The 144,179-nt window shown below is 45.7% G+C and overlaps 3 protein-coding genes and 2 long non-coding RNA genes across 10 annotated transcripts; 3 read left to right on the top strand and 2 right to left on the bottom strand.

The window, feature by feature from the left end:
* Positions 1-4,987: 4,987 nt before the first annotated feature.
* LOC130117715 (protein argonaute-3) lies at positions 4,988-73,041 on the bottom strand. 2 transcript variants are annotated; one of them, XM_056285889.1, is made up of 19 exons: positions 71,974-73,041; positions 39,859-40,030; positions 39,426-39,546; positions 38,993-39,201; positions 35,912-36,048; positions 24,433-24,567; positions 24,059-24,146; positions 19,594-19,741; positions 18,871-18,990; positions 17,412-17,534; positions 16,066-16,199; positions 15,422-15,606; positions 13,705-13,864; positions 13,349-13,439; positions 11,439-11,633; positions 6,684-6,818; positions 5,988-6,089; positions 5,394-5,593; positions 4,988-5,164 (listed from the first exon to the last, which is right to left on the bottom strand). In XM_056285889.1, the coding sequence occupies exons 1-19, from the start codon at positions 71,990-71,992 to the stop codon at positions 5,056-5,058; spliced, it is 2,583 nt and encodes an 860-aa protein (XP_056141864.1). In that variant the 5' UTR covers positions 71,993-73,041; the 3' UTR covers positions 4,988-5,055. The 2 variants fall into 2 exon arrangements, with proteins under 2 accessions (XP_056141864.1, XP_056141863.1); XM_056285888.1 differs by having other exon boundaries at positions 17,391-17,534.
* LOC130117716 (uncharacterized) lies at positions 71,068-79,349 on the top strand. 2 transcript variants are annotated; one of them, XR_008810712.1, is made up of 4 exons: positions 71,068-71,118; positions 78,100-78,211; positions 78,446-78,541; positions 79,257-79,349. It is a non-coding gene; the product is annotated as an uncharacterized LOC130117716 (long non-coding RNA). The 2 variants fall into 2 exon arrangements; XR_008810711.1 differs by having other exon boundaries at positions 78,446-78,545; positions 79,223-79,261.
* ago1 (argonaute RISC component 1) lies at positions 75,049-114,408 on the bottom strand. Of its 2 annotated transcripts, none has more exons than XM_056285886.1 (19): positions 114,237-114,408; positions 109,190-109,376; positions 106,097-106,217; positions 105,188-105,369; positions 103,304-103,440; positions 95,648-95,782; positions 95,269-95,356; positions 94,563-94,710; positions 93,776-93,895; positions 93,518-93,640; positions 92,269-92,402; positions 90,359-90,543; positions 88,756-88,915; positions 86,850-86,940; positions 79,787-79,981; positions 79,249-79,383; positions 78,803-78,904; positions 78,423-78,622; positions 75,049-77,776 (listed from the first exon to the last, which is right to left on the bottom strand). In XM_056285886.1, exons 1-19 carry the CDS (start codon positions 114,259-114,261, stop codon positions 77,668-77,670), a joined length of 2,577 nt encoding a protein of 858 aa, XP_056141861.1. In that variant the 5' UTR covers positions 114,262-114,408; the 3' UTR covers positions 75,049-77,667. The 2 variants fall into 2 exon arrangements, with proteins under 2 accessions (XP_056141861.1, XP_056141860.1); XM_056285885.1 differs by having other exon boundaries at positions 95,612-95,782.
* Positions 114,409-122,317: 7,909 nt separating this feature from the next.
* dhdds (dehydrodolichyl diphosphate synthase) lies at positions 122,318-132,793 on the top strand. 3 transcript variants are annotated; one of them, XM_056286628.1, is made up of 9 exons: positions 122,318-122,349; positions 122,806-122,885; positions 123,689-123,805; positions 123,916-124,058; positions 125,737-125,853; positions 125,991-126,092; positions 126,270-126,384; positions 130,381-130,488; positions 131,959-132,793. In XM_056286628.1, exons 2-9 carry the CDS (start codon positions 122,823-122,825, stop codon positions 132,199-132,201), a joined length of 1,008 nt encoding a protein of 335 aa, XP_056142603.1. In that variant the 5' UTR covers positions 122,318-122,349; positions 122,806-122,822; the 3' UTR covers positions 132,202-132,793. The 3 variants fall into 3 exon arrangements, with proteins under 3 accessions (XP_056142603.1, XP_056142604.1, XP_056142605.1); XM_056286629.1 differs by having other exon boundaries at positions 122,337-122,349; positions 122,809-122,885; XM_056286630.1 differs by having other exon boundaries at positions 122,343-122,372; positions 122,809-122,885.
* Positions 132,794-133,738: 945 nt separating this feature from the next.
* Positions 133,739-138,827, top strand: LOC130118280 (uncharacterized). The gene is made up of 6 exons (XR_008810753.1): positions 133,739-133,945; positions 136,249-136,275; positions 136,359-136,388; positions 136,836-136,886; positions 137,146-137,202; positions 138,140-138,827. It is a non-coding gene; the product is annotated as an uncharacterized LOC130118280 (long non-coding RNA).
* Positions 138,828-144,179: the final 5,352 nt, after the last annotated feature.

Here is a 144,179-nt window from a genome sequence, read left to right on the forward strand (position 1 = left end):
AAACCCAGCCCTCGCCTCTATAAAGTGTCCAGTGGTGGAAAAACGACCGCCCAACAACAGGCGGACTCAAACGAGCCTACGGTGAAGTCACAAGAGCATGAGGCACTCTTTCATTGACCGACTGCTTTGTTTGGTAATGCCATTCCTTCGGCTCCTCGCTCACGTCCAGTCTCCCGTCCCCCGCTGTTCTGTGTGGGAGGACGAGACGGCTGGAGGGTCAGAGGTCAAAAACCTCTTGGCCATATGTGTCCGAATGAGAGTGGCAGTCTATAAAGTGCTGTGCTATGTTTGACATTCGTGGGCCGGGCTGCGTCACAACACGCAAATGTGTCAACTCTGCCCAATGCACGTCTTTCCTGTACCGACGACACCATTGGTCCATCGCTCTGAAAACGCACTGCCAAGCAAAAACTCAACCACAGCCACACACTTGGCATTCAACTTCTATGTAGGCTTTTGAGTCTTAATGTACAGGAACACGACTTTGCATCTCCATTTAAAAAAGAAAACAGTGAGCGTGTGTCAGATACAGCAGCTTCTGCGCTGCGGCGTGTTCTTGAAAAAGGAGGTTCTACTTCTTCGATTTTTTACGGTTTGTCTTTCATTTTACAGCACCATCAAGAGGAAAGGCACTTTCTGTGGACTTTTTCACTTTGTCGCTTCTTTCCACCTCAAATAGAAAACAGCCAAAATCTGGGATCTCTATCGAGTATCTGAAATGGAATACGCCTTTATCTTAGTTTAAAAGGAAGAGGCCTTTACCTTTTGAAGTTTAGCTTCCCCGAACTTCGACACAACGCAGGGAAAAGTTCAGACATTTTGTCTTTCAGCTCCCATAAAATGGCTTGTTAGCACTGATAGCATTTCTCACTGACAGACAAAGGGTACAGCTAGCAGGGAGCATGGCACTTGTAGGAACCCTTTGTTAAACACTAGCTAGCCATTTTAGAGCCGACATCACGAGGCTTCCCTACACTGTGAACCAGAACGCCACGTTATTCTTCTGAGTGCACGCTGTACACGTCAACAGACCCGCAAACGGTCTCGCTCACATCAGCTCACCTCTTCACTTGCAAAGCAGACCTGACAATGTGGCAGCAAGATTGTAGACTAGACAATCACATCTTCTACATAAACACGGGTTCATCTGCGCCGAAGACTCTGGCTTAAACACACGTCTTCATATGCAGACGACATAGCAGAGACAGTCGTTTGTAAAGGCATCCAACTCTAAACATAACACAAACCCTCAACGGACCAAGTTCTCCAACGTACGGACTGACCAGCATCTTACACAGAGCTATCTATAGCCTCGGTTCATCCTCGCGTCACACAGAGCCTGCATCAACTACAGAATCCACCGGATATCCTCTCTCTGACCAAACTCAACATCACTCTTTAAATCCCAGGCTTTCCTCTTTCTCCCAGGGGGATACGATGGGAATCTACTGGCCGCTGAATGTCGTCCTCTGCTGCAGAGAAGCAAACAGACAAGAGTCAAAGGGGAAGGGTGCGACTAGCAGATTATAGGCTTTGTCACGTTGCAGATTTACTGGGAGGCCTCCTCTTTGTACATCCAAGCACATGAAGTGGCTCAAGTAAGGAAAGGTGAGGAAAGCAACACAGGCTGCCAGCTAAAGTAATCCCTGCCTGGACCTTTTAGCACAAAGGTAAAAATACCTGACGAGGTCACATTATGCTCCGATCAAACGCCTCACCGACACGGATTACCTTCACCTCCGACCGAAACCACCTGACTTTGCCTTTTCACTCTTCGCTGATGACAAGTAAGCATCCACACCAGTTCAAAGAAATATTCAACAGCAACACGTTCTGCTTAACACATCAAGGGACTCCTGTATTATTCTGTAAGTCACCACTTCACAGAAAGCCTTGTGACAAAGCGTTTCAAGATTTCAAAGATTCCAACATGATCTCCTGTAATAAAAGCTACTGACTGTTTGGATATCTTCAAAAAAGGAGAGAAATAAGCATTTAAAAGCTCACCGTCTTTTTCCCCTCAAAATCAAAGCAAGAGGAGGCAAGTCCACATCCCAGCGATAACAGTATAACAGTCCAGACAAACATCACTACTGTATAACCCACCACTGTACACAGAGATACTTTATACATTATACAGTGACACAGGAACAAGTCAACAGTCTATTGCAATAATAAAACTTTGTTATTATTTCTTTTAACCATTACGTATCATGATACAATTATTACTAAGATTAATATCTAGACTACATTTTTTAGAACTTTTCGGTTAGCAAAAATAAGTGGTGTGCATTACATAATTTAAAATGTACAAATATACTTTCCATCTGGCTTTTAAAAAGGCTTTTGGACACTAGTGAAAATCATGAAGGCTCAAATCCATTGACTTCCAACACTGGGAGGCCAGCCTCGGAAAGGCAGTCCAATGCAACAGCAAAGGGATGCGAAACCGTTCTGTCAGACCTTACTGTCCACTCACGCGGTGGTCTTCCATAGAGAACATTTCATTACTGTACCGTTTACAGATTCACTTACAGTAAGTGCAAAGCAAACTCCAAAACACGAGTTTGTCTTCACCAGCAAAAACCAGGGGGACCTTCTCGTGTACCTCAGTGCTCGAGGTGACTGTTTCTATCTAGAGTCGTCTAGGGTCCCCACCCTACCACACAGATACCTAGAGAAATTAACACTCTACTTCAGAGAGAATAGCACCAAGCGCGTGTTCAGTCTGACACAAGCTTCTGTTAGTGCAGATTATCTTCTTCAACCCTTAAAAACTGGATGACACTTAAGATCAGAAGGGGCACATCGGAGCTAAGTGGTGACCACATGTCTGTACAAACTCCCTTTCACATTCACGTTGACAGTAAGCTCTCAGGGGCCTCTCGGCTTCTTCTGGTGAAAACGTAAAAGTCATCCACCTGGCTCAATCCTTAATCACTTTGGCTTGGTTGCATGGACATGGAGTAAGTCTAGCGCTGGACTAACAGGTTCCCCTTGATGGAAACATCCATCAAAAGAAGTAGCTTAGCTTATGACCACGATTAATCTACGTCCATGAGCCTGGCCCTTTAAATACGAACACGATATAGCAGCTGGATCCACGTGTAATGAAGATTAAGCAAAAGACAGCTCAACCTGCTCTGATAGAATACTGCTGCTAAACAAAGTAGTACTGGTGGTTATTTTTACATTTGTGTGTGCATGTGTGTGTACGTGCGCTTTGTCTTGGGATGATTCAAATGAGATATATCGAAACGTCCGGAGACTTAATTCACCTCCCATGCAAGGGTTTTTGAGAACATGAGGCATTAGGTGAAGCTTGCTCGCTAAGACCATCTAACACGGCCCATTTGCCAGAACATGAGCTTTAATCATCTGTCCCCCAGTGAAATGGGATCTCCATGATTCAGTCACACAGCTCCTGACCACTAAAGCCTTCACTTCTACCAGGCACTTGAATACAACCCCGTTATGTCAGACATGCTTCATAACTGCTACTGCTGAGGGAAAACCGTGGATCTCTCAACTTGTCAAGGATTAAGAAAAACAGTCCTGAATTTCATTTGGCGACCAGGATTTTTAAACCACACAATGTTTTTTGAAGGGGTAAATTTTTTTTCCTCAAGCTGTCAGGTAATTGTAATTAAAGAAAAAATACAAAAAAAAAACAAAAAAAACCCAGTAAAAATGGAGATACATGATTTTTGCCCACCAACAGCAATATATTCCCCAACCGTTTCATGAAAGTGCCATGCATCTTTCCTCATCCAGAACATGCATTTTTCTTCAATGAAATGCACTACAGTTCTTCTAACGCTCTACTGTTGCAGCCCCCTCCCCACCCCTGATACAATCTTCCCACCGTTAACTAATTATTGCACTAGACAAAAATTATCGACATGATCTGCATTTTACTTAAGATTTACCCTCGGTCTCAAAATAGAGAAAGGAGAGTGCGAAATAAAGACAACACGTAGTGGGAACCAAAGCTGCGGCGATGGCCAGTAACCACGATGGCTGGCTTGAGACCATGTAAAAAAAAAAAAAAAAATGCTAAAAACCTCAACATGAGGTGGAAGCAGAATTAACAGAAAATAAACAGTGTTGTAAAAAATTCATAAACGACTACTAGTGAGAGAGTGATAATCGTATCAACCAAGATGATCGGTGCCCCAAGTTCATGTCAGTTGACTGCTTAGAGTAAATTAAAACTTGTGTGAAATCATAAGAATGTAATCCCTTGTCTTCACCTCATGGGGCACACTTAAACACTTTGGCCTCTAGGTGACCCCGGGCTTAAAAAAAGGTTTGTGCGTGCATGCATAAGGTGGTGGATTGACACTACTGATGACCCACCGTTAGCTATGAGACTGGGCACATGAAACAAAACACAGCGGCAGGCGTGACCACTTGTGGTGCTCCACACAACTGACACACCGACCTAAATTCTAACCAGCATCTCATCACTTCCAGAATTTCAACCCTCCATCTCATCCTCCTCTCTTCAATGATCAGGGTATAAAAAAAGAAGAAAAAAAAAAATCAACAAAACTCCAGTAAAACTGACAAAGTGCTGTTTGAGGTACTGTAAGAGACATGATGGCAAAGGGGCTGATTGGTAGAGTCCAAGGAGGAGCTCGCTTAACCTCAGGAGCAATGTCGGCAGGTGGGGAGAGGGGGAACGTAAAAATCGTTGGCTGGTTTAACATTGCATAATAGTGCTTAGTTTCTTTCTTTTTAAAGCAGTGCTTGCATCCTCAGTCCAGTGTGTATGTCTGTGTGTTTGGGGGGTGAGGGAGGGGCGTGGCTCCTTCCCCTCCCTCCTCCCCGCCTCCCTCTGCACAGTGTCAGGTCCGGATCAACTGGGGGCTGTGAGGTGAGCATGAGTGGTGCCATGGGTCTCACACCTTCGAGGGCTCCTGGACTGGCAGGTCAGGCATGCGCGGTTGTGTTTATGAAATGTGTGTGTGTGTGTGTGTGTGTGTGTGTGTGTGTGTGTGTGTGTGTGTGTGTATGTTAGGCATAGTGATGGATGAGGAGGAAAAGTGTGACTTAGGCGAAGTACATGGTCCTCAGGGTGTCATGGTGAATCTGAACGGCTTTGGCCAGCGCCTGGGGGTCCCGGCCGTTACTCTGACCGGACACATGGCTGCCCTCGGCACTGTGGAGAGGAGATCAGAGGAGATGAGAAAAGAGGAGAGAATCATCAATCATGAGCTGCTGAGCAGAAACAAGAGCGAAGACAAGTGGGCAAACTGCCCTCCTGCTCCACAACAGACCAAGTCAAACAACAATCAGCTCCTCACAAAGCAAGAGACACGGGGGGGGGGGGGGGGTTAGAGTTGAAACAAAGCCACCCTTTCTCCAGGGTCCCTCTCTCTTGCCCTCACCTGTCGTGTTCTTTGTCCACCAGATGGTAGCGGGCGCGAAAGGCCACCAGGTGGGCGTAGTAGGCTGGAGCCGGTATGGAGACTGAGCGGGTGCAGCGCACATAGGTGTGGCACAGCTGGTAGGTGAGCAGCTGGAACTCGTCAGCGGTAAAGCAGTTGTCGTCCCACAGGACATGATAGTGAGAGGGGCGGCTGGTCCCCTGAGGGAGGGCATTAATACAACATGCATGGTTTAGGTGGACATGTAGAAATAAAAACCCTCACAAAGAAGCCATAAGACTCAGCCTCCATGTGTAGCCCGTCTGTTGTTCCTCAAGAAAAAGGTCCACTTTCTAAGAAGCCAACTACTGAAACAAGACTATGACAGATATCTATCAGTATGTCGTTTTTTCCTCTGCTACTTCATGTATGCAATGTTTTCTTTTACATTGAGACCAACTGGCTCCATCTAGCAACTAAAAATGCACAGCTCCACAAAAGCACTATGCTGCGGTCTTCACAAGCCTTCTCATTAGATTTCAGTGCAGCGGAGGTGTGTTGTGGCCCTGCCCTGCAGACAGAGGGCAGGGTGGAGCAGACGGTGTATGATCCCACCTGTATTCCAGCATGACTGCAGAGGTAAAAGTCGAACTCGTAAGGGTGTGTGATGTCCGTGTCCACAGTGGTGCCAGCAGGAATGTTTCCGCTGCGTCCAACCTGTCAGGAAAGTCCATGTTGAAATTCAGTCGACTTCTCAGCTCAAAATACTAAAACCAATCCCAAGGAGAACTGAGCATGCTCGCAGAGCAGGAGGACTATTTACCTGTTTTAGGCTTTATTAAACGAAGGCAGTGCAACAATAAGGCAGTAAAACAATAAATCATTAACTAAGAGCCTTTAGCCCTCTTCATAAAAGTGAACTATGCTCTATGGACAGGCCCTGGCTGTGAACTCACACACTGCTCCCCAATCAGCCAATTAAAAACCTAATGCCCTGAAGTACTCATCCCTCTGTATGCAAAGGTCTCACCACAAATGAGGTTGTTACCAAGAAAGTCCTACTGCCGGGGGCCCGAGTGCCACTCCTCAGGTCTCACTTTGCATTGGCTCTTAATGCTTTAATCGAATATAATTACCGGGGTGAGGACAGTGGGCCGACACACTGACAACAGAGGTAATTAAGGAGCCGACTAAAGATGCTCGTTTCAAGTAGGTGGGTGAGGCACGGGTAAATGGAGTAATGACAGGGTTTTCACATACACAGGTACCTCTGCTGTGTTCTAGCGCATGTGTGGCATGGCGGGAACTCACCCTCTCGTTGCGGTCGGCACAGAAGAGGCGTGTGTGGTGGCGTTTCTGTACTACAATGTAGGTGATGCCTGGCTGATATTCCTTCTCCAGGCTGATACAGGCCTCACGGATGGCCAGCAGCTCATAATACAGCACCTGAGGAAGAGGACCACAAAACTGTGCTCTCAACAGACATATCACAGTCCAACACTCAAAGGCACGACTGCACGGGGCATTAATTTGCCTCAATAATCCAGATGTTACCACACGTGGTTTTATAACACAGCTCATGCTTTTATATTACGTACACGTGAATTCCATGTACACCAACTAAAACTTCCATAGAGACTGAAACCATTTTCAAAACCTACTGACAAGGGAACAACGCAGCATATGGAGGTGTGAGCATTGTGATATCAGCTCCAGTTGTCGCCATGGCATGCGTCTTATCTTCCAAGATGTTGGCCCTTATTCATCAAAGTTGCATATGACCAAATCTGGTCTTGAAATGAGCGTCTGAAAATTTCACGGGAAATTTTGAGATCCATCAATTTCATCTTTATCGTATCTATAGGATCAAACTCGCGTTTGGTCCGTGATGTTGTTGTTACAGATCACCAATCCCGTGGCTGTGATCAGTTCCACTAGCGGGATCTGCCTCAGCATGACGGCAACATTCAGCTCCTTGCGCAAGGATGTGTTTCTCCGCCTGGGCAAGTCTGTCGCACATATTCTCCACCCACTTGTCCACATTGTCGGTGTGTGTCTGGTGTCGGTTTCTCTGTCTGCCGTTGAGGGCGCCGTCCATCGTCTGCCAATGTCTCTGGCGTGCAGCAAGTATGTCAAACTTCTTTTGCTGCCTAGTTTTGGACTTTCCATATTGTGCTAGACCGGCCTTCTCCATGAACTCAATCACAAATTGGAAAGTGCTCTCATCTTGACGTGACGCGAGTCTCTGGTGGATCTGCTCCTCTTTGGCTTTCAAAGCGTCGATGGTAACATTAGTTTGTCTCACCTGTTCATTCAACAGCTGGCTCTGTGCCTTCTGGGGGATCTGGTTAGCTCGCTGGCCCATGACCGAAGATTTCATTTTCAGGCTCTTAGGTGTAATCCTGCTCTGTCTGCACCTGAGGCTGAATCTCAGGTGGTTCCTGTACTCGCCGTCTTACATGTCGTTTGCTTGTACACACGTACAAGTTGAAGGCAATTCTCGTTGAAATGAGTCAAAGGGTCTTGATGCATGCTCAGTAATCCAGGTAAGAATATCACTCAACTAAGTGACCTCTTCAGTCTCACCTGACAAAGAGAGCAATAGCGTCGCTCTTAAGTGCCGGGAGGATTGCCGTGATTTGTAAATCGGCGAAACTAAACAGACGTTGGCCACAGGATGGCACTACACCATCTACAGGCCAGGAATCCACAGTCTACACCATCTACAGGCCAGGACTCCACAGTCTACACCATCTACAGGCCAGGACTCCACAGTCTACACCATCTACAGGCAAGGACTCCACAGTCCACACCATCTACAGGCCAGGACTCCACAGCCTACACCATCTACAGGCCAGGAATCCACAGTCTACACCATCTACAGGCCAGGACTCCACAGTCTACACCATCTACAGGCCAGGAATCCACAGTCTACATCATCTACAGACCAGGACTCCACAGTCTACACCATCTACAGGCCAGGAATCCACAGTCTACATCATCTACAGGCCAGGAATCCACAGTCTACACAATCTACAGGCCAGTAGCCAGTCTTTCAAGGATGAGGATTTTTTTGATTTTGAGATACTTTATTGATCCCTGTGGGGAAATGCATTTAACCCATCCTAGCTGTGTAGCTAAGAGCAGTGGACAGCTGCTGCGCAGTGCCCGGGGACCAACTCCAGTTGGTCTTGCCATGCCTCAGTCAGGGGCACAGACAGGAGTATTAACCCTAACGTACATGTCTTTTTTTTGATGGTGGGGGAAACCGGAGTATCCGGAGAAAACCCACCACAGACACGGGGAGAACATGCAAACTCCACACAGAGGACGACCTGTGATGACCCCCAAGGTTGGACAACCCCGGGGTTCGAACCCAGGACCTTCTTGCTGTGAGGCAAAAGTACTAACCACTGCGCCACCCAATAATACTTACACAGTTTATACAATAATACTTGGTCATTAGTAGCCACGCTTGGGTGCAACATACATCCGTATATTGCACCCAAAGATGTGCACATTAAGGATGTGCACATCCTTGATAGGAGGGAACGCTGGTTTGAACGGGGAGTCAAAGAGGCCGTCTATGTGAAGAGCGAACTACCATCCCTGAACTGAGGGGGTCCTAGAGTACGTCTGTCGCCATCTTACAATGCTGTGATTGCAACAGGGGGACCCTGTCCTCTGTGAATAGTACACATGGCCATTGTAACTCTAGTTAATGGTCACAGCAGGTGGCATATGAAACCGGTCGTTGGTTTGGGTCGTTATGCCACTGTATCGTTTATAAGGGTGGGGGCACCTGCAGTCAGTTGAGACTGAAGAGGTCACTTACATGAGTGATGAAATGATTCTCTCAAACATTGTGTCCAGTTGAACTGATTCAACTTTCTGTGATTTCCTTATCTGGATTATTGAGCATGCATACAGACATAAATAATAATAATAAATGAGTAGGCCCAAGAATAACAGAATTGTCCACATGATTTGAGTATTGCTGTCATGCACTGACATATTCTGTCTTGTTTTGTTCAACACCTCTGCAGTCAAAACTGTGCGGGACCTTGGTAAGGCTTGCTACACCAACAGGAGATGTTGAACTTGGCTCCCTTGACTTTGTAATAAAGAACTATTAATAAAATATCTGATTAGCTTACTTTATTCAAAGAGTAATAAAAATGTGAGCTACCAAAGGAAAGTTGAGACACTTGCAGGGCTGACAGTGCCCCCGATGTCATCCCCATCAGTTGCAACAACAACCAAGATGTCCAGGTAGTGCAGTTATCCTTTGCTCTGTGGGACTCGAGCCAGTTGTGCTGGGACCCCCTCTGGTCTTTTGAATGCTGTTCCTGTAAGTTGCCACGCTTCTTTTTGTGCTTAGCTTAAAGTCAGACGTTTTATTTATTTATTTATTTTTGTGGATCCCCCCCCCCTTTTCTCCCCTATTGTATTTGGCCAATTACCCCACTCTTCTGAGCCGTCCCGGTCTCTGCTCCACCCCCTCTACCGATCCGGGGAGGGCTGCAGACTACCACATGCCTCCTCCCATACATGTGGAATCGCCAGCCGCTTCTTTTCACCTGACAGTGAGGAGTTTCACCAGGGGGACGTAGTGTGTGGGAGAATCACGCTATTCCTCTCAGTTCTCCCTCCCCACTGAACAGGTGCCCCAATCGACCAGAGGTGGCGCTAGTGCAGCGAACCAAGACACATACTCACATCCGGCTTCCCACCCGCAAACACGGTCAATTGTGTCTATAGGGGATGCCCAACCAAGCCGGAGGTAACATGGGGATTCGAACCAGCGATCCCCATGTTGGTAGGCAACAGAATAGACTGCTACACTACCCGGACGCCTACCTCTGTTACATTCTGTTCTTTACTTCTACATTTAGCTGCTTCTTTGTCCATCTTGGGCCAGTCAATGCTTGCAATTCATTGGCTCAGGACAACAACACCCATGTGAAGGAAGCCATGTTTAACCTAAACATTGTGTAAATGACAGTAAATGGGGGCACGGCATATGCACACCGTTTCCACACAGTTAAAGCCGATTCATCATATACACCAAAATCAATACTCATTTCATTGTTGTATGATAGTTTCATGAATCAGATGTGTAGTTGTTGGTCTGTTAACCTTGATATTCAAACCTGCGCTTGTTTCTACAACAGACTGATGATGACTGAGGGCCATTGTAACTGTGTGCGGCAGACTATTAGGACTCACATCATTTAGTAGTACAGCTACATGTGGTCTCAGATTTTAATTCAGGAACTGAATTTCAAACATTCAAACAATAACACCACCCTGTAAGCCAATGAGGGACATGGAAGCTCCATCATGAGAAAGTGAACAGCTAAATGTTTTACATTTTGGGTGAGTTGAACTCGAAGTGATTTACTATGATGTCTAGCTAATTCATCTCAATCACATTATCGGTATTTTATCAGTCAAATCTAACTTTTAGAATTGAAAAGGGCTCCTATATGATATTTATTTTGTTATTCTGTTTTAATGTTATATCCTTCTCTCACTAGGATGTGTGACTAATTTTTTTTTTTTACATGGTGATGCTGGTCGCGTGGCTCGGGTCCTGGGCTTTTCTGGTGGCGTCTGAATGGCATCCTCCTCATCATATTTTTCAGAAAATTTTAATTCCATTATAATTGTGTTATCCTCTTTCAATGTATGTTGTATTGTGTAAATTGTGTAAACACAACATCCATTGCACGTTGCCCATCTTGGGAGAGAGAGCCTCCTCTGTTGCTCTCCCTGAGGTCTCTTCCTATTTGTTCTCCCTGTTAAAGGTTTTTTAGGGAGTTCTTCCTTATCCGATGCGAGGGTCTCAGGACAGGATGTTGTGAAGCTGTAAAGCCCCTTGAGGCAAATTTGTAATTTGTGATATTGGGCTATACAAGTAAAATGGACTTGACTATATGATATTTAGTTAGCAGGGTAGACAAACAGAGCAGCCCTGGTCAGATTCTACCAGTTGGTTCATTTTCGGCTTGTAGTTTCACACTGGTTTAGTTGGTGTGAAATAGGAGACTAGTGGGAGCTGACCTGTCTGAACTGGCCTTCCGATACTCCATCCCTGTAGAAGATGATCCTGGTGGGCTTATAGCGGGTAGACTTGTAGAACTGGATCAGGAGCTCCCGCACCATAGAAGCCAGGTCCTGGATGACCTCCTGCCTGGGCCTCTGGACCCGCACTGTGGCACAGTACCTGCTGGGGTGGGCGTCCATGCTGCCTACCACCTGGATGACGCAGGGGAGAAGGAAAGGGGCGTGGGAGAGTGAGAATGTAAAGACAGAGAGGGAGAAAGACAGCAGCAACAGGGGGTGAGACATTGGGGTTGAGATTAAATGGAGGAGACAAACAGGGAGACAAGACTTATCAGGGCTCCAGGCAACAAAATAAATAAATTAAAAAAAAATATTTAGGTGCAAAATCAAAATTTCAGGGGCCAAAATATAGTGATGTCAAATACTATATTGTTAAAGGGCCGCCTCACACTTCCTTTTCTCCCCCCTCTGTACTGCCTGCCTTTGTTTGCCCTGCCCTCTAGGGGGGGGGTAACGCTACACGTATTCATACCGACATGTTCGGTATGGGTCTTTCGGTTCGCATGAGTACCGAATGAATGCAGCGTTGTTTTAACCACTGCATATGTGGAACTTTTGTGTGCGCAGAATTTAATTTAAAACTCAGTTTCCCTCCTAGCAACTTTCCCAAAGGGCCAGATGTTACACATTCAGCCACCCCACGAAGCATGAGCGCACACACACATGCCACAGATTTATCACTTTAGCTAACTTGTTAGCTAGCCAACTCAGTGAAGAGACGAAGTTCAAGTGGTGACCTAAACTTTTTTTTTGAGTGCGCTGCCACGCATGGACGACGACAGCAGGAATAGACACAGCATTATGTTTACTATAGTGGAGACATCCATCCATCCATACCGCCTATCCTGCGCTCAGGGTCGCAGGGATGCTGGAGCCTATCCCAGCAGTAACTGGGCAGCAGGCAGGGAGACACCCTGGATAGGCTGCCAGGTCATCACAGGGACACACACACACGCACGCACGCACACACACACACACACACACACACACACACGCGCATGCACGTACGCACACACAGGGACAACTTAGTATGGCCGATTCACCTGACCTATATGTGTTTGGACTGGGGAGGAAACCGGAGCCCCCAGAGGGAACCCACTGATTTTTATACCGCAGTGAAAGGAATGGGAACCAACAGCTGCCAGGAAGGTTGGAAAAACACATGCAAAAATCTAAAATACTATAGTGTGTTTTAGAAAGTGGGTTGTGTATAGTGGAGACAAATGTTCTGAAACTGGAATGTAATGAGTATATAAAGACAGCAGTGGCATATTTTTATTATATATTTAAGGAACCTTAATGTACAGAAAAATAAAAGTCTATAACCTGTGACACAAAAATGGATGATGTTTGAGAGCTCCCCCTAAATTTCTCAAAGTAGGCTTTCAGGGGAGCTCATGTCCTTTTCAAGGCTCCCCTTAGCTCCCCGTTAATCCGAACCCTGGCCACATCTAACTTCTAAATTCAACCTCCATCAAACTAAACTCCATCAAACTAAATTAAACACCATTCATAAAGTTAACACTTCAACTTTTTAACCCGATAAATGTGACATTAAACTATCTTTAACCACTGTTTCTGTTCATCTGTACAGCCGACGCTTCAACCCTATTTTTCTTTTTGTTTTGCTTGTGGGTAATGGTGGCCACTGGCGACTGTCAGGAAAAAAACGGTCGCAAAATAAAAAAGTTAAGTCACACTGTTGACCATTTTAGTCGCCATCTGCAGCCCTGCTTGTTAGAAAGACAGAACTCTCGCTCTACTGACTGAGGTACAGCTGCAAATCCACATAGGGATATACTCATGTGCCAGCAGATAAAGTAGAGAATGGACCCTGGGCAACTCACTGCTGCGATAGAGGGCTTCTTTCCATCCCCTGCAGGGGGGTGTGTGACGTCTGCTCCGAGGAAGATAACAGGCTGCTGGAACACTGACGGTCTGTGGGAGAGGATGGTCAGGAAACACAGCAGGGAATTATACCCAAAGGCCCTGTTTAATGATCTGACACAGTGTCCCCTTAAACCGTAGCTAACATCCTGTCACCCCTCTTCTACGTTACACTGTGATGTGTCAAACTTATTGTAATTGATTTGAGCAAACCGGTGATTGTGATATTTAGTGATTCTGATTTATGAAAGCCAAGTAATTCCGAGAATTACTTGGCTTCTAAGTTTGAGGAGGAGGAAAGGCTGGTGGAACTCACCGTTGGTGAGGCACCAGGATGTTGTTGATGCCTCCCAGCTTGACGTTGATCTTGAGGCAGAGGTTGGAGAGGGTCTGAGGGGACGTTTTCACCACGTTCTTCACCTGCACACACTGGGTGGCCATGCCTAGGAGGGTATCTCCCACCCGCTTCACCTCCGCTATGAGCCATACCACCAGAAAAAGGAATGACAGGTGAACATCAATGGACTGGCGAAAGGGCGTGGAGATTGTAACGATGTCACAGGGTTCAAAACCTGAGTCACCCCTGAAGATTTAGAAAGGTACCTGTATCCTAACACTAACCCTAAACCTAATCCCAACATCTGTTAATTGACTTCAGCAGAAAGCAGATCCCCCCCCTTTTCTCCCCAATTGTACTGGTCCAATTACCCCACTCTTCCGAGCTGTCCCGGTCTCTGCTGATCCAGGGAGGGCTGCAGACTACCACCTGTCTCCTCCGATACATGTGGAGTCGCCCGCCGTTTCTTTTCACCTGACAGTGAGGAGTTTCGCCAGGGAGACGTAGTGCATGGGAAGATCACGCTATTCCCCCCCCAGTTCCTCCTCCTACCTGAATAGGTGCCCCAACTGACCAGAGGAGGCTTTAGTGTGGCGACCAGGACACATACCCACATCCAGATTCCCACCCGCAGACATGGCCAAGACGTGTCTGATTCGAACCAGCGATCCCTGTGTTGGTAGGTAACACAAGACTGCTATGCTACCCGGACGCCCAGAAACGTGTTTCTTAATTTCAGGAGATACTGTAGTAGTGTTGAAGAAAATTTGAAGAACACTTTTTAGAAGTAGCAACTTCAGAGTTTAAGTGGTTTATTCAATATGTGTAGGGAAAACAGCATCTCAGGGTAACCGTTTCCACAAGTGAAGACAAGCAAAAGAGCGCTTGAGGCAGCAGCAGCTCAGGAGGTGGAGCGGGTTATCTGGTAACTGGTGGGGTAAATGAGAGGCATTAATTGTAAAAAGTGCTTTGAGTGACTGCAGAAGCTGGGAAAGCACTATATAAATTTAGTCCACATACACTGATGAATATGCTGACACAGGCTAACAGAATGACAAGGTTGAGAATTGTCAGGATGCTTCTGATGCCCTAAGCATCAGGGGCCTGCAGCACCAGCTCTTCAAGTACAGAGTGCAGAAACACATATCCAGCCCTGGAGAACATTTCTTCCACAGGGACTCAAAATAAGGGCAATCACGTAGCACAGAATCAAGGGAGTAAGCTCACCTACTAAGAGGAGTCAGAATTTCTGGCAAACCTACTGGTGGTCAAAAGTCAAGCAAAATTTGAAGTATAGTATAAAAGTATAAGTATAAAAGTATAGTATAGTATAAAAACAATTCTGACAAAACCGGGTACGGTGGCATAACAACCGACAACAATGATCACTTTCATATGCAAATTGCCGGGACCATTAACTAGAGTTACAATGGCCATGTTACTATTCACAGAGGGTTGGGGAATAGTTGCAATCACAGCATTGTAAGATGGCAACAGATGTACTCTTAGTCCCCCCCCCCCCCCCCAGTTTTTCCTGAGTCAGTATACCTGAGCAGGAGACAGGATGGGGAAGGCACACAGGAGCAGTTTGCTCTGAGATCAGCTGAATCAGTATGTATAGTTCCTGGACTGGCTTATCTTATCCTATCTTAAGCCAACTTTGACAACAACACTGTTTCTCTAGTAGTTTTCTAACCATATACAGGAGTCTTTCCCGGCAAGATGACGATGATGAGCTGCAGGCCAGAGTAGGTGTTCTTCAGATGTCTGAACATGGGCTCCACACTGTCAGCACCTTGGGCATATTTACAGAAACACGGCTGACCCTGGATGGGCATCCCAGCATCCTTGGAGATCTTACGCAGCTGATCTGTGAACCCCCTATGTTAGGGCAAAGGAAGGAAGGAAAGACAGACCATGTGAAGAATGGACTCTATTTTTAACAACTGACTAACCACACCAATAAATGTGTTTCAAAATGTTTACAGGCTGTTCACAGACTTGTGAAACACAACCAACTCTCTTGTTGTGCTAAAAGTTGGTCTAAATGCTTGCTAGCCTCATGAAGTTTTCTTAATGAATTGATGCAGCTATTAAGCCTTACCAGTTGAAAGAAAAAAAATATGTAGAGGTCGTACGACAAAAATGACATAAATTTAATAAAAAGATGGTTACAGCATATCAGCATCTTTGGATGAGGAAACGTGTGGATTGACAGATTTAATTGATGTTATTATTCTCATTGAGCATTACACCTGGCATGTAAAAAACATTTTGAATCTCAGGAGAGGAATAGTAATACACATGTAATAACAAAGAGGAAACAAGAGAGGTTCTTACTTTAGTATTTCTTCCCGACACTGCCTCTGTGTGGCGAAGCAAGCGATGGCCCACATCTTAATCTCCACTCCCGTGTGGAACTGCTTCCCCCTCATGTCCCATACCCCATGGCTAGGAGTGGCCACAGTACGGTTCTGAAAGAACAGCACAGTCTGTATGTACTCGTGTGTGTATAATTATGAGTGCACACATTGTCATTCATACTGTTCTCTCTCTCTCTCTCTCTCTCTCTCTCTCTCTCTCTCTCTCTCTCTCTCTCTCTCTCTCTCTCTCTCTCTCTCTCTCTCTCTCTCTCTCTCTCTCTCTCTCTCTCTCTCTCTCTCTCTCTCACACTCACACACACACACACACACACACACACACACACACACACACTCGATCTAAACGAAAACCACATCATGGTAATTTAACATCATGTACAGGCACACAGTGAAAAATGGACACAAATGACAAAAAGACTGCCAACACTCATGCAAAGAAAGACTACAGACTATAGGCCTTAATTGTGACTGGTACATAACATGTTTATGAAAACATAATTTTTTTAATGGAAATCCCAGCGTTACTCAAGCTAGAAAAGCATGACATCACATGTCATTAACTAGTGCACGGCAGGCCACTATTTTACTGAACAGCTGATATGGCATACACTAAAGATAAATCAATGAGTGAAACATTGTTTTGTGAAGCAGATGTGTTTGCAACTGTGTAACCAGTGATGTACACACCCAACATGTACCACAGTGCAAGTGTATCTGACTGGTGTTCAATCAGCCTAAAGGAGAGTTGGAAAATGTTAATCCACACAGTGGTTCAGCCTCAGTAAGTTGCCTCTTGATGGTGCTTCTTGTATAACTTTACCCCAACCTCAGGATAAACATTAATGCTACAGAAAAATGCTGTTATTTTGTTTAGATGCAAAACTGGATATGAACATTATCTGAAAAATTTACTTTTATGAAATGAGTAAAGCAACAGATGGGGAATGTTTTATTTTTGGGGTCACCGGCCAGAAAAAAGCTTGTTTACTGCTCTGTCTGCCCATCTCCAAATAACATTACATAGGAATGAGACCATCTGATGTGTCTATGTAAGAGGCAATGAACAACGAGAGCACCAAAGGCTCCACTTACAAGACTCAACCACAGATGATAAAGCAAACAGACACACTAAAACCATCAAACTCAAACAGAAGCTAGCAGGTTAGTTCCCCTCAGCGAGTATGTGTGGTGAGGGGGGGTTGGGGTCAGGAGAGTGTGTGTGGGGTCAAAGAGGACGCGTGTTGGACAAACAGAGAAAATGGGTGTGATTTAAAGGAAGGGTACCATAAAGTGCTCTGTGCTCACCCTGCCGCCGTACTGCAGCATGGGGGCGGGCAGCACGCGCCCCGTCACGTGGGCCATTTCGTCGCGCACCTTGAACTGGAACTCCTGCACAAAGGGGTCTGCCTCATAGTTGGCACTGCGCACCTGGAGGAGGAGGAGAAAGAGGGGAAGAGTGTGAGGACAGGGGGAGGTTGAGGTGGGCTCAGGCAGCTCGGCTGCATGCTCTGGAACTTGAAATCTGGCTCATAACCTTCATTGTGGCAGTGCAGCAAGTGAGACCACCTTATGACAAATGGGATAACGAGCTTGATCCCCAGTGTGTTCATCACCAGCCAAGTGTTCTGTTGTAGTGCTCTAAAGCAAGACACTGAAGCACTGGCCACTCTAACTGTATGCTACTCTGGGCAGGTCTATCAGCTAGATGCCTCAAATGTAAAATGATATTAGAAAGAGAGGAACTGTAGGGCTGGGTCTTGATGCCTGAACAGCAGTGGGGGTTGGGTGGGTGGGTTCTTTGACTAAAAGGGACAATGAGTTTGCAGGTTTCCATTCCAGCAAATACTTTCCCCAGCTGATTCTTTTAATTAGCACACTGTCAACACCACAGAGGGAAATGGATTCCTTAAATCAGATGGGGCAGTGTTTGGCTGAAATTAAAGCTTGGTATGGTGGGACAGAGGAGACCAGAGAAAAGATGTCTAAAATGGGACAAAGGACATGAGTCAGCACCTATGTTTACGGTTAGAAATGGTTGCAAGCAATGATCATATGACTCATTTACAATGCTACCCTAGTTTGTTGGTTAGCGGACAGAGACAGCAAATCTGCCGTTTGGTCCGCCTGTCTGCTGCAATATGTGGGGCATCTGGATGAAACTGTCAGTCTCTATCCTGACCACATAACACAGAGATGGAGCAGCAGGTTCATACATATAAAAACCATTCTAACTTTTGACTATTCTGTGTAGCCCTGGCTTATACCTGCCACCTGGGAGAGAAAAAGTGAAGAGGATTCAGTTCTAAGAGCAATGTACAATAACTATCTGCAAGAAGAGATTACAAAGTACTGTGTATAAAGAGCTTCATAACAATCTAAAAGGGAGATGTCATCAAAAGCGGCTTGCAAATGGGTTGCTGACCATGCAGACAGCAAGGGTGGTTTTAAGGGTGCTGTACCTGACTGGGTGGTCATGTCCCAATGTAACATGTTGAAACCTGCTACATTCTAACCATGTCACATACATTACAGAAAATGTGATAATTGAAGCTAGCTAATTTTCTCCCAGGCTAAAGCCTGAACAAGTGGGAGATTCTGGGATGATAAAATCATGGATATCAAAGGAATGTACGACTCCAGTGGAAAGTATTAAGACAAAGCCTACTAATCATAAGGCAATACAAAATTCAGCAGGGCAATGTGAACACGTGTCTCTACGAGTGGTAGGGGAGATTTTTATCCACTAGGTGTCACCACAACTCACCAGCCTGCTGATCTCCTCTTGTCTGTCCGGTGCAGAGCGAGCTGTGGCTTTGATCATGGTGGAGGTCTGATTATCTGTCAGCTTTTTGATGCAGCGCTGACCAGCTACAATGTTACACACCTACCAAGGAACACATAACAGAGGTTATGTTAACCTATGTTCATACAACACCCAAGAGTTTGCTGGGAATACAATCTGTAACCAACCTTGCCTGGATGTCACTCAGAATAACACAAATGTCACTTGTCAGCCATACTTCAAAAGTACTTGGTTAAGAACAATAAAGGCATGTTCACACTATCTTGCTGTTTTTCGTGTGACTCTGCCTTCTCTTCTGTGGCGACAATAATGAGCAGTCACAATGCAAATGGGAAACAGCGCGGTAATTGAAAAGGTCATTTTAGGTTGAGCACTTTTACAAGTTGAGGAGTCCGTTTTGTAGAGCTGGCAGATCATATCGAAGAGGAGCTGGGGTGTCACACCTCAAAGACAGCTAACACAGTCAAACAAAATACACAGAAGCTGAATCTAGTGGTAGATTCAGCATGCACGTACAGGTATGCACGTATGTAGTGTTCATCCATGCAAACCACGTCTTACTTTGTGATCAAAAGCAAACACAAGACATCACAATCAGCTGAACAGAAGGCTATTACATTTGAGAACACTGCTGATTTCTTAAAACCAAAGGCAATAGTGATTACCCATCCAGTAGTCTCTCACCTCCAGGGGCAGGTAAGTGTGCTTCTGCTCCTGGCCCACCTGTAGACATGGTAGGTGTGGGTACTTCAGTTGCAGGTTGTACTTCTCTCTGAAGTACTGAGCTACAGTTCGCTCTACTGTCTGACCGTTCTCCAACTGCAGAGGGAACCTGCAGAGGAAAGAGAAAACAAATCAATTTATTTAAACGTCAATCTATCTCATCATATCAAGATGTGAAACCAGTGGCCCAGCAGGAAGAGGACAGCCAGGGTTATAAACCGTGAAATGAACATATTCCTCTAACCTCAAGCAGTGATGTGCAATCTCACTGGATAAAATCTGGCCAAAACTTTCAAACTCAGCTAAAAATTGTTAAAAATCTGCTGTCTCAGCAGGTAAAAACACAATTTTATTACCTAACTTGACAATTTTCCATGACCTCAATTCTTCTAAGACGAGTGATCAATTTCATCATTTTCCGAGACTGGTAAACTAATCTTATAAATTTCCAGGTTTTCCAGGATGTGTGGGAATCTTGATTTGATTTGTTGGTGCACACTCTAGTCAGCTCAAAATCTTTTTCTTTTGTTTTTCATGGCATGAAAAATAGCTGCTGCCCAGCGGATCAAGCACATCCTAGCACTTCTAACCATTCAGGCTCGACCACACCTCCACAATATCGTACAGCAGCAACTGGAGGCAGCAGATCCATAGTGCAGCCACAGGAATAGCTGCCTTGAAACAGTTAAAATGTAAAATGCTACTGGTACGTAATTATCTGACTTCATACGTTGTTATACCAAGATCATTTGCCCACTCTAAAACTTGCTGCTGAATCGGTCTTATTAGAAAGACAGAACATCAGAACATACTTGTTTGATGCTTGCTGCTGTCCAACAGCTGGCCAGGAAGGACAGTGGCTGCCACTATTAAGCATCCTAGAAGCAAAGCCATTTTAAATTGCCTGCTGCTTTCTAATGAACAGCCACAGCAGTGACTACTTCCTCTGCTCTGCTACCTCACTTGACATACGTTTAAAGTAGAGGCACCATCTGGCACTACCTTGCAAGCACAGTCGCACTATTCCTAACCCCTTTACTGATTGATATTGGTGATATTTATCAGTGGTTTAAGTGAGATTAACTACACATTTCTAGGTCTAACTTTCAGAGAAACAAAAGAAGAAAGAAAGCCACTTTATTTCGTCTTTGTCCAGTTACAATGACATTTTTCTCTGCATGTAACCCATCCTATTGCATAGGAGCAGTGGGCAGCTGCAGCACCCGGGGACCAACTCCAGTTCTTCTTTCCATTACCTTGGTCAGGGCCAAAGACAGGAGTATTAACCCTAACATACGTGTGTTTTCGATGGTGGGAGGAAATCGGAGCATCCGGAGGAAACCCACACAGACATAAGGAGAACATGCAAACCTTCTTGCTGTGAGGAAACAGTGCTAACCACTGGGCCACCGTGCTGCCCTATGAGGAAGAATCCACTCTAAAATGAACTCACACAGTCTTTGTTAGGTCTATGAAGGTTTATGAAGATGAGCAAGTTTGTCATTAAAAAAAAAACAACAAAAAAACAAAAACAAAAAAACCCAAAACTGTTCCATCCTCAGCTAATAAATGCTGGAATCAGTACATTGACCGAAGGGCATACCAGCATGTTAGGCACGTTGACATCCGCTAGAAGCATTATGTTGTGGCGTCGGATCCATTTTCTGATCCATACCTGATGGCTCCCCCATGGATCCCATGGGATGCAGAAAATTTGGATTTGAAAGTTCAAATGAAATGACAGATTATTGTATGTACTATGTGTGTTTGAGTAAAGGGCTGGCTTTTGCATTTAAAGTACCTGGTCTTTGGTCTAATTTTGTATTGTTTCCCCCACTCCAGTACAGCCTAGAACTGGTCCAGTGGCATAAACAGTTGTATTGGCAGATACAAGTGCTACAAATTGACTCCAAAACCTTAGTTTTGGCTTTGTAGATGGATCATCTCTAGGACTTGTTTTTTGATGACATCACAGATCAGATAAAACTTAAATGGGGATCATTAAAGATGAACCTAATTGCAAATTTATCAAATCTAATCTATACTATTTAAGTATTGAAAGACTAGATAAGGGACTTAAGAGTCATTTATGCTTTGGGGGTAAACCGCTTATGCCCAAGAGCAATGATTTGGCTGAACAATGTAAATTAGCTACAAGAAGCATAATTTACTTTAGTATGAATTTTGAGTTTTAGACAAGAGACATCTAAACCTTTCAATGACATGACTGCTGACTGACACAAGAGAAAATTGCTCTATTTAAAAAGCATTACCATAGCCTATCAAAAATCACATCAATGCTATCAACCAGAGATCTAGAAGTACTAACCCATACCCTAACTTTTCTTCACGCCTTGACTACTGCAATGCTCTTCTCTCCTGTCTCAGCCAAGCAGCCCTGTCCCGCCTGCAACTGGTGTACAACGCTGCAGCCAGCCTGCTCACCAATACCAATCGTAGAGCCCACATCACACCAATCCTCGCATCCCTTCACTGGCTACCCATAAAGTATAGAACAGACTTTAAGATTCTCACACCTAAAGCATCCATATGGTACAATAAGAAGCTTCTCATAGGCAAGAAGACATTCATGTGGGAAAGGTGGGCTAGGTCAGGTATACATCTCCTTGGAGATCTGTTTGGGAAAGACGGAATGAAATCCTTTGAGGAAGTGAAGACAGAATATAATCTAGACAAATCAGACTTTTGGAAATTTTTGCAAATTAGGCATTGTATATTGGGCCAGGTAAAATCTGAATTGAATCCACAAACTAGAATACAGGATCTATTCCATACAACATGGATGGGAAAAGGGGGGGCCTCACTATTTTATGTGCATATTAGGGAAGCACACAAGCCACAACTAGAGGGCCTGAAAATGTGTTGGGAAAAGGATGTTGGGGGGGAGATTTCGACAGAGGTCTGGGAGAAGATTGTTGCATCGTGGCATAGATGCTCACGTGAAGCACAGTCACAACTCATTCATTATAAGGTGATCAATAGAAGCTACTGGACCCCATGTAAACTGGCCAAACTGAAACTAAGGGACAATGATGCTTGCTGGAGATGTGGGAAGGAGTCTGGGACTTTAGTAGATCTACTGTATTATTGTGAGAGGACAGTATGTATGTGGGACAACATTGTTGTTTGTCTGAACGGGATGTTGAAGTTATCACTGATTAAAACCCCAGCACTGTGTCTTTTGGGACTGTTACCAGAACATGTCAGAATGTCTAATCGTATGAAACTATGGGTACGGCTGGCTCTGATAACTGGCTGTAGAATCAATCTGAGACCCTGGAAATCCTCTGCTCCTTCAACCTACAATGAATGGATGGAAACAATGTATAAGATGGCAACATATGAACGAATCACTTATAGAGTGGCGGGTGGAGAGAACATGTTTAAGGAGGTCTGGGGCTTATTCTTCACAGAAATGGGATGTGGACATTGAAATAGATGGTTGCTCTGCATGAATATTCATATGGACTCTATGGCTATGTGTCTTGTCTAATTGTTTTTTTTTTAAATTTGTGTATGTTTACTTTGTTTGGTTTTTCTTTGTTTTGTTTTTTTGGGGTGTATGTTGTTTAAAAACAAGAAAAGAGGACAGTTGAGGTTGTTGGATACTTGTGTTATGATGCATTGTGTTTGTGGATGCAATTGATCTGTCCAGAAAAAGATCAATTAATAATAAAAAAAAGAACAGACTTTAAGATACATACAAGGCCCTACATGGTCTTGCCCCTTTATACATTTCCCAACTTTTGCATCCTTACTCTACATCTAGGCTACTGAGATATTCCGACCTTATACCCCGCTCCCTCCGCAAATCCAAGTGTGACTGTGCTTTTGCCATCAGGGCCGTCCCTCTGAAACAGCCCCCCCCCCCCCCCCCCCGTTAGATCAGCTGAGTCTGTAAACAGCTTTAGAAAACTTCTCAAAACCCATCTCTACCGACCTGCCTTCCCTGTAAAGGGGCTGTAATTTATATTTTTCTCTATATACTGTATGTTGTTTATTTTTCTGTATCTTGTGCAACCCATTTTAACTTGGTTTTAAAAGGTGCTATATAAATTAACTCTTTTTATAAATCTCTTCCATTTAAAAAAGATAATCTTTGTGACTGTGACTTATCGTTGTGAGGTCAAAAGCTAAAAATTAAATGAGTCGAGAAATAAGTAGAAAAATACAGTCCTTTGAATAAAAACAGCAGGTGGGTAGCTTCCAGTCATTAAGGGATAACCAATGTCTGCTGACTAGCAGATGCTTATGCTCAGCCATAATGTGGTTTGTTGGCAAGTCATTGATCACATCCTCCTGGGACGCCATTTTCACTCCCCAATCCCACTTAACCCAACCCATGCATCCACCCGCCCCACCCACAGGCTACTCCTACTCATCTCCGGTGCAGAGGCTGACTCACGTTTGATGGCTGGCGGGCCGGCGGGTCACGTTGCAGACACGGTACTTCCTTCGCATGGTTCCACAGTGCGTCACTTCTACTTTGAGACCTGGTTGAATACAAGTAACCGTCAGGGAGTGTTTTAAAGGGGCTGCATGAGTGAAGGACATGATGAACAGCACAAATGCACCCCCGTTTCAGTATCATACCAGTAGTCTTCCTTTTTTTTTTTTTATCCACACATAGTCACCTTTTGCCTTTTTTGGCAAATTTGACAAGGTGCAAGTCTGAAACACACAAATTCATCTAGACATTTTACCTCATCTCACATACCTATCCTAATATAACTGTAACATGTAAACTTTTCATGTGTGCACACACATGCACACACCTACCTTTGATTTCTTTGGTGAATTTGACCCGGTGAGAGTCTGTAAGGGGGCGAGGCTGCTCGTCTATGTTGTGGATGTCCAGCACTTCACACATGAACTGGATGACTGGCTGGGCCTTGTAGAAGGCAGTGGCAGATACTGCAAGATAGAGAGAGAAGAAGAAGGAAAGAAAGCCACTTTATTTTTGTCATTGTACAGTTGTTTGGTTACAATGAAATTTGTCTTCTGCATGTAACCCATCCTACTGTATAGGAGCAGTGAGCAGCTGCAGTGCCTGGGGATCAACTCCAGTTCTTCTTTCCACTGTGTTGCTCAGGGGTAAGGGCAGGAGTATTAATCCTAACATCCATGTGTTCTTGATGGTGGGAGGAAAACCCACGCAGACATGTAGAGAACATGCAAACTCCACATACAAAGTACCTGGGCAGCCTGGGTTTCAAACCCAGGACCTGCTGTGAGGCAACAGCGCTAATCATTGGGCCACCATGCCGCCCTGAGTGATCACAAAACTTATTGAACAGGAAATGGCTGCGAGAGCAGCACTATAAACAAACAAGACACCTAATGAGGCAATGAAAGATAATGTCCTGTTTACAAAGACACCATCCTTTACATTAGTCTATAATGCAAGCTGCTGCAGCCATATACAGGAAAAACAGTACACTGGGAGTCCATATTACAATCTTAACCCTTTGTTCGAGGGAGAATTTAACACAGCTATTTGATACTAGGGATGGAACGGTGACCGATTTTTGAATATATCATGATAAAACACCTGAGGGTTATCATATCGTGTCAAATTTTCATAATCTCATTTACCGTGGCTTTATTATCACTTCACCGTAATTTACGTAGCCACGCAGGCAAAGCGTGTCATGTTGCTAGCTGAATGTGCTACGCCGACTAGCTAGTTTTTTAGCCAAAAGAATGGCTGAAGGAGGTGATAGGGCTGCTCAGATTTTTCACCTGTCTAACAAGACAAAGTCTGAAGCCTGGGCATATTTTGGTTATTTTATAAATTCTGACAGGAAGCTCATAGACAACGACTACCCCACCTGCCAAACACGCAAGAAGAAAGTAGCTGCAGAGGGGGCGAACACTTCCAGCATGTTCACCCATCTCCACGAACACCACCCTCCACTTTACAGCGACAGCGAGGCAAGTTAACGTTTAACATCACTTCATGCAGGTGATGACTTCCGAATGGAGAAATGACAGTTTGCCTGTCTGTCTAACTTGGCGGTTTGTCAACATGTTTAAACGGAAACTTAAAATACTACGTGCTCTAGACTAGTAAACATAAACTGAACGTGTGTTGTCGTTCTGCACGCTCACTGCATGTGATCCACCCGTGCAGCGTGTTTAGTTGCTGCAAAATCCAGCAGTGGTGGACTTGGTTATAAAAGTAATGTTGCTTCAACAAGATGAAGGCTATTGGTCTAGTCATCTTGTCATTTACATAAACTATGTACCAGCTCAACGCAATTACTGTGCAACAAATCACGAAGAAGATATCAGAGTGTGTGTGTGTGTGTGTGTGTGTGTGTGTGTGCACACCTGCATGTCTGTGCATAAAAGCAACAATAAGCAGAGGAGTGCACTCAGCAGAGAGCAGATCTCTGCCTGGTATACGTATCTCTCCTTCTCGGTGCATGCACACAGAGAGAAGGAAAGTGTTTTTTCTGCCATTATAAGAATTTTGTGCAGTGCCCCCAGTCAGCTGAATGGGAAACATGGAAAATAAAACGTCTTTAATATGCAGTGCTCAAGCTAAAAAAAAAAAAAAATCTATTTAATAATCAAGCTTAAAACTCTTACCCAATAAAAACATTTTGGCTCTCAGTCTGTGGATGCACAGCCTCCCAGGCAGATCCTCGCATGAAAGTGACCAGGTCTGATATAAAATGACAGATCAGAGGCGTTCAGGTGGAGTGGCGGTCTATTCCATTACCTACCAACACAGGGATCTTCGGTTCGAATCCCTGTGTTACCTCCGGCTTGGTCGGGCGTCTCTACAGACACAATTGGCCGTGTCTGCAGGAGGAAAACTGGATGTGGGTTTGTGTCCTGGTCGCTGCACTAGCGCCTCCTTTGGTCAGTCATGGTGCCTGTTCAGGGGGGAGGGGGAACTGGGGGGAATAGCGTGATTCTCCTACGTGCTACGTCCCCCTGGTGAAACTCCTCACTGTCAGGTGAAAAGAAGTGGCTGGTGACTCCACGTGTATGGAGGAGACATGTGGTAGTCTGCAGCCTTCCCCAGATTGGCAGAGGAGGTGGAGCAGAGACTGGGACGACTTGGAAGAGTGGGGTAACTGGCCAGGTACAATTTGGAAGAAAAAAAAAAAAGGGGGGGGGATCCTCCCCCGGAAAAAAAGACAGACCAGGCTATCATAATTTCAAAGTCCTTATTAAAAGATGTCAGACATGTTTGAGCGTTGTGGTTTTCATAATATAAAATGAATGAAGGTGAATGGCTGCTCTGCTGACTGACTTCATTCAATGTAAAGCAATAAAACAACGGTAAGAAAACATAGCTTGGCCATGGGAAATGTTTTATTGTAGCTATTGAGATGATTTCCAGCTGTGACTGATTAATCCTACTCTTGATAATGTATTATGATAGCGGAGAGAATATGGCAGTTACGCATGAGGTGAATTATTTTTGGTTGATCCAGGGTTCCTCCAGTTCTCCTGTGCTGAGATCAGCAGTGATTTGCTGGCTTGCAAAATATAATCGACCCCTCGTTTACTTTCAAGACTCATACCTGAATACATGATGTTTTGGTACTGACACTATCGCTGCTCGATCTGACGCGGCCAAAGATGTGGGTTGTGCATGCACATGGTTGACTCAGAGCAGGAAGCAATGGAAAGCAGCGTTGGTCGAGAGTGAGTGAAGAGAGGGAGCAGCGATAGTGAGAAGTAATGTTTTTCGAAGGGTTTTTAATCACCGCAGCCATGACAGGTTCTATCATCATATCGTCATAAATGTACAAAAAAAAAATTGTAAGCTGATAGGTCCAGTAGTTGGCGAGATTAGTCTCTCTCACACACACACACACACACACACACACACAAAGTACCCTGGATGGGCTTAAAAACTCCAGCCCTAGCCTGGCCCAGGCCAGTGGTAGTCTAAGCCCTAGCGTGGCCCCAGCCCGACAAAGTCTACACTTCTTCAGCCTGGGTCTGACCAGAGACCAACACCAATATTACTTTAAGCTCTCTCCAATGCGTGTTCCCTCTGATACATGCAAACACACACACACAGCATGGTCAACTGTCACGTGTAATGCACGTGTATATGTCTATGTTTAATATTCATAACATAATTAATATAACAGTGTTTCATACAGTGGCCTATGTGTGCTGTGCATGTATATGGGGAGTTAAATGAGCATGATTCTGACCCAAGCCCAATCTATTTATATATAAAGAAAAAGGGGCTTGAGCGCAGCCTGAATCGACTTAGCGTGTTGGGGCCCGTCGGGCTTGCAGACCTGAGACACACGCAAATATACACAGCCACGCACACGACCAAACACATAATCCCCTCCAGGATGCCGCCTGGCAGAGACAACAATAATACTTTTACCATTTCCTTCTCTACAGTGGGCGCACTGGGCGTGTTTATATGTTTCAATATAATACCTTCGGTGAAACGATATCAGAGGTTATTAGCACTTTTTAAACGTTTTGAACACACGTTGCCAATACCATGATAATACCAAAAACTGCTATCTGTGTTCACAGTAACCATGACATGACATTTTCATGCCGTCCCACCCTATTTGATACAGAGCAATAATAAAGCTTGTGCATGGCGGGGCATCTCGGGCTACCGTTCATCTTCAGGAATTGCTGGGCAGGAGAGAAGGAAAACTGGACCACGGGTGATTTGTTGATAGCATGAACTCCCATTTATAATATATTAATAACATCATATGATAAACACAGCAACTGCTGAAGGGCTTTTATTCAGAAATGGCACTTGATGAGACTGCTACCCTGCTCTGCTGCAGCGCCTCCAGCGACATGAGGATGAGGTGTGCTGGATGAAGCAGGTTTCAGGATGAAATCAGTGTTTCTAAAAGTACTTTGTCGTTGTTCTGAAGCCCTTCCTCTGGTGTCATGAATATGACATTAACAGCTGCTTCAATGGACTGTCACCTCAGAGCTCCACATTAACCTCCTCTTAATTTAATCATTATAAACCTCTGTACAGACACCCCCCACCACCTCCCAGGGGGAATGAATGGCTGGAGAGGACAGGAAGTGGAAAGCAAGACTTCAAAGAGAGACAGATAGTCAGAGAAGGCAAGAGCTAGGGAGACAAAGCAAGTGAGGTACAGACATTCAAAGGTGAAAATAGCATGAGATGGTGAGAGAGAGAGAGAGAGAGAGAGAGAGAGAGAGAGAGAGAGAAAGAGAGCACCAGAGTGTGCGAGAGAGATGGAAAGACAGTGGGTGTGTGGTGGTATGATAAGGAGATCCTGCAGATGATCAGTGTGGCTCAGTGGCTGTGACGTGGGAGACAGCGATGATGCTGATGTCAATCGACGTCTGTAAGGCGAGACTCTGACATGACAGGGCGGCAGGTGAGATCTGTTGACATGCATTCACGCACGCACACGTACGCGGCCCGCCTAATGAATATGAGAACGCTTCACCACTAGCAGGAAGTGAGATCACCTCTAATTGTTTAATTCCCACATGTGGTCATTTATTTTAACGCTTGCCTGAGTCATACACCTTGAGGTGGTCTCTGTAGTCCAGGTCATCTGCCATGTGCTCCTTCAATAATCCATGACTCAGACCGTGGGAGACAGCTTGTGAGTGTGCATGTTTGTGGTAAAATGCAAAACATTTTGTGATCAGCAGCGAATTGGGACTTTCTAACTTGCGTATTTTTACTGCTTTAAAACACAATGACAAAAACAGCAAGAAAAACCTAATCTCTGGCAGACGGCTGGACTTCTTTTAGTCTGTTAGAAGAGGGGGGCAGCTTAAAAGAAACTCATTTGCAAGTCTGTGAGGGCAGGAAAGAGACTGCGGTGGACGGAGAGACAGACAGATAAAGGAAAAAAAGAGACGGTCAGAGAAAGAAAGAGACAGGCTGAGAAAATGTGAGAGACAGAGGAAAGAGAGAGAGAGCATGCAAGAGAGGCAGAGAGAGAGAGAGGCAGAGAGAGACAGCCCAGATCCCAACAGACACTGAGCATTCAATCACTTAAGAGCAAAACAAAAGCTGTCTGAAAATTAACAACACACAGCTACCCTTTTTGAGCCCTTAGCACCACCCACTGATCTCACACACACACACACACACACACACACACACACACACACACACACACACACACACACACACACACACCTTCCTGTAGCTGGCACACAACAAAACACTTTCTCTGCCACCATTTCTTGGACATTTTCCATAAAAACTACCTGAAGGCATTAAAAGGGCATTAAGAATTGTCCCTCTCCCACATGGGGCCCTCAGCTGAGGCATGAGTGCTTCACATGGCTTCAGGTCAACTCTCAAGACGCAGCCAAACTATCACATCTCCTTATGTTTTACTTGGCACAAAGTCAAAGTCAATACCTTATTAAAAATCTATTTCCCTTAAAGCCTGAATAATCTGCTTCTGTCTGACTTACTGACACCTGCAGTGATACTAGTGGTGGTGTCTGACTTACTGACACCTGCAGTGATACTAGTGGTGGTGTTTGACTTACTGACACCTGTGGTGATACTAGTGGTGGTGTTTGACTTACTGACACCTGTAGTGATACTAGTGGTGGTGTTTGACTTACTGACACCTGTGGTGATACTAGTGGTGGTGTTTGACCTACTGACACCTGCAGTGATACTAGTGGTGGTGTCTGACTTACTGACACCTGTGGTGATACTAGTGGTGGTGTTTGACTTACTGACACCTGCAGTGATACTAGTGGTGGTGTCTGACTTACTGACACCTGTGGTGATACTAGTGGTGGTGTTTGACTTACTGACACCTGCAGTGATACTAGTGGTGGTGTCTGACTTACTGACACCTGTGGTGATACTAGTGGTGGTGTTTGACTTACTGACACCTGTAGTGATACTAGTGGTGGTGTTTGACTTACTGACACCTGTAGTGATACTAGTGGTGGTGTTTGACTTACTGACACCTGTAGTGATACTAGTGGTGGTGTTTGACTTACTGACACCTGTGGTGATACTAGTGGTGGTGTTTGACCTACTGACACCTGCAGTGATACTAGTGGTGGTGTCTGACTTACTGACACCTGTGGTGATACTAGTGGTGGTGTTTGACTTACTGACACCTGCAGTGATACTAGTGGTGGTGTCTGACTTACTGACACCTGTGGTGATACTAGTGGTGGTGTTTGACTTACTGACACCTGCAGTGATACTAGTGGTGGTGTCTGACTTACTGACACCTGTGGTGATACTAGTGGTGGTGTTTGACTTACTGACACCTGTAGTGATACTAGTGGTGGTGTTTGACTTACTGACACCTGTAGTGATACTAGTGGTGGTGTTTGACTTACTGACACCTGTAGTGATACTAGTGGTGGTGTTTGACTTACTGACACCTGTGGTGATACTAGTGGTGGTGTTTGACCTACTGACACCTGCAGTGATACTAGTGGTGGTGTTTCACTTACTGACACCTGTAGTGATACTAGTGGTGGTGTTTGACTTACTGACACCTGTAGTGATACTAGTGGTGGTGTTTGACTTACTGACACCTGCAGTGATACTAGTGGTGGTGTCTGACTTACTGACACCTGCAGTGATACTAGCGGTTGTGTCTGACTTACTGACACCTGTGGTGATACTAGCGGTGGTGTTGGACTTACTGACACCTGTAGTGATACTAGTGGTGGTGTCTGACTTACTGACACCTGTAGTGATACTAGTGGTGGTGTCTGACTTACTGACACCTGTGGTGATACTAGTGGTGGTGTTTGACTTACTGACACCTGCAGTGATACTAGCGGTTGTGTCTGACTTACTGACACCTGTGGTGATACTAGTGGTGGTGTTTGACTTACTGACACCTGCAGTGATACTAGTGGTTGTGTCTGACTTACTGACACCTGTGGTGATACTAGCGGTGGTGTTGGACTTACTGACACCTGTAGTGATACTAGTGGTGGTGTCTGACTTACTGACACCTGTAGTGATACTAGTGGTGGTGTCTGACTTACTGACACCTGTAGTGATACTAGCGGTTGTGTCTGACTTACTGACACCTGTGGTGATACTAGCGGTGGTGTTGGACTTACTGACACCTGTAGTGATACTAGTGGTGGTGTCTGACTTACTGACACCTGTGGTGATACTAGTGGTGGTGTTTGACTTACTGACACCTGTAGTGATACTAGTGGTGGTGTCTGACTTACTGACACCTGTGGTGATACTAGTGGTGGTGTCTGACTTACTGACACCTGTAGTGATACTAGTGGTGGTGTTTGACCTACTGACACCTGTGGTGATACTAGCGGTGGTGTTTGACTTACTGACACCTGTAGTGATACTAGTGGTGGTGTTTCACTTACTGACACCTGTAGTGATACTAGTGGTGGTGTCTGACTTACTGACACCTGCAGTGATACTAGTGGTGGTGTTTGACTTACTGACACCTGTAGTGATACTAGTGGTGGTGTCTGACTTACTGACACCTGTAGTGATACTAGTGGTGGTGTCTGACTTACTGACACCTGTAGTGATACTAGTGGTGGTGTCTGACTTACTGACACCTGTAGTGATACTAGTGGTGGTGTCTGACTTACTGACACCTGTGGTGATACTAGTGGTGGTGTTTCACTTACTGACACCTGTAGTGATACTAGTGGTGGTGTTTGACCTACTGACACCTGTAGTGATACTAGTGGTGGTGTTTGACCTACTGACACCTGTAGTGATACTAGTGGTGGTGTCTGACTTACTGACACCTGTAGTGATACTAGTGGTGGTGTTTCACTTACTGACACCTGTAGTGATACTAGTGGTGGTGTCTGACTTACTGACACCTGCAGTGATACTAGTGGTGGTGTTTCACTTACTGACACCTGTAGTGATACTAGTGGTGGTGCCTGACTTGCTGACACCTGTAGTGATACTAGTGGTGGTGTTTGACTTACTGACACCTGCGGTGATACTAGTGGTGGTGTCTAACTTACTGACACCTGCAGTGATACTAGTGGTGGTGTTTGACTTACTGACACCTGTAGTGATACTAGTGGTGGTGTCTGACTTACTGACACCTGTAGTGATACTAGTGGTGGTGCTTGACTTACTGACACCTGTAGTGATACTAGTGGTGGTGTTTGACTTACTGACACCTGTAGTGATACTAGTGGTGGTGTCTGACTTACTGACACCTGTGGTGATACTAGCGGTGGTGTTGGACCTACTGACACCTGTAGTGATACTAGTGGTGGTGTCTGACTTACTGACACCTGTAGTGATACTAGTGGTGGTGTTTCACTTACTGACACTTGTAGTGATACTAGTGGTGGTGTCTGACTTACTGACACCTGTAGTGATACTAGTGGTGGTGTCTGACTTACTGACACCTGTAGTGATACTAGTGGTGGTGTTTGACCTACTGACACCTGTGGTGATACTAGTGGTGGTGTTTGACTTACTGACACCTGTAGTGATACTAGTGGTGGTGTTTCACTTACTGACACCTGTAGTGATACTAGTGGTGGTGTCTGACTTACTGACTCCTGCAGTGATACTAGTGGTGGTGTTTGACCTACTGACACCTGTAGTGATACTAGTGGTGGTGTCTGACTTACTGACACCTGTGGTGATACTAGTGGTGGTGTCTGACTTACTGACACCTGTGGTGATACTAGTGGTGGTGTCTGACTTACTGACACCTGTGGTGATACTAGCGGTGGTGTTGGACCTACTGACACCTGTGGTGATACTAGCGGTGGTGTTGGACCTACTGACACCTGTAGTGATACTAGTGGTGGTGTCTGACTTACTGACACCTGCAGTGATACTAGCGGTGGTGTCTGACTACTCCAACTCCACCACTAGTATCACTACAGATGATACTAGTGGTGGTGTTTGACTACTCCAACTCCACCACTAGTATCACTACAGATGATACTAGTGGTGGTGTTTGACTACTCCAACTCCAAGGGGTTTATTGGAGATGTAATAGTCACCAGTGCAGTTGGGTCTACACCTTGACCACTGCCAAGCAAAAAATAAAAACATAGTTGAAGCTGAATTTTAGTTATCGATGTTGTGTCTGCCGTTCAAGGTCTTCTAGGAGCTTCTTCTGACACGTGTACTAGTTGGCCATTAAAATGTCAACCTACAAGTAACTGCTAGCTGCCTTAAATAATAATTTGCTTCAAACTTCAAGCGTTGAACAAGCATTCATGATGTGAATATTTGTGGACTGGCTTTTGCTTTAAAGCTGTATAAGGGAATTTCCACCCCATGGCGGTAGACGGAGCGGCACATTTGTTTTAGTTGACTGCGATTTCCAAAATTCTGTTATATGTTGCTCGAACTATGCTAGAAAACAATGGTGGATCATTCTGCATGGCTTCTTATATCGTGATTTTGTAGTTTTTTCCCTTTTTGTATAAATAATAAAACAAAGTAATTGATTTAAATATTGGCCCTGTGATGGTCTGGCGGCCTGTCCAGGGTGTCTCCCTGTCTGCCGCCCAATGACTGCTGGAATAGGGTCCAGCATCCCCGTGACCCTGAGAGCAGGATAAGCGGTTCAGATAATGGGTGGATGGATAGTGTAAATATTATGCACGCAGGCAGGGTGAAGTGGGTGGAGAAGAGTGACAGAAGTGATTTGCAACAGAAGGGTACCAGCAAGAGTTAAAGGGAAGGTTTACAAAATGGTAGTGAGACCAGCTATGTTATGTGGTTTGGAGACATTGGCACTGATGAAAAGACAGGAGGTGGAGCTGGATGTGGCAGAGGTGAAGATGATAAGGTTTTCATGGGGAGTGATGAAGAAGGACAGGATTAAGAATGAGTATATTAGAGGGACAGCTCAGGTTGGACGGTTTATAGACAAGGCAAGAGAGACAAGATTGAGACGGTTTGGACATGTGTGGAGGAGAGATGCTGGGTATACTGGGAGAAGGATGCTGAATATGGAGCTGCCAGAGAAGAGGAAAAGAGGAAGGCCAAAGAGGAGGTTTATGGATGTGGTGAGGGAGGACATGCAGCTGGCTGGTGTGACAGAGGAAGATGCAGAGAACAGGAAGAGATGGAAACGGATGATTCGCTGTGGCGCCCCCTAACGGGAGCAGCAAAAAGTAGTCGTAGTGTAAATATTATGCGCACACTAGATAAATGCTTGCCTGTAAATACATAATTAAATCAATTCCTGTGCACCAGTAAAGGTTTCATGGAAAAGCACAGGATGTGCTCAGCAATTGGCAAATATGTCGGCAGATCCATGTAACAAAGTTTTACTACTTTTTGTTCATCAGGGCTTTTTTTAAAAAAAAAAATAAATTTTTTTTTGGGGGGGGGTGAAGTTTTCAACACTAATAGCAATTATAAGACAATATTTTACCAGAAAAACATCCCCTCAGGTAGTTTCAAACATGCCAGTGATAGAAGACATTACAAAGGACATTTTTTTGCATTTAAATCTATAGGACTGAAGCTTTAGTTGTGAAGGAGATGACCACAAAATAGTTTTTGTGTGACTGTACTGGAGAAGAGGCAAAATTGCTTAAAAAAAGAAGAAGAATATTTAAAGTCTTTTATTGTTATATCAGAAAGCAAAACGTGTGCTTTTCTTGCATATATCACTGACTGGTTTAGGGTACCAGCAAGAGTCAAAGGGAAGGTTTACAAGATGGTAGTGAGACCAGCTATGTTGTATGGTTTGGAGACGGTGGCACTGATGAAAAGACAGGAGGTGGAGCTGGAGGTGGCAGAGTTGATGAGGCTAAGATTTTCATTGGGAGTAATGAAAGACAAGATTAGGAACTAAGGCCAAAGAGGAGGTTTATTTATGGATGTGGTGAGGGAGGACATGCAGGTGGTTGGCATGACAGGGGAAGATGCAGGGGACAGGAAGAGATGGAAACGGATGAGCTGCTGTGGTGACCTCTCACGGGAGCAGCTGAAAGTAGTAGTGGTAGTAGATTTGAATGACTGGTTTAGGTATTATTAGATGTTCGGTGTTTTCTGTATGTTTTTTGTACATGTAGAGAGTGGGGTTAATTTTGGTTATGAGATCAAAGTTTAAACCAGGACCCATTCTAAAACCACGTTCAGTAGGCTTTACAGTTTAAGAAAGACTTTTACAAGGAAATATGGACAGGTAGGCTGCACTTACAAACATAATTATAATTTTGAAATGGGTAAGTAGCAGGGCCAGATGTTGAATAATCACTGTAATTACATGGTTCAAACAGTGAACACAGGTAAAGGAAGAGATTGTATTTTGGTCCTCACCATCAATGTTAAGCATCATTTTCCACATGGCAGGCCTTACAGACTGGTGGAAGCCAAACCACACCTCCCTCCCACCACCCAGGGGATGGTCGTAGCCCTCTGGAGCTGAGAAGAAGGAACGACCCACCGGAGTGTACCTGGATGGAAAGATGGGTGGTTGGAGCAGAGAGGGGAATAGAGAATTGGGATGTTAAAAAAATAATGTAAGAGAAAGAGGGAGGGAAGAGGAAAGAGAGAAAAGAAAAGAAAGTCATGAAAAGGAGAAGCAACAAGAGAGAGCAGGGAGTGGGAACAGGACAGGAGGGGAGGAGCAGTAAGATGACAGGAAATGGGGATTTAGTATTCGTTGGCTCAGCCTGGATTGATAATGTAGGTCAATGGTTGTTTGAGAACTGTCACACAGAGTGGCTCTTCAGGACCGCCTGAAAATCCATCAGTGAGACGAGTGGGTGGCGGCACTGGCTGCCTGGCCCCACCAACCTTTTATTCCTCTGCACAGGAGCCACATTAATAACAGATCAGAGGCTATGCACCTCTCTGTGAATCCAGGATGGAAAATTTGTCACGAGGCCAATGCAATATCAGACCCTAGATGATAACAAATGGATATGAAGAAAAGGTGTGGATTTGTCCCGTTTTTAATAACATCTCGGAGAAAGATTTTCATTAAAAGGGCCTATCATGTTGGCTTTGACTCTGGCTTTTTTGTTGTCAGGATTTGGGTAAGTGATATGGAGGGAAAGACGTGTGAGGTTGGACACGTTTGCTGTGCTGTAGGATCCCATTTAAAGTCCTGTTTTATTTCCGCTTGGATCAGAGTGTTGATAATATTGATGACAGCAAGAAAAAAAGATATTTGCTCTGGGTATCACCAGGATCGATGAACAGGGTTTATTTAATATTATCAACCGCTAACATTATGTAGTTAAGAGTTGGCTGAGGATTGAGGAAATCAAAAGCACCAAATCAAAGTGACTATCTGCTATCTGTTTCTTTTGTATTTGAGCTGAATTTCAGATCAGAAGGATGAAAGTTAAGGTACCTAAGGATTACAAAAACATAGCAAATATAACAGGGAATTTTGTCTTAATTTTAACATATAATTCTATCAGCACTGGTATCTGCACTCAAAATGTCTGTGAGAACAGTAATAGTAGCAGTTTAAAGTAGTGGGCAGTTAGTAGGTAGTGTCAATCTAGAAAAAGAATGAACAGTACTATTCTAGAATCATAAAAATACAATATTCTAAGAGCCACTGAAGAGTCACATTGTTGGCCTTTACATCGGTCGCCTTATCAAAGGAAAACCATTTTAGCCAATGTCTTGACGCATGCTCAATAATCCAGGTAAGAAAACGAAAGAAGGTTGAATCAGTTCATCTGGATACAACATTTATTAAGATACGTTTCATCACTCAACTAAGTGACCTCTTCAGTCTGAACTGACTGCAGGTATCCCCACCCTTATAAACAATACAGTTGCATAATGACCGAAACCAAGAACCAGTCTCACATGTAGTGGCCAACTTGTATATGGAAGAAGTGGAAAAGAGGCTCTGATGCCCCATCCAGGGACACCACCCAGCCACTGGTTCAGATTTGTGGACGACACCTGGGTTAAAATTAAATCTCAGGACGTAGCACATTTCACCGTCCACATTAACTCTGTGGACACCACATCAAGTTCACCAGGGAGGATGTGGAACATGACAGGTCAGCCTTCCTACACTGTGAAGTTGCAATTGGTGATGGAGGACATGTGATTGTTGATGTTTACCGTAAACCAACACATGCTGATCAGTACTTAAGGTTTGACTCTCATCATTAACTGGAGCACAAACTAGGAGTCATCAGGACGCTGTACCGCCGAGCTGACAACGTCCCCACCGACAGCAGCCGGGGAAGGGGAGAAACCCCACATTAAACAGGCCCTGCTTAAGTGTGGTTATCCTAACTGGGCGTCTGTCAAAGCCAGGAAGACGCACAAACAGTGCACCAGCCAATCGACGAGAGAAGGACAACAGCTGTCTAAGTGTAAACCAGTGGTGATTCTGTATGTGGCAGGAGTGTTGGAAAAGCTGAGATTCATATTTTCAAAACACCACATCTCAGTTACTTTCAAACCACAAAACACACTGCGCCAGAAGCTGGTCCACCCCAAGGATCGGGTCCCCCTAGCACAAACAGAGCAATATAGTGTACACTGTTAAGTGCCGGGAGGATTGCAGAGACTTGTACATTGGGGAAACCAAACAGATGCTGGCCAAAAGGATGGCACAACACAGGAGAGCTAACACATCAGGCCAGGACTCCACAGTCCACACCATCTACAGGCCAGTGGCCACTCTTTCAGGGATGAGGATGTGCACATCCTTGATAGGGAGGAACAATGATTTGAACGGGAAGTCAAAGAAGCCATCTATGTGAAGAGGGAATGACCCTTCCTGAACCGAGGTGGGGGGGGGGGCTAAGAGTACATGTCGCCATCTTACAATGCTGTGATTGCAACAATTCCTAATCCTCCGTTAATAGTACACGTGGCCTTTGAAATGCTAGTTACAAGGTCACACCCATATTTGCATATGAAACTGGTTGTTGGTTTCGGTCTTTATGCAGCTGCATTGTACTGTATTTTTTATAAGGGTGGGGATACCTGCAGTCAGTTTAGACTGAAGATGTCATTTACTTGAGTGATGAAACGTATCTGTCAATAAACGTATCCAGATGATCCAGATGAACTGATTCAACCTTCTTTCATTTTAGCCAATATAAGATCTCAAAAACTTTAGCAGCACTAGGCAGACCAAAAAGGAAAAACTGTTGTTGTTGTATCCAAAGGAGCTGAATCAAGTACAACTGGACTTGGTATATATCCTGTCCAGTTGCACTTGATTCAACTCCTTTGGATAACCATGACCTGGATTAATGAGAACATTCACAGACATGTTGTTGTTATAGATTACATGTGACAAGTGTTTGCTCTGCAGTTTGGTCAGAGATTGTTATCTCACCACAGATTAAACTACATGGTGAAAAAAACAGCCTAACACTTATATAGGAGGCAGTTATGTAGGAGGCTCACTTCATGGAGGGCAGGTGACGCAGCACCACATCGACAGCATGCACAGGGTTGGTGCTGATCGGCTTGTCCAACTCCAGGGGTTCAGGCATGCTGCGGCCAGTAAGCACTTCATGGAGCATTAGCCAGCTAACCAGTGATACAAACTTGATGGTGACTTTAAAGGGGCGATCCTTTCCACCCTCGCCTGGAAGAGTGACATCCAGATCCACCTGCAAGAGGACAGAGGATGGAGGGAGGAGAGAGAGAAAGAGACAGACAAAGCACACAGAGGGGGATTAGTACTAGGCTATGTGTTCATATGCCGCTGCCTTTAAGTATCTTGGGGGTTGTCTTTGTGTGTATATGTGTCAGTGTGTGAGAGAGAGCAAGTGCAAGCATACATTATCCTCAGCATTAAAGGACTGGCATTATGGCATGTGTGTTCATGTCTCACCCCGGCAGGCGCAACAGGCAGTGGGTTGGCTGTGTACAGACTCCTCTTCCCATCATAAACTGGTCGGCGATCCCCAAAGATGGTCACCTTGAAGTGCTGCACCATAGAATCAACCACCTCCCTAGAGAAAACAAGCACATCACAGATGATATTTCATTTGGCTGTAACGAATCACACATTTTTTTGACATTGTGTGTAGCATATTTTAATGTAAATGCAAAAACCATAGGTGCCAGTGTTGTCTGGTGATATAGAGACTGTCTAGTGTTTGAAAGGATGGAGAGATCATAGGTTAAATCCATCAAATACCTTGTGTCGACATTCATGTGTCGCATCAATATAATCAGGAATACATATATAGATAGTGGAACCTGAAATCCTCACAGTATCATAGTCGACCGATTGACCATCCCTTCACATGGCAACACCATACCTGTTGACTCGCCGTGGGCATTTCTCAGGCTTGATGTCCACCTCGTAGAGGTAGACATCCATCTTGGGGATCTCCACCTGGAAGCAGTTGGCCAGCAGCTTGATGGGCTTCCCCATGGTGCCATAGCCAGGCCGTCGAGGCACGGAGAATAGGGACTGGGCCCCAACGGCTCCTGGAGAGGGGGGAAGAATAAGGGGATCTCATCCATCATTTCCCTTTAAACTAGTTACCGTAGCTAATATAAGGAGACAATAACTTAAAATGAGTAGGAACTCACAGCAAAGCAGGACGACTATATCAAGCAATAACATTAAGCTGAATGTGGCCAGCTGCACGCAAGCTGATATTAAACGGTATATCTTGAAAGTTTGAGGTGTAGTCGATTTTTGGTGCCGGTCACTTGTTGTAATATGAGAAAACAATCTACATGTGTTCTTTAACTGCCCTGTTGGTGGCTTGCTAGTTCTGTGAGCACTAAACCAATGAATGCCTAACACTAGCCAACAGTTAATGGGCTAGTCTGCAGCTTGCGGTGCCCATTGGTTTGAGTGAGCAATGCAAACAAGTTGTTTTTCCTTTAAGGACCACAACAGGAAGCTTTCCTTCACTGTTGCAAGCAGGGTTCAAAATCAACACTCGCCAGTCACCAAATGTGAGTACATTTAGTCTTTGGCGAGTAAATTATGGAGACCATCCACCACTCTGACCAGTAGAAAAAAAAATTAATTTCCTACACACGCTGGAAAAAACCGCTGTCACTTCAATCTGATAGATCAGATCTGCCATGCTGTGTGTGTCATGTGTAGTACACAATTGCATCAGTCATCAAACCACACAATTTTCTGGCTAAAGTATTTGAGGTACTTGTAATCCAGGCAGTTGAAACAAACCCAGCTATGTGCAGATTTAATGTGGGAGTGGAGCCCCAGGAAAGAAAAAGAAAACAGGCGAACGTCAAGCCACAGAGATCACTGCTGCAACGGCCAATGCAAGCGCTCATTCCTTGTCTCACCCGCTGACACTGTCCTAAAAGCGGGAGACAAGGAGGAGAAAACCACCGACACTGTCCTTGAGCGGGAGACAAGGAGGAAGAAATCACTGAGCGCAAACTGTCTGAAGAAGACTTGACATGCTACTACAGAATAAAAAACACTAATATGAACTACGACTCTGAACTTATTACTGTTACTTATTTGTTATATTATCAAACTCCTTAATAAAAACCACTGAATTCATTAATTCAAATGTGTTACACTTTAGTGTTGAAACAGTTGAATTAATATCTCTGCATACAGTTAGTGTTACTACCATTATTACCACACACTACTATAATACTGATTGAGAATCACATACGAGACCGATATGACGTGCTTAATAGTAATAATAGCAAATTGCACTATTAAAAAGCAATTTTTCTTTTTTTTGCTGGTAAAAAATCTGTCTGGCCAGTAAATATTTTCCATCTACCAGCCATCTTGGCTCTTGGCAGGTAAGCCAAAAAGATCATTTTGGATCCCGGTTACAAGTTTCTGATGGAGGGGACAAAAAAGGAAACAGTCAAATTAAGACAGTTTCCCACCTGAAAAACACATCATCATAATCATACCATGCTTAGCTTTCTAGAAACTTTACAGAATGCACACACACACACACACACACACACACACACACACACACACACACACACACACACACACACACACACACACACACACACACACGTGTTGTCTGTCGGGTTGCCTTTTGTTTCATTTGTTCCATTTTAATTTGAAATCTTTTTGATTTAACATCTTTGATAAAATAAGGTTATAAACCATAAGGTTATGAGTCTGCTGTTACTTAATGTGTTTGAACACTTCTAAGTAGAATTCACTCTGAATGTTACAGGATTTATTAGAACAGCTGATGGGAGAAAAAGAGACTTTATTGGTCGTACAGCTACACGTTGAACACTGACACGCATGCAGAGAGTGGTGGCTGAAGAAATGTTCCTTCTGCCTTTTCCCACCCAGCTGTCCTCCCTTCAGGGGCAACCAGGAGCAGTGGGCAGCCCTTTCCTTTGGTGCCCGGGGACCAAGTCCAGGTGGACATCTATGTCATGGTCAGGGACAGGGCAGGACAGCGTTTGGAGTGGTTTTATTGGGGTTCTTTTTAAGTCGGAGAAAATTCATGTGAGCATGGGGAGAACATGCAGAGAACACACAGACAGCCATTGCACATCGACAGGTGTGGGGCGAACATGCAACTCCCCCAACGCTAACCCCGCCCCTTGCAGGAATCAAACCAAAGACCTTCTTGCTGTCTGACAGCAGTGCAAGCACTGTACCAAGATATACAAAATATAAGAATACTGGCAGCTTTAAAATGGTGGGGGGGGGGGCACTCCAGCACTTAAGGACATGTGTTAGTGCAGCTACTTGACTGCACCAGCACACAAATGCACTAACACACAACTTGAAATTGTCTAGGCAAAGAAACACATACATTCAGGGACAGGAACACAGACACACACTGCCGACCACAGGATGTCTTAGACATGAGTCACTTTGATCCAGAAACACAGAGTTCTGTTAAGTTAAACCCAATGTGCCATACTCATCACATCGCTATTCCGGCTCTGCTGAGGCTTGCCTTTCATAGATCATATGTAAGAAAACACAACCAGCCAATACAGTGCTTGGTTTGAACTAGAGGTGCCATTAGATGTTCACATAATCTTATGCAACCCAAACTTTGCGAAACTAAAGCTCAAAGCCATCCCCACTCCTCCACCTTGCCTCAATTAGTTTATCACCCTTTTGTCACTTTCCCTTTTAACCTTGTTGTTATTCAGCAAGTGCCATCTTCTTTCTTTTAACTTCTCCGCTCAGGCCTGGTGCTCTCTCGTCTCTACTAAAACACTGCCTTAAATGTGTCATGGATAAATGAGAGCCAAGGCTCCGAGTGATTCATCACTAATTTGACTCATAGGCTTACATGTGTGGGCGAAGGTGAGTTGTAGGCAAGGGGAGGGAAAGATATGATTTAAAAAAAAAAAAACCCAAAACATCCATTTCACAGAACAGCGACCCTCTCTCGTGTAACACCGGACACCATCAGTCATCATGTTTGTTTATGATCAGACTTCGGAGGTATGAGCCTTATGCCCTATTCCTTTTTGACATCTCTCTTCCGGTTGGGCTGTGGAATGGAGCAAGAGGAGAGCTGGCGGTTGTAGGCCAGCATGTTCAGATATCAGAGATGGAAATAAAGAATGAGAGATCACCGAAGCAGAGACAGGAATCCCAGTGTTCTAGCCGTGGCTGTACCTATTACACGCACTAACAGACCCACTCAGGCAAACACGTTTGTCATGGTCATTTACGTGGGGCCACAGTGAGTCTTGCAAAGTGAGCCTAACAAAGTCCTGCTCTTGTAGTGACAAACTAAGGACAAATCAAGACATTATGACACTATGTACCAAAAAAGGACTGCACTAGTCATCAAAGTAGAGTTGAGGGTGATCCCCAGGTGTTTTCCCTGAGCTAAACTCAGTTGAATTCATGAGAAATGAGCTCAGTTAAAGTATATAGCCTAAGATGACAGATTATACTCACCATGTCTTTCCCTCATTACAATCATCTCATCACAATCTTCGTAGACAGTATTCAAATCAATACGAACTCAACAACTGTCCATATTTGGATATTCCTGGGGACAAAGTCTTACCAAATGAAGGTTTGTGGACTAATGTGAGTCTACTTGAGAGTCTAGTCTACTCCATGAAAACCTATCAGCATTTGGAACTTGGCAGTAGACATATCCCCAGCTATGGGCCAAGAAAGTGCACGTTAAAACTACTTATTTTTCATTTTTTCCACATTCGGAACAGATCTAACTTTATAAACTCCTGCCTGGTTTACACAGTCAGAAAAATGCTGTCCACCACCAGGATTGAATTACACTGCTTTCCCTGTGTTGTAGCAGGGCTGCTGGACTGAACTGGAGAGTAGCTGGAGTACAGCAGGCAAAAATGAACAGAGAGGTCAGAGTTGGGAGTTCTCTCCTGCATACACCATGAGGTAGACCTCATACTGTAGTGGCCTCCTCGCACTGCGAGTCAGAGCCAACATAAGCAGTGAGAAACACGTCCACCAAACGTTAACATCTTGCCTCTGGACTCAACAGAGGAGGATTTTACTCAATATTAAAAAAGGCAGTTTTAGCTTTTCACATTTCATAGACTTACTCTCTCTGCCAATCTTCCAGTATCTTCCAGGTACAAATACGCCCTAATGCACACACACACACACACACACACACACACACACACACACACACACAGGGGTTTGACGGCATACATAACAGCAGCAGCACCGTGTCATCCGCGTCACAAAGACAATTCTAAGGCTATGCTGAGAGGAAAAACTCAGAGCAAAATACAGCAGAGAAAGGGGTTGAGGAGGGGTGGACTATCACCAGCGTCATAGCAACCATCACAGGAAATCATTCTGATGCGGGCCCGGACGTCAGCTGTACACAAGAAGAGTCCACATTAGGAGCCAGACGGCTGACGAATCTATCACAACTTACTGTCGAACTCTGACGTGATCCTTCGGCTAGATTGTGAATGGGTTTTTTTTTTACATATTGGGCATTTAACTGGTACCATTATCCTGCTAATTATTGTAGATCATTAGCTCGGCATTTATTTAGAGTGAGTTACTATTGGCAAAATGAGCTTAAATTTCTAAAATTGCTCACAGCACAGGAACAACCAGTGCCACTTTAGTAAACGGTGAGTGAGAATATCAAACTACATTTAAAAACTTAAGCGTCGTTTTCGGTAAACTCTGGTACTTAACTTAAGGACTTGGCAACATGCGCATGTGTGTGCGCGCGCGCGCACACACACACACACACACACACACACACACACACACACACACACACACACACTTGCTCTCTCTCCAACAGGCGGGGCGATGAGCAAACTGCCTGTAGTGACTGGTGGATTCCGTAGTTCTGAAAACACTTCAGTAATTTACCAGCCACATTGTTTGAGACTAGAGAAGAAGTCCAGAACAATAGCTGGTTTCTGTTACCAGGGGATAGTAGAGTATACTGACAACTACTTGTGGAAATCTGCCAGCTTGCAAACATGCATCAAAACGCAAACCAAAACACAGGCCTCGTCGTCACAGCATCGGGCTCATACCGATCGGCATTCTTCGGCTTCCTGTCATTACGGCATACCTCCAGAGCATTCTGCTGCTTGAGATGTTGTGACACTGGAATTATTATTAGGTCCCATCGGACTTGGCCGTTTAAAAAAAAGCAAAACAAACAACAACCAGGGTTTATTCATCTTTGTTTCATTGTGAGTTTGAGTAGTGCTGGTTTAAAGGTGTATCATGGTAGTTCCTGTTTGGAGTAAAAAAAGTTTTCTAGCGTGTGAACACTTTAGACTGAATATCTCATGAAAACCCAGAGGATGCAGACCACAGATGGGACTTGATAACATTGCATGCAAAACTGATAACATGCTGGGATGCTGACAGTCTACCGGGGAAAGCCTGTCACACAGATGTTTTTTATACTGTGTGGTCAGGGTAGCCACAGTGTTCCTGGCAGTTTGTCTGGAATTATCAGACACCTGCCTCCAATCTCTACCAAAGAACTGTTTGTCCCTGTCCCCTTCATATTCAGCGGGAACAAATCAGGAGCACTCAGACCTGGGAGTAGGAACTCCAGAGTTCAATCAATCAATCCATTTTATTGAACATGTTAAAAGAAAACACAATAAAAATAAATAAACAAAATCATCGGCAACATAAGTGACAAAAAAAGCAACTCGAATAATACCCTTCATGTTCAAAAGGGGTAAGAGGAAGTTGAGAACTTTTCTAGTCCTATCCCCTTATACTATTCATGCATTGATAATAGAAAATGAAAGTTCAATTTACAGCCATCAGGGTCCGCGATATCTATTGTATGTATGTGGTATTATATGAGGAGGTCGGGAGTTGCAGAGAAGTATGTAGGAGTGGTGGAGGATACGTATGAGGGAAGTGTGACAGTGGTGAGGTGTGCAGTTGGAATGACAGATGGGTTCAAGGTGGAGGAGGGATTACATCAACAATCGGCTCTGCGCCCTTTCTTGTTTGCAATGGTGATGGACAGGTTGACGGACAAGATCAGGCAGGAGTCCCCGTGGACGATGATGTTTGCGAATGACATTGTGATCTGTAGTGAGAGTAGGGAGCAGGTTGAGGAGAGCCTGGAGAGGTGGAGGTATGCACTGGAGAGAAGAGGAATGAAAGTCAGGAGGAGCAAGACGGAATACCTATGTGTGAATGAGAGGGAGGACAGTGGGATGGTGAGGATGCAAGGAGTGGAGGTGATGAAGGCGTACGAATTTAAATACTTGGGGTCAACTGTCCAAAGTAACCGGGAGTGCAGAAAGGAGGTGAAGAAGAAAGTGCAGGCAGGGAGGCGTGGGTGGAGAAGAGTGTCAGAAGTGATTTGTGACAGAAGTGTACCACAGCAAGAGTTGAAGGGAAGGTTTACAAGATGGTTGTGAGACCAGCTATGTTATATGGTTTGCAGACATTGGCACTGACGAAAAGACAGGAGGTGGAGCTGGTGGTGGCAGAGTTGAAGATGATGCTAAGATTTTCATGGGGAGTGACGAAGAAGGACAGGATCAGGAATGGGTATATTAGAGGGACAGCTCAGGTTGGAAGGTTGGGAGACAAAGCAAGAGAGACAAGATTGAGATGGCTTGGACATGTGTGGAGGAGAGATGCTGGGTATATTGGGAGAAGGATGCTGAATATGGAGCTGCCAGGGAAGAGGAGAAGAGGAAGGCCAAAGAGGAGGTTTATGGATGTGGTGAGGGAGGACATGCAGGTGGCTGGTGTGACAGAGGAAGATGCAGAGGACAGGAAGAGATGGAAACGGATGATCCGCTGTGGCGCCCCCTAACGGGAGCAGCCGAAAGTATTAGTAGTAGCAGCAGTAGAGTGTCCGTGATATCTATCTCAGTCCACTCAAACAAATCAGCCCGTTTGCACAAGAAAAGGTTAAGGAGGAATGTGTGACTGCCAAGCTAGGAGGGGGGTTTGGATGGTGGTCCGTACATGTGTGTGTGCGGGGGTTCTAAGAAACGCTGATGCTTTCTGGGCCTTAAACATTTCTGACGTCAAGTCACCCACTGCCACTATCCATGCAGTATAAGATCAGAAGTCCTTCCAAATAGGCTAGTGTAAATATGGTTGCACGTCGAGGTAACCCTGGGTTCCTTTCATAGGTGCTTGCAGCATAGGATTTAATTTCTACTACTTCGTAGATGCAATTCTTGGCCTCGTATAGCACTGCCAAAAACTAGATTGTAGAGCATGCAGACAAATCAGACGCCAAAGTAAGAAATTGTGTTTACATTCTCTCACATTTACTTGTAACAAAGGCCGTGAACAGGAGGTTCACAATGGAAATGGCTTTGCTAGATGGAGTAAAAAAGAGCTCAAGTTTGTTGGCATAATTGAGAAAGAGAAAATTACGTTGGGTAGAGGTAGTCTGAGACCACAGAACATGTTGAGACAGGAGGACAGGGGTGTTTGCTAAATACTAAATATGAAATAAGGATGAATTGCCTGGTGTAGGTATTAGAACCATGTAGCAGGTAAGCGGCCCAGACAAACCAATGACTGCTTTTGCAGTGTCCGCGTAGCCTTAATGTGCTGTTAAATTTTTGACGAGTTCATCGTAAGCTATGGGGGAGCCCCTTATGTAGAGCTAGAGACCCCATTGTAGCCTACAGGGAGTCCTACGGCCACACTGATGCAGAACAATCTACTACTACTACTACTACTTTCGACTGCTCCCGTTAGGGGGCGCCACATCGGATCATCCGTTTCCATCTCTTTCTGTCCTCTGCATCGTCTTCTGTCACACCAGCCACCTGCATGTCCTCCCCACCACATCCATAAACCTCCTCTGTGGCCTTCCTCTTCTCCTCTTCCCTGGCAGCTCCATATTCAGCATCCTTCTCCCAGTATACCCAGCATCTCTCCTCCACACATGTCCAAACCATCTCAATCTTGTCTCTCTTGTGTCATCTCCAAACCTTCCAACCTGAGCGATCCCTGTAATATAATCATTCTTATTCCTGTCCTTCTTCATCATGCCCAATGCAAATCTTAGCATCTTCATCTCTGCCACCTCCAGCTCCACCTCCGGTCTTTTCGTCAGTGCCACTGTCTCCAAACCATACAACATAGCTGGTCTCACCACCATCTTGTAAACCTTCCCTTTATGCATGAATTCCTTGATGCAGAACAATAAATCAAGCCAAATTTCAGTTCAGATGGAGCTCACTAATCAATGAGCATATATAACAAAGTTAAGTAGGTCTAGATTACATAGGAAAACTACAGAAATTATGCAAACTGGACTACAGCCTCTAGTAACAAAGATTTTGGATTAGGAACGGTCTAAATAAGTATTCATGAGCTTGCAGGATGTGTAGGAGGCTGTATAAAGACCTAAACATAGGTTTTGGTTAACAGGAAAACTCCAGAACTAAACTTTGAACATTGATCAGTGAGCACTCTAACAGGGGAACCACAACCTTTGCAGCTGGTAGCTGAAATGTTGGCTGGTTATGAAAGAGAAAACTCAACCACAAACCCACACAAACCCATCAAAGGCTTGTCAGCTGCATCATCAAGTAGTAAGAGCTCCAGGTTCAAGATGTTTTGATGCATGCTCAATAATCCAGGTAAGGAAATAACATCATCCTTCCGTCGGACGAAGGAAGATGTACTATTTTATTAAACCAGACAGACTATCATGGGAAAGTTATGTTACTTAGCAACATACTTATGAGCACCTGAAACGAGATCCAGGAAGTGGTCACAAGAAAAGGGTGATAAGATTGTATGATGCTGTTAAAACAAGACAATGCTATTGACAGAATTTTGTACCATGAAGTATACCCAGGGGAAGCTATGCCTAGTCTGTATGGTTTACCTAAGATATAAAGAAGATATGCCATTATGGCCTATTGTTGTTATGATTAACTCAGAGACCCATAACTCTTAAGTTTCTGGCATCTATTCTTAACCTGTTGGTAGGCAGAAATGAACATCATATTGAGAACACGATGAATTTTGTGGATAAGGTGAGGGACATTATTATGTAGGCGGATGAAACAATGGTTTCTTATGATGTTATGTCTCTCTTCATGTGTGTACCTGTTGATGTAGCAGTGGAGGTAGTCCATATGAAAGTACAGGATGACCCCATCCTTAGCAATAGGACCACTCTTAACACTGACCAAGTGTGTCTGCTCCTGACGCTGTGTCTTCAGTCCACGTACTTCACATACAGGGGGCAGTACTATAGGCAGAGGCATGGGTGTGCTACGTGCTCCCCAGTTTCACCTATAGTGGCTAACTTGTACAAGGAGGAAGTGGAAAAGAGGGCTCTGATGTCCTACCCAGGGACACACCACTGGTTCAGATTTGTGGACGACACCTGGGTTAAAATGAAATCTCAGGAGATACCACATTTCACCGACCACATTAACTCTGAACAACCACATCAAGTTCACCGGGGAGGATGTGAAAAATGACAGGTTATCCTTTTTACATTGTGAAATTGCAATTGGTGATGGACATGTGATTGTTGATGTTTACCGTAAACCAACACATACTGATCAGTACTTAAGGTCTCACCCTCATCATCCACTGCAGCACAAACTAGGAGTCATCAGGACGCTGTACCACCAAGCTGACAATGTCTTTACCGACACAGCGGCCAGGGAAGGGGAGAAATCCCACATTAAACAGGCCCTGGTTAAGTGTGGTTATCCTAACTGGGTGTCTGTCAAAGCCAAGAAGATGCCAACAGTGCACTCGAAGCCAATCAAAGAGAGAAGGACAACAGCTGTCTAAGTGTAAACCAGTGGTGATTCCGTATGTGGCGGGTCCGTCGAAACAGTTGAGATGCATATTTTTCAAACACCGCATCTCTGTTGCTTTCAAACCCTAAAACACGCTGTGCCAGAAATTGATCCACTCCAAGGATCAGGTCCCCTGGCACAAACAGAGCAATATAGTGTACACTGTTAAGTGCCGGGAGAATTGCCGTAAATTGTACATTGGGGAAACAAAACAGACTCTTGGATGGCACAACACAGAAGAGCTACCTTGTCAGGCCAGGATTCTACATCCATCTACAGGCTAGGGGCCACTCAAGGATGAGGATGTGCACATCCTTGACAGGGATGAACGCTGGTTTGAACAGGGAGTCAAAGAGGCCATCGATGTGAAGAGGGAACGACCGTCCCTGAACCGGGGGTGGGGGGGGCTAAGACTACATCTGTCGCTATCTTACAATGCTGTTGAGTGCAGCTATCCCCCCCTCTGTGAATAGTACACATGGCCATTGTAACGCTCTGTAATGGTCACAGCAATCTGCACACAAAATCGATCATTGGTTTCGGTCGTTATGCAACTGTGCTGTTTATAAGGTGGTTGGGGGGGACAGTTGAGGTTGAGGACGAAGTCACTTTGATGAGTGGTGAAACGTTTCTCCCACTAAACGTTGTGTCCAGATAAACTGATTAGACTTTCTGGGACTCCGGGTTAGAGGAAACCTCTCCATGTCAAGTTTACTTTCAAGGAGTTAGTGCATTTGTGTTTAGATCAGTGGTTTTCAGAGGGTTTCTTTTTTTTTTTACAGGGGAAACAAATTTTCAGAATAACTTTTCTTGTAACGCCAAACTGTTTTTACTTATGACTGTGTTGGTTAAAAGGAGCAAACTTATGCTTTTATAATGTTAAACTATAATCCTTCAGTGTATTATTCATCATGTCTGTTTTCAATGGACCTGAGAAGGCTTTGGCTGCATATAATTCCAGAATATAATTTGGGGACCCGTTTCAAATCTCCCCAAGACCCAGAATTTGAACAACACTGGTTTAGATGATTATAGTTAAGGATGTGTCTTACAAGGTGAGCAGAGAGGAATCCATCTTGCATCTGTCTTTCAACATATTTTCACTTGCTGACTCTGAATTTAAAAAAAAAATTTTTTTTTTTACAAACAAGCAAAAGAGACTGTGGAATATTTTAGCTAGCTACGATGAAACTGTGGACCATGAATAAAATTACTTTCTTGAGGAAATTTCAGTTAAGTTATGGCAGCTCAATGTGGTTGTGCATGGGATGAAACAGAAACTTAAGCCCCTGGTGAAGTTAATGCTGCTGAAGACATGGCTTAGTGACCTTTGTAACCTGTTTATCACACAACTGCCAAATCATTCAATCACTTAGGTTAAGACAAGCTTATCATTCAATAGGCTGTTTTTTTGTTTTTGTTTTTTTAATTTTCTCCTTTTTTCTCCCCAATTGTACCCCAGCCAATTACCCCACTCTTCCGAGCCGTCCTGGTCGCTGCTCCACCCTCTCTACCAATCTGATCCGGGGAGGGCTGCAAACTACCACGTCCCCTCCGATACATGTGGAGTCGCCAGCCGCTTCTTTTCACCTGACAGTGAGGTGTTTCACCAGGAGGACGTAGCACGTGGGAGGATCACGCTATTCCCCCCAGTTCCCCCTTGTCCCTGAACAGGCCCCGACCGACCAGAGGAGGTGCTAGTGCAGTGACCAGGACACGTACCCACATCCGGCTTCCCACCCGCACACACGCCAATTGTGCCTGTAGAGATGCCTGACCAAGCCGGAGGTAACACAGGGATTCGAGCCGGAGATCCCTGTGTTGGAAGGCAACGGAACAGAACGCTACACTACCTGGATGCCCCAATAGGCTGTTTTTAATAAAGTGTAACAATAAAACTTCTGACCACTCTAGCTGCTGATGGTGGACTGACCTGCGCTCCACACAGACCAAGTTAGTGTGTTCCTAATCTTTACATGTAGACATTCTAATGGGATTGAAAAGAGGTAAAGGAGCAGTCGCCTGTGCTCACTGTTTACATTTCAGGTGTTGACATGAATGTTCTGTACCGTAATAGACCAGAACAGCAGTAACAATACAAGGCAAGACTGAGACTTGCTCTAAAACTCCATCATGTGACCCTGGGAGTATCAGAGGTAATTTATTACTGATGGAAAGAAAAACACTGCCTTTACCAGTTTCTCATCATTTACTGCTGCCTGACGTCCAGGCACCAAGAGGCAGGGAAACCTCACGAGGAACTGGCTGGCTGCCAGACAGATTATTGGATTTTCATTTACATTTTAAGGATTTGGGGAGTTGTAATGACTGGAACGGTAGAATAACTAAAATCAGCCAGTGTCTGTCAGTGACAGCATCAGCATTCATTGGCTGTGTTATTGTTGGGGAGCTCTGCTGTCAATCAGCAGCATTACAAAAGGAGGCATGTCCTGGTTGCCCATATGACTGAGATTCATTTCACATTATATTAGGAACAATTTACATGTTTGTATGGCTGTTCAAAGTATTCCTAAGGGTCCTGTGGCTATCATGTAAAGAAAGGAATATTAGGTTGCAATATCAAAGTCAAAATGATCATCTCGGTTATTATGCTGAATAATATTGTCACGATTGTTAGATTAATACTGACAGTCATAAATAAGATACAGAAGTTATTTAATTTTAACACTTAACTATTTTAATCTGTGGCTAACACTTTAAATCAAATTAAATGACGTTGATGACCCTAATGTGCAAAGATCCTAAAAATCTTTTCTGTTGGTTGTACACAACACTGAAATCATAACACTGGTTAACATGTCAGCAAAGGTAACTGAGTGCATTTCTCAGCATACCTCAGTTGCAGCACACACTGGAAGCTGGGAGCCGGACTCAGGCTACTGAATAGTGTGAAGCCAGGCTTAGATCCAGTCCCTGCTAACCCCCTCCGTATGCAAATGTTGAACTCACTCACTCTCTTCGCTGCCCACCAGTGCACACGAGTTCACAGGCATGTGTGCAAGCCCACACACACACACACACGTGCACACACATGCACACGCACACACACAATACAGCTGTTGTGTGTCCAATCCAGTGAGGCCTGAGCTGTGGGAACAGGGCACAATGGCATCAGTCACAGCAGGCAGAGTCTCCAGAGACACACACTCAAGCACGTGCATGCACATACATGCATAAACTCCGATTACTAGCTAGGAGAGATTAATAGACATCCCATCTTTCCTCGCATCTACCTCAAAGTATTCCCCTCTGGCACCCATGGGAGCCACTGCCATCCTGGGCTGGAGTGTTCTCTCTGGAAATCACCAACCGACAGCAAGACACTGAGCCACGAAGAAGAGCCTCGTCAGTCACAACAACATGAGAATACGTTTGAATTCCCTTGAGGACCAACCTGGACAGTGTGTGAGTGTGTGTGTGTGTTGGAGGGGGGCAGAGAGACGCTGCGAGCGAGACAGACTGAATGATAGGGAAGGTAACAAAGACAGAATGTGAGAGAGACAGTTTCAGTCAGAAGGGCAGCCATGTCTGAGACACAGTAGCAGTGTTTTAGGTTGTGTATGTATGTATGTATTTATGTATGTATGTATGTATTTATGTATGTATGTGTGTATGTGCACGTGCGATGGAGGGCTTGGTGAGATTACACACTCCACTATACATTAAGAAAGAGGGAGGCCACTGTGTACATCTCTCACACACATACTGAATCAGAGAGCACACTCTTAAGATGGCTTTGGGATTCTGCTGGGCTAGGTTAAAAGGAGCCCTTTGTGTTAGCATACTGCTAATCTGGTTAGCGTACTGGGAGAGGGGGCGAGGCCACAATGAAATATATTTATGAACTGGCTAAGCACTGCTGGTGGGTAGAGTAAACAAAAACAGTACTCAAGTAACAATAAAGTTACTTTATAACGTTTACTCAAATAGAAGTAAAAGTACTCATAAAAACAACTACTTGATTAAGAGTGGAAAAAGTATCTCGTAAAAAACTACTCAAGTAGTGAGTAACTTCATTAGATTCAATTTATGTGAACGTGCAAAACTGTTAAACAAAGGAGTCCTCCAAAAAGAAAGAAAGAGCAGCCGACCAGGTCCTCACTCACAATGCAAGAAATAAAGTAATTTTCTCAGTAACTGCATTTAGGTTCAATAGGGTGATGTGCATGTAACGTTAGAGGGGCAATTGTATTTCTTTTTGAGAGTTTAAATATTCAGACTTTGTCAGTTCATTCCTCGTTTGGCTTCCAAATAATAAGTGTGTCGTCGAGTGAGGCGCCATTTGTACTTCTGCCTGTTCAAGGAGGGAATGTTGCGCCATTCATTCAGCTTGCCGTTCTGTAACGTTATAAAAGGTACGAACACAGAATTGGGGAAGGGGGGGGGGTTATTATTGTTCCTCCATTAAGCCGGTGTCATACCATATTTCACGACCCATCAGATTCTGTGACCTGCCCTGACATTCTCACCCTATCCCTAAGAGACTCACTGATTCACTTTTTCTTTTCACTTCAGATCTGATTCCGATACCTGAATTTGGATATCTGCCGACACCAGAGCTCTTTCTTCCTGATGATGATAATCAGTCCATCAATCATCATCATCATCATGAGGCTGTAGTTAACTACACAGCACTTGTTAAAAAAAAAAAAAAAGAGGCAAAAAACCAAAAATGCATGAAATTTAAATTCATTCCAAAGCAATTTATTTGACCTGTAGTTAAAATATGGCTTCACATACAAACAGGTGTAGGGCGGCACATTGCTAGGGCAACTCCTTTAGTGTGTTAACTGTCTTAGAGTCAAACTGTGCTTTTTGTCATCTCCAAATTACCCAAAATAATTCAACTTTTTTTTAACAAAAAGACCTATGCTGTAGTCATTTTCTGTTAAAATGCCATAAAAGGCATCCGGGTAGCGTAACAGTCTATTCCGTTGCCTACCAACATGGGGATCCCGGTTCGAATCCCCGTGTTGCCTCTGGTTTGGTTGGGCATCCCAACAGACACAATTGGCCGTGCCTGCGGGTCGGAAGCAGGGTGTGGGTGTGTGTCCTGGTCGCTGCACTAGCGCCTCCTTTGGTCAGTCCGGGGTGCCTACTTGGAGGGGGGGACTGGAGGGAATAGCGTGATCCTCCCATGCACTACGTCCCCCTGGCAAAACTCCTCACTGTCAGGTGAAAAGAAGCGGCTGGTAACTCCACATGTATCAGAGGAGGCATGTGGTAGTGTGCAGCCCTGCCCGGATTAGCAGAGGGGGTGGAGCAGAGACCGGGGCAGCTCAGAAGAGTGGGGCAACTGGCCAAGTGCAATTGGAGAGGGGGGAAAAAAGGGGGGGGGGGATGCCATAGAGGTTTTGTTTTTTTGTTTTTTTGGTAAAAGACATAAAACAATATGGACTAAGTGCTGATCTGTAAAACCAACTGCAAATATGTTGCTCTTGACTAACCTGGTGTTAAGCTGCCCTGTCTGGCCCGGCAGCACGGACCCGGTTCCCTGAAACCCGTTTGTGTCGGGCGTTTGAAATTTTTATTGTCCAAGCATCAATTAAATCCAATTGTGACAATAATCTGGATAAAAAGACGGAAGATTGTAAACGTGATTCTTAATTTGTTCTGCCCAGTGTGAAGTCTGTCCTGCAGGTCCAACCCCCACCCACGTCTGTGTGTTTCCTGAAGGAAAAAACTTATCAGAAAGTAACCCTCTCATCTGCCTCTCTCCCTCCATTCATGTTTTAAGACCCAAAACTTCCAGAAGAGTCTGCATAGGAAAAAGAAAGATGAAAATCAGGAAAAAATGGACACACGGGATGGATAGAAAGAAAATAATAATACCCTGTGTTTCATTACAATTTTAGTGTCCTTCCCTTTCTTGTGAACAGACGCCTTTTTTTCTTAAGGTCACGTGGCATATTTTCTCAAATGATAATGCTTTTTTGTTTCATCTACTAAATCAAACCCTCCAAGTTTTTGCAGTGCTGTGACAGTTTTGATAAAATTTAGTTGTTTTCAGAAAATAATCAATTACTTTGACGGACTTGACAAAAGTTTCATCAAAAAAAAAAAAAAAACTTTCTCCAAAGTGTACAATTCACTGGAGAATCTGTTACCATGCTGTCTCAGTCAAAATCGTTCTCTATTTCATCCTCCTCCTCCTCCTCCTGACTCTCAGTGACAGGCAGGTCCGCCACAACCTCCTCACCGTCACTCTGCGCCTCCTGCCCGGTCTCGGCTGCAGTGGCTGCCGGGGAGGACACGCACACAGCAGCGCCACTAAGTCCACGTACACTGGGTCCCCCTGGCAGTTATTATGTCATCTACAGCCATTTTATCTTTCTCCAAATTACTATGGCGTTTAGGAGAGTCCAGGTTTACATTTTGTGGAGTTTAACTTGTTTCCCCCGGGGCCATGGGCCTCGTTACTCCAACCTGCCTCCTCGCTACCCTCCCCCTCAAAACACTACATACTTCCTGAAATTACATACACCATTTTGGCTGTGGGCTTAAAATCGCATTATTAGCTATATATTTATAATTCATAAAAACATGTAATCTGGATTGGTACGTCATGGACCGGAAACATCAGCCTGACATCCAACGAGTGAATTACGTCAGTACTCTTACCCGATGCTGATATTGGACCGGACCCAACGCTAGTAAAAATAGCAAGAAGTGTGTAGCCCAATGTAATGGAATAGAAGTACATATATTTAATAGCAAATGTACTCCAGTAAGAGTAAAAAGTATTCTGCAAAACAACTACTCTTAGAAGTACAATTTTTTTTTAAATACTCAAGTACATGTAATAGAGTAAATGTAACACGTTACTACCCACTTCTGCTAAGCACTATGAATCAGCTATCAGGAGAGATGGTGGATGTGTGTGTGTGTGTGTGTGTTTGCATTTATGTGTAGGGATGGGTATCAAGGGAGCAGTGCTCAGGCAAGACAACTTTTACTACCGCTGATAAATAGACCAAATTCTGCCCATCTTCCTGAATTCCAACCCCCCACCCCTCACATGTCCTTCTTTTCCAGGCTACAACCTCCCCCTGCACTGTGCCCCTCAAGCCTTGCTCCAAAAACAGACCTCAGGAAGGGGAATGAGAGAGGAGGAAAAGAGAGGAGCAGCAGTGACACATCACAGCCCTCAGCCTCCCTCTTCCTCCTCCTTACTCTCCCCCATCCGCTGTCCCTTCCTTCACAGGGCCCACCCACAGGAGTAGGCCGTCAGCCCTCACAGCCCCAGCAGCATGTGTCATCCCACAGCCAGAGCAGTACAATGACACGGAGCTGTTTCCATGAAGACTCGGTAAGGAGGATAAAAACTGACATCCCACACAAGGCCGTGGACGGTTCAAAGCCCAACGAGGAAAACCAAGTTTGTGTGTTTGAAACTAAAGAGTGAAAGAACGGAAGAACGAAATAGATTGGAATTAAGTGATAATAAAACTCATTAGAAATGTTGGAAACATTTCACCATGTTGGGACAAAAGACATTAGAGTAAAGAATAAAATATGCAAGAATAAAGCACAGTTAGACAACGTCTGATGAAGTTATATCCAAACAGGAAAGGACTTGTATTGTAGCGCTGGACAATAATTCAGTATTATCATTTATCGTTTTTTGTATTGTATTGGGATGAAATCTGGATATTGTGATATCATGATACACAATTTTGCTGTCCAAATCAATGATAATGAGAATCTGTTACCTAAAATTTCTCACAAAATGAGGTCTGAAATATTTGAGACATTATTTAAAGACTAGTTTTGTTTTGATATACTTAACACTACCAAACTGTTCAATGTGACGAACCTCAGTTGGATTCTTAAAAATGGCATTTTTGCATATGTAATCTTTTTATTTGGAAATGTTAACAAGCGCAAAATACAACAGGCATGTACTTAGACTATTTCCATTTTTCTTTTAAAGAGAGCAGAAAAAGAAAACAAGATAATAACACACACATAATAACAATGAAACATAAATGTACATGTGAAAGAGGTCACATTTAGCCATGTTCAGTGTCACTGTGTATACATATTCACGACTGCAGTCATACATGCCTGCATCAGTCCAAAGCAGAAACAGTTTAGATGCAATTTAAATACAATATTCACAATATGTATATCCCTAGAATATACAATCCCTGGTAATTGGTATATAAGAAGAAAAAATAAAGCTATGGGTAGGAAAAATAAATATGTTTAAACATTTCTTTTTGTGAAATGTTACATAAGCCTACTGTGGTCTATATGACTAAATATCTTAGGTCATCAGGCAAAGTTTGTAGTTTGCTGAGATATGTCAAACTCGGACCCCAGAAAAAGAAAAAATTGTCACTGGACCCCCTAAGAGTGTACTTCATCTTCTCTAACTGTATGAAATGCATCAGACCACTCAACCACATAGACACTTTAGGCGGGTGTTTTGATTTCCAATGTAGTAAAATTCTTCTGCGAGCAAGCAGTGTCATGAAAGCAATGATGGTTTTATAGTTTTTCCTCATTACAGAGTGTTCTCCATCTGTGATTCCAAATATAGCTGCTGCTGCATTGGGTTGGAAATCAATATCAAGTGATTCCGACAGTGATTTAAAAACCATACACCAATAAGCTTTCAGAGCCGGACATGACCAAAACATATGGGTTAAGTTGGCAGGGGTGTTATGGCACCTGCCAACTACTTGCGTCTGAATTAGGGTACATCTTAGCTAGTCTTGGTTTAGAAAAATTACCAAGCTGTAGGACTTGGAACTGTATCATACTTAGTCTTGCACAGGAAGCACCATCATTCACTTTTTGTAAAGCACAGTTCCAGTCGTGCTCATCCATGTCCTCTCCTAGCTCAGCTGCCCAGTCTCCCCTAATCTTAGCAAAAGTTATGTTTTTAAGAGAAGCTATACAATCACGTATCCTTGAAATTAGTCCTTTAGAATTAAAAGGGGTCTCTAGCACACCATCTAAACCTGAGACTGAAGATAAGTTTGGAAAGTTGGGATCATGGCTCTGAAGGAAGTGGCGGACTTGAAAATATCAAAATAAGCTAGACCGGGGAGTCCAAATTTGTGTGATAAGTCATCAAAGCTTGCAATTACACCGTTTATGTACATATCTTTAAATTTAGAAATACCTTGTCTTTGCCAAAAAGAGAATGCAGAGTCTAATCTAGCTGGGGGAAAAAGTGATTATTGCATACAGGACTCATGCCAAGACAACACTTGAACCCAAAGTTCCGTCTAAGTTGAAACCATATCTTGAGGGTGTTGATGACGACTGGGTTGTTAGTAAAGTGTGAAATAGAAAGAGGAGAGCTGGAAGTGACCAGGGCTGTGAGAGATGATGAGATACAAGATGTAGCCTGAAAGTCACACCAGTCTGTATCTGGAGAGTGAAGCCAATACATCATTTTTTGAACATTTGCAGCCCAATAGTAATAGCAAAGATTTGGAAGAGCTAAGCCACCCTGTAATTTAGGCCTTTGTAGTAATTCTATACATACTCTGGGGATCTTACCGCTCCATATGAGTGAAATGAAAGCCTTACCAGAAAAGGATTTAGGAAGATAAAGCGTGATACATTGACACAAATAAAGGAATTTGGGGAGTACATTCATTTAATACAATTCACTTTTCCCGCCAAGGACAAGTAAAGTGATTTCCACTTTTTCAGGTCTAGTTTGACTTTCTCAAATAAAGGAGAGAAGTTTTCCTGATAAAGATTTTGCATGTCTCTCGTGATATTAACGCCCAAACATTTAAAGCCATTTCTGGACATTTGAAACGGTAAGGCAATATCTTGTATTTGAAGAGCCAAGTCATTAACATCCGACTGGGATGTTACATCCGGAAAGTATTCACACCCCTTCACTTTCCCCACATTTTGTTATGTTACAGCCTTATTCCAAAATGGATTAAATTCCTTTTTTTTCTCATCAATCTACACACAATACCCCATAATGACAAAGCGAAAAAGGTTTTGCAGAAATTTTTGCAAATTTATTAAAAATAAAAACTGAAATATTGCATGTACATAAGTATTCACACCCTTTGCTATGACACTCAAAATTGAGCTCAAGTTCATCCTGGTTCCACTGATCATCCTTGAGATGTTTCTACATCTTGTTTGGAGTCCAACCGTAGTAAATTCAATTGATTGGACATGATTTGGAAAGGCACACACCTGTCTATATAAGGTCCCAATGTTGACGGTGCATGTCAGAGCAGAAACAAAGCCATGAAGTCAAAGGAATTGTCTGTGGACCTCCGAGACAGGATTGTATCGAGGCACAGATCTAGGGAAGGGTACAAAAAAATTTCTACAGCTTTGAAGGTCCCGAAGAGCACAGTGGTCTCCATCATTCGTAAATGGAAGAAGTTTGGATCTACCAGGACTCTTCCTAGAGCCGGCCACCCAGCCAAACTGAGCAATCGGGGGAGAAGGGCCTTGGTCAGGGAGGTGACCAAGAACCCGATGGTCACTCTGACAGAGCTCTAGCGTTCCTCTGTGGAGATGGGAGAACCTTCCAGAAGGACAACCATCTCTGCAGCACTCAGCGGCAGGAACTGGGAGACTTGTCAGGATCGAGGGAAAGATGAATGGAGCAAAGTACAGAGAGATCCTTGATGAAAACCTGCTCCAGAGCGCTTAGGACCTCAGACTGGGGTAAAAGTTTACCTTTCAACACGACAACGACCCTGAGCACACAGCCAAGACAACGAAGGAGTGGCTTGGGACAAATCTGTGAATGTCCTTGAGTGGTCCAGCCAGAGCCCAGACTTGAACATCTCTGGAAAGACCTGAAAATAGCTGTGCAGCAACGCTCCCCATCTAACCTTACAGAGCTCGAGAGGATCTGCAGAGAAGGATGGGAGAAATACCCCAAATATAGGTGTGCCAAGCTTGTAGCTTCATACCCAAGAAGACTTGAGGCTGTAATCGCTGTCAAGGGTGCCTCAACCAAGTACTGAGTAAAGGGTGTGAATACTTATGTACATGCAATATTTCAGTTTTTTATTTTTAATAAATTTGCAAAAATTTCTACAAAACCTTTTTCACTTTGTCATTATGGGGTATTGTGTGTAGATTGATGAGAAAAAAAAGGAATTTAATCCATTTTGGAATAAGGCTGTAACATAACAAAATGTGGGGAAAGTGAAGGGGTGTGAATACTTTCCGGATGTACTGTAATAATAAATCAACATCGTATAAAGACAAACTATGCTCTATTCCTCCTCTATGAATTCCACTTATAGATGGTAACGATTTAAGTGTAATGTATAGGGGCTTTAAAGCTAAAACAAATAATAACGGACTGAGTGGGCAACCCTGACGGGTCGTTCTTGACAGCTGGAAGTATTGTGATTGTTTACCATTTCTAACAACTGAGGCTTTGAGTGTAGTATACAAAAGCTTAATCCATGAAATAAAATTAGGACCATACACAATTTTTTTTAAACAAGTGAACAAAAATTTCCATTCGACCCTGTCAAAAGCTTTCTCTGTGTCCAGTGAGATGACCACCTCTGGTACCTCGCTGGACACAGGAGAGTGAATAAAATTCAAAAGCCGACGGATATTTGTAAATGAATGTTGTCCCGAAATGAAGCCGGTTTGTTCAACAGATATCACTTCATGCATTGTGGTTTCTAGGTGTAGGCCAAGACCTTTGGCTAGAATCTTCACATCACAGTTTAGCAGAGAGATGGGTCTATATGAACCACATTCTGTGTTATCTTTACCTGGCTTAAGCAGGAGGGTAATTGATGCTTCGGTCAGTGTTTGTGGCAGTGACCCACGAGACAGAGAATCATTAAACATAGAGTACAATTATAGACAATTTGTTAGAAAGAAAATGTTTTAAAGAACTCTATTGGGTACCCATCCGGGCCAGGCGTTTTACCACTTTGCATCGCCATTATGGGGTTAATGATTTCTGTCTGTTGTTAGTGGGAGTTCAGTTTCAGTCCTTTGAATTGCATTGATAGAAGGAGCCTGGAGATTACCAAAAAAATGTTTCATATCAACACTGTCACTTGTTGCTTCTGACGTATATAGGTTTGAGTAAAATGAGGAGAATGTTTCATTAATTTCTCATGGGTCAATAGTTAACTCCCCATTTGGTTTCATAATTTGTAGGATCTGTCGAGCAACCGCTCGGCACTTAAGCTAGTGTGCTAAGAGACAACCAGCGCTTCTCACCGTGCTCATAGACATATCCATGTGATTTCAGTAAGTCGTTCTGTCTTTCTAGTTGATAAGTTGTATTGGGTTTGGAGGTCATGCTTCCTTTGAAAGAGCTCAGGGGAAGGGGAGGTAGAGTACAGAGCATCCACTGTATCTATAGATTTAATGAGCTGGTCCTGTTCAAGTCTTCACATCTTATTGAATCTAGCTGAATATAACATAATCTCACCCCTGATTACAGCTTTCAATGTTTCCCAAAGCAACGATGGGGAAATATTTTTTATTGAATCGATAAAGTCATCAATTTTTTTTAGATATCAATACACAAAGGGCTTTATCAGCAAATAAAGTTTTGTCTAATTTCCAAGGAGAACATTCCAAAGTGGTAAGGGGAAATGTGATATCTAGTAACACAGGGGCATGACCCGATTCAATTATAGTCATATATTCAGTTTTAGTGACATAGGGGGGGAAACATTCCATCAGTGAAGAAATAGTCTATTCTACTATACAACTGATGAACTGGGGAAAAGAAGGAGAATTATTGATTCTGTGGAAATAAGGAACGCCAAGGGTCGACACCTATCTGATCCATAAAGAGTGACAGTGATTTAGCCATTTTGAAGGGGTTGTAGATTTAGGATTAGAATGTTCTAATACTGGATTCATTACACAGTTCAGATCGCCACCAAAGATCAATTGTTGCGAGTTCAAATCTGGTATTAATGAAGTGACTCTTTCTATACATTTATCATCCCAATTTGGGGCATAAACATTAACCAAAATGACAGGTTTGTGGAAAAGGAGCCCAGACACCATAACATAGCAGCCCTATGGATCTGAAATAACAATGGATGCATTGAACTGAATCTTTTTATGTATTAATATAGCTGTTTCACATGTTCTGGAATTTAAATTCGAGTTAAACACATGGCCCACCCAACCTGTCCTTAGTCTGACTTGATCTTTAACCAACAGGTGAGTTTCTTAAGTAATGCAATTTCACAATTTAAATATTTAAGGTGATTGAATATTCTAGCTCTTTTTACAGGCGCGTTTAAACGTTTTACATCACAGCTGATGAATTGTACACCAGCCTTACTAGTTCTATTTTCCATATTTAGCCAGGAACGGTAGAGTAGCAGTGATGACAGTGACAAGATAAATAAGTGGTTGTAATAGAATGCACAGCCTCATGAATAACCTCTCTAAGGAGAACAAAAGAGAATACACATTGTAAAAAAAAAAACATACTGGGGGGTGCCCCTTCCCATAACCCTGTCACACATCCCAAACATGAACGAAACTAAAACTGAGCCTATACTTGTTCCTCTCTCTGAGGCAAACTGCAGGCTACACAGCCCTATTCCCAAGTCTTCCGGTAATACAACCTGACTCTTTCAACGAAGGAGGCTCCCAGCAATGAAATATTAAGAGCTTAGCATACTCAAGGAAAAAATAAAATGAAAAATAGAACAGAATAACATCTGTAGGCCAGGTGAACAATCAATATACATATGAAAGCACAGCCTATGATGGCAATACAAAACAAAAACAAAAAACAAAAAGGGTAGGCGACTTCGCTATAATGAGTAAGCTGAACACAAATGAGTTAACGTAGCCCAGCAATAATACAGCGAGAGTGACCATACCTTCAGTCCCAGGGCTGTTGAGAGGGTGAGTTCAAACAGTAAATATACCCCTACCCATTTTCAAATCAGTCCTGGTAATCAACAGTCTCCAACCAGTGTGGTTCAAAACAGCCGTTTCGCTAGCCTACTTTTTAAGCTATCTTCTGATCATAAAACGTCTGAGCTTCATCAGCAGAGTCAAAGGTGTGCGAGTCATCTCCGTACATCACGCGCAGCCGGGCCAGGTCCAGTAGGTGGAACCACACATTCTTTTGGTACAGAGCTTGTTTGATGCAGTTAAATGCGGTCCGCTTTTTAGCGAGTGCCGCGCTGAGGTCTTGATAGACTCTCATAACTGCTCCTTGGTACTTCAGCTCGTGGTTCCTGGCCCAGCGCAGTGCCACCGGGTTTGAAGGTCGGGGTCCAGTGTGCTCTCTCCAGCTCAGGCAGTGCAGAAAAGACATCAATCAGGGCCCACCATTTGCATCAGCATCTCCGACATGAACTTGACCGGCTCTTTACCGTCATCACTGCCTTCAGGAATGTTCAGTACACGGAGACTGGCCCTCCGCGATCGGTTCTCGAGGTCATCGATCCGGTCCTGCAGAGACAGGTTTTGGGTTCAGAGCATTTTGATGGTGGACTCGGCTGCAGTTAAACGTTCAAAGTTGTCACTGGTTACAGACTCCACAGAGGTAAGGCCCTTTTGGAACGAGTTCACTGTCGCCTGCAAGGAGTCCAATGAGGCTTGTAGGGGTTTAGTGGACTCTTGGATCAGGGAAGAAACATCATCCCTAAGTGAACCCCTCTGCTTTTTGAATTCTTAAGACAGCTGATCCATGGAAATGAGCATAGCAGCTGTGGTATCTCCGGTTTCTGTCATTGTTGAAGGGTTGTTAGCAAATGCTGCTAGCTTCTCGTCTGAGTTCTTAGAAACGTTACCATATGCACGGTTAGCACTAGCTGGAGTTTTGTCGACGCTACTTGCTGGTTTGGCACGTTTACAGTGGCTCATTTCGCAAGATATCTCTAAAGCAAGTCATACTAGGCCGTATTTGTCATAGTCTCAATGGAAAAGCTAGGTAAAACAAGTTTTGTCAAAAAGTAGACTGGGAGCCCTCAGTTGTGCGTCCTCTACCTACATCGCATAACTGGAAGACCCCAGGATTATCTTGATAATATTTCCCATAACAACACAGTACTGCTTCATCTCTGTGGAGGTGTATATATGTGCTTTTAGGAAAATGACAATTGTTTTCTGCAATTTCACTTCCAACTTGTCAGCATAACATGGAACATTAAAACTGAATTGAAACGCAATTCCCCAATTTCAATATACTACTGTGCACATTTCACAACACATTGGAAAGACAAGAGCAAGTCAGATTTACACTTTCAAAGACTTCCCACAGTTTGTGCGTAACAACATACAAATGTGAATCTAAACTGGTAAATGGCGTTTTTCATTTTGATGCACCCATTATGCACTTTCTCTAACAATTTTAAAACAGAAGCGCAAAAGCAATTAATTTTTAATATTAAAATACTTGCCTTGCTGGCAGAGTCATGGTTCAGGTCCAAGGTGCCATGCAGTGGCTGCATGCCATTTGGACAGTGCAACACACCAGTGGTCACTCAGGTAGATAGACGAGGAGAAAAAAAAACCAGTGAATGAAGATGGAAAAGGGATAGTGACTGCAGCGCCAGTGTCATGCTGGAAAGTGAATGTTCTGTGTGGGAGTGCATACTGTGCTCCTTTCATTTGTGTCTACAACTCTATTTGTCATAATTAAACCCTCGATAAATAGCTGAGCAGCAATACAACTGTATCACAGTGGATAATAGCGGAGGTACGGGTGTTGTGTAATGTTTAATTCAAAGAAATTATAATTAAATTTGCAGCGTACAGGTCATAAATCTAGCAAATGCTTGCTGAAAGTATCACACAGAATGTGCAGCAGAATGTCTGCCTCTCCTCACTCCGTTTCTAGGGATAGCCCATATCCCATGCACATTCATGTTGCCTTTTTTGACTTTTGTATTAAATGTACATATGATAAAATGTAATTACAACAAATCGAGGCAGAGACACAAATGAATGGAGCACAGCATGCAGGCAGCGTGTACTCCCGCACAGAGCATTCACTTTTCTGCACAACACCGGAGCGGCAGCGCTGCTATTCCATGAAGTGCGGGAAGTCTATGACTCAAGAGCTGCGACAGCTTTTCTAAGTATCTGAGCAACAGGCTTTAGCATCTTCACCCACTATTCTTTTCTTCTATCCGCTGAGTGTCCACCAGTGTGTTGCTCTATTCAAATGGCACACATCTACTGCCTGGCACCGTGGCTCTGACCTTTTCCAGTTGTAATAGAATGACTGACAGGTCAGCTGAACATGTTAATGCGTTTCTAATTACCAATGCATTTGAATAATGTTAAAGAAGCTGGGTGTGAACTTGGAAACTTAAATGCAAATAAAAAAATCCATTTTTAATTTCCATATCTCCATGGGCATTTGAATATTGTTACATGTCAAGCAAGGCAAGTATTTGAAAATAAAATGCCAATCCGCTTTTGCATTTCAATTTTAAAATTGTTAGAGAAAGTGCATAGTAGGTGCTTGGAAGTGAAATTGAAAATGCCATTTCCCAATTGAAATTAATATTTGAATACTGTTACACAATCTAAGGAAAGTCTTTGAAAATACAATGTAAATCTAATTTACACTTCTCTTTCCAATGTGTTACAAAACATGCGCAGTAGCATTAGAGAAGAAAAATTGAAACTGGAGTACTGAATTTACATTTTATTCCATATTATGCTTAGAACAGTTAGAAAGGGAAAAAAAGAATGCAGAATAAATTTTCCTAAAGTTATACATACACGTTTCCATACATGCTGCCTGAGATTAGAGTTTGTAACACAACTAGACCAACATCCACCATTGCTCTTATTTTCCATGAGGGAAAAAAAAAACCCTAAAGATGTGAGGCATCAAATGTAAACAGGGGCCCAAGTAGGGGTTCCTGCTTTTCTTAGGAAAATAAAGGCTCAGGCGACTCTCTCTGCCACAAGAAACCCAAAGAGCAACGATACACTGAACTCTTCATAGAAACCTGTCTCAATATGCATGGCTGTCCTTATGGGTGGCAGGAGATGTGGAATGGGGGTGGGGGGGGGTCCATTGTTACAAGAAGGGACTTGAATGAAGTGATTATTACGGTGGGGAGAGTGCAAACCAAGTTCTGGGCTCTCCCTACAGGCCTTCTCAGCGCCTGCACCAAATCCACACTAAGCTAATTCACCAGAGGAATGACAAGGAACGTTAAAGTGCCTCCATTGTGAAAGAGAGGCTTAGAGTAACCAAAGAAAGACTGGGTGGTGGTGGGTGGGTGTGGATGTGTCAACAACAAAAAAAGGGCGGGAAGAAGCCTGCGTATGAGGGACAGAGAAAAAGAATGTGAGGGGGTGGCAGGAAACCAAGAGAAAGACATCAAGGGGACAGAAGAACAAGAAGTAGTGCAAGTCGAAGCACCCCTATAGGTTGGCAAAGAAAAAGGCTATTGGACTGAACCTCAGAGCCCACCTCCACCTCTGATGGCCTCCACAGCAGGCCGAGTCATCTTCAGACTCAATCCTACCAGGCTACTGAGTGTAGTGTGCGACAAGCTGGGGAGGTCCCTTGTTAAACGGTGTCAGCCATGTCTTGTTGTATTTATGGGTTAAGTGAATGCCACCATCAGGCAACGTACTCATTACCGCTTCATGTCACAGTGACACAGTGTAGCTCGTCTTCATCAGGGTTCTCACCTTCTGTCCAGACCACACAAAACCACACACTAAATCTTTGCCCCCTTATTTTCCTTCCACGACTCTTTCTAAGTTTAAACTAAGTCCCCATTCAGGATGATGCCTGGGTTAACGTCACAAACAACCTCTGGGGTAAACATTGACTAGCTGTAACTTTGTAGCGCAGCCGGATAAAGCCACAGCCCCCCTCCGTACCAAGTGCATAGCCATTTGTCGACTCAGCGCCTTCATACCAAAGAGTTAACACATCAAAATGGATTTGATTTGCTTAAGGCTTGATAGCATCACACATTTTATCCCTGTAGCTAATCTCACCAGAGCCATGGTTTCCAAGCCACACACATTGCTGCTACGACTACCAGCGGCATGAGGAGTGCCTGTCAGTTAATAAGCAGGCTGGGCAATCAATTTACATTTTCTCACACCGCTCTCTGAGCTGCTGACTGACTGATGATGGGCTCCCTTTCAATCATTCACCCAGTTACAGGGTTAACCAGAAGTCCTTTGCTGGCTAGTCAAACAACTTTGGCCAAACACACACACACAATAATCAAAGCACAGTCAGACACAGCAACGCACACCCATTAGAAAACGTGGTTTGTTCTGAATGCATTTACACACTAGCGTCTTTAAAAAAATAACAGGCAGCTACACTCCCACATACACATAGTTCTCTAGCGCGCACGCGCGCGCACACACACACACACACACACACACACACACACACACACACACACACACACACACACACACACACACACACACAGAGTTAATGGTCTAGTCAGTTAGCAAGTCTGTACTTGGCTGACGGAAAACATCTCCTCTTCCGATACCCACCCTGGGAGCCGCCCCACCTGACAGCAGCCTTGGAGGTCAGTCAGTCAGTTTGCCAGCAGAGAGGGGGGACTCCTCTGTGAGGAGGTGGGGGAGGGTTGTAGTGACATAGCTCTGCTATATCAAATGTCGCTCGCTGTTCAGAGGTACCTGCCGTTTAGTTTATGGCGGCATGTGGAAATCTTCCGTTACAGTTCAGACAAAGCCAGGCATCTCAGACGGTTAAACTGCCGCCAAGAGACAGAGACAGCTTGGCAGAGAGTTATTTCACCACCACTGGCCAATGCCCAGTTAATCTGCAGGTCTGGCCAGGAATGTGCAGTTACTTGAGGTCAAGGATGTGAGGAAGTGGAGCGGCACCGCCGTTTAGTCACAACCCCTCGAGCCACATTACCAAAGGGTCTCAGGTTTGATATCTGGAAAAGCGCATTTGTGTCCACCTATACCAATAAATTCAGTCAAAGTGTCTTTGAGCAAGACGCCAAAGTCCTTTCCTACTAGCATATTATAAAGCAATCTGGTTGGAAGTGTCAGCTAAACGTCTAAAATCTAACGGTCATATGTTTATTGTGCAGACACAGCTATACATATCCAAAGAAGTTACTTGGGACTATTGACTAGAGTGCTGTGGGTACCAGAAGGCAAGTGCTATATATTTGGGTTCACTCTAAGACCAAGGGGTGGCGACCCTTGGGTCTAGCGGTGGAAGAATTTATCTCTTGCCACAAATGAGCATGTAGCCCATTATGCTACATGGGAAGAGACATACTTGAAAAAAATCTCTTTCTGCACAACGTGAAGTTGATGACTAAAAACAATGAAAAGCTAGGGGAGGAAACTTCCAGAGAGAGGCGACTATGAGGCGTAAGTACAACACCTGGTAGGTGCAGTCCACACTACGGCTGAAATGACTATTTGACAGTATCGATAATCCATCCATTATCTGAACCATTTCCTGCTCTCAGGGTCACGGGGATGCTGGAGCCTATCCCAGCAGTCATTCGGCGGCAGGTGGGGAGACACCCTGGACAGGCCGCCAGACCATCACAGGCCCAACACACACACACACACACACAAAGGACAATTTAGTATGACCAATTCACCTGACCTACATGTCTTTGGACTGTGGGAGGAAACCGGAGCCCCCGGACGAAACCCACACAGACATGGGGAGAACATGCAAACTCCTCGGGACGACCCACCAAGGTTGGACAACCCCAGCGCTTGAACCCAGCACCTTCTTGCTGTGAGGCGACCGCGCAAACCACCGCGCCACAGTGTCACCCCATTATCGATAATGTCGACAAAAATAAACATTGTAGTCTTGTCAGATCCGACTATGGCCGGACTCGATGAAGCAGCAATAATTGGCAACGCTGTCTTCGGGAGGGGGGCGGAGTCGGCTTGTGTTCGTCACATGAATGCGTCTCTGTGTGTGTGGGGGAAAAAGCAGTGGTTCGGCCTGGAGTCGCCTTGTCACGAAAGTGGCGAGGTGTCTCCTTCCAGACTGCCGGCCGGAGAGATGCAGTTGGCGAACGCATGCAGTACGAGGATGGATGTTTGAACTAAAATAGGGATCGATTGGCCACTAAATTGGGAGAAAAATCAGAAATAAATGTAAAAAAAAACAAACAAACAAACATTGTAGACTAGTCATCTGACTTTTCAAATCAGTAATGGTAATGACGCTTTTCAATTAGAAGACATCCACTGTTTTGTGGCTCCCTGTATCACCACGTACATATCTTTTTGCATTGACGGAGATTGGAAGTCGAATGATGGTTGAATGACGGACAGTTACGGAGTAGTGCCATACTGTAACTGCTGGCTCAGCTGACCTACAGATGGCAGAAACCTTGGATTTTCCCAAATTTTGCACTGGAAACGGACCGTCAGAGCAGCCACAAGTAGGACGTTAATGGCAATCGCAACTTGTACACAAAATAGCTCGCCTTTATCTAGACAAAAGAAAATATACAATGAGCTTGTTTAACAATGCAACATCTAATGTCGGTTGATACTGGTTGTGTGGGAGATAATTATTACCATATAAATCGCTTATTAAACTTTATTATTATTCAACCACTTTTTTCCCTAAAAAGTATCCACACTGAGGTGATTTCACTCTTAGGATAACATAAAAACTAGTCATGGTCTTGATGGAACACTTCATTCATCCTGAGAGGCAAACTCCCTAGCCCTTCTGCTGGTAACGGAAGAGAGCCACACTAGGCTTTCCTCTATTTTCGTGGGCTTCTTTGTCATTATTTTGCTAATTGACAGCACAATTAACGTGCACACAGTGCAATGTATGTGTTTGATGCCCAGTAGGAAAAAAAATTAACGGTGCATGCCTATTATGACCAGCATTTAAACCTAAAAGCCAATTAGTCGATCAACCATTATGGTGAAACCACATTGACCCATAACTATTCTAAATTTGGCTTATCAATTAATTATAACAGCCCTTTAGTTCTCAAATCCACAAGGCCAGAGAGTAAAATTCAAATAACCTGTGACAACAGTGACTCATGCATGGCAATGAGGTGATGAAAGCAGTGGCAGAGAGACTCCCTGGTTACGGTGAAACAAAGGGCAGCTGGCAGCCCTTCATGGCTTTTCCGGTAACTGTCAAACACATGAGTCAGGAGCCATTCACTCCACCTGCCGGGACTGACTGAAACTGATAGACCATTAGGTATATTACAGTCAGGGCTGTTCTGACGTGGAACTGTCATCCTATGCTGAAATGAGCAACGCCACAACATTTTGCAACTAGTTATACATCATGTATGAGGACACAGAAAGACGGAAAATCTGAAAAGCTGTAGGTAAGGTGTAGATAAATCTGAAAAGCTGTAGGTAAGGTGTAGATAAATCTGAAAAGCTGTAGGTAAGGTGTAGATAAATCTGAAAAGCTGTTCCAAAATGGTGGAGAAAAGTCATGGCCTCCATCAAAGCTACTGACCTGCTGATTTCCTTCAAGACAGTCTTAAAAACCTTGCTCTTCCAGGCATATATGGATCCTTAAATGTTTCAAAGATCTGGAACCATCTAGTGGGGCTGTCTAGTGAATATGAATAATCTCACTTCTCTTCTGGTGTTGGCAATTACCATTGTATCCCTACTTATTCAGATACTTATCGGCGTCTACTCTTGTGCCCTCCTTTTACCTGCACATGACATGTCACAGTGGTATGGTGATGGTGATGTGTCCGCCATAGTGATATTTGCCAATGTAAATCTACCTTGTACTTTCATTCTCCTTCTCATCACCACTTGATGATTGAAGGCCAACTTACATTAAACGCATCGACGGACATGCACGCTTGGCTATGATGTGATGACTCTTTAGGAAATGTACTACTACTACTTCATGTAGTACTACTACTACTTCATGTAGTACTACTATGACATGATCACTACTTAACAAACGTGTTACTAACACTACTCTATACGGTATTACTATGACACGATACAATGTAGCAAACGTATTGCAAGTACGTGACTACGTGTTGCTACGGTTACTATGTAGTTAAGTGTACTGCGACTGCTTCCCACAGCAGCACCACAGAGCAGCCGCTATAACGCGTCTCAGGGTGCCGCTCGAGAGTACCCGCTAACTGCTGACCGTCCTGTGCATCGACATGACAAAGGCGTGTGTGACTTGACCGAAGGTGAAGTACCTGTAGTTCCGATTTCCATTCATGAGGTCCCTGCCCGGCTCGCTGCCCGGATCACACTTGTCAGACTGGGGGACTCTGGGCGCTCAGCCGGCGTCTCCTCCGGCGGGACTACCGCCTCTCCGCGGCGCCGACTGCTGCCGAGCGGGCGCGCTTCTCTCGCTGCCTCCCTGGCGGGCTGTCGGAGGGGCCTTTCCTCCCTCCTGGCCCGTCCTCCGTTCGACCGGGGCGGGGGGCGGGGGTTGGTCTTGGGTGTCCCCGGGTGTGCAAGTCGACGTGTCCGGTCAGGTTTGGCGGCGGCCGCGGTAGCAGGTGGCTAGGCTAGCTAAGGTAGCCCGCTAGCGGCTGTGGGGGAGCGGGCAGAGCGGACGAGACGACTGGACGAGCGCTCATACCAGCGGCTCGCTGCGCTGCGACGATTCCCCCGGGACACACCAAGACCACACGACCGGAGCACACACGACTTGGTTCACACAGCGGCGGAGGGCGGAAGGGCGGTCCGTTGGTCCGTCCGTAGGTCGGTCTGCCGGCGGCGGCGGCGGCCGGCGGGGGAGCTGCGGCGGCGGCGGAGGAGGAGGAGGAGGCGGAGGAGGACGGCTGGACTGCCGGACTGCTGGCAGACGACGGGCGCGTTATCGCGATAGCGGAGAAACTGTCACGAGCCCGCGAAGACACCGAGCGCACTGTCACGAGCCCGTAAAAACGCTCTCGCGTCGACCGAAAATACACAACCGCGTGACAATCCCTCTTTCACCGTGCCACTGCCCCTCGAGCAGCCCCGAACCGGGCCCCGCTGGCCCCGAACCGGGCCCCTCTGACCCCGAACCGGGCCCGTTAAAAAAAAAACACCCGACCCACCGACACCACGGCGTGAAAACACGGAACGACACCGTCACGAGCCCGCAGAAGTAGCGAGCGAGCTGTCGCGAGCCCGTGAACAACAGCGAGTACGCGGTGAGGTCGCGCGTGGCGCCTCGGCAGCGTCGCGTGCGGGGGGGCTCGTGGCGCCGCTAGAACGGGACCGTCAGTTCTGCCGGGCGGCCGCGAGCCACCGACATGTCGAGGTTCCGGCCTGGCGCACCGAGCGACTTGGGGGCTAAATATGGTGAAGTTGCTGCCTGCCGTGACGCCGACAGGAAGGGGCGGGCTCCGCCGTCGTGCGTCAGAGTGATTGACGGCTCGTTCGCCCAATGGCGTCGCACGGGGCAATCGTTGTCGTAGGCGAGTGCGTGCGTGGGTTGGTCGTTGACTCGCGCGTCTCCAGAATGTTTCGCGACGGAGACGCGACACTTTGTGTCCGCCAGGACAAGTCACGTGCTCGGGTTCGACCTTAGTGAGAGAGGTATATATATATATATATATATACACACACATACATATATATACACACACACACATATATATATATATATACATATATATATGTGTATATGTATGTGTGTATATATATATACATATATATGTGTGTATATATATGTATACACACATATACACATACACACACACACACACACACACACACATATATATATATATATATACTACTTTCGGCTGCTCCCGTTAGGGGGCGCCACAGCAGATCATCTGTTTCCATCTCTTCCTGTCCTCTGCATCTTCCTCTGTCACACCAGCCACCTGCATGTCCTCCCTCACCACATCCATAAACCTCCTCTTTGGTCTTCCTCTTCTCCTCTTCCCTGGCAGCTCCATATTCAGCATCCTTCTCCCAATATACCCAGCATCTCTCCTCCACACATGTCCAAACCATCTCAATCTTGCCTTATATACATATATATATATATATATATATATATATATATATATATATATATATATATATATATATGTATGTATGTATGTATATATATGTATATATATATATATATACACACACACACACACACACACACACACACACACACACACACACACACACACACACACATATATATATATATGTCCAACTGTTTATAATTTTTGCCAAATTCCAGGTCCCTAAAATGAAATGGTGGAATAGAAAACCAAGGTTCACCTTATTTCTAGCTGATGTTGAGCTCTCTTACAAGTCTCTCGTCAAGCTGAAAGTAGGAAAGCAGCAGAGACCCGAGCAAGAGTTGCAACGTGTAAAGGTTTCGACCGACGCCACTGAGCTGCTCATCTGTGCACCTTCATGTGTTTGCTTCCCCCTCCTACGTATCAGTTGGCCTGTGTTGACTGTAGACAGCTTCCTGCTCAGCCCCTTTGTGTTTCTATATAGCTGATCTCCCTGGCAGTCTGTTCCCTCGCTCACTCTTGTCCTTCTGTCAGCTGGGGTTTCTGCTACTGTTGTTTGTCTGAATGTTACCAATGAAGCTTTGGGGGGGGGGAGAGAGTAAATACAGAATAGTGATGTTTACAAATACGAAAGCTGAGGTAAGGATCTCCCTCTTGCCAGTCGCCATTATGGTACATTTGTAATGTCAACTTGGAGGTGTAGGTAGCTCCCCAGACAGCATCCGGATGTGGGCCACTTCAGGCAGTGATGCAGCACTGATGGTCTTCTGGCCCTGACAAAACGGATGTGAGCCCTGAAGTGGCCCACATGTATAATAGCAAATATGGCCCAAACATGCCAAATCACATGTGGACCTTTTGTGGCAAAGATGTGGTGCTCTGGGCAACATGTGATCTGGATGTGATCCTGAAGTGGCCCGTGTGGTAAATGGTGAATATGGCCCAATATCACAAAACAAATATGGCCATCTTTGGCCAATATGTGGCACATGCAGCATTGCTATGGCTTGGTTCTGGCCCAGATCTGGCAAACAGGAGCGGACCGCCCAAGTGCCATCATTCCACGCGGTATGTGGGCCGGATGAAAGACGAAAGCCAGGTGCGGGACGGGTCCGGGCCACAGCAATTTTGCTATCTGGGTCACGAATACCAACTTTACTAAACGTTATCAGCGGCTGTGTCAGCGTTGAAGCACTCGAGTATTTGAGGTTATACTCCACCAGACACAGGAAATAACTCAGTACGCAGCAAAACATCTAGGCTATTAAAAACAGTCCACCAGGAATAATAAAAAACCATTTTATTTTCTTTAAAAAATAACCCTCCCCAACAGAGTCCCCATACTATTACATACACAGAGCCAAAATAAGTTGCTTCCATGTCCTTTCATTCAAATCTACTGGGAAGTGCTTATGACAAGGACTGTTTTTGATCAGTGGCTTCATATTGCTTTGTCAGTGAGGCTGGGTGGAGAGGAGTGGACTCATCGCTGTCCACATGATGTGTTTCCAGAGAGACTCCCGTCTCGTCTCCCCTCTTTGCAAGGTGCTTTGTGGCTTCAGTGAGACAACTGCATCTGGTTTCAGTGGTGTGCGGGCTGCCCCAGGACTGAAAATCTTTAACACAGAGTGGGATGGGGTGGGGGGAGTGGAAAACTGGCCCCAACTGCAAAAGGCCCCGTAACTGCTGAGCCAAAGTACATGGAAGATTAATATATATTTATATATACAAATCACCTTGGACACAATGTAGGATCAGTAAAACGGCTTACAAAGGCATTTTGATTACGCAAGTTCATAAACAATGACTTAAAAATCAAACTCATCTGATCTCTATCGTCTGATCCCTTTCAGCTCAAAGGGGGCTCTAATAATCAGAGAAGAGTTGAGGCGCTTTGAGGGCAACTGAGGCGGAAATCTGAGCCTGTCCCCGCAGTGCCCTCTTGAGGATACACTCTGACACTAGTCACAATAATAAATCACAGGAGGAAAAAAAATAATAATAGCAGTCTTTAACCATTACACGATCGAGGCAAAATGACTGACAGGCAGCAGTGAGCGCGAGGCTCCTATCGCTAAGGAAACCCAAATAAGGTGGCTCAGAACATTGTCCAGTCATAAAAAATAGTAACATGCATTTTTTCCTCAAAAAAGTGACTAGATGTGAAGGCAGGATGTTAAGTAGTAAAAATAATGGCCTGCCCCAGCGTGTGCAGCAAGCCCCTATCTGTGTTGCCCGGGCACACAGCGCACCAATGGGGATTGTCTAACACAGGCTGGGTGGGGTAGAGTGGAGGGGTGCAGGTAGGTAATTGTTGAAGTGGTGTTTTTTTTTCTTCTTTTAACTGGCGGTAGGGGTATGGTACGATCCATCAGTGGGACTGTACGTGTCAATAAGATTTAGGTTAGGGTAAAATGGAGGGGGGGGGGGATCAAGTGCATTTGAATTATAGGGCTTCTGTGTGGTAAAATCGGGACTGAAGGGGGGCAGATGGGCGAGGCTTGGCGTCATTTAGCAGGAGGGGTATGTTTGGATATGCGACGCCATGTGCGGGTAGACGTTCAGCACAGCGCGGTGTGGTGGCGCCGTCATCTCGACCGACACGCGCAGGGATGTGCAGCGTGATGAGAGCAAGGTCAGTTGCTGAACGGCGAGTTCAGCTTTTGCAGCACTTGGTGATCACAGACTTACGTTTGCCTGTATTCAAATTTACAAAGAAGAGCTGACCTTGCCTATTGCCGCTGTTACTCTGTTCAGCAAGGTGTAAGCGGGGTTGGGGGTGAGAAATTCGGGGTGATTTGCGTATAAAGCCTCAGGAGACCCGTGTCCCCAGTGTGAAGTAAAATAAACCACTGAGTAAATTAAAAAGTGCCTCATCAATTCCTATAAGAGAAACGTGTATGGAAACAAAAGATTATCTTCCGGTGTAAGTGCCCCTTTCTCCTTGGTTGGCGTCACATTTGGCTGGTTCATAATGCTGGTTTAGGTGCATGGGGTGCAAGTATATTTGATACACTCTATGCAAATGGTCCCTCTACGGTTATGCTAAGTTTGCCTCTAGAGGCCGATTTTCTAGGGGACTGGCCAGTCGGTGCGGAGAGCCCCTGGCAGGACACGAAACCTGTATCTACGATATGCTACACCTGCCATGTCTCCGCCTCCGCTAATGTACAGGCCAGAGAGGAAGCCTCGCATATATATGACGTGCAGGGCTCGTGGCATCTACGTGCTATCACTAAGTGCTAATGTACCATACCTCTAACTCCTCAATGCAGTTTTTAAAATAACATTATTGAAAACCATCAAAATAAAACAAAAAAACAAACAAAACGCCATTCGTGAAAAACGTTACGATGATAAGTGTGTCCCCATTACCAACCCCTGTAAAGGGTCCCCCCCATACCCGGGGGGCTTGAAACTGCCATTCGGATGGGTGAAGAGGCAGCATTGTGGCGACTGTCCAAAACAAAAAAACAAAAAAAACATTTTCAGGTATTTTTCTTCACCGCCTGTCTTCCTCCCATCCGTATTGCATACTTACACACACAGGAGTTGAAAGGTAGCATACAACACAAGTACAATAATAATACCCACATGTTAAAAATCCAACATAAAAAGAGCAATAGTCCAGGTAGAGTAAAAACAAAACAGGACAATAATAACAATAAATTCATAACCGTGTTGTGAGTGCATGAGGCTGAAGAGTCTGCCTGTGTTTTACAGGTGAGGGGTCGTGTGTTTGTTTTGTCTTTTGTGTGGGTGGGGGTGGGCTGACTTGGCCTGGTCATACACGGCAGGTCTGTGGTACGTGTGGTATTTGGCAGTCACTGGGAGAGAGGGCTGTGAGTGAGGTGGCGGTGACAGCGGGCCATCTGCCCACTCATGTAGGATGAGACGGCAGGGGCAACGGTTGGTCGGTGAGGCTCAGGCGAAGTACATGGTCCTCAGGGTGTCGTGGTGAATCTGGACAGCCTTGGCCAGTGCCTGGGGGTCCCGGCCGTTACTCTGACCGGACACGTGGCTGCCCTCTCCGCTGCGAGGACACATGACAGAACACGGGTCACCCACATGTCACACGGCATTTTCAGGTTTCATATGCACAACAAACTAACCAACAGTTATCACCGTTTAATTAACCATTTTTATGAAAATTTATCTTAAACCAGTGGTTTTCAAAGATGGGTCACAGCCTACAAGTGGTCAAAGGAAGTTGTATTTAAAGAAAAATGAAAAAAACATTTGTATTCATAATCTGAGTCAATGAAAACGCGACGACTTAATTATATTCCAAAATATCACTTAAATAATAATGTTTAATGTTGACGTGCTTTGTCTGTTTCATGTGATCATTAACAGGCCATGACTGCAGACCGGAGAAGAAGACTGAAGAAGAAGAAGGAGACTGGAGAGGGGAGAGGGGAGGACTGAAGAAGAAGAAGAAGACTGGAGGACTGCACTGATGAACAACGTAGAGCGAATGTTAATTATCTCACTTTTTCATGGCTAATGAGAACTTATTGCTTATTTCACTGCACAAAATATTTGATGAGTCCAAGGCCAACAAATATCGCCACAGGGTCACAGCATGAAAAAGTTTGGGAACCCCTGTAAAAAAAAAAAAAAAATCATTTACAACCTTCATAATATTTATCATTTTAGTCCTTCGTCTCGTCACGAACCTGTCGTGTTCTTTGTCCACCAGGTGGTAGCGAGCACGGAAGGCTACGAGGCGGGCGTAGTAGGCTGGCGCAGGGATGGAGACGGAGCGCGTGCAGCGCACATAAGTGTGGCACAACTGGTAGGTGAGGATCTGCAGTTCGTCCGCGGTGAAACGATTGTCGTCCCACAGGACATAGTAATGAGACGGTCGGCTGGTGCCCTGGACACAGAGGAGGCATTAAAAACACACACACAAAAAACAACAATCAATTACATATTCAAGATCTGGATCAAAAGCAATCACTCCATATATATATATATATATATATATATATATATATATATATATATATATTATATATATATAGTATATATGAGAGCAGTATCCCACTATGCTCACCTGTATGCCAGCGTGGCTGCACAGGTAGAAGTCAAATTCAAAGGGATGAGTGATGCTGGTGTCCACCGTTGTCCCTGCAGGAATATTTCCACTCTTCCCAATCTAGTACAAGTCAGCGCAGGATAGTAAGTTTGCCAAATGTACATTTCATATTACCCATTTGTATTCATTAACTCAGAAAGAGTTAGGGGCATATACACAGTGACTTCATAACCTCCACATCAACAGCACTGTGTAACTGTCCTACCTCATGACAAAAGAACAACAAATGAGGTTTAGCAGCGTCAGCTGTCAGTACATTTCTGCAGGGAGCATTTGGAACATTATAAATGGGCAGAGGCTAGCAGACTTGTTGGAAAAGCATTTTGAGCATTGTCTTGAGCCCTGCACATTGTAATTACTGTAATTATCAACTGACAGACACCAAGTCTGTGAACAGGACTTACTCTTTCAGACTTGTCAGCACAGAAGAGGCGGGTGTGGTGGCGTTTTTGGACAACGATGTAGGTGATGCCTGGCTGATAGTCTTTCTCCAGTTTGATGCACGCATCTCTGATGGCCAACAGCTCATAGTGGAGGATCTGCGAGACGGAGGGGTGTTGTTTATTAGCCCTGCAACATGTTCCTACTGATACTCCCTTCACAGTTAAAAATAAAGTGAAACAAGGCCCTGCAATGTCATGTCGTTACACAACCAGAGTCACAAACACTGTGTGGAGACAGGCTTTCCATTATGCCATCCACGAACTGAGCCCCAGGGTTACTCGCGGGTTAAAGACAGGGGTAAGATAAAATCCATTTTCTGTTGTTTCTTCAGCGGGTAACACACGAGGAAATGAGTTTTTGGTGCGTTACAGAAATTTAACAGGATGTTGAGGGCGTATCTGCAGTCATTTAACAACAAGTCACACACGTCTGCTGTGCATTCATACTAAATATACAAATCACTTCAGCGACTTCATCTCCACTCGCTTTTCAACACACCTGTGGCAGCTGCCCTTCAGGAACGCCGTCCCTGTAGAAGATGATCCTGGTGGGCTTAAAGCGGGTCGACTTGTAGAACTGGATCAGCAGCTCTCGCACCATGTATGACAGGTCTTCAATGATCTCCTGCCTGGGCCTCTGGACGCGCACAGTGGCACAGTACCTGCTGGGGTGGGCATCCATGCTGCCTACCACCTGGACGACACAGAGAGGAAGAGGGCGCTCACACAACCTCCGTGAGCTCTGATTCCGACTGACGCCACCCATCCGACAGATTAATGCTCTATCAGGGGTATGAGATGAGGGGGTGGGACAGGATTGGCCAAGGTACAAAGGCAAACAATTTGTTTAAGTTAATTGTGAGTAATGTTCAGTGCCCTTGAGCAAGGCACCAGTTGCATGTTGGCCAGCAGTACCTTACAAGGTGTAATTTGCTCTAATCCGCTCTCCCACTACACCTACTCCACCTTACCATCATTGTGAACAAGAATTAATCAATCAATTAAGTTTTCTTTATTAATCCCCTTGGGGAAATCCATCCATCCATCCAGCCGAACCGTTATCCTGCTCTCAGGGTCACAGGGATGCTGGAGCCTATCCCAGCAGTCATTGGGTTTGCCGCCCAATGACTGCTGGGATAGGCTCCAGCATCCCTGTGACCCTGAAAGCTGGATAAGCAGTTAAGATAATGGATCGATGAATGGATGTGTGTGTGTCTATACTGTGCATCCAGGAAGTATTCACACCCCTTCACTTTCCCCACATTGTGTCATGTTACAGCCTTATTCCAAAATGGATGAAATTCCTTTTTTTTCTCATCAATCTACACACAATACCCCATAATGACAAAGCGAAAAAGGTTTTGTAGAAATTTTTGCAAATTTATTAAAAATAAAAAACTGAAATATTGCATGTACATAAGTATTCACAGCCTTTACTCAGTACTTGGTTGAGGCACCCTTGGCAGCGATTACAGCCTCAAGTCTTCTTGGGTATGAAGCTACAAGCTTGGCAGACCTATATTTGGGGTATTTCTCCCATTCTTCTCTGCAGATCCTCTCCAGCTCTGTAAGGTTAGATGGGGAGTGTCGCTGAGCAGCTATTTTCAGGTCTTTCCAGAGATGTTCAATGGGGTTCAAGTCTGGGCTCTGGCTGGGCCACTCAAGGACATTCACAGACTTGTCCCGAAGCCACTCCTTCGTTGTCTTGGCTGTGTGCTTAGGGTCGTTGTCGTGTTGAAAGGTAAACCTTCGCCCCAGTCTGAGGTCCTGAGCACTCTGGAGCAGGTTTTCATCAAGGATTTCTCTGTACTTTGCCCCATTCATCTTTCCCTCGATCCTGACTAGTCTCCCAGTTCCTGCCGCTGAAGAACATCCCCACAGCATGATGCTGCCACCACCATGCTTCACTGTAGGGATGGTATTAGCAAGGTGATGAGAGGTGCCTGGTTTCCTCCAGACGTGACGTTTGGCATTCAGGCCAAAGAGTTCAATCTTGGTTTCATCAGACCAGAGAATCTTGTTTCTCATGGTCTGAGAGTCCTTTAGGTGCTTTCTGGCAAAGTCCAAGCGGGCCGTCATGTGCCTTTTACTGAGCAGAGGCTTCCGTCTGGCCACTCTACCATAAAGGCCTGATTGGTGGAGTGCTGCAGAGATGGCTGTCCTTCTGGAAGGTTCTCCCATCTCCACAGAGGAACGCTGGAGCTCTGTCAGAGTGACCATCGGGTTCTTGGTCACCTCCCTGACCAAGGCCCTTCTCCCCCGATTGCTCAGTTTGGCTGGGCGGCCAGCTCATGGAAGAGTCCTGGTGGATCCAAACTTCTTCCATTTACGAATGATGGAGACCACTGTGCTCTTCGGGACCTTCAAAGCTGTAGAATTTTTTTGTACCCTTCCCCAGATCTGTGCCTCGATACGATCCTGTCTCGGAGGTCCACAGACAATTCCTTTGACTTCATGGCTTGGTTTCTGCTCTGACATGCACTGTCAACAGTGGGACCTTATATAGACAGGTGTGTGCCTTTCCAAATCATGTCCAATCAATTGAATTTACTACAGGTGGACTCCAATCAAGATGTAGAAACATCTCAAGGATGATCAGTGGAACCAGGATGAACCTGAGCTCAATTTTGAGTGTCATAGCAAAGGGTGTGAATACTTATGTACATGCAATATTTCAGTTTTTCATTTTTAATAAATTTGCAAAAAATTCTACAAAACCTTTTTCACTTTGTCATTATGGGGTATTGTGTGTGTAGATTGATGAGAAAAAAGGAATTTAATCCATTTTGGAATAAGGCCGTAACATAACAAAATGTGGGGAAAGTGAAGGGGTATGAATACTTTCCGGATGCACTGTATTATATTACACAAATTATAAAAAACAAAAATATTGCAATTTTTTTCAATAAAATTCAGTCCCCCCCTCCCCCCGGTAAATAATACATACACATATCTCATCACAACGTTTCACTGAGCACTGGCCAGCAAGCCTATTTGATTCCACTGTCAGCAGTCCATTGGTACATTAGCACCCCCTACAGGCCACACGTGAAATGTGAACGGTTCTGAAAGCTTACCATCGACTTTTTTTTTAATATATTAAACCGAGGCATTTCAGTAGATGCTAAAATCCTCCTTATTCACCACATTGCCCTGCAGACAGAGAGGTAGAGTCAGAAGCATCCCCCCCTCTCTCGTCTGTGACTCAGGCGTCCGTCATCGTGGTGTGGCGACCACACCGCTGACCACAGCCCGGCTGAAGCAGAGGAAAGGCGAGGTTTGCAGTGACCTCATTTCCTTTCTGCCCGTGAATCAGTGCTGAGCCATTCGGTTCCCGCCATCCTTCACTACTCTCGTACTACTCTGTTTATCTCGTTCAGCCTCATTTGTTTTAAATCCGGGCTTTAAAAAGCTGAACTGGCTGGAGACTGAAGGCAGGCAGACTCCCCGAGCGCTGACATGGTTGCCCGCTTGTTACTAAAAACCATCAGACAAGGAACCCTCTGAGTCTGGTTCTGAAGTAATTCGATAGGCCAAAATACATCAGTAAATCCACTGTACAGCTGCATGCTGGGACACCAGAATACTTCCCGCCCTGAAAACACAAGTTGCCTTACACAATGAGTTTCACTTACTTCTTGTGTCTTTTTTTTTTTTTTACATTTTCTGATAATTTCCACCACATCTGACCATACACACGACGTACACACAACGTACACTGGCTATTTCCAATCCTCCACTCCCAGAATGAAAGAACAGCAGATCCTCCGACACCGCAGCACTCGATGAAAGCTCGTGGACAGGTCATGGTTTTACCAGACCAGTCAGAGACATCTCTGTAGCTGAGCGAAAACCACTCATCATCATCGCCCACATTTTTTGCGACATGTTGTCATAACCATACAGTCCAAACCACAGTCGCCCAGTGCTCCGCGCTGTCACCTCACAGCAAGAAGGTCCTGGGTTCAAACCCCAGGGTTGTCCAACCTTGGGGGTCATCCCAGGTCGTCCTCTGTGTGGAGTTTGCATGTTCTCCCCGTGTCTGTAGTGGGTTTTCTCCGGGTGCTCCGGTTTCCCCCACCATCAAAAAGTCATGCATGTTAGGGTTAATACTCCTGTCTGTGCCCCTGAGCAAGGCATGGCAAGACGAGCTGGAGTTGGTCCCCGGGTGCTGCACGGCGGCTGCCAACTGCTCCTAGCTACACAGCTAGGATGGCTACATGCGGAGGAAGAATTTCCCCACGGGGACCAATAAAGTAGTAAAAAAAAATAATCAATATATAACCCAAACTACACTGGGCAAACATTTAACCCCAACAGTGTTTTTGTCCCCATTTTTCATGGTGAGTAAATGATCCCAGGGTTTTCCTGTGCGCGCTGTGAGCTTGACTCCCTCTTGCACTGACTTCCTCTAGAGCACATTTCCCCGGCTGGTCGCTGGGAACGTGTTACCGTGCCGTCGGAGTCAGAATCGTACTCCATTTCATCGTCATCCTCCTCCTGGCTCTCGGTGACAGGCAGGTCCACCGCCGCCGCCTCCCCGTCACTCTGCGCCTCCTGCCCGGGCTTGGATGCAGCAGCTGCCAGGGAGGTTCTGCACACAGTGGTGCCACTAACTCCACGCAAACCGGGTCCCTCTGACGGAGTTACTACGTCATCGACGGCCATTTTGTCTTTCTCTGAATTACTATGGAGTTTAGAAGACTCAATTTGTGGGGGTTCACTTGTTTCTTCCCCATGACCATCGGCCTTGTTACTTGCCCCTGCCTCCTCACTACCCCCCCGCGCTTCAGCAGTCTGGTTGGCAGCTTCCACATCCTCCACTTCCTTCAAGCGCTTGTGTCCCATGTCCCTGGCTATGGACTTCAAATTGCATTATTAGCTACATATTTATAATTCATAAAAACATCAGACTATGGAATCTGGATCGGTGGTGGATCGGTAACGTCAGCCGGATATCCGACAAGTGAATCACCTCAGTACTGGTACCCAATACCGATACTGGATCGGACTGGTCCCAGCTCTACTTTAATGGAGGGAGAGAGAGGCAGATGATAGTGATACGTTTAGATGGAAGTTTTCAGGAAACACACAGACATGGGTGGGGGTTGGACCTGCACAAGAGACTTCACACTGGGCAGGACAAGTGAAGAACCACATGTACAACCTTCCATCACTTTATCCAGGTTACTGTCACCATCTGATTTAGTTGATGCTCGGAGAATAAACATTTCAAACACCAGACACAAAGGTTTCAGGGAACCAGGTCCGTGCTGCCGGGCCAGACAGGCCAGACAGGGCATCTTAACACCGGGTTAGTCATCATCATCATCGTCAGGTCCCGTGTCCTCAGATAGTCAAGAGCAACAGATCTGCAGTTGGTTTTACAGATCATTATGTAGTCCACATCGTTTTATGTCTTTTACCAACAAAAACAGAAAAATATATATATAAATCTTTATGACATTTTTTTTTTGGATTTCCCCCCTTTTTTCTCCCCAACTGTACCCGGTCAATTACCCCAGTCTTCTGAGCCGTCCTCCCCCGCTGCTCCATCCTCTCTGCTGATCCAGGGAGGGCTACAGACTACCACATCTCCTCCGATACATGTGGATTCGCCAGCCGCTTCTTTTCACCTGACAGTGAGGAGTTTCACCAGGGGGACATAGCACGTGGGAGGATCATGCTATTCCTCCCAGTTCCCCCTTCACCCTGAACAGGCACCCCGACAGACCAGAGGAGGCGCTAGTGCAGCGACCAGGACACACACCCACATCCAGCTTCCCACCTGCAGACACAGCCAATTGTGTCTGTAGGGATGCTTGACCAAGCCGGAGACAACAAGCCGGAGACAACAAGCCAGAGGAAACATGCCGGAGGTATAACAAGCCGGAGACAACATGCCGGAGGTACAAGCCGGAGACAACATGCCGGAGGTAACAATCTTCCTGGCATTTTAAGGTGAAATGACTACAGGTCAGGTGTTTCTGTAAAACATTGAAATGTTTTGGATAATTTGGAGAGGAGAAAAATCAGTTTGACTCTTTAAGTCGATTAACACATTAAAGGAGTTGCCCTCCTACACCTGTTTGTATGTGAAACCTACTTGTGTTGTGTGGTTTACTATGGCCTCATGTAACAACAACAACAACAACAATAACGCTCTAGAAAAAAGAGCTCTGGTATCGGTAGATATCCAAATTCAGGTATTGGAACTGGAACTGAACAAAAGTGGATCAGTACATCTTTACTAAACAAGAGGGGGACCATCCCCACAAGTGAGACCAGGAGACTCAGAAGCAGAAAATGACAACATGTATCTGAAAAGACAGAAATAAACAATGAAATGTGTCTGACAAAACATAATTAAATCCAGTTTATCAATACCACTTTTGGATAGCAGTTATGGCGGTTAAAGAGAAGACTGAAAAAAGGGGGAGAAAGGGGTAAGAGGAAGGGTGTAATCCAGAGGGTCTTCCAGGGAGCGTGAGGCAGATGCTGCCAGTGTGTATGTGAAGATGACGTGTCCACCTATGTCTCTGTGAAGTGTCCACCTGAGAGTTGATGGGATTAATCCGAATAAATTCTGGTGTCTGAGACCCGTAATTTATTGTAGGCTAGCAGACAGGCTCTGCAGCCACCAACAGGCTCCAACGTCGTGCAGACACCCCATGACCAGAGAAACCGCCGGAGCCCAAAGCACCGCAACCCCAGAGCAACATAGAGCAAACAGGGGGGCAGGAGCCCGCAGAGCAACACCCCCGAGGAGCACAAGCCAGTCCCCAAAAGCACAAGTCGGACCTGCACCACCGAGGTGCACCCCCACCACCAACCTTCAGGCTCAGGCACAGGGTGCACCTGCAGGCACAGGAACCAAGCTGTAGACAGAAAGCATAGGCTGCCGGCCTGGAGCTGGGTCCTGCGACCAACAGACCAACACACTGCCGGGACTGCCCACCCAGCAGGCAGGCAGTGGGGGCCCCATGCCCAACGTAGGGGCAAGGCCCGCCAAGCTGCCGCCAGGTAGATGCCCCCCCGGCCACACACACTGAGCACACCCATTAGCCGAATAAACCCAGCCTATGTCACCTGACAGCAACCCCACCCCCGGGGCGGACAGGGCCCCGCAGACCCCCCACCGCCCCCGTCACAGAAATGCAACACGGCAGGAGCAAGTCCTACCTCCACCCCCCGCTCTGCAGCCCACACCTATGATGCCAAGCCACCACCCAGCACCAAGGACAGAGCAATCCACTTGGGCAGGGGGTCCACCTTTCAGCCATTACGTCTCACACATGCATGCACACACACAACAGATGAGCACAAATGCACACAAACCATAACTCCATCAAACGTAAATCGAATTTTACATTTTTTCTTAAAAGTAGAAAACACTGTTGGGACAGGGGACAAACTGTCAACCCCTGAAGCATATTTCAAACCTGGAAGAAAACGAAACTCATTCGCAGACTTCCTGGAAAATCTGCTTTTGGCCCGTTGCTTTAAATAACGACCCAACTTGAACTGTTCCGTTTGGTTCACATGATCCAACAGAGACTCACAGCAGTAATGGAGGGTTTCTTCCCATCCCCAGCAGGTGGATGTGTGACGTCTGCTCCAAGGAAGATAACTGGCTGCTGGAACACTGCCGACCTACAAGGGGGGATGGAGAGGGTTAAAATGGATAAAAAATAAACTAAACACCGCCATTCGCTTTGTGATGTCTCTAACCTATTGACATGGTTTCACGTAAGGGTGTGCTGATCAGGAGACCGAGACATGTGTACAAATAGTGACTGTTCACCTCATCTTGGACTGATACCTCCATTAACATTACTCTGGCAGTTCTGATCTAGTTTGTAGAGACAACTGTGGTCATCAGGACTTTTCTATGGGTACAGCAGGTAAGAGAGAAAGCAAGGCAAAAGCTAAAATTACCATTAGTCACGTTAGTGAGGTACATTACCCAGCTATTAATTCCCTGCTGATGATCATGCACAGCTGCTTAAGCGGGAGTGTACCAGCTCAAAAAGTGGTGTGCAGATATTGTCAAGTACGAGCCCTTATTGTTCTATTAACACTGTGGTCTTTCCAACTTTTAGCCCTGATTGTGTTTTCTATTTGTAAGAGATTGTTCCCCTTCCTTCTTGTTCAGTATTTCCCTCCCTTCTTCACTCCCTGTTAATGTAAAGCCTCTTCAGCAATCTAAGCAAGCTGGCCACTTTCAGAACATGTGATTATTGCCGTCTTCATGTGCAGTATGTATGAAACAACTGCAAGAGACTCGGAGGAGGTCTGGCCCCTAGACGTGCGGTACGCAGGCCCACCAGTGTGTGGATATTCCCCGATGCCCATGAACCAGCCCCCAGCTATGGGTTAAATAGTGCCGAGTCAGGTCAGCCTTTGCTGCTGCCATCATGACAGTAGATGGTACTATCTGCACCTGTTTCTACTGCCTTGTAGATTTGCCTCTTTAGGCAAATGCTAGGAGAAGGTAACTCCGAATTCAAATCCAAGAAGGCACTGGCAGCAGGGTGCTCGATGGCGTTTGCGGCAGAAGAGCCCAATAGGATCATGAGCCCTACCAGACCAATGGCACAAACATCAGATGGCGTGCAGAGGAACTACTCTGTTGGTCAGTGGATGACATTATTTCCTACGTTAAATGCACTTATTGTAAGTTGCTTTGGATAAAAGCGTCGGTTAAATGACTGTAATGTAATGTAATGTAATGACGTCACTTGACAAGTAAGCTGTCACTGCGGGGCAACCTCCTTATCTACTGAGCCTGTTGCACTACGGTGTGCCGCTTAGGAATGGGTTCCGAGGCCCAGAGAGACTGTTCGGCGGGGGCACGTCACCGACCGTCTTAACTACTGTGCAAGGCGTGATGTGAGGAGAGCTCGATGGGAAAAGCACTTGCGAGGAGAGCTTGTAACAGACCAACTCAAACAACATTTGTCTGTGACAAATGTGGACGATATTGTCGCTCTGATGCAGGCCTGATGGCCCACAGGCATGCTGCCTAGCTTAAACTGCATCACAGTCATCATCATTTTCGATGGGCTGCCGAAGAAGTATGAAACAAGTAATTTTTCTTTAATAATTTAACAACTGAAGAACACTGGATGTAGTATTGATTCTTAAGTGTTGTGGAACGTTAGCTTGACAGTATGGGGATAGCTGCATAATCCAACTACTCCCTCACAGCATGCGGCCCTGCATCTACCATGTCATCCCACAAGACAGGACGCCGATGAGCTTGTTAAACTTGCTAAATAAAAAAGTCAGGTAGATGGCTACACTCTAGGTCTTTCCCCCATCCCAGACCAAAACCATAACAACCAACATTTTCTATCCTACAACCCACATTTTTTTAAATGTGAAAAAAGTAAATTCTGTCTAAATTCCCATTGTGACAGCGGACTCGTGTAGACCATGTATATGCAGTCTGTGTAGGAGGCTCACCGTTGGTGAGGCACCAGGATGTTGTTGATGCCTCCCAGCTTGACGTTGATCTTGAGGCAGAGGTTGGAGAGGGTCTGAGGGGACGTTTTCACCACGTTCTTCACCTGCACACACTGGGTGGCCATGCCTAGGAGGGTATCTCCCACCCGCTTCACCTCCGCTATGAGCCATACCACCAGAAAAAGGAATAACAGGTGGACATCAACAGTTGGCAAATCTCTGATCTTTCCCCACCTAACCTGACGAAAAACCAAGCTGTCTCAGTGGAGGAGAAGTGTGGGGATTCTAACTTTAGATGTCACAGGGTTCCATACCTATGACCCTCCCTGAAGATTTAGAAAGGCAGTGGTATCCCAACCCTAAGCCCTACCCAAATGGGTTGTCTATTGAAACGTTTTAACAGAAACATGTGTGTTAGATTGAGGAGCCGTCTTCCCCTGTTCACTGTTTGATAAAAAGCTGTCAGTGGGGCGCCTGGTGGCTCACCTGGTACAGCGCATACCACACAAGGCTGAGTCTTACCACAGCAGCCTGGGATTCGAATCCGGCCCGGGCCCTTTGCTGCATGTCATCCCTTCTCTCTCCCCTGCCTTTCCTGTCTCTCTCTCTCTACTATCGCTATCAAATAAAGGTGAAAAATGCCAAAACAAAGCTTTTTAAAAAAAAAAAAGAAAAAAAAAAAAGCCATCAGTGACAAAGACAGGGTGTTGCTGAGTCTAATCTTATGCTGGGATCAGACCTACACAATATTTTTGTCTTTTACAATGATCACTATGTCAAATTAGGCAATCATGGTGCCATAAATTCTTGCCGTCTGTTGGCCGGGAGACTGGCCACACTACAGGTATGACCCCGACAATCATCGTATGCTGACTTTCATGATCTTGTGCGAGTTCATAGGTCGTCCGGGGAGCAGGATCGAGAAATTGTCAATCATGGCTACACAACCGCTGTGTGATGCTGGCGATGTTGTGTTCCAAAAAGAAAGAAAAAAACTATTGTGGACGCTGTTGCGGCTAGTGCTACTGGGGAAGGATAACCTGGCATAGCTTAACCAGCTACTCACCAGGTTGCTAAAGTGCCTCCGCCATTTCTCGCCATCATCTATCTTTTTTGACTCTGTCATGGTCCTCCTTGAGGAAACGTCAAAAAGGCAGGGGTATTGTTGCCACTGCTCAACGAACCCTTCCTCGGTTTCGTCATTCCACCTGACAGCAGCAACAGCAGCATGGCTTTCTCTTTGCCGTGTTTACATACATGCACCAGAGAGCACTCTGTCGTCCTATTCTTCACCGTCACGGAACACGTCATAAGAGCTGTCAGACTAGGCAGGAAAATACAAAAAAAATCTGACATGCTAGACTTTTCGTTGGGGTATAGTGGGGCGTCCCAGATGCCACATTGCTGTTCTTCAATTACGTCACACTACACAGGGTAAAGGTACCCATTTGTTGTTGCTGACGTTCATAACTGGGCCTGACGCTGGAAATTTGTTGGCGGCGACAAAATCGCGTCAAAATCGGGCTGAATTCGTGTAGTCTGATCCCAACACTAGCTGACTCCTAACATGGAATGTAAACATTTGATATAACAAAACACCTACCATAGACAGGAGTCTTGCCCGGCAAGATGACGATGATGAGCTGCAGGCCAGAGTAGGTGTTCTTCAGATGTCTGAACATGGGCTCCACGCTGTCAGCACCCTGGGCGTATTTACAGAAACATGGCTGACCCTGGATGGGCATCCCAGCATCTTTAGAGATCTTACGCAGCTGATCTGTAAAGTTCCTGGGAGCAAACAATGATTGAGAGCCATAAAATTATGAAAGAAACTCAACAATGCAAACACAGCATGAAGTATTGTGGTAGTGGGGTGTGGTTTAGCCTCAGCTGCAAGCGGAAAGAGAGGGAGCGTGGGTCGCAGGAGAGCCAACACGATAGCGTGTGTCGTGTCAGGTGTGCCAACTAACAAACTGTCCTTCATATTCTGCAGTGAGGCTGGGTCCTGGTCTGACACTGACTAACCACCACAAAGGTAAACACGGGGGGGACAGCGACACCAGATCTCTGCTCTAAAAGAAGAGCGCGAGATGGCTCCAGCACCAGATCGCATCAGCCCATACGGAGAAAGAGACAGAAACATAAACGCCTATGTTAAACCGCCTAACCTGTGTCTGTCCCTCCATCTCAGAACCCCCCAGTGGCACAAGTCTTGTCACACGTATTCAACGTATTACCAGTGATCCCATCTTCCACTATCCACTTGTATTGGACCGTACACAAGTTCCAGATGTCCTTGAATCAAATGCGTACCGTATGTAGTGTAAAACTCTCCACATCAGGCAAATTCAGACTCATTTATGCAGTGCATAATACCTTAATAAAGTGTCAAATCTGTCTTAATGACAAATTTCCGCTCATATCTTGCGGTTGATGATCGATAATTCAGATTCACTTCCATGAGACGTGAATCACTTGTGAGGAAATGTTATATCTATCCATACGTAGGCTATTTGAAAACGTGTAGCTCACAGATGTACAAATGTACCTCTGCTGAATCAGCTACTACTACTACTACTACTCTCGGCTGCTACCATTAGGAGTCGCCACAGCGGATCATCCGTTTCCATCTCTTCCTGTCCTCTGCATCTTCCTCTGTCACGCCAGCCACCTGCATGTCCTCCCTCACCACATCCATAAACCTCCTCTTTGGCCTCCCTCTTCTCCTCTTCCCTGGCAGCTCCATATTCAGCATCCTTCTCCCAATATACCCAGCATCTCTCCTCCATACATGTCCAAACCATCTCAATCTTGTCTCTCTTGCTTTGTCTCCAAACCGTCCAACCTGAGCTGTCCCTCTAATATACCCGTTCCTAATCCTGTCCTTCTTCGTCACTCCCAATGAAAATCTTATCATCTTCAACTCTGCCACCTCCAGCTCCACCACCTGTCTTTTCATCAGTGCTACTGTCTCCAAACCATATAACATAGCTGGTCTCACAACCATCTTGTAAACCTTCCCTTTAACTCTTGCTGGTACCCTTCTGTCACAAACCACTCCTGGCACTCTTCTCCACCCACTCCACCCTGCCTGCACTCTCTTCTTCACCTCTCTTCTGCACTCCCCGTTACTTTGAACAGTTGACCCCAAGTATTTAAACTCATACGCCTTCGTCACCTCCACTCCTTGCATCCTCACCATTCCACTGTCCTCCCTCTCATTCACACATATGTATTCCGTCTTGCTCCTCCTGACTTTCATTCCTCTTCTCTCCAGTGCATACCTCCACCTCTCCAGGCTCTCCTCAACCTGCTCCCTACTCTCGCTACAGATCACAATGTCATCCGCAAACATCATAGTCCACAGAGACTCCTGCCTGATCTTGTCCGTCAACCTGTCCTGTTGAATCAGCTACAATAAAAAAAGATATTTGACACATTTAAAAGACTATAAGGAAAAAAGAAGTTGCTGGAATCCCAATGTAGGTTTGAGTGCTCATCATTGATACTTACTTCAGCACCTCCTCTCTGCACTGTTTCTGGGGGGCAAAGCAGGCAATAGCCCACACCTTGATCTCTATGCCATTATAAAACTGCTTCCCCCTCATGTCCCAGACTCCCTGGTTTGGAGTGGCGATGGCACGATTCTGTGGGAGAAAAGGATCCAAGGGAAAACACAAACAAAACAAAACACAAAAGAAAACAACCATTAAAGTCTCAAGGGTCAGACATACAACAAGTTAGTGAATATGGCCATAAGATAGTCTAATATAACATCATTGGCTTAGGACGTGATATTGCCAGACATTCTTTAGATAATAAAACCATCTCAGATACCTAAAAGTGCTAAGACTGAATGCTGTTGTAAAACTGGTACTTTTCATGGATATTTTTGTGGAATAAAAACATCTTTTTGATTTAGTCTCTGTGAAATGCACATGGCATCTGCCTTTCTTTACAGAAACAAATGAGATGATTGATGTCATCAACAGAAGTTACCAGAAATGAGGAGACACTTATAGATTACATAGATCCAAAATTTGTTAAATTTTTTCAATAACTTACAACCTCAGACAACTTAAAATTAAAAGATAATAAAGTGGTATGGCATGGTTTCCTATCAAGTCAGGTCAATTTTATCATGCAAAATCTCAATTCACTAAATTGAAATATTAGTCCTAGATGCTAAAAAATATTAGTTCTAGATGCTAAGAAATATTAGTCCTAGATGCTAAGATTTTCATTGGGACTGATGAAGGAGGACAGGATTAGGAACAAGTATATTAGAGGGACAGCTCAGGTTGGACGGTTTGGAGACAAAGCAAGAGAGGCAAGATTGAGATGGTTTGGACATGTGTGGAGGAGAGATGCTGGGTATATTGGGAGAAGGATGCTGAATATGGAGCTGCCAGCGAAGAGGAGGAGAGGAAGGTCAAAGAGGAGGGTTATGGATGTGGTGGGGAGGACATGCAGGTGGCTGGCGTGACAGAGGAAGATGCAGAGGACAGGAAGAGATGGAAACGGATGATCCGCTGTGGCGCCCCCTAACGGGGGCAGCTGAAAGTAGTAGCAGTCGAAATATTAGTCCTAGAGAGCTCTACAATCATGATCACATTCTGTGCAATGGACCACAACCCCATCCTTGGACCCTCAAGTCAGATGAGGGAGAAAAAAAAAAAGAAAAGAAAAGAAAAAAAAACGCCACAGAAAAAACTCCTCAAACACCCTAAAGACATCCAGAAATGTATAAACGATCTCTTACCCTCCCCCCATACTGTAAGATGGGAGCTGGCAACACTCTCCCCGTCACCTCTGCCATGTCGTCCTTCACCTTGATCCCAAACTCCTGGATGTATGGGTCCAGGTTGAAATTGGCATTCTTCATCTGTGAAGAGTGGAGACCATTCCTTGTACTTCTCATTCACCGAGTCTGTTTGCTCATACATCAAATGGGCATCTCTATACAGTGGCGTGCCTCGGGTTTTGCCGCCTGCATCCACTAGGTGTCTCCACCACTCACCAGCCTGCTGATCTCCTCCTGTCTGTCGGGTGCGGAGCGAGCCGTGGCTTTGATCATGGTGGAGGTCTGATTATCCGTTAGCTTCTTGATGCACCGCTGGCCTGCTACAATGTTACACACCTAGAACAAAGCAACTCCATGATTATTCTCGTTCACATCTGGTGAACAACCAGCTCATCAACTGAAACCTTCAAAGCAACTCCGATAGGTTGGACAGGAATTTACAAAATCCGTTGGCGTGTAACCCTGCACTCACACAACAAGTGCCACGAGCGCCAACGGTCACTCTGGAAGCCAGCTGCTCGCTGCCAACCCACTAGCATTCATTGCCAGAGGGGCGGGCTGTCTAAGTGGTGCTGCACACATCAGGTTTTGTTGTGTCCAACAGTCTATCAAGCTTGAAGTAGAGATGCCATAGTGATGAGAAATCCCTGTCTGCAACTGGTTACTACATTGCTGGTTTTTCATGATTCCAGCTCACTTATTTCTCTGGGTGCTGCCATCCCGCTGCTACCACGGCTTCTGATCGCTGCCCACTCTGATAGAAAAATTAATGACTGTCAACTACTGTTGTCACTCAGGATGCCTTTGGTCTGCGTACAGGGTAAGTCATTATACATCCTCTTAGCATAATAATCCTCCATTGTCCAAGATGGAGTCCTGCGTATATTCACTGTCACTGAGATCTGAGCACATCAATCCATCGATCTCCTGAAAATGTCTTTAAAGGGTTCATTTAGACAGATCAAATTTAGGACATTAACCCGTCCAAAAAATGTTCTCTCACCTCCAGGGGTAGGTAGGTGTGCTTCTGCTCCTGGCCCACCTGTAGACAGGGCAGGTGGGGGTATTTCAGCTGCAAGTTGTACTTCTGCTTGAAGTACTGGGCCACTGTACATTCTACGGTCTGACCGCTCTCAAGCTGGAGGGGGAACCTGGTCGAGAACATTGTTAAACAGACCAGTTTAACGAAACTGCTTTCTGATCAGGGAAGAAGTGTCACATTATACTTAGAAATGTCAATAAATATCATATAAGTAAATATATAACAGTATACTCTCCTCAACTGTTTGCCCTTTCTTCATTCCCCTTGCATTAACAGTTCTTGCAGAGTTGCCACAACAGAACTCTCAGAATATCGTAATACTTCATTGTGACTGTAAAGCCTTCTGGGACTAAACTGTGATAAAGGGCTATACCAATAAATCTAAGCTGAATACATCTCTGATTGGCCAGTTACCAATCTCTTGTGTGTCTTGGTACAAGCAGATTTTTGTGTCACACACTATCTCGATACGATACAGGTGCTCCAGATGCATGTTACAACAAGCTGTACTGCTGAGTCACATAAATCTCATTTACTGCCTGGCTGTTCATATTCATACTGGCATTGTAAGCATATCAATACATATGAATGGGGAGAAAATGAAAATACTTATAAAGGGATATTTCACACCAAACTGAAACTGGCTGAGAACCACAGTTACACTTACGTCTGGTGGCTGGCAGGACGTCGGGTAACATTGCATACACGGTATTTCCTCTTCATCTGGCCGCAGTGTGTCACCTCCACCTTCAGGCCTGGCAAAACCAATCAACAGCAAAACATTCATGCATAAACATACACATACACATACATATATACAAAGAAAATTAATTGTATTAGATTACAGCTATAGTCATCAAAACTGTCCAATCCTAGTCTATTGCACCAATATTAAATGGAAAATTAACTTATAACTTGCACTACATACAACACTAAAATAACCAATCTCCCTGACAAGAAATAAGAACAGGAAAAATGGAAAATAATGTAGTGGGTTGCGGTAGGGGGACCTGGGTTGTAGAAATCTCCTCTGTCAGGAAGCCCACCTTTGATCTCCTTGGTGAAGCGAACCCTCTGCGAGTCAGTCAGGGTCTTGGGCTGCTCGTCAATGTTGCGAATATCCAGGACCTCACACATGAACTCGATGACAGGCTGGGCTTTGTAGAAGGCCGTGGCAGACACTAGAGGGGGTTAGACAGCAGTAATAAGCACAGTGGCACTGCAGACAATCCTCGCCACAAAGTTTCAGACGTCCTTTTCTGTAAGAATTCTCTGGCTGTTAATGCTCTGTGCCGATATCAACAGAGACTGCAATAAGGACATAAGCACAAACTCCAAAACTGCTAACATTCCAACCTGATGATGTCAAGCAGTACAAGAACCCAATATATATATATATATATATATATATATATAAACTTTACTCTTGCGGAAGTGCTGAGGGGGGGGGGGGGGCATGGGAATTTGACCAGCCAGTCTACATGTATTTTGTGGACTTGGAGAAGGCTTACGACCGTATACCCTGGGGCACTCTGTGGGGGTACTGTGGGAGTATGTGGTACCGGGACAGTTTCTACAAGCCATCCGGTCCTTGTATAACCAAAGTGAGAGCTGTATCCGCATTCTTGGCACAAGTGTTGGACTCCACCAAGGTTGTCCCTTGTCTCCGATTCCGTTTGTGATATTCATGGACAGGATCTCAGGGCGTAACCAAGGTGAGGAGTGTGTCCATTTTGGGAACCTCAGAATTGCATCTCTGCTCTTCGCAGATGATGTGGTTTTGATGGCTTCATCAGAATGCAACCACCAGCACGCACTGGGGTGGTTTGCAGCTGAGTGTGAAATGGCTGGGATGAGAGTCAGCACCTCCAAATCTGAGGCCATGGTTCTCTACTGGAAAATGGTGGATTGTTCCCTCCGGGTTGGGGATGAGTTGTTGTCTCAAGTGAAGGAGTTCAAGTATCTCAGCGTCTTGTTCATGAGTGAGGGTAGGATGGAGCGGGAGATTGACAGGTGGATCGGTGCAGCATCAGAAGTAATGCAGACGTTGTACCGGATTGTTGTGGTGAAGAGGGAGCTGAGCCAGAAGCCAAAGCTCTCAATTTGAGCCCAGACAGGTGTCTGGGCTCAGCCTTAAAGATAGGGTGAGGAGCTCGGACATTTGGATGGAGCTCGGAGTAGAGCCACTGTTCCTTCACGTCGAAAGGAGCGAGTTGAGGTGGTTTGGGCATCTGATTAGGATGCCTCCTGGGCGCCTTCCTTTGGAGGTTTACCAGGCACGGCCAACTGGGAGGAGACCCTGGGGTAGATCCAGAACTCGCTGGAGGGACTACATGTCCAATCTGGCCTGGGAACGCCTTGGGATCCCCCAGGAGGAGCTGGAGGGCGTTGCTGGGGAGAGGGAGGTCTGGAGTGCCCTACTTAGCTTGCTGCCACTGTGACCCGACCCTGGAGCAGCGGCTGATGATGGATGAATGAATGAATGAATGAATGAATGTGTGTGTGTGTGTGTGTGTGTGTGTGTGTGTGTGTGTGTGTGTGTGTGTGTATATATATATTTACTTGACTCAATGGATTATTTTGCTCCTTATTTGTTGAGCACTTCTCTCTATAACTTTGTTAAAAGAAACACTCAACACTCAACAGTAGGGAAAGTGCTCAACAAATAAGGAGCAAAATAATCCAGTGAGTCAAATAAATTCTTTATGAGACAGTACAAGCCTGTTTCATGCCATAAGCAATCTTCAGCTGTCAATAAAGATTCTCGTGAAAGAACATTTACTGCCTCGTCATGCACATCACGTGCACAACGTCCAATGGGGAAGGGAGAGGTGCAACATTCAAAAATTCAAAAACACGTGATCGCCAACAGTCCAATGGGGGGGGGGTGTATTTGTCTATTGTCATGATTTATTTATCATTACAAAATAGATGCTTATATCCATGTGTGCAACTGCTGGCCAATTCATTCCTGTTATTCCATGTGGACATTTGTGGTTTGCGGCTGATAAAATGTGTCAGTTAGACATAGGTTGCACATTTTACTACTGGTTGAATAAGCTTTGTTCTTTGAGAGGATTTTCCAAGTGGTTGAATAATTAATGTTTCTGTCCGCCAATGACAAAATATAAGGGCTTAAAGATGTGACATTCTTTAAACGGTTGTTTCTAAAGCGACACGTGAGCATTAAACCTCTTTTTGAATGTCCCTCTGTTAGACCCACGTATGTCTCTATGTTGTCGTTGTCATCTCTCATCACCGGAGCTTGGTAGAGACCTCCCTTCATCTGGCATTTTCCTTTAAGGGGGCGTGAGTCGTTCACATGGCAGTTGCAGCTGGGGTTGTGATGAAGGTGTCATTGATTTGTTCATGATGCTTGTGTTGTGGGACGATATTAGTTGTTGAACATTAGGCATGCAGCTGTAACTAATTTTGATGGTGTTCCTATTGAATATCTTCCTCAGTTGGTGGTCTGGGATAAAGCACTTATCCACAAGTTCAAAAAACTGCTTACCGATGTTTGTGGCCAGGGTATCACTGTATTTTGTAATTTTAAATAAATCATGCCAATAGACAAATACCAACCCCCCCACCCACTGGACCGTTAGCGATCACGTGTTTTCGAATGTCACACCTCTCCCTTCCCCGTTGGACGTTGTGCATGACAAGGCAGTAGATGGTATGTCCTTTCCAAGTAGCTTTATTGACTGCTGATGGTTGCTTATGGCATGAAACAGGCTTGTACTGTCTGATAAAGAATTTACTTGACTCACTGGATTACTTTGCTGCTTATTTGTTGAGCACTTTCCCTACTGTTGTTTCTTTTAACAAAGTTATATATACATACATATATATATATATAGCGTTTTTTTCTGAAACCGTCAATGGTGTTGTGAGTGCTCAACTAATGAGGAGCAGAATATCAACACGGATACAGGAAAAAGATTTTAATACTGCAATGTATTCAAATCTTTTTTCTGTATCTGTGTTGTAAAAAAAAAAAAAAAGGTATATATATATATGTTTGTAGAGATGCTAGAGATGCATCGATACTGGTGTTGGACGTCAGGCTGATATCAGGCTAAATGGGAGTATTTGCATTGGAAATTTTAGCCAAGGCTAAAATCCAAAAGAAAATAAGAAAAGAAAAAAATGCCATAAATGATAGCAAAATGGTTTGATTTACTGCATTTTGCACACATGGAAGCCTGTCTTTCTTTTTAATGATGTTAGAACAGCTGATTGCACGTCAATTATTTTGTCAATGGACCCCAAACTAATGGTCAAATTCTCCACTGACCATCAGAAGTAATAGATCAAATCTGTTCTTGGTTATTGACAAATAGTTAAAAGATTAATACTCAGAATCAGTATCTGTAGTGAAAGAGAGAATTCGGGCGTCCGGGTAGTGTAGCAGTCTATTCTGTTGCCTACCAACATGGCGCTCTCCGGTTCAAATCCCCGTGTTACCTCCAGTTTGGTCTGGCGTTCCTACAGACACAATTGGCTTTGTCTGTGGGTGGGAAGCTGGATGTGGGTGTGTGTCCTGGTCGCTGCACTAGCACCTCCTCTGGTCAGTCGGGGCACCTGTTCGGGGGAACTGGGGCTAATAGCATGATTCTCCCATGCGCTACGTCCTCTTGGTGAAACTCCTCACTGTCAGGTGAAAAGAAGTGGCTGGTGACTCCACATGTATTGGAGGAGACATGTGGTAGTCTGCAGCCCTCCCCGGATCGGCAGAGGGAGTGGAGCAGCAACCGGGACGGCTCAGAAGAGGGGGGGGGTGTAATTGGCCGGATCCAATTGGAGAGAAAAGGGGGGATGGGGTGAAAAAAAAAAAGAAGAAGAGAATTTGGCACATCTCTACCATCTCAATCACAAGTTCAAATCCTCTGCTCATCAAGGGCAGGTTTTCCAGGCTGGTTGTGCTTCGTCATAGTGTCATAGAGATACTGTGAGATCCGCGTCTGAGCTGCAGAAGCAGTGACTTCATTCACTCAAATCAGCTTGTCACCAAGCTGAATCAGAATCGACTTTATTGGCCACGGGTGCTTATGCATGCAAGGAATCTGACTGTGGTTTACAGCAGCTTTTAGCAATTACATGTATCACTTACAAAGAAAAAAGAAAAAGAAAAAAAAAGGCAACAAATGGAACAGAATACTGGAGGCAAACATGTATGCATATCAAGGTATGTCACAACTCTAGTTTTGTTATGGCTGAATTAGTTATACCTTACTATGCTTATATAATAGAATCAGAATCAACTTTATTGACTGAGTGTGCCTATGCACATGAGGAACATGACTCCGGTTCACAGCAGCTTCTAACACTTGCATACATCACTCACAAAAAAAACAAAAAAAAAACAGAAACAAGAAAAAAATGGAACAATAATCAAGACATCGGAGGCAAGCATGTATGCACAACAGGTATGTCACTACTACACAGAGTTTTGCTATGGTGGAATAATCAACAACCTATGACCATATATTATACCACACTTCTTATATTGCCCATACTCTATACCATACACCAATACCACAACTCCACATCTCATCATGCCCATATACAATACTATAAATACTATATACTCACACTATATTACACATCATCTTATATACCAAAAGTATACACTATATATACACCTATCATCTGCCACACAACTACATACTACTATATGCTTATGTTACACAACAATAACAGGAATAACTACTATACAGCAGTTGTATTTGTATTTACAATTGTACACTTGTATTGCAGATCTGGGTTAAAAAGAGGTAGTGTACATCGTAGATATGTAGGTGAGACATCTTGGCCAGAGGAGCTATTTACAAAGTGTCATATTTATATAATAAGTGTCTATTCTAGCACCATGCTGTAAAGCGTTCATGAGAGAGATGGCCTGTGGAAAAAAACTGTTCCTATGTTTGGTGGCTTTGGTACACATTGCTCTGTAGCGCATGCCAAAAGGTAGGAGTTCAAACAGACTGTATCCTGGGTGTGGGGGGGTCTGCTGATTCTGCCCGCCTGTTTCCAGGCTCTAGAGGTGTACAAGTCCTGCAGGGTGGGCAGGAGAGAGCCAATGATTTTTTTTCTGCTGTCCTTAGCGTTTCGCTGCAATCTGTTCTTATCCTGTTTTGTTGCTGCTCCAAACCAGACCGTGATGGATGTGCACAGGACAGACTCATTGACTGCGGTGTAGAACTAGCTCAACAGCTCCTGCGGCAGACCAAATGTTCTCAATTCCCATAGAAAGAACATCCTCTGTTGGGCCTCTTTGAGGATGGAGTTGATTTTGGTCTCCCACTTCAGGTCTTTGGAAATGGTAGTTCCCAGAAACCTGAAGGTCTTCGCAGTTGACACAGGGCTGGTGGATATTGTGAGGGGGAGCAGTGCTGAGGGGTGAGTCAAGTCCACTGTCATCTCCACCGTGTTGAGCATGTTCAGCTCCAAGTTGTTCTGACTGCACCAGAGCCAATATGCAGCTTCATCACCATCCTGGATGAGTCGGATGACCATAGTGTCATCTGTGAACTTCATGAGTTTTAACAGCTGGGTCCATGGAGGTGCAGTCATTGGTGTAGAGGGAGAAGAGCAGTGGGGAGAGGACACATCCCTGGGGCGCACCAGTGCCGACTGTCTATAAACCAGAAGTGACTTCCCCCAGCCTCACCTGCTGTTTCCTGCCTGTCAGGAAGCTTGCAGCTTGCATGTATGTATCCTTGCATATGTGGCTGGGCAGTCAAGGTATTGCAGGATGTAGTGCAGTCCCATGTTGACTGCATCATCCACTGACCTGTTTTCCTGGTGGGTAAACTGCAGGGGGTCCAGCAGGTGTCCTCTGATGTTCTTCAGGTGGGCCAACATAAGTAATTTGAAAGACTTCATGACCACAGATGTCAGAGCGACAGGGCTGTAGTCATTCATTCCTGTGATGGCGGGTTTCTTGGGGACCAGGATGATGGTGGAGCGTTTGAAGCAGAATGGGACTTCACACATCTCCAGGGATCTGTTGAAGATCTGCGTGAAGATTGGAGCCAGTTAGTCAGCACAGGCTTTAAGACAGGATGGGGAGACACCGTCTCCACCCGGTGCTTTCCTGATCTTCCGTCTCCAGAATAGCCGGCACACATCCTCTACATGTATCTTGAGTGCAACCTGAGTATCGGGGGGGATCGTAAGTGGGCTGCCAGAGGTTTGATGGGGGCTGTTGTTGTCGGGTTGGAGTGGGTGAGGGGAGTGAATCTGGTCCTCTCAAACCTGCAGTAGAAGACATTCAGGTCGTCAGCCAGGTCTTGGTTTGCTTCAGCATGAGGGGATGGACTTCTGTAGTTTGTGATGTTTTGCAGGCCCCTCCACACTGACACAGGGTCGTTGGCTGAAAACCTGTTTTTCAGCTTTTCAGGGTAGCTTCTTTTAGCCACTCCAATCTCCTTTGTCAGTGAATTTCTGGCCTGCTTGTACAGGGCTCTATCCCCACTGATGTAGGCACCCTGCCTGGCCTGCCGAAGTTGTGTTAGTTTGGCTGCGAACCATGGCTTGTTATTGTTGTATGTGCTGAAGGTCTTTGGTAGGCACACATCTTCACAAAAGCTGATGTAAGATGTCACAGTGTCAGTTAGTTCGTCCAGGGTGCCGGTTGCAGCTTCAAATACACTCCAATCAGTGCAGTCAAAACAGTCGCAGTCCCTGCTTCGCTTCACTGGTCCATTTCTTCACTGTTTTAACCACTGGCTTTGCAGATTTTAGTTTCTGCCTGTAGGTTGGAATAAGATGAACCAAGCAGTGATCACACTGCCCCAAAACAGCCTGAACAGGGTGATATGCATCTTTAAGAATTGTGGTAGCAGCTGTCCAGTGCATTATTTACCCTGGTGGGGCAATTAATATGCTGTCTGTATTTTGGTAGTTTAATTTTGTTCTGTTTAAGTCCCCAAGGATTATGAAAAGTCACTCTTTATGTTTTTGTTCCAAGCCGGTAATCTGGTTGGCCAGGGTTTGCAGTGTGCCATTCACGCTGGCCTGGGGTGGGATGTAAACACCATCCAGGATGAAGGATGAAAACTCCCGCGGTGAATAAAATGGCTTGCAGTTTACGAACAATGGCTCCAAGTTCCAGCTGCAGTATTTACTTAACACTGTGACATCTGTGCACCAACCTTTATTTATATAAAAGCAAATTCCTCCGGCCTTCGCTTTCCCTAATAGCACTGTTACATGATCCACTTAGTGTAGGCAGAAACCTGGTAGATGTAATCCACTGTCTGGGGTGGATTCCCTGAGACAGGTTTCAGTGAAACAAAGGGCAGCAGAATGTGCAGTCCTTGTTCATCCTGTCGAGGAAAAGCAGCTTGTCTATTTTGTTGGCCATGGAGCGGAGTTCGCCAGGTGAATCGCTGGGAATGCAGATCGAAATCTCCGCTGTCGAAGCCCCACCAACGCACCGGCATGCTTCCCCCATCCATGTCACCCAAAGAGCTGCTGTTCCTCCAACTAAGATCTCCAAAAAAAACTTTCCGGGTTCATGAAAACTGGTGAATAACTATCTGGAATTGCCTGCCTGATGTTAAGCAGTTCTCCTCTAGTGAAAGTAAACGGGTTTGAGTAACCAGACACACAGAGAATTAACAAAAACAAAGAAAATACTAGAGAGCCCTGCACCGAGGCTGCCATTCCTGGCGCCATCTAGAATGACTCACCGTCAATGTTGAGCATCATCTTCCACATGGCGGGGCGCACAGACTGGTGGAAACCAAACCACACTTCCCTCCCCCCACCCAGGGGGTGGTAGTATCCTTCAGGTGGGGAGAAAAATGAGCGCCCCACTGGTGTGTACCTAACAGAGAATGAATGTGTTACAAATAAAGAGTAATCGGAATGACTCAACTGGATTTACCGTATGACTTCATGTCCAGTAAAGCTGGTGTCTCACCTCGAGGTTTTAATTTCTTAGACTGACTTGATTGATCCCAGAGGGAAATGTAATGTAGAGATAAAATAAATACAGCACACTGAATATCATCACACATTGTCCTCATCACTTTAGAAGCCACTGATACAAGGCACCCTAATTCCTAGAAGGAATTACCCTATAATAACAACATGTTTGCAGCACACAGATTTGCATAACAAGTAAATCAGATGAGGAAAGGTGCTCATCATTGTTCGTTCAGGTGAAACTGCAAAAACTTCCATTATGTCATATTTTCAAGTACTTTGAAAATAACTTTGGAAGATAGCAATCACTCTGAAAGCTTGACAGCTTTACGTTTATAAAAACTGACTTGTTTGGGTTCATAAACCCAAGGTTTATTAACTTTTCTTAGCCTGCAATCTTTTAACTAAGGTCAAAAACAGAAGAAAAAAAACAAAAACAAAATAGGAGCAACAAGGTGTGGATTACTTAACAAAATGATTTACACAGAAACATTCATCTGAAGCTAGTAAGAACACTGACCCTTTCTCAGATATCCGTGGCACCTTGGGACCATATTCAGGACCAGCACTAAAGTCAGTTATGGTTATTCCTCCTAGTTGGTCTTGTTCAATAGATACTTTCAGACAGGTCTCAGTTAACAGGCTTTTTTTTAACTGATTCTGAACCTCTGAGCAATGACAGTCTGAGGCAATGAAAGACGTAACCACTTTGACCTTGCTAGGATAACTCATGGTTTTGAAAAAAAAAAGTTCTTCGAATAGGTTTCAGAGAAGTAGATCTAATTTCTGATAATACCTCACTTTGCTCGTCAACCGTTTCGTTGACCACATAAAACAAGAGAAAAAGACAAAGAAACCCAGGGAAAGGAACAGAGAGAGCAGGTATGTATGTGTTCTGGATAAGACTAGGTTGAACCCTGGTATACGGCTGGACTATGACTACATTTGTTAAATGGCTGTTTTTGCGCGACTATGTTTAAAAAGTGGCTGTTCTGATATTGGTTCTGTGAACTGCTGATGACATAATAAGAGAACTGTACACGCCCATTCATTTTGAAAGGGCAACAGCCAATTCATCGTTTTCAGTCACGTGACTGACGCGGAGCCCTGGCGGGCAAACAAAGTTCCAGCATGGCAGCCAACAGTGGAAACTCCGTACAGCAGCAGCACAGACCTGTCAATTTTCTAGCTGTTCCAAGCAAGGACTATTTGGATCACGTTACGAAAGAAGAAAAACAAAGATATTTTAACAAACTACAAGTTTTGAGCACTTGTGATCCATAAAAAGCACCCGCCGCAGTATTTCAGTCTCTAAAAACAGCAAAGTCCCTGCCAGAGCTCCGATTTGGCAATGTTTACATATATCTTCTGGAGAATCCCTCTCCTTACACTGCCACCAGGATGAAAGCTTACAAAACTACAGATAGCTTTATGTATTTTTGTTCTAGATGGGTCAATAATGCTGCCGTTTGGGAAGCTTTTTGCCCGCCAGGTGGGTGTTCAGATATGAATGTGACGTCAAGTGAAAACTATGGATGGGGAAACTCCAACTCGGCCACCTGACCAATGGTGAATTTCCATCACTCACTCACGGACAATTGCATGTGTAGGGCTGGCCCCGCTGATGCGGTCCAGCCAAAAAGTACCTCATAGAGGCCAAGTGGCGCATCGCCACATCCAGGGCTTGGACAGAATCCAGGGGGACCTGCAGCCGGCCACTGACCAGAGTCTCCTGGAGCAGGCGCCATGACACCTTGGCCAGCCAACGGATGGACACCTTGAAGATTCGGTCCTTACCTTCACCAGGGATGGTCACCTCAAAATCCACCTAGAGGAAAGAAGAGGGGAAAAGGGACATGTAAGAGAGGGAGAAGAAAGGAAATTAAGTATGAAACCAAGGGAAGGATTTACACTGACGATCATGTGAAACAAACAAAAACAGAAATAGTGGGGCTCTATGATTTCCACTATGCAATAAAATACAAACAAAATCAGAGAATGGAAACAAAAAAATGGATTGTGGATATAAACACTGAAGCGCACAGAATTTAGAGACTTGGGGGAAATTACTACAAAATTGGCCAACATATTAGGATTTTGAAGTAATTTGTGCTTAGACCATTCATCGCTTCCCCCTGCAGGAAACCTGTTGCGCTTCTGTGTCTTCATGCATTTGGTGTGCACATGTCAGTAGGTGCACATGGGTTTGTTGTATGGGGCAGAGAGAAAGCTACCATAAGGACCAGCATCACATAACACAACGGCAGAAAAACTATGACAAGCAGCCATTTTTCTTTTGTACTAATGTAGTACATCACACAAACTGTCTTATAGTGAAAACGGGTAAAAAGATTAAAAAAGTGAATAAAAAATAAAACTGTGAAAATGGGTAAAAAAATTAAATGGGAGTCATAGGGCCCTACAAGAGAAAAAATAAGAGCAAACCTAAGAGAAAGCAGGTGTGTGATTACAGTAGAAGACATGGTGAAGTTGAGCATGAAATGAATATCACTGACAGACTGTCCATGCGACACAAAGCCCGACTGCACACCTACCTTCTCACTCCCAATCGGAAGTGCTAGCACCGTATAGATGTTCTTCTTGCCATCGTACACTGGCTTCCTGTCACCAAAGAGCTGAGGCTTGAAGTGCTGCACCATGTACTCCACCACCTCCCTGCAGGAGGTGACACACAAACACCATAGCGTCTATTATGCGCTGCCAAGTACGGTGAATCAGAGACAACAGCAGATGCATCTTCGCCAATTAAATCCATCACCCTATCAAAGACATTCTATTGCGGAAAGAGTCAAGGGGTTCTGAAGGCGACAGGGTATTGATCATGTGGGCCACAGATGGCGGAGGCAATATCTTGCAGTGGTGGTGGGCGGGAGTGACGAGGACAAAAGAAAAAGTAGGTGGGCTGGGGGGGCTCAGTGCCTCGGCCTTCATATAAGTGTGGGGGGATGAGAGGCCGTTTTGAAAAGGGGGAGGTCATGCGGTTTTGACCTTTGCATGCCTCCTTGGACCCTTTGTCTTGAACCCTAAAAACAGCCAGCATCCTCAGAGGAGGAGAAGTGAGCTGAAAGACTGGCCGAGTGCTCCAGAGGAACTAGTCAAGTGAAAAGCCAAGGCCATGGGACGTCACCTTCAAGGGTGATTTTATTTTTGGTGCTGTCAGGGTCTCAGATCTCCTTTTCCTGACTGCACAACTCTCATTAAAAATGAAGGATTAATAATGTCCTGCATCTTTTTTTCTCGTATGCATGCATCTGGTCACATAAGCAAGAGAATGAGGCGCGAGTGCTCTCTCCTCTACGCTCTCTCAAAACTTTTATCCATCTTTGAAGTGAAACTCTACGGACTCGAATCAAGACTTGCTCAAATCCTTCGGCTCACTTGCTCAGCTGAGTGAGTAGTGCTTTATGGAGGGGACGACTACTGGGTCAGGATTTACATAAGAGATGAAAAATAAAACATGATGAGTTAAGCCTTCCAGGTCTTAGGAAGAATGAGGTTAATTAGCCTTAAGGCAACAAAAATGGATCAGTGCCCAACCACTACATCAACATGGCACTTGACTACTATGTAAACACATACGGCCTGGGCAGAACAGCAGGGCTAAAAGACAAAAGCCCCGGGTATGCTTTGTTAACCTGAGACATTTCTTAACGATAATCTTGTAGCCTGGCACTGTGTCGGGACGCGTTCGCTCAGACGTAAGCACAGAACCATGCCGTCTTTGCTAGATTTAGGCCAAGTCAGTCTAGAACAGTTTGACTAAATGGGGACAGTTTGACTAAAGGGGGACAGTCTTTCCCCAAATCTGGTGCATCGCCAAGTCTGAACTTGTAAACAGGGAACACAATGGCTTTTGGCTGTATCAGTGACCATCAGTACTGGAGAAGGGTGGAATATAAACCATAGTGGAGATTAAGGGGTCAATCACATTAGACTTACTTTTCACTTGTCCATCTGCTTAGACCAATCATCACTCTAGCGCCACTGCTGGCAGAGCACTCTACCTACTATCTAATCTGATTCCAAGATCACAGAAGCCCTTCATATAGCCTTGCTACACGAGATAGAGATGGAAATCTGCCACTTTTTTTTTCTTTTTTGTGGATTTTTCTCCCGAATTGTATCCAGCCAATTACCCCAGTCTTCTGAGCCGCCCCGGTCTCTGCTCCACCCCCTCTGCTGATCCGGGGAGGGCTGCAGACTACCACGTGCCTCCTCCCATATATGTGGAGTCACCAGCCGCTTCTTTTCACCTGACAGTGAGGAGTTTCACCAGGGGGACATAGCGCGTGGGAGGATCACGCTATTCTCCCCAGTCCCCCCCCCCCACAGGTGCCCCGACCAACCAGAGGAGGCGCTAGTGCAGCGACCAGGACACATACTCACATCCGGCTTCCCACCCACAGACACGGCCAATTGTGTCTATAGGGACACACAACAAAGCCGGAGGTAACACGGGGATTCGAGCCGCTGATTCCCATGTTGGTAGGCAACAGAATAGACCACCACACCACCCAGATGCCCCAAAATCTGGCACTTTAACTCTTCACACTTGCAGGCAACTTCCATCCAAAGGCACAGATGCATTCAGGTGACAGCTCATAATGGGCAAAACTTGTGCGTCGCCACCTGATCTCCCATGACGTACTCCAGGGCAGAGTCTGGATTTGGTCCCTCAACTCAAAATATAGTGGAAAGTAAAATGTGAGATGCTTTCTCTCTATCAAAAAACAAAAACAAAAAACAAAGCCTATTAATTAGCTTAACTATTAATTAGCTTAGTCTGCCGAGAGTCCCAAAACATTATGGTCTTGTTCTTTTCTTTTAATACGTAATTACTCTAAAACAACCCAAAACATAATGGAAATAATCAAGAATTTCAACATTATTTCGATACTCTCCATCAACAGCTATAACACTGACAAGTCTTCTTTGTGTCTGTGAAATGTTGCCAAAGTTGTGTCTGCCAGTGACATCACCGGCAGAAAGCCCATGAATGTGAAAACGTACTTCCTTATTTCCTGATTATAAACTTACTTCCTTATTACTATTACTTCCGACATTATTACTAAATTTGAAATAAATCTTTAAATTACATGACGAATCTTATAATTGCACTTGGTAAATGTCACATACATAATAAAGTGGGGTTCTCTGGATCCCTGCCAAACACTGGTGCTTTTCTGGGTGAGTTCCACATGTATTTAGACACATCGGCCCTCATGACGAATAAAACAAGTGAACGCACAGTCATATTATAAGGAACTATTTTCTGTAGCCTCTGATTAAGTTTCATTGACTTTATTTAGGTTATTGTTTATCATGTTTAGATACTTTATACTTGTTTAATTTGCATATTTAATTGATTATCTGCCTTTTTCCATTTTCACTTGAAGACATATGCAATTTTTTTCTTCATGCCCCCTGCTATATTGTTCTGTATTGTTTATAAATGGTTTATATATGTATGTGTATGTATGTATATGTGTGTATATATATATGATGTTTTCTTTGTAATGATTTGAATTAAAGTTTTGTTAAAAAAAAAGAAAAGAAAACTTACTTCCTGGTTTGCTGAGAAATATGCATTGTACAAGAAAATGCAAATAATTGGCACTCGACGTTACCTGTTGACTCGCCGAGGGCACTTGTCTGGCTTGATGTCCACCTCGTAGTGGTAGACGTCCATCTTGGGGATCTCCACCTCAAAGTAGTTGGCCAGCAGCTTGATTGGCTTGCCCACGGTGCCCATGCCCGGCCGACGCGGGGCCTGGAACACCTGCTGCAGGGGTGGGGGGAAGGCCCCCATGGGCACTGGACAGCCGGGGAAGGAGATTTAGAAGATTTGGGGCAGAAACGTGGGCACAGGGGAGAGGGTGGAAAGAAACAGGAAGGGAATGATGGCACCATTTTGACAGAGGCAGCAAGGAGGAAAGGCAAGGGGCCGCGTGGGCATACCCAGGACAACGGGAGGAGTTCCCAGTGGAGGGGTGGTGGCACAGCAAACACAGGAAATGTTTTTTTTGGGGGGGGGGCACACACAGACAGAGAGAGAGACAGACAGACAGACAGAGAACATGACAGAGAGACAGGAAGCCCAGAGGACCGGAAGAGAGCGAGAGCAAGCGGAGGAAAGGAGGGACACAGGAACAGGAAAACGGTGAGCGGTGAGGGATAGCAGGCACGTCAAAGGAGGGGTGAGAAGTGGGGGTGAGAGGGTGACAGAGGATATTGACGAGGCATAAAGAGGGGGAAGAGGAACAAAGAAGAGAGGGGAGGGTGTGAACGGGGGAGAGGAGCAGAGGGGATGGATGAATGAGAATTAATGGTGGGGGAGCAGAAAAAAAGAATATATTAGAAAAGGATTTATTTACATACGCAGATGGTAAGGGACACAAACTTCACTGAACTCTCAACACAAACAGGTGGACTGTTTACAAAAAGCAATCTTTATGCTGCTGCACTATTAAAATCCATTATAAGTCAGATTAAAGCTTCACTCGTACTCTGGAGCGACTGGCCTGAAACAACTGAATATTTCTGCAGATATCCATGTCTCTCACTCATCCACAATGACAGACTTCAGTTTGCTGGGCAAAACCTCCAGTGATTATCATGAAAACATTTCCATATCGTCAACCAATAACGTACAAGGCAGAATATCATCAGACCCCGCAGCCAACAGAAGAAAGACCACATTAGTTGATACACATGGCTTCTCAGGACACGTCCTCTTTCCCAAAACACGTGTGTAACACCTACGCCAGGTGACCTTCACCATCCTATAAAGTCAGATGTGCCCGGGCTCTTATGGCCGAGGCCTACAGAAGTGGGGTTTTATTAGGGGGGCATCTTGCATTCACATGACAGGCCTCCGTTTTCACCACCTCAGAGTCCACAAAACATGTAGCGCTCACTTAACTGATGAGGGACTAGTGTCTGGTAACGTGTGTGAAAACACATCGCAGCCAGGGAGGAGGTCCAGGAGAGAGGAGGTCCAGGAGAGAGGGGTCCCCGGCTGCCTGCTAGATGTGGGACTAGTGTCTGGTAACGTGTGTGAAACACATCGCAGCCAGGGAGGAGGTTCAGGAGAGAGGAGGTTCAGGAGAGAGGAGGTCCAGGAGAGAGGGGTCCCCGGCTGCCTGCTAGATGTGGGACTAGTGTCTGGTAACGTGTGTGAAACACATCGCAGCCAGGGAGGAGGTTCAGGAGAGAGGAGGTCCAGGAGAGAGGAGGTCCAGGAGAGAGGGGTCCCCGGCTACCTGCTAGATGAGGGACTAGTGTCTGGTAACGTGTGTGAAACACATCGCAGCCAGGGAGGAGGTTCAGGAGAGAGGAGGTCCAGGAGAGAGGAGGTCCAGGAGAGAGGGGTCCCCGGCTGCCTGCTAGATGTGGGACTAGCCGTGACTCCTGCCTGAGAGGGGCCCAGTGTCTTAACCTCTGGGTCCCCAGAGAACAAGCCCCTTCCACCACAACAAAGACCCCAGCTGCCCTGCTCCTCCGTCTCTCTCGCTCTCTCACACACACACACACACACACACACACACACACACACACACACACACACACACGTGAGTAAGGGAGTGCCCCTGCTACGGCAAACACACATCCATGCACACAAACACAGGAGGACTCCCCCACATTCCCAGCCTCACCATGGAGACACCACGGCAACATGACATTGTCATGGAGATCAGGGGACGGGTGTGTGTGTGTGTGTGTGTGTGTGTGTGTGTGTGTGTGTGTGTGCAGGGACGTTGAAGGAGAGGGGAGGGCTGCTAGTGTGTTGGCGTTAAGGGGATCTTGGCCTTTTTGGTCCCAAAGTGGTCGTGTTCCCACATCAGGCTGATGCTGCCGTCATCAATCTCACCCAGAGGCGGGGGAGCCTGGCTCGGAGGAGCTCCTATGGAGATCCCGGCTCTGAGGAGCTCCTATGGAGATCCCGGCTCTGAGGAGCTCCTATGGAGATCCCGGCTCTGAGGAGCTCCTATGGAGATCCTGGCTCTGAGGAGCTCCTATGGAGATCCTGGCTCGGAGGAGCTCCTATGGAGATCCTGACTCTGAGGAGCTCCTATGGAGATCCCGACTCTGAGGAGCTGCTATGGAGATCCCGACTCTGAGGAGCTGCTATGGAGATCCCGGCTCTGAGGAGCTCCTATGGAGATCCGATCTCTGAGGAGCTCCTATGGAGATCCCGGCTCTGAGGAGCTCCTATGGAGATCCCGGCTCTGAGGAGCTCCTATGGAGATCCTGGCTCACACCAAGTCACATGTTCATCAAGTGCATAATGCACATGTGGAGTAAGTGGCCACATGATCAACAAGAAGCACTCTGCAAAGTGTGCGTACCAAGGCTTAACACACACACACACACACACACAGTGTGGTGGACACACATGGTAAACACAGCCACTAGGCCTGTGTTGACATCATGCTCCCTGTGTGTGTGTGTGTGTGTGTGTGTGTCCCTCTCGTGCCAGTGAAAGCAGATGGTGAGGAATGGAGCCAAGGCTCACACATATCCCCAGACAGTAGCCGTCCTCTCCTCGTCGTGGAACTTAAAATCCAGAAGAGAGACCGGCAGTATCAGCCCTCGGCTTTAACGCCGCACCCCTGCGTCGTGATGTGGGATCACTCACAACATGCCAAGACGGACGCACAACCCCCCCCCCCCCAGGCAATCACTCTTAAGGGGGAATGTCTAATTTGAGAAGGCATTAGAGAGGAAGTTGACATTTTCGGTGCACCTTGTTTGTAGAGTTCATGAACTGCCAGCTACTACAGCTGTGTGTGACCTGCACCCGGCACCGCTTTAAGCTCTCGTGTGAAAACGTCGACAAAAATAGCGTTTCTAAAAAGCACAATTTGACTCAATCAACTGTGTTGCATTCAGCGTCCCAAGGCCATTCCCCACGTAAGTGTACCCACATGCAGTCATAAGTACTGAGGACGGGGCAGAGAGTGGTGCACGCTGGACACGCTGGACACGCTGGACAGAGACCGGCGGTGGCGGCGGCGGCGGCTGACACATCCTAAACTCCCAGGGAAGTGTAGGCTTACATGCAGGGGAGGGACACATGCGTCTCACACATAGAACTGCTCTGAATTCCACACATACGTTGAGGTGTTTTGACAACGAGAAAGACGGTGTGCAAGTTAACGTCTCACAGCAGGGGACCAGGACCGGCCAAGTGCGTGACTGGGGAGGGACGGCCAATTATCCACCAAATGACTTGGCTGCTGACCATTCGCTCAACACAGAACTCGGCACCAACCTGGGAGATGGTGCATTTGACTCATCTCCTGTCCAATCCAGGAGCACAGAATCTGAGGCGAGTGGGCTTCCACGAGCACAGAATCTGAGGCGAGTGGGCTTCCACGAGCACAGAATCTGAGGCGAGTGGGCTTCCACGAGCACAGAATCTGAGGCGAGTGGGCTCCGGGGTGCCGAGACAAAAACAAACCCAACGACTGACACGTGTGGGCTGGACGGGACGGTGTGGTCGATACCGTGCTGGTGTCCAAATGAGGAAGACGAACTCGCTCAAACACAACCACCTACAAGCACCTACAGGAGCCTGCCTGTGAAGAGGGGGCGATGCTGGACTGGGAAACCTGTGACCCGGCCCAGACGGGTTCAAGACCGGTTCAAGCGTGTGTTATAAACACAGCCGAAGCCAGAGACGGTGCTTTAATCAAGCGTCTGCACAACACGGCGTCATGCAAGAAGCTGCTAACGAGCTGGGTTTGACTTGACAGCGGTGGGCCCGGGGGCGGGACGCGCTCATCTGGGTACCCGTCACTCACCACACGTGCCTTTCGTTTCCCAGTCCAAACGGCTCGGCCCGCACACAGCGGGACGCTGCTGGACTCATTAGTGTTTGGGTGCCATGTAAATAAGTAATGCAGCCATGCTCGCTGCAGATGTCGGGGCCCGTGCTCGGCTCCGGCACCGGGAAGCGGCGCTCAGCGCGGAGTCTTCCTCACCACCCGTGACGCGCTAGCGGAGAGGGGGTGGTGTCGTCCGCGCTGCCGGAGTTCGGGTCTCCGGTTCGGAGCGCGCTGAGGGGTGCAGCCGGGGTTCTGCCGCTTCAAGGCGGGCTTTACCTCGTGTCTCCTCGCCGGAGATTCCCACGACCCCCTCCCTCCCTGCCTGCCTCCCCTCTCCAGATCCAAGAGGCTGTCAGCGCACGGAACCGACCCAGCCCGTCCGTCGCTACACATGTGGACCAAGCGTTTCAGTTTCTTTACAAAACATAAAAGTGATCTGTGGCGGCGTCCCGGTGGTTCGGTACCACCGCTGGACCGGGCCTGACCGCGGCGACCCGGGTTGCACTCCCGCTTGGTACCCCCTCGCTGCACGTCTGTCCCGCTCCCCCCCCCACCTCCCCGCCCCCCCGCTGCTAAACGCCCCCAACGCCGAAACCAACGCCGTTATTACAAGTGATCCGCTCGCACGGTGAGACCGACCCCCCCCCGCCCCTTCCCAGCCGCTCCGCCACAAGCCCAAACGCACCCCCCCCACTCTAAGGCCACGGTACCCCGGGCTTGTCGCTTTGTGGGGGGGGGTGCATGTAATTAGCGTGATCCATTGATTCGGCGGTTACCTCTACACGCTACAGACACACACAGGGAGCAGGGGAGGGGAGGAGGGGAGGGGGGGTGATGGACGTACCAGCGCCAGACGGTCCCGGCTCCATCCCATTCACTTAGCCGCGCGGTTGACGGGCTCCCTAGTCCGGGGTTTGTGCGGCCACAGCGCCGGCGGACCCTTCAGGCTCCAAGCGGTTCGGAGCTCCAGCCCCCTCCGGTCGGCGTGCTCTCTCCTCCGCCCCCCTGCCCCGACTGGAACCCCCCCGGACCCGCAGAGGAGCTGAGGCTAAACACGGCCGAGCGCTGCCCGGCCCGATGACCCCCGCGGGAGGGGAGAGAAGGGAAAGGCGGCGAGGCTGAGAAGCGTGGAGCGCCGGGGCCGTTATCTCGCTCCTCGCCGGCGGGCGGACGGATTCCCCGGGCTTGGGTCGGAGGAAGCGGGGGGGTTTTCTGCCGCGGCGTGGCGGTTTCCGAGCGCGGCTGCTCGGAGCTCCTGCTCTCCGTCCAGGCAGGATTCTCCAGCGGAACAAAAAAAGGCCCCTCGCCCCCGAAATCCCCGTCTTATTCGCTCCCCTCTGAAGACGCGCCCGCACGGGTCGTTCGTCTCGTCGTTGCCGCCTAGCGGTGGAAAGACGAAAGTGTGAATCTGTTCCTTTTTTTCCCTTTTTCTTTTCAAATAAATACATTTAATGATATGCGTTTGATTAACTATAGGTGTATATGATCACTTATTAATATATATGGAAAAGCTACAGTGCTAAAATGACAGACAGACAGACAGATAGATAGGAAATAAATAAACGAACAAATTCGTATAATTTGGAAACAAATAAATACATTTGGAAAAATATAAAAAATGGATAGATAAAATAGTCAAAAATGTATACAAAAGTAAATGAATAACTCTTCATCTGTTTACTTTATTATTTTTGCTTTCATGGAATTATTTCCCATGTGTTTTGAGATCCTAAAAAGAAAAATAATGAACACGAGTCAGGATGGGGCATTGATCAAACCAAAACATTACAGAGTAAAAGCCTGTCTAAAAAGGGGAGTCGTCTTTTAGGGGAGTCAATGGCAGCAGATCAGACAATGGGGGAGGGGGGCAGTAGAGAGACAGAGTGCAGAGGAGGAGAAGGTGTAATTCAAAAAAATTAAGCATAACCTTATAAAGCGGTACAAGCCAAATAACCCAGCCCCTGAGGATGCACAAGCCAGGGCATTCTTAGTGCCGGTCGCAAGCCCGGATAAATGGAGAGGGTTGCGTCAGGAAGGGCATCCAGCGTAAAATCTTTGCTAAATCAAATATGTGGCTCATAAATCAGATTTCCATACTGGATCGGTTGAGGCCCAGCTACCAACGACCGCCACCGGCACAGTTGGCCAGCAGGGTGCTGGTGGAAACTATGCTACTGCTGGGTGAAGGAGAAGGAGCGAGGGAAGGCATGTCCAGAGGCAGCAGGAAAGGAGGAAGGGTAGGAGTGTGGAGGTGAGAGTCAGAACTTCAAATGTTGGCACTATGACTGGTAAAGGGAGAGAGCTGGCTGATATGAGGGAGAAGGAAGGTAGATAAACTGTGTGTGCAAGAGACCAGGTGGAAGGGGAGTAAGGCCAGAAGCATCAGAGGGGGGGTTCAAACTCTTCTACCATGGTGCAGATGGGGGAAGAAATGGGGTAGGAGTAATTCTGAAGGAACAGCATGTCAAGAGCGTGTTGGAGGTGATGAGTGTCAGACAGAGTGATGAGTATGAAGCTGAAAATCGAAGGTGTGATGATGAATGTTATCAGCGCATATACCTCACAAGTTGGGTGTGAGATGGAAGAGAAAGAAGAATTCTGGAGTGAGTTGGAAGGAGGAGAGAATGGTGATTGGAGCAGACTTCAGTGGGCATGTTGGTGAAGGGAACAGAGGTGATGGGTAGGTATGGTGTCATGGAGAGGAATGTGGAAGGACAGATGGTGGTGGATTTTGCGAAAAGGATGGAAGTGGCTGTGGTGAATACATATTTAAAGAAGAGGGAGGTACACAGGGTGATGAAAAAGGGTGGAGAAAAGTGCACACAGGACTATATCTTATGCAGGAGGCACGATCTGAAAGGGATTGGAGACTGCAAGGTGGTGACAGGGAAGAATGTAGCTAGGCAGCATTGGGTGGTGGTCTGTAGGATGACTGGAGACCAAGAAAAGAAAGAGAGTGGAGGTAGAGCCAAGGATTAAATGGTGGAAGTTGAAGAAGGAAGACTGTTGTGTGGAGCTCAGGGAGGAGTTAAGACAGGCACTGGGTGGTGGTAAAGAGTTGCCAGATGGCTGGGCAACCACTGCAGAAGTAGTGAGGGAGACAGCTAGGAAGGTACTTGGTGTGTCATCAGGACACAGGAAGGAAGACAATGAGACTTGGGTTGTGGAATGAGGAAGTACAGCAAAGTATACAGAGGAAGAGGTTAGCAAAGAAGAAGTGGGATAGTCAGAGATGAAGAAAGTAGACAGGGGTACAAGGAGATGCAGCGTAAAGCGAAGAGAGAGGTGGCAAAGGCAAAGGAAAAGGCGTATGGTGAGTTGTATGACAGGTTAGACACTAAGGAAGGAGAAAAGGACTTGTACCGATTGACTAGACAGAGGGACCGAGCTGCGAAGGATGTGCAGCAAGTTAGGGCGATCAAGGATACAGATGGAAATGTGCTGACAAGCGAGGAGAGTGTGCTAAGAAGGTGGAAGGAGTACTGTGAGGGGCTGATGAATGAAGAAATGAGAGAGAAGGTTGGATGATGTGGGGATAGTGAATCAGGAAATGCGGTGGATTATCAAGGAGGAAGTGAGGGCAGCTATGACGAGGATGAAGAGTGGAAAGGCAGTTGATCCTGACGACATACCTGTGGAGACATGGAGGTGTCTAGGACAGATGGCAGTGGAGTTTTTAACTAGATTATTTAACATAACCTTGGAAAGTGAGAGGATGCCTGAGGAGTGGAGAAGAAGCATACTGGTACCGATTTTCAACAACAAGGGTGATGTGCAGAACTGTAACAACTACAGAGGTATAAAGTTGATCAGCCACAGCATGAAGATTTGGGAAAGAGTAATAGAAGCTAGGTTAAGAGGAGAGGTGATGATCAGCAGCAGCAGTATGGTTTCATGCCATGAAAGAGCACCACAGATGTGATGTTTGCTTTGAGAATGTTGATGGAGAAGTATAGAGAAGGCCAGAAGGAGTCACATTGTGTCTTTGTAGATTTAGAGAAAGCATACGACAGGGTGCCGAGAGAGGAGGTGTGGTATTGTATGAGGAAGTCAGGAGTGGAAGAGAAGTATGTAGGAGTGGTGCAGGATATGTATGAGGGAAGTGTGACAATGGTGAGGTGTGTGGTTGGAATGACAGATGGGTTCAAGGTGGAGGTGGGATTACATCAAGGATCGGCTCTGAGCCCTTTCTTGTTTGCTATGGTGATGGACAGGTTGACGGACAAGATCAGGCAGGAGTCTCCATGGACGATGATGTTTCTGGATGACACTGTGATCTGTAGTGAGAGTAGGGAGCAGGTGGAGGAGAGCCTGGAGAGGTGGAGGTATGCACTGGAGAGAAGAGGAATGAAAGTCAGCAGGAGCAAGACAGAATACCTATGCGTTAATGGGAGGGAGGACAGTGGAATGGTGAGGATGCAAGGAGTGGAGGTGATGAAGGTGTATGAGTTTAAATACTTGGGGTCAACTGTCCAAAGTAACGGGGAGTGCAGGAGAGAGGTGAAGAAGAGAGTGCAGGCAGGGTGGAGTGGGTGGAGAAGAGTGTCAGGAGTAGGGATGCCAACTCGACTTCGTTGTATTCGGGGAGATTTTCTTCTTTTTTGTTTTTGTTTTTGTTTTTTTTGGGGGGGGGGTTCTGCATATTCGGCAGACCAGAATTGTCACGACAACCTATAAATAGCCTCACCACCGTACAAGAGAACACATCTAATCGCAAAAATGTACTCCCCCACTCTCCCCCATTACACACCATGTGCAAAGTCAACCCACACACACACACACACACACACACACACACACAGCCCTGTCGCCGTGAGTATGGCGGCACAGCGTGCCTTCAGCGGTCATGTCATCAGCTTCTCGTAGCCGGTCTCTGAGACCCTCTTCCCCGCAGCCCTTCTCGTCTTGAAAATGGCGGGGATGCTCCGGTGGTTCCGCCATGTCGAGCGCGGTTCGGGTTAACGTCAACGCAACTAGAACGTGCTCTCTGCAGCGGCGATACCGGCTAACGTCAGCTGTAGCCTAGCAACGGCGTCAGCTAGCGCGTGCGGCAGCGTCACCCGGCGCCCTCGCGTACACGCTTGCGCACGATTGGTTGACGCGTTTAAACGTCGCAGCGCCGGTCTTCACAATAAGAGCCACGCTCAGTGAACCCGCTGATAGCCGTTTTAACACATGTCTACACTTCAGATGCTGCCCGGGAGACTGGGGCCAATCCGGGAGACTGGGGCCAATCCGGGAGGGTTGGCAACCCTGGTCAGGAGTGATGTGTGACAGAAGGGTACCAGCAAGAGTTAAAGGGAAGGTTTATAAGATGGTAGTGAGACCAGCTATGTTGTATGGTTTGGAGACAGTGGCACTGATGAAAAGACAGGAGGTGGAGCTGGAGGTGGCAGAGATGAAGATGATAAGATTTTCACTGGGAGTGATGAAGAAGGACAGGATTAGGAACGAGTATATTAGAGGGACGGCTCAGGATGGACGGTGTGGAGACAAAGCAAGAGAGACAAGATTGAGATGGTTTGGACATGTGTGGAGGAGAGATGCTGGGTATACTGGGAGAAGGATGCTGAATATGGAGCTGCCAGGGAAGAGGAGAAGAGGAAGGCCAAAGAGGAGGTTTATGGATGTGGTGAGGGAGGACATGCGGGTGGCTGGTGCGACAGAGGACAGGAAGAGATGGAAACGGATGATCCGCTGTGGCGCCCCCTAACGGGAGCAGCCGGAAGTAGTAGTAGAAAAGTGCAGAACAGTAACAAAGAAATAAATAATTTTCTTACATAAAATGGAAATACAAAAACAGACAATATTAGATAAGTTAAATAGAAACTTAAATAATGGCATACAACGAACAGAGGAACTTCTAACATCTAACAATATAACAATAAAGATTAAAACAGCATTGACATGTTAAATCAGCATAGCTCCATGAATAGTAGCAGTACACATTTCTATCTTAAGGGGTAACTGTCGCTACTGGTATATTTTGTTAGCTAATGTTAGCTTAAAGCGCTAGCCCGGCTCTAGCTAGCTAACTATGCTAGCTGACGTTAGCTCACCATTTCTTGGCTCGTTTGAGACATCTATTTAACTAAGGTGAATGTTCATGATAACATGTCATAATTGGTCGTGGGAGCATACCTTTATCCGGCTCTTCTTTGTCCTCCTCTGCTTTCCTCTTTCGCTTCTCTGCGCCAGACGGATAAATCCTGTTAGGTGACATACTGTCGCGACGTACTTGCCTACGGTTATCCGCCGGTTCACGCAGCGGCCATCTTGGATTTTTTTTAAAAACCAAGTGGTGGGAACTTAGCCACGCCCCCTTCCTACTCATCGGAACTCAGCGCAGCCGGGGCCAGCAGCAGTAGCCGGGGTCAGCAGCAGCCGGGGCCAGCAGCAGCCGGGGCCACACGCAGCAGCCGGGGCCAGCAGCAGCCGGGGCCAGCAGCAGCAGCCGGGGCCAGCAGCAGCCGGGGCCACACGCAGCAGCCGGGGCCACCAGCAGCCGGGGCCAGCAGCAGCAGCCGGGGCCACCAGCAGCCGGGGCCAGCAGCAGCAGCCGGGGCCACCAGCAGCCGGGGCCAGCGGCAGCAGCCGGGGCCAGCAGCAGCAGCCGGGGCCAGCAGCAGTAGCAGCAGAAGCAGCAGCCGGGGCCAGCAGCAGCAGCCGGGGCCACCAGCAGCAGCAGCAGCAGCAGCAGCAGCCGGGGCCACCAGCAGCAGCCGGGGCCACCACCAGCAGCAGCAGCAGCAGCCGGGGCCACCAGCAGCAGCAGCAGCAGCAATAAACATGGTTTGGACTACCAAACTCGAGCACCTACCGTCATTTACCCCAGTATGCAAACTAAGTGGATCCTTTCTTTTTCGAGTACTTCCTGCCTCTCCTGTGCCAGTGAGGAGAGACACACACACACAGGGCTGTATTCAAAGAAGCTGTTGTCTTTTATTTCTTATTTTTCTTACAATTTTGTAAGCTGTTGTGTCAACATGTCGCTTTGTAATCTATGTGTCTTTATAAAAGGACTATCCCCCCATTTATAAAAGGACTATTCAGCTCTTTATAAAAGGACTATTCCGCTCTTTATAAAAGGACTATTCACCTCTTTATGAAAGGACTATTCACCTCTTTATAAAAGGAATATTCACCTCTTTATAAAAGGACTATTCACCTCTTTATGAAAGGACTATTCCCCCCATTTATAAAAAGGACTATTCAGCTCTTTATAAAAGGACTATTCACCTCTTTATAAAAGGACTATTCACCTTTTTATAAAAGGACTATTCCCCTCTTTATAAAAGGACTATTCACCTCTTTATAAAAGGAATATTCACGTCTTTATAAAAGGACTATTCACCTCTTTATAAAAGGGCTATTCCCCCATTTATAAAATGACTATTCACCTCTTTATAAAAGGACTATTCCCCTCTTTATAAAAGGACTATTCACCTCTTTATAAAAGGACTATTCAACTCTTTATAAAAGGACTATTCACCTCTTTATAAAATGACTATTCACCGCTTTATAAAAGGACTATTCACCGCTTTATAAAAGGAATATTCACCTCTTTATAAAAGGACTATTCACCTCTTTATAAAAGGACTATTCAGCTCTTTATAAAAGAGGACTATTCCCCTCTTTATAAAAGGACTATTCCCCTCTTTATAAAAGGACTATTCACCTCTTTATAAAAGGACTATTCACCTCTTTATAAAAGGACTATTCAGCTCTTTATAAAAGGGCTATTCCCCCATTTATAAAAGGACTATTCCCCTCTTTATAAAAGGACTATCCCCCTCTTTATAAAAGGACTATTCAGCTCTTTATAAAAGGACTATTCACCTCTTTATAAAAGGACTATTCACATCTTTATAAAAGGACTATTCCCCTCTTTATAAAAGGACTATTCCCCTCTTTATAAAAGGACTATTCCCCTCTTTAAAAGGACTATTCAGGTCTTTATAAAAGGACTATTCAGCTCTTTATAAAAGGACTATTCCCCCATTTATAAAAGGAATATTCAGCTCTTTATAAAAGGACTATTCCCCTCTTTATAAAAGGAATATTCAGCTCTTTATAAAAGGACTATTCCCCCCATTTATAAAAGGACTATTGTGCTCTTTATAAAAGGAATATTCACCTCTTTATAAAAGGACTATTCCCCCATTTATAAAAGGACTATTCAGCTCTTTATAAAAGGACTATTCCCCCATTTATAAAAGGACTATTGTGCTCTTTATAAAAGGAATATTCACCTCTTTATAAAAGGACTATTCAGCTCTTTATAAGAGGACTCTTCAGCTCTTTATAAAAGGACTATTCCCCTCTTTATAAAAGGAATATCCACCTCTTTATATAAGGACTATTCAGCTCTTTATAAGAGGACTCTTCAGCTCTTTATAAAAGGACTATTCCCCTCTTTATAAAAGGACTATTCACATCTTTATAAAAGGACTATTCCCCCATTTATAAAAGGACTATTCACCTCTTTATAAAGGACTATTCACCTCTTTATAAAAGGACTATTCCCCTCTTTATAAAAGGACTATTCACCTCTTTATAAAAGGACTATTCAGCTCTTTATAAAAGGAGTATTCACCTCTTTATAAAAGGACTATTCAGCTCTTTATGAAAGGACTATTCAGCTCTTTATTATTCAGCTATCTGTTGTTATGAGCGTTCTTTTCTCCGTTCCTGCGTCGTGAACCCCTGCGGAGGTCTAGAAAGCGGGGCGTGTTCGGTGTGAACCGCTGCCGGCTGCGGCTTTCTGAGCAGGCCGGCGGCTGGAACGACCCATCCTGCTGTTTTCTCACGGACAGTCCGCACCTTCCTCCGACTACCGCCAAACACGCCGTTTAAGTCGCTCCACGTGTTCTGTAAATCTAGCGATCGGGCGGCTTCGGCCGGAAGCCGCCTACGTCACTTCCTGCAACGCGGAAGCGAACGTCATCGTTAAGGCTGTGAGTTGGAGGGCTGGGAAAACGTGAGGAATTATTAGGAAATCTAGAGAAAGTCAGTTTGTGGCGCAGTCATTTGAATGAAAGAAGCGACTTTTAATATTCGCAGGTGTTTTGTTTGACAAATGGCCGCTGCCGACGCGCGGCGGCGGTAGCACGGAGCGACGGTTTCTCTGCCGGTTGGCCACGCCGTGTGGCCGCCGCGGCGGGGAGCGGCGGCTCGGGGCTCAGGGTTCGGGGCTCGGGGCTCAAGGTTCGGGGCTCGCCGCCGCAGGCAGACGGCTCTGTGAGCAGCACGTCCGACCACGCTTGTGCTGCTCACAGAGCCGTCTGCCGTTGCTCAGGCCTGTCGGGGGACTCTGGTTTCATGAGGATACCGTACGTGTGTGTGTGTGTGTGTGCGTGCGTGTGCGTGTGTGTGTGTACGGTTTCTCACCCGTGCTTTCCTTGTTTTTTCAGAAGGCCTGAGTTTGAAGATGTCGTGGATAAAGGAAGGTGAGCTGAATCTTCTCGAGAAGCTCTCGGCCAACGTCATCAAGGTAAACCTGCCAAATGGAAACCAGGTCTCTGCCTTGCAGCGGCCCTCTGCTGCACACACCTTCTGATGGCACATGACACAGATTGGGGTTCGAGCCCCGGGGTCGTCCAACCTGGGGGGTCGTCCTCTGTGTGTGGAGTTTGCATGTTCTCCCCGTGTCTGTGTGGGTTTCCTCCGGGGGCTCCGGTTCCCTCCCACGGTCCAAACACATGTAGGGCAGCTGACTCGGCCGTACTAAATTGCCCCTAGTAACTTGTCCCTATATTATATATGGATACTAAATTGCCCCTAGTAACTTGTCCCTATATTATATATGGATACTAAATTGCCCCTAGTAACTTGTCCCTATATTATATATGGATACTAAATTGCCCCTAGTAACTTGTCCCTATATTATATATGGATACTAAATTGCCCCTAGTAACTTGTCCCTATATTATATATGGATACTAAATTGCCCCTAGTAACTTGTCCCTATATTATATATGGATACTAAATTGCCCCTAGTAACTTGTCCCTATATTATATATGGATACTAAATTGTCCCTAGTAAATTGTCCCTATATTATATATGAATACTAAATTGCCCCTAGTAAATTGTCCCTATATTATATATGAATACTAAATTGCCCCTAGTAAATTGTCCCCATATTATATATGGATACTAAATTGCCCCTAGTAAATTGTCCCTATATTATATATGGATACTAAATGGTCCCTGTGCAGTAGAGTGTTAAATAATAAGGTTGGTGTTTATTTTACATTTCTGTTTTGACTCCCCTTCATTCCCATTATGTCTGACAGGCTGGTCCGATGCCCAAGCACGTTGCCTTCATCATGGACGGCAACCGACGATTTGCCCGCAAGAAACACGTGCAGCGTCAGGAGGGGCATATGCAGGGCTTTAACAAGCTAGCGGAAGTGAGGATGTGAACAGGACTGAATGTCGTTTTTGTCGATGTAGTTCATTACTGATCTACGATCAAGAGGGTTCCACGTGGCTAATATATCTATATCCCAACCCCACCCAGACCCTGCGCTGGTGTTTACACCTGAGCATCCCTGAGGTCACGGTGTACGCGTTCAGCATTGAGAACTTCAAGCGAGCCAAAGATGAGGTGGATGGGCTGATGGAGCTGGCGAAACAGAAGTTTTACAAACTGCTAGAGGAAAGGTGAGTATCAAGTCCAAAAGAACCAAGGAGCTGATTTCCTCGTTGTTAGAGTCTGGACAAAAGGCACATTCTGAACATACCCACAGCTTCCTCAAAATCCTTTGAAGAGAAACTACACATCCACCCAGACGCAAACAAGTAATGAGACAGCATTTAAAATTAGGGTCCTACTGAAAATGGAACCAAAATAACCACTTCCAGAAAAAGATGTGCTGGCTGTGGTGCAGAATAGCTTAGAATGCTTTTTCCGTGCTCAGAGCACTGGTTCCCCCGATATATGTTCTAACAGCTTTGGCTGTTGTAAGAGTACTTTGTGGTTCAAAATGTCTTTATGCATGCTCAATAACCCAGGTGAGAAAATCACAGGAAGTTGAATCATTTCATCTGGACACAGCGTTTATTGGGAGAAACGTTTCATCACAATGGCGATGGAATAGTACACATGGCCATTGAAACTGAAGTTAATGGTCACAGTAATTGCATATGAGACCGATTGTTGGTTTCGGTCGTTATGCCACTGTATTGTTTATAAGGGTGGGGACACCTGCAGTCACTGTATTGTTTATAAGGGTGGGGACACCTGCAGTCACTGTATTGTTTATAAGGGTGGGGACACCTGCAGTCACTGTATTGTTTATAAGGGTGGGGACACCTGCAGTCACTGTATTGTTTATAAGGGTGGGGACACCTGCAGTCACTGTATTGTTTATAAGGGTGGGGACACCTGCAGTCACTGTATTGTTTATAAGGGTGGGGACACCTGCAGTCACTGTATTGTTTATAAGGGTGGGGACACCTGCAGCCACTGTATTGTTTATAAGGGTGGGGACACCTGCAGCCACTGTATTGTTTATAAGGGTGGGGACACCTGCAGTCAGTTGAGACTGAAGAGGTCACTTATACCCTCCCTTTTTACACCAACATTAGCGTGTATAAGTGGGGGTTTTAAACGCGGGTAAACCCGCTAAAAATAGGCAATTGACCCCTTCCAGTGCCAGCGGACGAGTTTGCCTTTCTTTTCTTTTTTCTCCTGTAGCGTCATCTTTGACGTCATGACATTCGTGATGTCACGAAGGCGCCGGAAAACAGGGAAGTGAACAGCAGAAGGCAGCGCGGGAGCCAGAGAGACAGTGGTTAACGTTACTTGTGTGTATCTTGTACTTCAGGCTCTCTTCCAAACCATACAAACTCAACACAGACTGGACGATGTTCGAGCGCTGCTTGAACGAAGACACTGCAGCCACAAACAATAAACGTTTTTCCTCAGTTGCCGGCGCAATTTTATGACGCGCGGGACAATGGCGCTACGTCATCGTTCAAATTAGCGCGTCCACCCGGGTGTCGCATTTACATCAATGCCAATCAGAGGCAGAGCCGATAAATACCCATGACTACTGCAGAGTCATGTGACCCGGGAGTGAAGGCCGGTTGTACACCTTTACATTGACCACCAAAGGCGGGTGTCAGCGGGTTTTCTGGCTAGTGTGAAAGGGTTTTAGATGAGTGATGAAACATTTCTGCCAATAAATGTTGTGTCCAGATGAACTGGTTCAACGTTCTGTGGTACTTTGCGGTTTATTTCTGTTGTGAGGTGACAACAAGAGGGTGTCTCCCGTGTGCTGTGTGGAAGTGTTTACTAGTATTATGGCCGCTCATCTTTTTCTCATTCCTGTACTAGGGAGAATTTGGAGAAGCATGGCGTGTGTATCCGAGTACTGGGAGACTTGACCATGTTGCCACAGGACCTTCAGCAGCTTATCGCCAAAGCTGTGGTCGCAACCAGGGCTCACAACAAGTACGCTGCTTTTTGATTATTTATGGTGTAACTCTTTTGCGCTCATCATAACTCAACTTTAGCACTCTACATATCTGACTAATGTATATCTAAGCTGTACAACTCGAATGACTGAAGATACACTCTTCTGCCAACAGATGTTTCCTGAATGTGTGCTTTGCGTATACCTCAAGACATGAAATTGCCAACGCCATCAGGGAAATGGCTTGGGGGGTGGAGCAGGGCATTATCAAATCGAGGTAAACATGTAACAGACAGGCTGACGTCTCTAACGAGATGGAATTAATCGTTTCAGTATCCAGGCTCATTTCATTTGTAGGCTCACCATCCACCATGTAAAAGAAAGTATTGTAACCATTGCTATAACCTGTCCCCCCCTCCCCACCACCACCCACACACACCTGTGTGGTGCTCAGCGATGTGTCAGAAACCCTTCTCAGTGAATGTCTGTACAGCAATAACTCCCCCAATCCTGATCTACTTATCCGCACATCTGGAGAGGTTCGACTCAGTGACTTCCTCCTTTGGCAGGTAAGGACTGGAGTGAAAAAAATAAAAACAGTGAGCAGAGATGTTTGGGTTTTTTCAGAGCCGTATTGTTTTTTGCCTTTCTTTTTTTTTTTTTTTTTGGAGGATAAATAACTCTCAAAGATGTGTTTTTCCTGGAATCTTCCTTGTCCTTTCCCTGCTTATTGTGTTGCTGCACTGCTTAGTGGCTGAAAAGACCTCAAGGTCAATTCCAGTAACCGGCACGCATTTTGGCCAAGTTTCCTTCAGCAAGACCCTGAAAATCCACACACTTGTTGTGAGTTGCTGTGGATGACACTGTTGGCTATGTAATTCAAATGCAGAGGTGGAAAAACCCGGTCCAGAAAGTAAAATCCCTAACCGTGTCTTTACTCCATCCATGTATTAAACCAGCTGATTTGGGAAACTAGTCAGTGCAATCTGATGGTTGGAGTAAAGAAACAGTTAAGGTGTTTACTTTCTGGACCGGGTTTTTCCACCTCTGTTCAAATGTCTACATATATATATATACTCTTTATTTGAAAGCTTGATAGTATTCTGTCCGTGTCTGTGTAGGTTTCCTCCGGGTGCTCTGATTTCCTCCCAGTCCAAAGACATGTAGGTCAGGTGAATCGGCCATACTAAATTGTCCCTAGGTGTGTGTGTGTGTGTGTCTGTGTGGGGGGGGGGGGGGCAGTGATGGCATGGCGGCCTGTCCAGGGTGTCTCCCTGCCTGCCGCCCAGTGACTGCTGGGATAGGCTCCAGCATCCCGCGACGCTGAGAGCAGGATAAGCGGTTTGGATGATGGATGGATAGTGCTGGAAAATATGTTAAGATGTGTGTAAATCCATCTCCTCCTCTTCCTGTGCTCCATCTCCTCCTCTTCCCGTGCTTCATCTCCTCTTCCTGTGAGAATGGCGAAAAAAGGCACCGCTCACTTTGCATAATTCCAGCAGGAGTTGCCTAGTTGGGTATCGGGTGTGGTAGTATCAGAGTAGTTTTACAAGTAAGAGTCCATGAGAAGAGTATCGGAGCGATACCTGATACTGGTGTCGGTGCATCCCTAAGCCATGTATTAAAATGGCGTTTTATAACTTCGTTACACAACATAATTGTTGCTCAGAATGCTGAAAAGCTGATGTGGAATTTCAGTCAAATGTGATTACATGACATTTGCCGCCATTGCCCCATAATCTTATACAATTTGGAATTAAAAGTTGCAAACAAACCCCTGCACACTGTCCAACTTGCAATAATATATTTATTTGCATAATAATTTCAGTGCTCGACCTTCATCGGGCACTTCCACTCGTCCCTCTCCTACCCACGTGTCTGGTGAAGGAGATGTGTGAAGTGTTCTTCTGTCCAGAAGTTGCTATTAAGCTTTTTTCTCGAGGACCGACCTCGGTGTTGTCTCCATTACAAAACGTGATCATGTCTGAAAGTGACAGAGCAGGAATTTTGCCGCTCAAGGGTGTTGATTAATGCTTAATGAGATATTAATTTGTGTAATACATGTTTCAGCTGCCACCAGAGATCATAACAATCATTTAGATATGAGCAGGGCTGGGCAATATGGACAAAGTCAAATGTGACGTTTTTGACCGAATACCAGTATTTTGACGATATGTAGAGATGACTATATGACAAAATATCTACACAATGACATTTTTGATAAACACTCACTAGTAATGTGGATATGATGTCCAAACAGGTAGAGACAAACAATATAACAGCTAGAACAAGCTCATAAGTTCAGAAAATTGCATCTCTTTACTGTAACGCAGCCATTAAAAGCAGGAAACGACAACGCGTGTGTCATGTCATGATATTACAACATCCAGAATCCCACATGATGTCTTGTCTTACATCATGATATCGACATATCAGTATGTTGCCCAGCCCTACTTATGATTAATGGCTAATGATGATACTGTGGAGGTTGAAAGAAAGGAGACGAGACCACTTCTCCGTTTGGCCACACAGCCGTGGGGTCGTTAATTCCACATGGTGAATATTAACGTCAAAGTAGGTCACTACGCACCCCCCCCCCCCCAGAATTCACCATGACAAAAAGAAAAAAAATCAACAGGGCGGGGGACAAATAATGCGGCCAAAACGGCTCCTCTTGAAGGGTGTCGGGGCAGGGGGTGTCCACACTGCGGGGGCTGGGCAAATTGAACTGGCCTGTCCAAGTCCAGGTGAGCCGGCTTGAGGCGGTCCACCGAAACCCGCTCTGGCTTACCGCCCACGTCCACCACAAAGTTGTTAGTCCCCGCCGCCAGGACGCGGAAGGGGCCGTCGTAGGGTGCCACAGGCAGGATGCTCCGCTGCGCACCCGAATCAACTAGCAACCGCTGGCTGGAGACGGTGTCCTGAATAAACAGCAGCCTGTCTTCCTGGCCAATGCTCAGGGCTGCTACTGAGCGCCGGCCCTGGCTTTTCCCGCCCTGCTGAAAGTGCATGGTGCACGGCATTGCTTGGCTTTGGTTCCTAACCTAGCATAGTAGAAGCACAGTCCCCCTGAGTCCTGCTGCCGACGAGAAACTGCTGCTGCGGAGACGCCCACAGTCTCAACCAGCGGTGGTGGAAGAGCATGGGCAGGCAGCAGAGCGGCCGTACACTGCTGTCAGCTGGCGAGAAAAATCCTGTCAGCCTCCGCGGCCAACTCCCGGAAGTTGTTGGAGGTGGACAACTTGGAGCTGGCCAAGGCAGCACGGACGTGTGAGGGGAGCTGACGGAGGAACAGCTGGCCGAAAAGCAAGGCGGGGTCGCGCGAACCCAGCATACTCAGCATCTTGTCCATTAGCTCCGATGGCTTGCCGTCTCCCAAGCCTTGCAGCGAAAACCACCAGTCAGCCCGCTCCACCTCTGCTAGCTCAAAAGCCTGCAGCAAGTGTCTCTTAATCGTACCGTACTTATCCACGGGCGGTGGGGCTTGCAGCAGGCCCAATATCCGTGACACCATAGATGTTCTGAGTGCCGCCACGACGTAGTGGTACTTGGTCTCATCCACGGTGATGTTCCTAATAGCGAACTGGGCTTCGATGTGAGCGAACCATGCTGCTGCAGCCGTTTCCCAGAAGTTGGGCAGTTTGGGCGAGACGGCGTTGGCCACCACCGCTACACTGGTAGCTTCGTTCTTCATGGCTCAAGTCGGGGTCACCACCAGGGAGGATGTAAGAAGGGAGATGAGACCGCTTCTCTGTTTGGCCACACAGCCGTGGGGTCGTTTATTCCACATGGTGAATATCTAACGTCAGAGTAGGTCACTACAATACGATCATTTAGAACGAGTCTTACTCGCTTTGGTTGGTTTTAAAGTCAAGAGGTAAAAGCTTATTCCCTCCAGTTCTATCAGACAACGCCATTCCTTGCTGCGTGCCAGAAACTCCTTTTGGATTTTGGCTCCTGGAGGTGGTTATCATAACCAAATGTTGAAGTCATTCAAACAATTTTCACTGATAATCTTGGAAATGTCACCGGTGTGGTGGGGCCACACAAATGGGCCTTTTTACACGTCTTTAGCTCCATGACGGCTATCTCATTTAAGTGCACAAGAGCTGAAATGGGACTCGTAATGGCATCAATGTCATTTGTTTAAGTCCAGCACACGCCCGCAGACCTCAGGCTCGTATTGCTATGTAGCGCCCCTTCATCTGTTACTCTCGTAAAAACTAAAATATAATGAAATAAAAGGGAAATAAAATGATGTTTCATGTCCCATATCCATACTTCTGCAAAACAATCGACCCTGAATTGTTCTTGGGGAAGGTTGGCTGTTGGGTTTTACGGGGAATTTTTCTTGCAGTTACTGCATGGGTGCAATAAAGCAGTACCATTAAAGTACAATGGTTCAACTTATTTCAAAGACGTGGAATACTATTTTTCCAAAATATAAATTTTGCGTAAAACATGGTGTAGGCCCTTTGGCTCATATCTATAATCTGATGATGATCTCTTACATTTTGGTGGTGATGGAGACATGTGTTGATTTCTGTTCATCCGATATCCTGCAGACTTCCCATTCGTGTTTGGTGTTCCAGTCAGTCCTGTGGCCAGAGTATTCATTCTGGAACTTATGTGAAGCCGTCCTCCAATATCAGTTCAATTACAGATCCATTCAGGTAATGCTTTTATTATTTTTACTATCATTTTTACCTTTTTTACTGAAAATAAAATACAATGAATGATAATAATAATGATGATGATGATGATGATACATCATAATACGCTTACAGAAACTTACATAAGTTTAATAATAAACTTATGTAGTGCATCTATGACAACTGTTACAAAGTGCTTTACAAAAAGTATATTGATTTTAAAAAAAATCAAAAGAACACAAAATATTTAAATGAGAATAAAACAAGTAATGAAATAAGATGTAGGACATGAAACGTTTAGGAGGGCCAGTTTATAAAAACAGTTTTTAAGAGTGTGTTAAAAGGATGTAGACTGTGGCAGCCTGCGCTCCATGGGAAGGGCTCTCCGGTGTCTTAACAGCTCTAACAGCCGTGACCCTCTGGTGAACGATCTGGACGGTGAGAAGAGCCCGTCCCTAGGACCTCAGGCTGATTGGTTGTTAACAGATCTGACATGTATTCTGGGGTCATTCTGAGGCGAGCTTTTAAAGTTCACGTTTTAAAACCAGTTTATAAAGTTTACAGAAAACCAGTGCCAAGGTTGGCCTGGTATGCTCCCATGTTCTCCACATCAGTTAGGTCTTGCTATACCGTTATGAGCTAACTGCAAGCACAAGACTTGTTTTAATCCAGGCATCATAATCATTTAATAGCGTACTGCAAAAATCCAATAATCCATCTGTGAGGAGACGAACACAAACTTTCTCATGGTCACCATGGATAAAAAGGATTTGATTTTTGATATGGCAACATCTTTTGAGCCTGCTTTGGAAGACAGACAACAAGTCTTTTAAAAAACATGACCTTTATCTATAAATGAATAAATAATACATAGCATTAGCTATAATGCTCTTTATTGAAACTGATGTTGTATGCCATCTGTGTGCCATTTGGGCGGCATGGTGGTGCAGTGGTTAGTGCTGTTGCCTCATAGCAAGAAGATCCTGGGTTCAAACCCCGGGGTTGTCCAACCTTGGGGTCATCCCAGGTCGTCGTCTATGTGTAGTTTGCATTTTCTCCCCATGTCTGTGGTGGGTTTTCTCCGGGTGCTCCGGTTTCCCCCACCATCAAAAAGTCATGCATGTTAGGGTTAATACTCCTGTCTGTGCCCCTGACCGAGACATGGCAAGACCAACTGGAGGTGGTCCCTGGTGCTGCACGGCAGCTGCCCACTGCTCCTAACTACACAGCTAGGATGGTTAAATGCAGAGTGTAATTTCCCTACGGGGATCAATAAAGTATTTCAAAATCACAAAAAGAAAGAAAAGAAAAAATCTGTCATATGTATCACCCTGCATTTTTGTTCAAGCTGTGTGAATATGATGTAGAAGTCTGCATGCTGTCAGTATGCACACAAGGTTGGCACTGCATGTTGCTGTACCTATCTAATGTACTTGATGATTGAAGTGATTTGTACATGTGACTGGTCGATATTTCTGCATGGTGCTTCAGAAAGCTCGAGATCTCCATCGAGAGGAGCAGGCCCGCCAGCAGGTGGAGGAGGACCGTGCCTGTGTGGGGGAGCTCCTGCAGCATCATGGGAATGGAAAGCCAGCTGAGGCCCAGAGGAGACAGGAAGCACTGTCGCATTACACCGTATGCCGAGAAGAACGGATTCAGGACTTTTTAAAAGCACTGAAGCACAAGAGAGACTCATTCTTTAGTGAATTATCTAGTCAAGCTGCTCTGGCCTAGAGAGGCTGCAGAGAATAGACGCCATGTTGAAATGGGATGTAACCCAACATCGGTTGTTCTTCCACAAAAGGGCTCTCATGGAAAAGCAGAAGAGTAAACAGGAGCTGGAAACAGTTTCTTTTTGTATTACTGATTTGTACAAAGAGGGCAATTTTACCCCTATGGGGCTGTTGTAAAATATGGATATTTATGTAACTAGATCAAAAGTCTAATAAGAGGAATGAATTGTCCGTTCAAGATTTAGCTTAAGAACTAATATGTTGTGTAAATTGTGTCTAAGTTGCATGCTGGTGATTGGAGGATCAGGTTCTACGAGCCTAACCCTGGCTTTAGGGTTCGGTATCCACTGCAGTTGGCTTGAAAAATTTGAAATTGTATGATTTCGTGACTATTGAGAGCAATCTTGATGTTGTTTAAAATGTTGATGTTGATGGCATATAAAACCATATTTTGACCAGCTTTTTAGGCAAAATAAAAATGTATCTGTATGAAACGCAGTAAAAGATGTCTTGATGCATGCTCAATGCATCTGCAAAAACCTTAGTGCTTTAGCCCAATATGATTTAGAGTTTATCTGTCGTGAGCCCTGACAGTTGACATGTAATTTGAATCAGAATTTTGAATAAGAGCTGTTGCCTCAAGCGAAGGAGTTCAAGTATCTCGGGGTCTTGTTCACGAGTGAGGGTTGGATGGAGCGGGAGATTGGCAGGTGGATTGGTGCGGCATCAGCAGTAATGTGGACGTTGTACCGGACCGTTGTGGTGAAGAGGGAGCTGAGCCAGAAGGCAAAGCTCTCAATTTACCAGTCAGTCTTCGTTCCAACCCTCACCAATGGTCATGAGCTTTGGGTAGTGACCGAAAGGGTGAGATGGCGGATACTAGCGGCTGAAATGAGTTTCCTCCGTAGGGTGTCTGGGCTCAGCCTTAGAGATAGGGTGAGGAGCTCGGACATCTGGAGGGAGCTCGGAGTAGAGCTGCTGCTCCCTCATGTCGAAAGGAGCCAGTTAAGGTGGTTCGGGCATCTGATCAGGATGCCTCCTGGGCACCTTCCTTTGGAGGTTTACCGGGCGGGGCCAACTGGGAGGAGACCCCGGGGTAGACCCAGAACTCACTGGAGGGACTACATGTCCAATGTGGCCTGGGAACGCCTTGGGCTCCCCTAGGAGGAGCTGGAGGGCGTTGGTGGGGAGAGGGACGCCTGGAGTGCCCTACTTAGCGGCTGAAGCTGAATTAATTTTCAAAAGTAACTGAATAAGAACATTTCCAGTGTCTTCTGAGTGGCGGTGTCAAATATGAAAAACAAGTTAAAGGATATGATTGAAGCTGTTTGTCTGGTCTGGTGGTGCATTTTAACCACTTAAACTTGAGTTTTCAAACAGGTGTCTTATTTTCAGCCTGTCCAGAAGATAAGTTACAAGCAGCCTGCGTTACAGCGCCACCCTGCGGCTTTAAGTGTTCAATGCTGGAACGCCTCCGCTGTAATAATGGGGAAAGGGTGGTGCCTGGAAGCATGTGATAGATTTGCATCCAATGACCGACTTGAAAATATAAAACTGGTTGAAACCGGTTTCGTTCTTATATTTCAACGTATAAAGTATTATAACATTCGGTTGTGTTATACGTTGGTCATTGTGCCGTCACACTTCAAGTATTCGGCCCTAACCCCTTGGAGGAAACCCCCATTTGTTTTTGCCCATTTTCCCACTTTTGTTCATTTCTGAACAACAAGATGCCCAAGAGAAAGGTAAGTACACTCACGCAAATAATACTTTGATTTATTATTTTTCATTGCAAATGCTCAAGTTTGAACTGGAGGGTGCGTTTTGATGTGATTTCTGCGCCAAAAGATGACTGTCGTTTCGCACTTGCTGGGCAGTGGAAGCTGGAGGGATCAAGTCGACATTTTCCCCCCCTTTTCTCAGAACAGTGCAACCGGGGTGGGGGGGGGGGAGATATATTTTCGACTTTAATGATTTTGCCGCGGCTACTCCAGGTTTCCCAAGTCGCAGCCTGCAGAGCAACTCTAGGTGCAGCCGCTCACGTCTGCCGTGCACGTTTCAAAACACTGCCGCCCTGCAGCCCTGCAGCTCTGCAGCTCCGCCGCCCTGCAGCTCCGCCGCCCTGCAGCCCTGCCGCCTTCCTGACAGCGGCACAGGCGTGCGGGGCGATGCGCGCGCTCCAGCGGGATTCTCGCTACTGTAGCGCGCGACTACCTGTTCCTATGCGGGATTCTCGCTGTACTTTCTATTGACCCGTTTAAAAGCGTCTTTGGCATGACGGCGACTCGACGTGCCACCAGGCGCTGGGTACGGAGGTCACCTGGGAGTCAAACTAGTCTTAAGCCCCACGCCAAGTCACAAGTCAATCGGGCGCGGCAGGGTACTAATACTCTGGGTTATTTGCCCCTGTCCATGTGAAGTACCCACGGCAGGGTACTAATACTCTGGGTTATTTGCCCCTGTCCATGTGAAGTACCCACGGCAGGGTACTAATACTCTGGTTTACTTGCCCCTGTCCATGTGAAGTATCCACGGCAGGGTACTAATACTCTGGTTTACTTGCCCCTCCTGTCCATGTGAAGTATGCACGGCAGGGTACTAATACTGGCTTTTATTTGCCCCTGTCCATGTGAGGTATCCACGGCAGGGTACTAATACTCTGGGTTATTTGCCCCTGTCCATGTGAGGTATGAGAATGGGCGGGATAGTGAGTGAGTGTCGGGTTTGTGGCGGGAGCCGTTTCCCGGTCAGTAATGGCACTTCCGCAAAACGGCTCTCGCGTGTCAATCGGTTTGAAAGGCCAGGGGAGCGCGAGCCAGCCCACGCGTTGTTAGCGGGTATGGAGGTGATCCCGCCACGTTATGTGCTGCGCTATTACGCCCGCAGGGTAACGGAACTGGTCCAGACCAATCAAGACTTGACTTCTCTGCAGCTATGATCCGCATGCAAAGCGGTGGTCTATGAGGCGCTATATGATGATGATGATGATGATGATCCCTGCAGGGGGTTGTACGGGTGCGGAGGTAAAGATGGGCAGCGCTGTAATAAACGTTGTGAAGGTCCCTTCGGAATACATAAAGTGGCCGTTCTATTCCGTTCTGTTCCGTTCTATTCCGTTCTGTTCCGTCCCTAGCGGGGCTTGGCGCGCTGGTGACGTAACAAAGAAAGTGTCGCGGCGCGAAGACGGGTGTTATGGTTACGGGGCAGATTTGAATTTGAATATGCGCGGGATTTTTTTTTCTTTTTTTTTTTCTTCTGCACTTTGACTGAACGGCAGGTCCGAACAAAGTGCGCCAATCACAAGCGGCCCCGGGGACGGAGGCGACACGGCGCTGCGGTTACACACGCAACCAGGCGTGAGGGAAACGCACACCACCAAGCACAACCCGTCTCCTGCGCTCAGCACCGACCACTAGCTTTACACCGCCTTTCTTGCCGACCACTAGCTTTACACCGCCTTTCTTGCCGTCTAACCCGTCTCCTGCTCTCCTCTCCTCTCTGTATGTGATAAGACTTGTCGGTAACACGCGTTATAACCGCCGAGTTCAGCATCTGTACAGCAACACGTGCACGGGTGGTTAGTGAGCGTGTTAATAGGTGTTTATAAATACTTATTAATACTGCAGTTCATGATTAGTTCATGTACAAGTGTACATGTAAATAGTGTGTTAATCATGTACTTACACTTTCTGAAGGGTCTTATGATCCTTTAGACTTTTGTGCGTCTCAAGGTGCTGCTGGTCTTTCAGTCTCGTGTGTAAATGCTTTGTAAGACATAGATAGTCCTCACTTTAGATGAGCTCACACAAAAAAATTAACTTACAAGTAGTACTACCTGAATTAATCATGAACTGTAGTATTAATAAGTATTGATAAACATCTGTTAACACGCTCACTGACCACTGGTGCATGTGTTGCTGTACAGGTGATGAACTCAGTAGTTACCAATACTTAACTAATGCCTCATTTGTGTAGGTATTATGAAGGGTTACCGCCTTACCCTGCTTGGATGTAACTCTAATGAACATTTTGTTTTTAATTCTTCCAGATAGACGGCACTGCTGAGACTAAGGAGGTATGATATGAACAGTACTCTAAATTTACAGCTGATCTCTGAATCTCCTGGAGTTTTCTAATCTTCTTCTCTCCCCACTGCAGCCTACGAGATGGTCCAAGCGTCTGGCAAATGTAAGCTCTATACTCCCAACAAATCTGACTTTTGATAAGCATCGCGAATTGCACATTTGTAGCTGCCCCTTTGTTATTACTGAAGCATACGCATGTTTTGATTCATATTTTTGTATCTTAAAGATGTAGCATGCAGACTTTATAGATCTATAGGTTATAGATATGCTATAAATGTATAGTATATCTCAACTCGTTTTGTAAATGCCCATTAGTACTTGAGTCATGCTGCATTCCATTATAAAGACTATTAAATTATTTAACTCTCATTTACCACCTTTTACAAAGGAAAGCAAGCACTTGTATATCATAATAGCATTTAAACTATATCACCAAGACGTTGTGATTTGAGTAACAGTGGTGTTTTCATTAACGTTGAATATGCAATCAGCACACAACAAGTGATTCCAGGTTTAAATCCTATCTTTTCTTTGCTCCCCTCTTTTATAGAAACCCCAACAACCAAAACTGGCACCTAAACCCAAGAAAGCTGCAGTAAAAGTACAGAACAGTTTTGTGTCATTTGTAGATTGCTAAAGCATGACCTGTTGTTTTGTGTGCGAGTCTGGTCTGTGACCGCGAGTGTGTTTATTGGAAGTTTGTCCTGTTTGCAGGTTATGATAAGCTTTTCAGAAAACAAAAATTAAGATACAGTGGTAAACTAATTCCATCAGTTTCTGGAAAAGAGGACTACATGACTTGATCATGGGGGCTAAAGGTCTCGCGTGTGTCAGTAATCACATGTCCTGTTGTCTCACAGAAGGCGGCCAAAGGAAAGAAGGCCAGCCCGGCTGAGAACGCTGATGCCAAGGCCGAGGTTAGTTGCATTACGGGAATATTCCCCTCCTGCAGATTTGTCGTCAGTGCAGTTTTCTTCTTTGAGAAAAGATTAATTGATATGTGCTTCCAGTATCGAGAAATGCAGCGATGCTTTGTGAAACAGTCCCATTAAAAGAACGTTAATTCTGATCTGGAGAAACATCAACAGAACCGCAAAAAGGGAAATAGGGGTGGGGGGTGGGGGATTTGTGAAAAAACTCATGCGGAAACCATCAATGAAGAAAATAATTTCATATTTATTGTGAAGCAAAAAGCAGTGCATGTGGCCGTGCTCACTTTTAACAGAAATGTTTGCCCTGCACAGATGTGACTAGGGTTGGGCATCGTTTGGATTTTAACAGTTCTGATTCCGATTCTGCTTTTCGATTCCGGTTCTTTGAGAGGCGGGGTCAAAACAGGTCACATGCTTGTTTCAGGCAGGAGATGGAGACCGCGCGGCGCCACATGTCAGACATGGTACACTGGTTAAGCTGGACACCGTGGAGGTGAAGCTGTCGGGCCATGTTTGCTGCGCATCCTCCCTTGCACGAAATAATTTTGCCACAGGCGTCGCACTGTGCCACACTTTGGACCGCCGCTTGCTCAGGGCCATGATGGCGCACATTTAACTGGCGGAGGCGGAAACTACGGAAGCTGCATGCTACCACCACGGAAATGGAAACTAACTTTAGTGCAAGTGAACTTTATTTAGGAACCGATAGGCGGAATCGAAATTTGAATTTCTTAACGATTCCTCTGGAATTGGAATTTTGGAACCGGTTCTGGATGCCCAACCCTAAATGTGACTGCATGAAGCTGCTGACCCAGCATGCTTAGCGTGTCGCATACAGTGTGTGTAATGCTGTGCTCATGTTAGGGGAGCGTACACGTCTGCAAACCAACACTTATCTGTTTCTTTCTCCTCCCGTTGTCAGACACCCAAGGTTGAGGCCACCGGAGATGCCAAATGAGCAGTAGTGAGCCTTGGGGAGGTTTCCTTGTTCTGTGTACTTGGTGATTGTACAGTTTTGGAAAAGTATTTTTTACCAAGTTTTATATTACAAATGTCATTTATAGTTTGTTTGTTTGTTTTTGGGGGGAGGTGCACATGAAATAATGAAGTGGGGTGGGCGGGGTCACATCCATATCTACTTTTATGCCATTTTGAAAGAATGCCATCCAAATCCTGTAAAAGTAATATTTTTAAGTCGTGTGAATTTTATTTTTTTTTAACTGCTGAATAATACAGATATTTTCCTACGTTATGGATTTTAATTCTAGTTTTAAAACCCAAAACAGTTATCACGAGGCAGCTAAAGTATATGGATAAAGGTTTAAGGAGGAGAGGATCATATTTTAACGTGTGAGCATGTGGACTTGCTCAGTAAATGTTTTGAAGCACTGTATATCTGGTCTGAAAAGAAATACCGCAGGAAAAGCCTGTCTGAGGAAAACGCGTATTAGGTCAACGGTTAAATGAATTTTAGGCAACTTATGTGAGCTTGCTCGTCTGATGAAAAGTTCTGTGTAGAGATTGCGTCCTCGAACAGTTGGATAAAGCTGTACACACTTCCTTTTATGAGTTTAAATGTTTGATGTTCCCAAATAAAATGTTCCAAAACATCTATTTGTATTTATTTATTTGCAGAATACTGTTAGTTTCCAGATGTAATGTTGTGATTCTTTGGGGTTCGGGACCCAAGGCTTTAACAAGCTACTCCCGTGTTCAGAAACAAGCTATTTGTGATTATAAATGCAGGTTTGACGAGCATCAGTACATCGCCGGGTCATAGAGGGGCATTATCTCTCAAACAAGTCTTCCTTCCACAGGACTGAAGTACCCCGACAGCAGCCGGGCCGGTGTTCAGCTGCACCCGACCGGGAACACTAAGTTCACACCACCGATTCCCCAAGCACATGCACACAAAGCCAGTCCACAAGAATGAGATACTTGTTAACTCAGCTGTGACTTGTGCAACATTGTGTACTGTGTGTGGATAAGAGTGTAGCCAACGACCAGAATAATCACACTCATCTGTCTGCCAGCCAGGACACTTTACTTCCAAGTGATTCAGAGTTTGGTGAAATAATTTATAGCTGCCCTGTGTGATGGCCTGGCAGCCCGTCCAGGGTGTCTCCCGCCTGCCGCCCAGTGACTGCTGGGATAGGATCCAGTCAGCATCCCTGCTGCCCTGAGAGCAGGATAAGCAGTTTGGATAGTGGGTGGGTGGGTGGGATTTATAGCTAGATGCACAGCCAAGTAAAATAAGATGCCCCCGTTTGTCCCTAGAGGAGTCAGAACACCAGCAGCCTGAACCTGCTGACATTTCATCTTGACTCTCAGTGGCGGCTGGCCAGTAGAGGGCGCTGGGGCGCCACCCCCTTCAAATGTCAAGAGACGAAAATCTACTTAAACATGGTAAATATAATGTAGTTGTGTAATGCAAATAATGATAAAATAAAAGTGTTTTCAGTCTGTGAGCGCCTGTCAGCAGCATTAGATACTGGTTCAAATGGTATTTGGTTGGTTTCTGTCTGAATACATATACTTCCTGTCTGAATACATGTACTTCCTGTCTCAATACATATACTTCCTGTCTGAATACATATACTTCCTGTGTGAATACATGTACTTCCTGGGTGAGGGGCGCCGGCCAAACCATACCTTATGTAAGCCCTCAAACTTGTGGCGAGCGGGTGACCTGAGGCTCCTGTCTGATTGGTTTCTTCAGGTTTTCCAGACACTCCCACTCTTATTAGCAGTGAATTGGTATTGTTTTAATGGTTTTTGATCTGATGTGATTGGACGATTCTCGTGGCTGTCAATCGTGTTCACACCCACCACCACGCCTCATCTCGACTGTGAATCATCCACCGTCTACCAACCCTGATAAAATCGATAGGCTACGTTGTCCTTAATAACTCTGGGACTGTGTGGACATTAAAGCAGCGGTCAGGTGTGCTGCACCAAGCTAAATTGCCCCCCCCCAAACGTTTTAGCACCAGCCGCCACTGGTGTATATATCTGCAAACTGGCACAGTGAGTTACTGAACATCACGTTTCTGTTCCCAGGTCTCAGTGGCCGTGTACAGATCCAGCCTTGGGCTCTTGCTCACATGTGTGGTTATGTGTGTGGTCTTACCAGTAGCAGTGTTCTGAGGCCAGAGACGTCTCGGGAGCTAGACGTTCACAATTGTCCATCGCAAAGTGAGCGTGCAGTTGCCATCTTCACCCCTGTGCACAGCATGCAGGATTTCATTCCAGCCCAACACCACATGCGCTGCTGCGTTCACTGACTGGTCCCCAAAGTGAAAAAAGGGAGGAAAACGCTGTTCAATGCAGCATTTATTTTTCTTATTACAGCCTTTAAAGACACACAGATGTAGTCATTTATGGGCAAATTATCACAAATAAAGCATAGGCTAAATGCAGACCACCTTGCTGCAAAGTGCTTTGGAGCTTGCACTTGTCCATTACTGGGGTATCCTTCTTTAAATAAAGTCCGCTTATTTTCTGCTTCCCCGCCGGGAATTTTCCAGGTTGTAAAATGTCCCACACTAACCCTTACAATTTTTACTACCTCACTAAATATACCTCTTTTCTGTCTATATTTTCTCCTTCGTGGTTTTTTCGCTGTTGCTTCCCAAATTAGTCTAAATTCAACCCTTATTCCTGTGACCGAAATAACCCCTATCTCGAAATCTTCCCTCTCTCGTACTACTATTTTAGTATTATGACTCCAAATGAAGGCTGACACTTTTTCCCTATCCCACTTTAGTGTCTCAGATATCCAAGTAGTCAGCTGGTTCAACACATAAGACTCACTTTCCATTCATACACTTGCTAGCACATTCGCTCCACATGCACACTGCTCTGAGTACTCCTCAGATTTCTGGCCAGTGTCACGAGTACTCCTCATTCATTCATTCATCTTCGGCTGCTTCTCCGGGGTGGGGTCACGGTGGCAGCAAGCTAAGTAGGGCACTCCAGACGTCCCTCTCCCCACCAACACCCTCCAGCTCCTCCTTCGGGATCCCAAGGCGTTCCCAGGCCAGATTGGACATGTAGTCCCTCCAGTGAGGTCTGGATCTACCCTGGGGTCTCCTCCCAGTTGGACGTGCCCAGAAAACCTCCAAAGGAAGGCGCCCAAGAGGCATCCTAATCAGATGCCCAAACTACCTCAATTGGCTCCTTTCGACGTGAGGGAGCGGGGGCTCTACTCTGAGCTCCCTCCGGATGTGCGAGCTCCTCACCCTATCTCTAAGGCTGAGCCCAGACACCCTACGCAGGAACCTCATTTCCCTAGTACTCCTGATGAGAGGTATTTCTGCAGTTTCTTCTTCTTCCTCTTCTTCTTTACTTATAAACATTTATCCACAAACAACACAAAACAATCACTTTTCCACACAAGCTCAGGACAACAAAGCCCTATTTTCCCTCTGTTTTCCCCCCTTGTCTCTGGCTACACTGCTCCAAGGCCAGATGTATCATTACTGTACACTGGGCTCTTGCCCAGTCACCCTTATCTATTTAGTTGCCCACACAAGAATTTGGCCTGTCTCCCATACAGAAACACCATATCCAACTTCTTTCTGCTTATTAACAACTTCCTGCCCATTCAGGCCTCTTTCTGACACACAGAAAGAGCGGTACCACAGATGTTATATTCTTTATGCCACCTGTCCGTTCAATCCCGATCAGGGAGTTACGCCTTCCGACTCAGAGAGAGCCTGCTCGAATCCCGGGGTCAGGGAGCCACACTCCCCGACTCAGAGAGAGCCTTTCGCCCGAATCCCGGGGTCAGGGGGCCACACTCCTAGACTCAGAGAGAGCCTTTCGTTCGAATCCCAGGGTCAGGGAGCCACACTCCTAGACTCAGAGAGAGCCTTTCGTTCGAATCCCAGGGTCAGGGAGCCACACTCCCCGACTCAGAGAGAGCCTTTCGCTCGAATCCCGGGGTCAGGGAGCCACACTCCCCAACTCAGAGAGAGCCTTTCGTTCGAATCCCAGGGTCAGGGAGCCACACTCCTAGACTCAGAGAGAGCCTTTCGTTCGAATCCCAGGGTCAGGGAGCCACACTCCTTGACTCAGAGAGAGCCTTTCGCCCGAATCCCGGGGTCAGGGAGCCACACTCCCAGACTCAGAGAGAGCCTTTCGTTCAAATCCCAGGGTCAGGGAGCCACACTCCTTGACTCAGAGAGAGCCTTTCGCCCGAATCCCGGGGTCAGGGACCCACACTCCCCGACTCAGAGAGAGCCTTTCGCTCGAATCCCGGGGCCAGGGACCCACACTCCCCGACTCAGAGAGAGCCTTTCGCTCGAATCCCGGGGTTAGGGAGCCACACTCCCCGACTCAGAGAGAGCCTTTCGCTCGAATCCCGGGGTTAGGGAGCCACACTCCCTAACTCAGAGAGAGCCTTTCGCTCGAATCCCGGGGTTAGGGAGCCACACTCCCTGACTCAGAGAGAGACTTTCGCTCGAATCCCGGGGTTAGGGAGCCACACTCCCTGACTCAGAGAGAGACTTTCGCTCGAATCCCGGGGTTAGGGAGCCACACTCCCTGACTCAGAGAGAGCCTTTCGCTCGAATCCCGGGGTTAGGGAGCCACACTCCCCGACTCAGAGAGAGCCTTTCGCTCGAATCCCGGGGTTAGGGAGCCACACTCCCCGACTCAGAGAGAGCCTTTCGCTCGAATCCCGGGGTTAGGGAGCCACACTCCCCGACTCAGAGAGAGCCTTTCGCTCGAATCCCGGGGTTAGGGAGCCACACTCCCTAACTCAGAGAGAGCCTTTCGCTCGAATCCCGGGGTTAGGGAGCCACACTCCCTGACTCAGAGAGAGACTTTCGCTCGAATCCCGGGGTTAGGGAGCCACACTCCCTGACTCAGAGAGAGACTTTCGCTCGAATCCCGGGGTTAGGGAGCCACACTCCCTGACTCAGAGAGAGAGCCTGCTCGAATCCCGGTCAGGTTTTCCCGAACACAGAGAGAACAGTGCAGGGGCTGGACTGGCTAAAAGAAGAGATCTACAGTTTTCCTCACATTCAGCACTCGCTTAGTCATCTGTCTTCCCACCTCGCTTCACCTGAACTTAATCTGGCCTTGGCTCTCTCTTCCCCTCTTGCACACAATATCACATCAGACTCTTTAGCAACTTTTTTTTTTTTTTTTTTTTTTAGCAATTTCAGGTTCTTTTAGAGGGGAGGCCAAGTGGTGCTTTAAGAAGTCCTGGAAATATTACTGTGGTCATGGAAAATTGTAAAGTTAGGGTATAAAATTGTATTTCCGGTTACTGACATTTCACATCAGTGTTTGAAGATTGCGCGGTAAGTTCAGTGACCAGCTAAAAGTTACACCGACCATTTAGTGACTGTTGATGTTTTGGTGTGCCGCAGTGTTACACATCCCCACACTGCAGTCACCTGAATATATCCATCCATTATCCATCCATTCATTCATTATCCATCCATCCATCCATCCACCCATTATCCATCCATCCATCCATCCATCCATCCATCCATCCATCCATCCATCCATCCATCCATCCATTATCCATCCATCCATTATCCAAAATGCTTATCCTGCTCTCAGGGATGCTGGATGCGTGGCTCTCCTGTGCTCCGATGTCCAGCCGCGCCCGGCATTATCGGAGCTATTGCATATCAATAGCTCCGATAATGACGGGCGCGGCCATAACATCGGTACACAAAAGAGCCACGCATATCTATGGCTGTGTTAGCGACGGGCGTTGGTAAACATCTGATCACAAAGAGCCACGCATATCAATAGCTCTGACAAAGACTCCTAGAGGATAAATACTGAGTCTCATCAGCAGCCAGTCAGACTAGCTTGGTCTAGTCAGAAAGGCACGAACTGAGGAAGCCTCTTGGATAAGAGGTGAAACATCTTCACGGATATATACCAAGTCCAGTTGCACTTGATTCAACTCCTTTGGCTAAGTACACATTATCTTTCCT

The sequence above is a fragment of the Lampris incognitus genome, chromosome 9 (assembly GCF_029633865.1).
Source record: "Lampris incognitus isolate fLamInc1 chromosome 9, fLamInc1.hap2, whole genome shotgun sequence".
Lineage (NCBI taxonomy): Eukaryota > Metazoa > Chordata > Actinopteri > Lampriformes > Lampridae > Lampris > Lampris incognitus.

What these genes read in the sequence shown, in the direction of transcription:
- LOC130117715 (XM_056285888.1), bottom strand. An exon ending in TGCCTGTTGCGCCTGCCGGG is followed by an intron (nt 39,202 to 39,425) that starts GTGAGACATGAA and finishes GTCCTCTTGCAG; the next exon opens with GTGGATCTGGATGTCACTCT. An exon ending in CGTCACCTGCCCTCCATGAA is followed by an intron (nt 36,049 to 38,992) that starts GTGAGCCTCCTA and finishes CTTTCCATCCAG; the next exon opens with GTACACTCCGGTGGGTCGTT.
- ago1 (XM_056285885.1), bottom strand. Translation starts at nt 114,261, where the DNA reads ATGGAGCCGGGACCGTCTGGCGCTG. An exon ending in GCAGCCACGCTGGCATACAG is followed by an intron (nt 78,623 to 78,802) that starts GTGAGCATAGTG and finishes CTCTGTGTCCAG; the next exon opens with GGCACCAGCCGACCGTCTCA. An exon ending in GTGGACAAAGAACACGACAG is followed by an intron (nt 77,777 to 78,422) that starts GTTCGTGACGAG and finishes GTGTCCTCGCAG; the next exon opens with CGGAGAGGGCAGCCACGTGT.
- dhdds (XM_056286628.1), top strand. Translation starts at nt 122,823, where the DNA reads ATGTCGTGGATAAAGGAAGGTGAGCTGAATCTTCTCGAGAAGCTCTCG. An exon ending in TCTCGGCCAACGTCATCAAG is followed by an intron (nt 122,886 to 123,688) that starts GTAAACCTGCCA and finishes TATGTCTGACAG; the next exon opens with GCTGGTCCGATGCCCAAGCA. An exon ending in TCAATTACAGATCCATTCAG is followed by an intron (nt 130,489 to 131,958) that starts GTAATGCTTTTA and finishes ATGGTGCTTCAG; the next exon opens with AAAGCTCGAGATCTCCATCG.